Below are 132441 nucleotides of genomic sequence, written 5' to 3'. Positions count from 1 at the left end.
CAAAAAAAACAAGTTTATATTTTTGGTGTTTTTCTTGTGTGTAGTCAGCTAGTTAAGTTTATAATTTGCCCACTTTCTACATTTGAGTTCTGATCTTATCCCCCCGTCTCATTTACGCACAGGCGACACAGGAAATGTGCGACTGTGTGGCCACACTGTTCTTTTTTATGGAACAACCAGCCCATACAAACCTCCACAGTTTGCCCAAGGTCTTGCTGAGCTCCGCGTTGTGCAGGTGGGGGTACTGGTCGGCCAGTTTCCTCCTCGCCGCTTGCGCCCACACCATGAAGGCGTTCATGGGCCTCTTGACGTGGGGCTTAGCTTTGTTTCCGTTGTTAACGCGCACCGGCATAGGCACAAGTGTCCAGTCATATCCGTCCAGCACCTGACTGACCGCCTCCCTGATGCCGATCGGAAAGCGATCGTCCTCGATCTCTGATTTGGCTCTATCCCCTCCATCCTCCTCGCTCCCATCCGCGACACAGAGCGAGGTCAGCTGCTGCGGCGGCCCGGTCAGAGGTGAGTCCTGGCGGGTTGGCGCTCCGGGTTGAGTCGGTGACAGGGAGTGACCATCGTCTGACCCTCCCGGACTCAGTTCCGCCTCAGACAGGCTGTGCTCCTCACCGGACATTATTTATGTATTTGTTTTTACCTTGAACTAATGACAAGACAACCAACCAACTAATGCAAAACTTCTTTTTAAGGAGTCCAAACTATTCACTGGAGGCTAACTGATTGGTTCAAACTGAATAAGATGTCTGCGACGATCCCAGTTATTGCTGACTCTTCTCAGGCAAAGCCATAATGCTGCGTAAAAGTGTCCAAATCCTTTCCACCGTCGGCTGGAAATCCGTTTCAGCAAAACCAGTTACACCTGAAAACCATTTGAAGTATAATAAAAACAATTTAGTCCTAAAAAGTCCACACATGGGGAAAATATAATTTTAGTATTAATATGAATCAAACATAACCCGCTATATTCAGCTAAACACGGTGAAAGAGTTGGCGGATTAAATGTGTCCATATAACTACATCTCTAGCCAATAATAATAACAGCAATATTGATCATGCTATTTGGACCAAAGAACCGCATCCAAAAATATATTTTTTTTTATCAAAACCCATTAATACTAAACATCTTCCAATTAAGAATAAAATCCTATAACTGGCACATAAATACTAATATGAAATATTTTTCTTTTATCGTATGAATTTAGTTTTTAAAAAATTACATAACTTACCAATTTAGATGTCCAGTGGTTCAACATGGGAGTGTGTGTGGCTGACTGTAGAGCCGATGAATGGCTGCTCTGTGTGGCAACACCGGAGCTTAAAGAGCGCCTTGTGAGGAGGACTGGGAGAAAAAAAAAAGTGATTGAAAGTGGAAAACATTCCCAGAGAGGCAGCATTCCAGCACACAGTCAGCCCCGCCCCCTCGGCACAGCACCGCGCCCCGATTGGTCCTCTAATTATCCCGCTGCTCTCTGATTGGACGGCAGCAACTCACTGTTAATGCCCGTCTGTCCATCACTGCAACATTTCCAACAGAGAAGAGGTGAGATTTTTACATCGGAGTGGCTTAAATGACTCTACAGTGCGCCCATTTAGAGGCAGGAGAAGGCCAGCTTTGTTGGACGTGTTGACATGTTCTATCAAACAAATAAACAATCATGAGGAGAGTTATTGCCTCGTGTGGTCACGTTCCTCAAAAAAATCAAAAGTTCAGCCCTGATTTAACTGGAGTCCGTTTGATAGCTACAGGAAATAAAGCGTACATCTTTGAGTTATCATCTTTATAATAACAAATAAAATCTTTTAAAACATATCAGAGACAAAGTAGATGAACTGTAGCTGATTTTAAAAGAAAATGCAACAGATAAATAGTATAATAAATTAAGGAAAGCTTTGGTTAGTGATTAATAATGTCATAAAATCAATGATACTTAAATTTGGCATCGATATCTGATGAAAAGTTTTAAATTCATTTCATTACTTACTACAGTCACTACAAGCACAATAAATTAAATCATCAATTGATGCAACTTTTACAAAAGTCTTAATTAGAGAGGATATAATGGGTTCACCAAAAGTGGGTGACTTTATGGCAAATATGCTAGAGCTCCAGTATAACTATATTCACTCACAACCATTCAGTTTTTGTGAAATGTTACAGAAACAAAGCACGATGTAACATTTGACATCCTTGATGAGATGTCAACTACCCACTATATTTGGGGTGGATGTGGGGGACATGCCCCCCTCAATAATTAGAGCATGTGCATTTATTGTCCCCCCAAATGAAAACATGAAAGTAGCAGAGGACTTTTGACAAAATTAAACACATTTCCACCATAAATGGAAGCAAAAAGGCAAAAATTGATGCATGAAAATTCACTAATATGCAGGTAATTAAGTGTTCGATGCTCAATAGTTCCTGGGATCCAACCCCAACCCCTATATCATAGCCTATGGGCTCTGTGTGCCCCTCATTATTAAAACAAAACCTACACCCTTGCTACTATCTCTACATGACAGCTTTAACATCTTGAGCAATGATGTACATTATTAAATTAAAATGGAAGATCATGTGTGTGGCATTAAACATAGCCTACTTAAAGAGGTGTCCCACTTTACCTGAAAACACTGTTCACTGGACAGATACAAGACAAATAAAGATGACATGACATTGGCCAGAGACACCATTGCTTTATTAAAATATACAGTAGCCAATATTATGTCAAGTTAAATTATATTTACTTAAAAACTCATGTTTTTAGGTGCCTTAACACATGCCAATCAGTCTGTTTTAGTTATAACCACGCCCACAACGAGGATGTTCCATATACATAAATTATATTGGTTCCAGAGAGTCAAATGGCCAAACAATGTGTTGCTTAAATGTCCCACTTTTCCTGAACTCATTGACTTTAGTCTGTGTTTTAGAAATCAGCAGATAAACTTTAGACCTCATCAACTTTAACTTAAAGTTATTACATCATATCGGAAATGCAGATCGATGTGGAATTCTTTTATTCAGATCAAACCAGAATTAATTTATCAACGATTATATCTAATAGTCTAATCGAGCTGTTTTCTATATAACTGTAGGTTGGAGATTAAAAGATAAACTTTCTAAACAGTAAAATAACTCCTCCAGCCTGACTAAACATTGAGAATAATTTCTTAAAACAAATACATGTCACCTTTTCTTAAATGAAATGAATAAGAAATCTTTCCAACACTTTATAAATTGTCTTTCCCAATGTTTTTGTGCATAAAGGCTGCAGCAGTGAAAAGGTTGATCTGTGCTTGCAGGCCATGATTTGTGCCGATAAAGCATGGCGTGATGGGAAGGGAGAGAACCGACTTAGCAGCATCTGATGCGCACCCGGACACACACACACACACACACACACACACACACACATACACACGCTCAAAATGAATACAACAATAACCCCTGTGTGTCCGTTGCCTCTCATGTTGAGCCTGACTCTCGGTTTTCTCCCTCTCTCTCTCTCCTCTCTCTTTGCTCTCTTTGTCTCCATCTCAGGTGAATTGTAGCCATGTGATCAAACGCCCAAGCCTCTATCCATTAACCCTCGTAAATGAAAAAAATGGGGGAACAAAAAGCAGTTTTGTGCTGCAAACATGGAAAAAATTGATAACAGAGAGCGATGTGTGCGTCTTTCTCCCCTTATGTCCGAGCATAGACACCAGTCGCGCACACATAGAAAATACTCTGCAGCAGACGGGACACATGGAGCTCTCTCTGTTTCTGCCGCTGCGACACTTTTCTGTCTCTAAACACTCTCCAAAGCACCTGGATCTGGGCCTCGGAGGTGCTGATGGTAGGGGGGCTTGTGTTTGGAGATGATGGGGGTGATGGGTTGGTGGTGGAGGGGAGGGGGAGGTGGGGGACACCTCCATGCTGCACCCCAGCGAGCCAAGCAGCACCACTGGGATCCTGCATGAGGCCTCCGAGGCTTGTGAAGTGAGTGTTTTTGTCTGTGCTGTGGTCGGTACGAGGAGGATTGTTTGGCAGGAAAATGTGTTGGAAAATGTGCGTCGTTCTGCGGCTTGTTCACTAGGTTTCCAGAGACCAGAGGAAGCTGCGGTTTTACGGAGGGTGTTTAGATAGTGCAGCTGGATGTAAATGGCCCCCCAGGGAGTCTGTCAGACGGTGTCAGTGTCTGCACTGAGGAAATCAAGCGCAGAATTTAATCATTGAAATTGGCCATAAAATATTGGATTTAATCGTCAGGATGCTGAGTTAAAAACAGCCTCATATCATTCTTATATAACCTATGACATATTCGGCTACTCAGTAATAACTTTATCATAAGGCGTTAGGTCTTTATGTTGCTGTATGTGCCAGTGAAGTGACTTTGTAATGACTTTTACAATTCTGTGACATTATTATTATTATTATTATTATTATTATTATTATTATTATTATTCTTTTATATCACCTCACTTTGACTTAACAATAATTTATTTCTCGTAGTGGTTACTACATTGTCGTTGTAAAATTTCTACTTAAAAGGCCATTTTATAGTTAAGCTTAAGGCGGTTCCGTTTCTTATTAAACAGTTTTGTTAGTTATTTTGGAAATTGCCGACAGAAAGTTTGTTTAAAAAAAAGATTTAGGAAGTTGGACTCCTACAGAATTATCTGAACATATTTTTTTCATGTTGAAAAGTATTTTAAGATAAAAGCAGTAATATGTAGCGGCTGTTTTATAATTAGCAGGGAAATACAATTTGTGTTCAGGACAAGTTTTCTATTTCATAGGCCTATGTAATTATGTGCGCTCAAAAAGCTGAATGATCAAGTGTTTGGAGCTGAGACAAATAAAACGGACTGCTTTGCTCCGACACACAAAAAACAAAATTAAAGCTGTATGAGATTTTCGTTTTATTATTTTTGCGTGTGTATTATTAGCTACAGTATAAATTAAGGTTATTAAAATCGGTAATAATGGAACAAACGGAGGAAAAGAAAGCAGCCATTAGAATATTGTCTAAACGAGATTTCCAGTGTTTAAGATAATAATGTCCTATCCATGTTTTTCTTAAATTCAGTGTGTTTTTTATACATTAAAATCATCGAATAAAATGTAACGAAAGAGGCAGACTTTCCAGTGGTGCCTTCACGGTCCGTTCTTTCAATCAGTTGTGATTTAAGTGTGTCACATAGGCCTCAAGAAGCTGCTTGACACTTATAATGTGCTCCCGTTGGGCTTTAATTTCTTTGCACTAAGACAATCTTGATTAATCTCTGACGATGTTTATTCTGATAAATACTGTATGTGGTTTTATGATTTTATTGTCACTCCGTCACTCCCTCCTTGTTTGCCTGCAGGTCTTTTGTTCTCCAGCTGGAGTTCAGCTGAGAATAGGCCTCAGTTTTCTCTAAATCAGCTGAATTGTGCCTCTAATTATCAGACATGTGTCTTCAAAATATTTGAATTTCAAATGACTTTATATTTTGTTTATACTTTTAAATTAGTGGTCTACATTTTTTTTCTACCATTTGTATTTTAGATATTCAGTGAAAACAATTTGACTCTGAGAAAAATGATGAACTTCAAGCTTGAAAGTTGAAAAAAGCAAATAGAGAAAAGTGGATTTCAAACTCCTTCAGTTTTCCCCAGAGTCTGCAGTGATGAGATGAGCACCCAGCACTGATTTAATATAGAGACATAATGAACTCATTTATTTATCTCATATCTTTGATAATCTCTGGACTACTTTTTGTCCTTGGGCATAGTTTAACGTCATAGGCTTCATGAGATTTTTCATTTACCTGATCTTTGAATATGCTGCACAAGTTTTAAAGAAATTTTTATTCTATCACTGAAGACTCCAAAAGATTTTTTTAAATGGTTAAATGCCACATCTGATAGTTTCCTTTTTTTTAAGGTAAGTAGCTAACTTGATTTATAGGAAATGAAACAACTCATGGATATTTCACCTATTACCCAAAGCTAATCAAAGAGATATCACCTGTTTTGTTTTTTCCTTTATGTATTTCATATTTACTGCTGAAACATTTGTAACCTTGCATTTGGCTTGGGATCTAAACATGCACTTTCAGACATTTTCTATGTCCTGTGTGAAACTATCATGGGCCCTCAGGGCAGCTGTAACTTGTTGGAAAATAGAGCTCACATGGTCGCATCAGTGTCTGCGCTAACCTGCCATGTGACTGCTGTAATGGGCCTTTCCATGGCTCCACAGACCACTGGGTCACAAGAAGCCCGTTTCCTGCGGCTCCTGGGAAAGAGCGGGGAGAGGATGGGAGGATGAGGTCTCATGATCAGCAAGGGAGGGTCAAAGAGTCAGCCTTCAGGTGCACACTTAGTCACGGGCAGGTGTGATTGGGATGAAACTGATCTTAAGAGATGAGTTCAAGGTTTATGTCTGAGAACATCTTATATGATAGATGTTTTTAGATAGAAAATTAGGCGATGAGGTGGTGGAAAGGACAAAGAAAGGAGAAGAAGAAAGAAAAAGAGAACGTCCTTTTCACTTTGGCCTTACTACTTGAACAACCCCCGGGGGAAATTCCTGAAATCTGATGATGGATGGAGAGAAAAGGCAAGAGAGGGAAAAACAGAGAGATGCAGATAGTGTGAGAAAGAGTGTGTGTGAGAAGGATGCAGATAAGAGAAGCATGCACAGCGGTCAAATATTCACATGCTGGGTCACATTCTGCATTAAACTGATGTATAATTGGTGGAAAGCATTCAGTCCCATGTCAATAGGCACATTTTGGCCTGAAATGAATGGCGTCATTTGTTCCCAGTGATGACAAACTCGACAAAAGGATCTGAAATGATATGTCAGAAATGGTGAGGATTGGAGCAGAAGTATGTTTTCTCCTTTCGGAGGCTCAGATTTTATAACAAAGTGTCCCAGTTAGTTTGAAAATGAACTTTATCTGTCAATACAAGTTGTTTCTCGTGCCATGGCCTTCCTTTGCATTTTTTTGGTTTGTGTCAAACACTGCATTTAATTCATAAACGCCATCCATTTCCTCTCAGTGTTTGTGTGAAAAACAGTCGAGGTCAGTGCTTTTCTGTGGGGAATTCCAGCTCTGAATCTAGACTGTCAATTAAACTGAACCTCATGTGACTCAAGTAGTTCAACTCAGACTTTCACGCTGTCCTTTACATCTGAATCAGAACTTCTCCTTTAGCTGATTTCTGAGAGCCGTGTGGTGATTACACTAGACATCACTGACGGAGGAGACAACATGTCTTCCTCTTCTGAGGTTTTGGGTGTCAATAGCATTCAGCCATAACTGAGGAGCACGGTATCTTGCCTTAACTCTCTGGAGCTGAATGTCATGAAGTATTTACACATGAAATGAAGAATATGTGAAAAACAAGGGTCGTGTTGGGACCTCTGACGAATCTGCTAACTGACTTGTTGGGTGTCTCAAAATCTTTTATTTTGAAGTTGAAATTAGGAAGAAAATGGTGGATTTGATTACACTGAGGGCTGCAGGTGTTTTCTGGGTTCATCACTTGACTTATGCATCATGCAGACTGTGTAAGTGTTGATGATGCGGTGACATGCCATCCATGGGGATGAATAAAAAATGATTCTGCTATCTGACCTCTGTCACTCCCTTTTTTCCCATTCTCACCCAGTAAATTAGTGCAGCTGCACCACACTTAAATGGGTCCCCCTCTTTTTTCTCTGGGAGTGTATGTGACCGAGCATGAATCCTCTCTTTGTGCTCCGTCTGCAGAGTTTCCCCCCTCTATAGTTTCTTGCCTTCTTCGTCTTTTTTTATTTGGGAGAAGAGGGGCTTCGGTTGCGATGGCGGCAGCACTGGTGAGGTGGTGGTGGTGGTAGCGATGGTGGCGGGCGGTGGGGAAGAGGAGGGGGAGCGGGTAACTTGTTGGACCACATTCCTGTGCAGCTGTGGAGGCTGGTGCAGGGTGGGGGGTGGAGGGCAGAGCAGGATCATCATTGCATTGCAGGGCATCATGAATGGCCTATTGTTCGATGGTTTGCTGTGTCCGCATCTCTTTGCTACAACTTCAGCCTCCGAGAGGAATGGAGGAAAAGAAAATGAACGAAGAGATTAAAAAATAAATTAAGAAGTAATTTGTGGTTTTGATTTAAAAAAAAAAAGATGAGAATCACATAGAGGAGAAAATGATGTGGGAGTATGGGAGGAAGCCTCGGAAAAACACCATAACTCAGTCTCATATTTGTGTCTCTGACTCAGATGCAGGAGGATGTTGAGACTCGCAGTGTGATGGTGATGATGAAGATGGGGATGATGGTGACTGGGACAATGGTGGCATTCATACTGGGACTCTATGACGGTTTTGCCCCTCAGTCATATGTGCCAGCACGCTCTGCAGTCATACTTATATGTTGACTGTTAGTTACACTTTAAATTCTTCCCTGCAGTGCTGTGTGTTTGTGTTTCTGTCAGATTCAATTTACACATTGTGATACTTGTACATTTTCAGCTACATGAATGTGAAATTGATCAGTCAAACTTGTGGTAACATGATTTTTGGACATTTTCAGATATTTCTGAGTTGTTATTACTCTTTTATCAGATATCTTCTTGCTTGAATTTCTTGAGTGTGATTCTCTTCTGAAACATTAGAGTAAAAGAAAAGTAAAATAAAGAGCATACTGGGGCCATATGAACCCAGGTGAACTCCCAGGTCTTCAATCAGAGTCCAACTCATGAGAGGTTGCAAACTGCTTCATCTAAGACCTATGTGACATAACACCAGGGCAGCAACTAACCATTAATTTCATTATCGATTGATCTGCTGATTTTTTTCTGTTTCATCTGTTTATCTTTTAGTCTATGGATTGTCAAAAAACAGTAGAAACAATGTCTATCAAACCTTCCAGAGCCCAAAGTGACATCTCCAAATATCTTGTTTTGTTCAACTAACAGTCCAAAACCTAAAGATTTTTAGTTTACAGTGATACATGACAGAGACAAACAGAAAATGACTGATGATCAAAATGTTGTAGGTTATTTTTCTGTTACTGCTGTTCTTGTGCTGTGTGCCAACTCGTCAATTACGGACACTCAGTCAGTGACCCTAAACATTAAACTGTGATACTCTATGTACCCCTCCTGCATGGGTCGGTCAATATACGCCCATATCATATATTGTGTCTTTTCAAAGTAAACTTTGTTTACTTTTTTTTTTTTTACTTGTTTCTGCTTGTTAAATGCATGCTGTCTGTTTTCAGAAAAAACGCAGAGTGTAAAAAGGTTTAGGTTTAGGTAACAAAAGCAGGTGGGTAGGATTAGAAGGCTTAAAACAAGTACATTTCTTTCTGACATAACATTACATTACGTGACATACATCACTAGTGGAGCACGCTACACATACTAGAACACTATGTTGTTATTAAAATAACTCACATGACTTTTGGATTCACATAGGAAGCAAACAGCAGTCACCTGGGTGAAAGTCCACAGTTTGTGTGACCCATCCCACTGACCGTTTGCCTTTATACTACGGCAGTAGGGCCTGGGCGCCTCATGCCAGTATCTGAGTGTATCTGATGCCAAGGGCCACTGCCCAAGCATCGGTATTTGACGGGTTGGGATTGCAGTCAGGTTGTTTGTGAAGCTGCTGCTCTTCTGCTGTGGGTTGGTACAATCACTGTCAAACTAACCCTACTTACTTTTAAATGTGTTAACAAGTGGAAAACTAAAATGTAATATTCATGTTTCATACACTATATTACTGTCATTGGGATAGTTTTTGTAAAGTGTTATGAAAATGCTAATTTTATAAATGGCTATCTTCATAAATGTTCTATAGATTCCACGCATTAGCACGGGACCCCGGACCCCCCTGCAGATTTGGTCTCCCCCATTGTTGACTCCATGGTTACGGTCTTGCTAGCATCACTTACTAATGCTGATTTAATCTGGTGCTTATTGTGACGTCTTTGGTAAAAACAAAACTGTGTGTTGAATCAGATTGACATGAACTGTCATTTATGAATATTTCTGCTTTACTTTGTGGGACTCTGGAGCAGCTTCTTCACAAAGCAACTTAAATTTATTTTCTTTGTCTGTCTTAGTTTTCTTATTCTGTGGTTTTTCAATGTCGCCTTCTCTACCTCTATTTTTCTTTTTCTTGCCCCTTTGAAGCACTTTTCTTTTCTTTTTTTTTAAATGAATCACAGGCAGCCTGTCAATACAAAATGTTAAATACAGCCCTGTTGATGACATTTCACCTGTCAACTGTTCTCAAAGTTTAAGATGGTTGTAGACATGGGAATAACTCTTATGTAATCTGCTATGGTGTCATGTTTGTCTGATGTTAACTGATCTAAAAACCACAAATAAAGTTGTATTTCATTACAGCAACAAAAACATCTCCGTCTTGATTTTTAAAACAGCTTTGGACAACAGACATTAAATTGCGGGCAATAAGTGAAAAATGGATTTTTTGATAAAAAAAAACGAGCAGGAAAGACAAAAAGACAAGGAGATGGAGAAAGTAGTGGAGACTTTGCAATCATGAGTTCTCCTTGGAACATTTAATTAGTCTGTGTGAACGAAAGAGAAAGAGGGCGAAGGCCTGAGGGGTCTGAGGAAAAGATGTCTACATAAAAGACTCTGTTGTTGTCGGAGCAGAGGGACACATAAAAGGCAGTGAGCCAGAAAGATAGATGATATATCTGGGGGGAGAGAGTGAGAAATATGCTGATTTATGACTTTCTTTATGCCGTCATTTTGATTTGACTTGTTTTCTTCTTGTGGACATGGATGAATATGATTAATTTTCCCCTTGTGTGGCAATAGCAGATGAATGCATGTCACACAGCTTATAAGAGCAGAGAGCGCTCTGTTGGTCAGACTCACAGAAAAATTGCCTGTACATATATATATATATATATATATATATATATATATATATATACACACACAGACAAGCTGCCAGATCGACAGGCAGAGAAAAGCACAGACAGGTGTTATCTCACACATTCAGAGCAGACAGACAGGTTGATGACTGAGCAGATAGACAGATGGACAAATGGATAGCGTGTGATAATCAGAATCAAAGTCAGTGTAATTCATTTGTTTTGGTGAGCTGCTCACATTGGTCATGTTACAAATACAAAATGTACAAATCTGATGTAAAACCTAAACTGTGCATCCTGAATTTGTACATAAGGTAGTGAAATCGACTGTTGAGATTAGATCTGAAATTGCATATTTAAAAAATTCAAAGCTACAAATTCCAGTTAAGGATCATCATTGCATTGCAGGGCATCATGAAAGGCCTATTGTTCTGTGGTTTGCTGCGTCCGCATCTCTTTGCTACAGCCTCAGAGAGAAACAGAGCAAAGAAAATAAACAACAGAGAAATAAAGACATTCCAAAATTATCTGTTTGGTCAAAATGTTTTATACATTAATTTGTCCTTCAGCAAAACATAAAGTAAACTGTGAAGAAATACGTTATTTACAAACTGAGATGGAAACAACAACAACAAATTCACAGTTCTGATGTAAAACGGGGTTGGATTAACCTGCTACATGGTAAAAAAATATGCTGTGCCTCTACTTAAAGGTCCAGTGTATATTATTTATGGGCATCTATTCTGAGAAATGGTATATAATATTTATAACTATGTTTATTGTCACCTGAAAATAAGAATCATTGTGTTTTGTTTTGCATACAGATTGTTTTCTCTTCTACAGAGTTCACAATGATGTGTTTACAGTAGCCCAGAATGGACAAACCAAACACTGGCTCTAGATATAGCAATTTGCATTATTTATTTATTTTTCCCACTTCGGCCAGTAGTTCTCTTATACACTTAACACACTGGAGAAGTTCTGCAGCCTCACCGCTTGATGCCACTAAGGCCCTTCCTACACATGTACATTTATTTCTGAAAACAAATATTTTCCACTTCCTTAGAAAATAATTTTGTCAACACAATCTTTGTTTTACAAAATGTCTCTGTCCACACAAGAACGCAAAAACAACCCCAGACGCTTGCTGTCTTCAGTGTTTTTTCCTTGTCACAAAAGTAGTAAAGACTACAGGCTAATGTTACCTTTTTCAAAACACCTACTGGAGAGCCCATCACTGCTGATGCACTTTCAATATAAGGATGAAGTAGCTCATTCAAATATACGAGTGATGCTCTGGACGTGCAGACATACTGCTGGCGGGCTTTAAACCGTGGAGACTCAGCTGGAGCAAAAACACTGGGTGCAGCAGATGGCGCCGTTCCTCCCTGAAGTGGTGTATCAGTACAGAATTGTGTAAAGTAGTCATAAGACGAAGCAGAGCTAACAAAACATTAGCAAACTGGTAGTCCACCATTGTTGTTGTTGTTTCTGTTTTCTAGTGTCTAGCTCATTACACAAAGCAACAATAGGCCTGCATGACTTGATGAGATGATGTCATTGCTTCCTAAACACATCGTTTTTTACATCTACACAGATAAACAGTAACTGGAGTCTTAAAAAATCTGCATCTTAGAAGGTATCTTTAAATGTCTCTATTTTAATGACCTGAAACTCCATTTGTGTTTGCATGAGCAGACAAATCGTAGAGGAAAATATCCATTTACAAACATATCTGTGTACATGTAGACAGGGCCTAAACCCTTCACACCGGACCAAACTGAAATGATGAAGTTAAAAAAAAAAAAAAAAAAAAAAAAAAGGGTTTCAACACTGGGCCCTCCTTTGAGACAGGGTAAAGACATGGTTTTGACATTTGAATTTATTTTCTTGCCAAGAGTTAAATGAAAAGATGGATACCACTCTCATGTTTGTCTGTGCAAAAAAGGAAGGTGCAATTAGCTTAGCTTAGCATAAAGACTGGATGCAGGGGCAAACAGCTAGCCTGGCTCTGTCTGAAGATAGCAAAATCCACAGTTAAAAAGCTAAAAATCTTATTCGAGTAGTAAAAAATAAGCATCAGAATAAACTTCAAGCACCAAAAGTAAAAGTACTATTCATGCAGAATGGATCAGTTTAAAATCATAATCGAGATTTTAATTATAGATGGATTAATATGTTCAGTACTTAAATGTTGCAGCTGGTAAAGGTGGAGCTAATTTAATTTACTTTATATACTGCTGGGTAGCTTAATCTATTATAATATATAATAAATGTATTATTTTATTTAGAATTTGTATTAATAATCCAGATCTGCAAAGTAACTCAAGCTGTTATATAAATGTAGTGGAGTGAAAAGTGCAATAATATATTTGCTTAGTTGAGGTATAAAGTAGCACAAAATGGAAATACTCCAGTAAAGTACAAGTATGTTAAAATTGTACTTTAGTACAATACTTGGACTCAGTTACTCTCTACCACTGGAGGAACTACAGGAAGTAAGGGGAGATAAGTCGAGACAGAGGAGGGCTGACATGCGACAAAGATCCCCACCGTCTCAATCCATGGATCGACATTAATATTTCTACTGAAATAAAGCCACAGTTTAGCTGTTGAAATGTGACTGGCTGCACTGATAGCAGCCTATAACAGAAGAACAGGGTGGACAAAAATACAAGCACACAGACAGAAGCAGCAGACAGACACACAGACAGTAGTAACCAGAAGATGTTTGCCCTGTGGTGCTTCCCAGCCTGAATCAGTCAGGCCTCCTTAGCTGAGCTGTGTCAAGCAGCACACAATGCTCCTCTGTCCCCCCAGCGAGCTGCTTCACAGCTCCACAACACACAACAGCTCATTATGGAACCAGAGATCTCTCGGCCACAGCTCCCAGTGCCTAAATACTGTCCCCTGCTGAGCACACAGACACTGTCACCAGCTCTGGTCGCACAGCCCGAGGCCACAAACAGCCAGTGAGGCCAAGAGAGGGCACGCAGATATACAGGGTGTCACACACATGAAAGCCCACGCACACACTCACACACTTAACCTACACGAGGATGAACACACACCACCTTATTAGGCAAGATCCAAGTCAGCCATTAGAAGTCTTAACAGAGGTCACAGAGGTCACCCAGCTGCTCTCCCTCACGGACACTGATGACGGGGTGGGGGGGGGGGGGGGTGTGACGGTCCGGTTAATTAACCAGCATCAGAAAACTGCCAGGGAGAGAAGGATGGGATGACAGCAGGAAGACAGGCAGATTGACGTGAGGAGAAATGACTTGTTAGAGTGGCCAGGAGATGATATTTAAACATTTCTTTTTAAGTTACATGCAAAGTGATTTGAGCAAAGAAGCTCTCACCTGGTTTGGTCTTTTGACGGACTATAAAGATGTAAGATGGCAGAAAAAGAGCATCAGGGGGGATTACAGCGTGACATGGATCTAATTATCAATCATGTTAATGAGGAACAGCGGCTCAGAGGTTGGCACTATCACCTCACAGCAATACAGTCCTGGTCTGAGTCTCAGCTCTGGGACTTTCTGTGGAGGATTGGCCTTCCTCCAAGTGTTCCCTCTATATCAACAACTCTGAATATCAGAAGCATTACCAAGGCACTGGCCTCACACCTGGACTTGGTTTATGAGACAATGGGACCCTGGGCACAGATATACAAGAGGCCCCTACACCTCCTCTACACAGGAGCAAGACAGACTTTGTGATTTTGCCTCTTTTTTGCTGTTTTCCATCTTTGTGTGGTTGTTCTGCCACTTTTTGTAGTCATTAGCAGTTTCTCTGCATCTCTCTGTGTCTCTTTGTAGTCATCTTAAGTCTCTTCCTGGTCAGTACGTGATAATTTGACATTTGGCAGGTAAAGGCCAGAGGGGGGCCCCCGACAATTAGGGCCCCTGAGCCTGTGCCTGGTAGGCCTATTCAGTTCTCAATTAATGCGTACATCTAAGTGATTTTACCTTTTAAACCAGTGATACTCAGCTTGCGGCCTGTGGATCAAATCTGGCCAGAGATAGGGTGCCAGGTGGCCCACAACCATTCTTTAATTCACAATGAAAGTAGCTGTCTCAGACTGGGTCTTTTGTACCTTGAATGTAAATAAGGTGCCAGAGCGCATAAAAATCATCAAAATAGAGCTTGTTGATTAAAAAAAAAGTGCCAGGGGACGATCTCTCTGACCCCCTACAGAAGTCCGGGCCAAGCCCCGAATGTCCCCAGATCTTGGAAATGCCACTATGTACACCTGATCTGAGCGGGGCTGCTGCAACTGGATTTGTCTTCTGGCAAAAATGAGTGAGGACAGCAAATGTTGAAAAGCTGAAAACAGGCAAATAGTTGATTATATATTATTAATATCTTTTTATTAACTCCTCTCATTTTGCAAAAGTGGACCCTGGGCAAATCATGTTGAGTATCCCTTCTCTAAACCTTTCAAACTGTTTATCGAATAACTGTTAGGAGCAAGAGGAGGTCAAACTGCATGATAGTATGGACAGATTAAAAGTTGAAAACAATCATATATCATTCTATGTTGCAAATTTAGTATTTTCAAAAGGGGTAATGGCAAATCTTCGAGAGGCTTTGACCCGCAGGTTGGGAAACTCTGTCCCAAAGTGCCCATCAGCTAGAAGAATCTCAGAGAAAAGTTCTTGTCACTGGTTTAATTTCATATTTCAGACATCTTGATTCTGATTTTGGTACACAGTAGAATAACCAAAAATAAAAAACACACAAAGAAAACAGTTCAGTGATCAACACAACAGCAACATACAGAACTTTGGCACTGTTGCTCACTGTGGTGTCGCTGTTCAACCACATGGGGGAGCTTGTACAACAGACAGAAACACTCCGTTCTCCACTTCACAGTTAAATGGACTTCAGTGCCTCCTCATGGTGTTTCTGTGGTAAGTGCCTCTCCCTCACTTCTTCAGAGAACTGTTGCTGCATGTCATACTCCCCTCTCAGTGTAATAAAGGTGAAAATACCTGAAAAAAATGTTAATATAATATATATTCCCACCAGTCTCTCTCCTCTGTCCTATTGTCTCTGTACATCTATGAAGCAGCTTCATAAAGCAGCAGGTTATGTGTGAATTTTTGCTTAAGTTTAAACATTTTCAATTCATAGAGAGATGAGCAAATATGTGTGTAATTTTGTCTTTCCATCTTTCCACTTTGCATTCTGTTTTAACACACAACTTGAACTAGATTTTGACACTGGACATAGAATCACGAGATTACCTCCATGATAAGGTGAAACACAAGTGATATTGTACTTGAGTGATGAAGGTTCTCTAACAAGTTACCAACAACACTAAAGGGCTTTCACACTCCACAGGTTACCTCGCAGCCTCTTGTTATATAGGAGAAGACTGCAGAAGGGAAGCGGTTTCCAACATGGTGGTAGGGGTATGGCGTGGTTGCTGCCACATGCACGCACACAGATTTTTCCCTGCTGCACTGAGTTTAGCTTGTTGAACTTCTGGCAGTTGCTGCCTATCTGGCCAATCAAATAATGGGCATCACAGAAGTAGAGGGAAGACGAGATGGAGGAGCTGAAAATGTTGGTTACTGAATACCCAGAGGAAGGGTGCTAACAACTTATAAGGGCAACCAGAAGAAAAAGTGACCTGGGATAACATCTATACTTAAATTCAGACGACTGCTAGATTGTCCAAATATGCAGAAATCTTTGGTAATTTCAGTGATTTCCGTTGAGTATGCAGTTACAAGCCAGCTCCCACTTCTGACAGTGTTCAACGAAGTACCTGCCCGTCATGGCAGCCGCTGACTGTAGCAGAGGCAGCAACCTTTAAAAACGCTTTGCTTTTTGAGGAATTGCTGTTGCGGGTTGTCGGGGCAGTTACTGTGCAGCAATCTGAAAGCAGCTTTAGAGTCAATAGTCATGTTAGCAGTTCTGTTACACTTTAAATTAATGCTAACTTCAGCATGATAACATGCAGTTATCACAGTGACAATGCCAACGTGCTAATATTTTTATGGGTATAAAAGTTATGGTACTCACCATCTTAACTTAGAATATAAACAATAAAAGCACTTAATACGAAGTACAGCAGAGACTGGTGGGAATGCCATGATATTTGTAGACTTTTGGTCATAAATCAAAGCATTAAAAAGTAATAACAATGTGTCCTGATGATAGCAGAATGATTAAAAGTTATCACAACTCATCCTGAGGATGACAGTCCATTCATTTTTTCAGATATTTTAGTCTGGACCAAAGTGGTTGACCGACAGACCAACTAACACACCGACTGGCCCAATTTGCCATCTCTTGAACAGCTATCGTTGCTTGTTCAAGAGAAAGAGCATCCACCTTTGTTGTGATCCAAAGTCAAGACAAATGTGCAATACAGACTCAACTGAGACAATTCAAGTGTTAACAGTATACACTGTTGTTTATTAGGTTCTGTGTTCATACAAAACAACACACTGTTACAAAGTGTTCATATCTAATGATAAAAGTAAGAATAAAGTGCTTGTTCTTCAATGGTATGTGTTTGACTAACTGAATTCTGTTTAATGGCTCATTCAATGTGTGTGAACCTGTTGTCTATAATGGAATAAATGGCATTGTCACCAAATGTGAAAAATAACAGGCAGGAAGACATAAGTTCAAAATAAATAAATAATTTATTTTTACACAAAGAAAATAAGTGTGTTGAAGTTGAGCATTTGTGTTGTGCTTCTTTTGAAATAAATGGATTTTTCTCTCATAACATTTATTTGTTTATGATGCATAATCATTTCAAAATTCAAACAAAAGCATATCATATTTACAAAAACAAAATCAAGAACAAAAAGCTTGACTTAACTGCAGATCATACACCGTTATATTGAATAAAACAAGAAAGCAATAGAGTCTTCAAGATACCTCATGATTTGAGGGAAATATCCGGTCACCATGTTTAAAAGTAGATGAGCTGTGCGTGGTTTAATGCTGATGTTACAACTGAAAGTGTACAATACCTGAAACCAGAGCAAGTTATGAGCTAAAGCTGAGTGGATTTGTACAGCTGCAAAAAATAACTTCTTCTGCCAGATGTACAGTTTAAATTGTGTCCTCCATCTTTAATTTTTACACGAGTTCAATACTTTGGTTGGATTCACACAGACAAAGAGAGGAAACAAAATGGAAGGGCAGCCATTACATTGATTAAACTCCTGACTCTCTGCTGATGTATAAAGGTAGGGTGGGCTGTAGTCTGTCAAGGCTGATCTGATTCTCTGTGTCCAGAACACACAGCATCTCCACTGTCTGCTCCTCCACAAATGTCTCTTTAAAACCCAAGTGAATGTCATCTCTCATCTTTACCTCTCTGTCACTTCTGACATTCAGGCTCCCTGCCTCCTCTTTCACGTCCTCCTCATCCTCGTCATCCCCGCAGCACAAAGCTACCTCGTTCTCGTAGCAGAAAGCGCTGGGGGAGTGAGGGCCCAGGAAGTGGCGGGCTGCCCTCGGTGCAAATGGTGATGGAGACTGGGAGTAACTTGAGCTGGAGGATGAGGACTGCCCGCCACGACCTGTCATCAGACTCAGTTCCCTGGCACTGCAGTGAGGTGTAGATGGCACTTCGTAGGACTTATGGAAGCGGGAGTAGTCCACGTAATAGCGGTCACTCTTCTCAAAGACCACAGGCTCAAAGCGGTGACCCCACAGGATCTCCTTTGCCAAGTAGGAGCTACGGGCCTGAGTGGTCATAGCTGTAGCCTCCACCATTCCCTCCAGGATGACCACAATCTCAAAGTCTTCCTTTTGTAGGTCATCCCGGCTCAGGTCATACAGAGGACTGTTTTTGTTGATCTCATGGACCACCACCAGTGGCGACACCAGAAACAGCCGATCCAGCCCATCGTCATAGCCAACATCAATGTCCGTCTGCTCCAAAGGGAGGTACTCGCCCTCCGCCGTCACATGTGGCTTGATGAGCTGAGCACGCACATGTGCTTCAACAATGTGGCTCTTGCGCATGTTCCCCAAGCGCCACATGAGGCACAGCTTACCATCTCGCAGAGCGATGACGGCATGATGCGAGAACAGCAAGGTCTGTGCCCGCTTCTTGGGCCGCACCATCTTTGCCATGATGGTGCCGATCATGAAGGAGTCAATAATGCAGCCCACAATGGACTGGACCACCACAGTCACCACAGCAACTGGGCACTCTTCAGTGACACACCGGAAACCATATCCAATGGTGGTCTGGGTCTCTATGGAGAAGAGGAACGCCCCGATGAAACCCTGGATGTGGAGAATACATGGCCGCCATTCGTCTTTTCCATCCTCTACGTTATTTTGAGGATCCCCTTCCTTCACAGGAATGCGAGGGTTAAAGTCTCCATGAGCGAGCGCCACTCCCCAAAAGATCAGGCCGAACACCAGCCAAGACAGAAGGAAGGTGGTGGTGAAAATGAGCAGGAGGTACCGCCAACGTATGTCCACGCAGGTGGTGAAAATGTCAGCCAGGTATCGTCGTGGTTTATCCTCCATGTTATTGAACACCACATTGCACTGGCCATTCTTCTTCACAAAGCGGCTGCGCAGGCGGCCGGTGCCCAGATCCAGGCCCAGGCGACAGGAAGGTGAAGCACGGCAGCTGTTGTGGACGATGGGCTCGTTTGCCACTCTCAAAGTCAAAGCTCCTCTTCCCTCGTCACTTCCTTGACACTCTCCTCCTCCTTCTTCACCCCGCATACAGGCCCCCGACAGCGTCTGCTGAGTCAGAGGACTGTGGCCATTGTGGAGGCCCAGGCTGGAGATCTTTAGGGCATCTTCATCTGTGGAAACGATGCTGTATCTGGAAGAACAGAGAGGAGAAATTTACTTCCTGGAAACTGACAGGTTATAAAGCTGCTCACTGTTGCCATTACTGTCAAACTCTCTGCTCTGTAAGTATGATAAAAAAGTAAGCTCAGACCTGTTTGGCTGTACCTGTTACCTGTATCTTTGTTACTACAGCTCAATGCACACCACTTCAACATGTGGAGAAATGCAGAGCTTGGCAGACCTTCATTGTCTTAGTAACATTGCTAGACTCTGATTGCGAACAGTCGATTGGATGTTTTAGTACCCCTTTATCATACGTCACATTTTTAAAAAATCGTCCACTCTAACTGATTTTCACAGAGGAGATAGATTCAGTTTTCCCTAACCAATCACTAGAGACCAACATATCCACCTGAATCTAACATAATTTGTAGTCCACACTGCCATAGTCATGACAACATACTTTTGCTGTGGTTTCATGGGTGGAGCAGAGCAAAGTAAAATAAACTATGATGTCAGGCGATATGGAGAAGAAACAGTCTTGATTGCAGCATCTCTCTTGTCTATAGCACTGGCCATTGTTGTTGTTGCTTCTCAATAGTTCTGGCACACCACTTGACAAAGGTGTTACTCCGATTGATTGGCTAACCGAGACCCTCAGCAGCATTCATTGGTTGTATTTTATTTTAAATGACAAATCGCAGCTTTGTGTCTCAATGTCAGACGAATCAGTCAACTCAAACCTGGTGGAGTGGGTGGATTCACAGGTCTAGACCCAGGGAATAAATCCTCAGGGGTCTCTTACTCTTTAAGAATCAATCAAGTCTGAAAATATAGATATTGATAAGCTATCTATTAATTGTAATAAACTATTAATTCTGCAGTTACACACACATATGAACTCATCGATAAAGGGTCATGGGTTTCTTCACAGAAGTTGGTAAGTCATCTGTATGGAAATACAAATGTTTTTGATAAAGGGTTTTTATGATCATCCATCAAGTCAGCAGCTGTAAATGTTAAAAAAAAGTTGATAAATGGGTTATCATCCAGATGCTCTGCAGCCATGTCCCATAGGGTCAGAGGTCAAATGGTTTGATTGAGGCTCTACCTGGTGAACAGCAGTGTCCATTTTTTAAAACCTGGCAACCCAAATGGTGTTCTAAATATTGGCTTATACCTGATCTCTTAAGCTCTATTTAATAATTTCTTAAGGATTATAAACCCTATATTAAGAGTGACTTATAAAATTGGTACAATATTTTTAATATCTGCTATATTTTTGTAGGTGTAGCCATAATTTGTTGGACTTTTTTTCCTAAGTTAGAGGCAACAGAAACAACCTAAAAGAAAAACTAGAGCAGATGTGGCCAGTGGCCAATGACACGGTTTCCCCATCCCCATCTTACCTGTTGACTCGCACCGCTCCCATGGCACCGGTGATCATCAGGCTGTGTCTGCGAGGGCAGTAATGTAGGTTGGGGCGGGTAGTTCCAACCATTAAAGTACTGTTGCTGGACAGGAGGGCAGTATGAGCTCAGGTCTGTCTTGCATTCGTTATCAGTGCTGCCTTCTCGTGATGCATTTTCTGTGAACAAATAAGACAATGAAGACATTAGTAATCAGAATTGTAAATTTAAGTGCATTCAAAATGTGGAGGTAAACAAAACCAAACTGGTTAACAAAGATGACTAATTCCTGGACCTCCAAAAAAATCATCAAGGCTACAGGTCGACAGCCACGCTAACAGCTCTGAGAGGCCATACTCACACAGCGGTGCTTTGAGCTAAATGCTAATGTCAACATGCTAACATGCTCACATGCTATCAGTAATTAGCAGCACAGCTGAGGATGAGGGGAAATGCATTATTTTTGCAAGAATTTGGTCACTAACCAAAGTACTGGATGATTTGAAAATTTGACCCAAATGTCTGGATCAGTTTTCATGGCAGATCATCCAATAGTTGTTAAAATATTTCAGTCTGGACCAAAGCAGTGGACAAACTGACATTTCCATCTGTAGCGCCACGTTGCTATAATGGCTAAAAATCAGAGGAATCAAAAATCTCTCCCTGTAAATTTTGGCTTTGTCTTAATGCACGGTGCAGACCAGACAGTTTTGTGTAATGAAAGCTTATTGATTAGGTCCTTGCTAGTGGTTAGCCTTAGGGACCTTCAGACCAATCAGGGGTGGAAAACCAGACAGGCAGTGGAAGGGACAAAGGTCTAAAAAAGAGATGAATCAGTGGTAATCTACTGTTAGAGGAACAATTGATCTGCTGTTTGGCCTGATGACAAGGTTGGAGGGTGATTTCACTCGGCTTATTATGTCAGCAAGTTGGAAGCCAGGAGAACAAAAAAGCACCGGGTTGCGTAACCAATAGAAGGCCGGTCGCACGCACTACAAAAGGGCAACAGTGGTTTATGTTTTATTGTACGTGAATCACTTTGGCTGATTTAAATTAGTTGACAGTGAAAGGTAGTAATGGATTGTCTTGGGGAAATCTGCAGTTTAAAAGCCTTTGTTCAATATCACCGTCAATAACAAGCAAATAGAATTTTGATAGGTTTTGATATCATGTAATGTGGCCTGGGTGCAACCTTTGTATGTGATGCTTCCAGACTCTCTTTCCTGTAACACCAATGACAGATGTTACGAACTGGCTGCTGATTGGCCGGATGAGGAGTGATTTTCGACTGGATAATCCCAAAGGGCAGATGGTTACGTCAGCTCGGTACAGCTGGAGGAGAGTGTCCTCTGCCTGAAGTCACAACCTTTTCTTACAGAGTCCTTAAAGATGCCAGCCAAAATGTTGGATCACATACGTAGGTCAGACGCATGTCTGTGCCAGCGGCATCATGCATGGGATCAGGATGGAACAACACTGTTCATAAGTCAGTCTGATGGGATTTACAATGAAGACATGAATGAAAGACTGAATTGTTCTGGTGCAGTTCTCCTGAATTGTATTTGTATTTTATTTTAAACAGTTTGTACTGGTGAGGAGCATCCCATAGTTTCCAAATCAGTTATCTATTGTTTTACATGTTGTATCTAATGTTCTATATCTCAGTGTTGTTAGTTTGTTTTTTTATTTTTGTGTCATGCCAAATGTTTGGTCCATGCCACCTGTGCTAGCATATCCAATGGCAACCTTCCCGCCCCTTTTTTATTTATATTCACAAAATCAATTTCTGTTTTTATTTGTCTAAATACAGCATTGTTCCCAGTTAAGTGGACAATAAAAAATGGAACTGGTTTTATATATAACTGAGATGGTGCACTGGATACAGGTGTGGTCAGCTGTGGTGAACTGTATGATTTAATTACATTTGTCTAAGAATATGTTTTTGGTTAAAAACATATTATGGTGTTACCTCTGAAGAAAGATATTTATGTTATTATTAGTGTCATGCAAACAAAACTTCACACAATATTTAGACATAAGCCTTTAAAAATACCTTTGTAAAGCCGATTCTATACAATATCCAGTTGTTGAAATATCAGAGAGGTGTTGATTGAACTGTTCTCTTGTCTTTTGTCGACATCAGGTTTACAGTGTAACAGAATGAAAAAAACATAAAACATCCACACTCAATGTCCACTGACTAGCTTGTGCTTTTAGGCCCCCGTAAAAAAGAATCCTAAAAGTATCATGGGTGAAATCATGTTATAAATCATCTCCATGACAACCAAACCCAACTCCATCTTAAAGGTTCAGAAAAAAAAATATCATGTGGCCCTCGGGTTCGGATTGTTTTCTCACAACACAAACTATCACTTCAGACTCAGAATGACAATAAGGTTTATAACTGTCACTTATAAGGAATTTGCCTTGGTGTTTGGTGCATAAAGTAAACATATTTAGAAGAAATAAAAATAAAGGCAAAGTACTGCAACAGTCAAGAACATAAATACAGAATAGATAACAATTCAGCACGTTCTCATCCCCAGGTCATTAAATAACGACACCCTGTCTTACCCCTCGGTGTGTGATACCGACGCCACCCTTTAGCATCCTTTTAAGAGGCTTTCAGGCTTTCAACAAACTCCAGTGTAAACCCATCCAGAGCAATACTCAATGCTGAGCAACTGATGTAATATGAAGAGCAAGACAAAAGGGCCTGAAGAAAGAGAAGAGGATGGACTGAACACAAAAGGAATTTAACCCTGAGGGGCATGGTTGTGTCCCGTGTGAAACCAAAAGTTAGCGTTGTCATTGTGCAATGATGTCACACTGATGCATTTAGGTCATGCTACGTTATTGTCAATTGTACTTAATCTACCTAACCAAGTAGTTTTGCTGCCTAAACCTACCCACAACTGTTTCGGAACACTGATCATGGCTAACATGGTGTTACAGCTGTGTTTCACACAGAGAAGCTAAAGGTGCCCTGTGTGTCGCTATGAGATGCTGAGGGGTGCGATAAAGTTTTGGTATTTGACGACCTGGGAATGACAATGGGGTGAAAAATCCCCCCCCCCCCCCCCACACCAAAAAAAAAGAAAAAAAAAAATACTATAACATAACAAATATGTACAATATAGCTGTATATCAGAAAAAACAACATTCACAAATTGAGCATGTGTTGCAGGAACATTACACTGGTTCATTTTACTGGTTTGCTCATCAAACTCCTGATCCATATTTGTTTTGTGACTCTCCAGTGAAACATCTCTAGCTTTGTTTAAATTGCATTTTATGAAACTAAAAACCAAAGAACTGCCAGTACGCAGGGGCTAAAGTTAGGGTTTGCAGCTATAAAGGCTTTGTTTTATAAATGGGTGAGGATTGTAAATAGTTTGTGTGAATCTGCCAAAAATGTACATTGTATCAATAATGTATGTCTGAACAAACATTAAATACTGTCATTATCTCAGTATTGCCACTAATGCAACCAACTGTTGTCAGTATATTCCTGGCTGATATCTTTATTCCTCATCTGATGGGATCCCTGGGGGAGAGTGACAGTAATTAATGGTTGATCATAGTTACTTTGTTAGCCGTCTCCATAGGAACATCTCTCCTCTCTCTCTCTATGGGCTGATTTGCTGTGTGTGTGTGTGTGTGTGTGTGTGTGTGTGTGTGTGAGAGAGAGAAAGAGACAACTTGTAAGGAGGAGATAAACCAACTGTGGAGTGGAGAGATGTAAATAGGCCACAGACGCTCCCTCAAGTTACCCACCTATGCTCATAAACAAGCACTGAAACCTGCAGTGCAACACAGCTCTCCACAAATGCAGATTATTATTACGCAGTGTGCTGCAGATTCTGACGTAGCTCTTATTCAGGTACGTCAGAGCATAATCATGCAAAGGAAAAGGATGGAGGAAGCCCTTGTCAAATACCAGATTACCATGTCCCTTAATCTCCCAAGCCAAACAACAATATGAAAGGTGGATGGCAGTTGCTGTTTGACCTGGTTTAAGCCCTTTTGTGTAATCTGAGATCTGATGATATGAGAAAGGGAGGGAGGGATAAGGAAAGAAAAAAAAAGATTAGGAGGTCCTCCACATTGGATGGAGTGTGAGAAAAAAATACAGATTAAGATGACGAGATTATGACGTCAGATGATGTTACTACAAACACACACACACACACACACCAGTCTATAAATGTCTTTCTAAAAGACAAAGGAATGTTTGAAAATGTGCGAGAGAGCTGCATTTGGTAACGCCACGTTCTTCGGAGGCGATTCTGTTTTGTTTTTCCTCTGTATTTCTGCATTTCTGTACAGCACACTGTCTTTTAACTGACATTAAAGAAGGGACCACATGTCCCTGAGGACAGCAGTGGGTCCACAGTGTCCTATAGTCCTATGGAGAAGCAAAAATAGTATAACAGGCACATATTCTCACTAGAAGAACTTCATCCTACACACACACATACACGAATACACACTACAAATAACACTAAAAAGTAATAGATATACAAAATAGAGAGGCCCCTTTGTGTTCTTTTCACAGGCCAAAACAAGTCTAATGTAGTGGTGGCATGTACCTAAATTTACTCAAGTGCTGTACTTAAATATAATGTCCAGGGACCCCAAGGTGTCCTTGACAGAAATCCAGGGAGTCCCCAGAAAAATTGTGAATAGTTTATTTTCACTATTTAATACACAACAGAAGTGAGCCCTGTGTCAGTAAGAATCATTAGCATGACTATTCTGATCGTAGGTTTCACTTCCTACACAGTTATATCCTGGTGTAGGTTACAACTATAGAATTCAGGTTTTAGTCGTATCTAACAACCAAAATATTTTTAGATGGAGGCCCCTGAAGCAAAATCTAACCAAAAGGGGTTAATGGCCTAATGTCTATCAATGTCCTTGAAACCAAAAAGGTTGAAAACCACTGGGTTACACAACTTAACAATGTGTATATACAGTTGATAAATTAATTCCTCTATAAATGCTGCTTACATGTTAATGCATAGGTAATAATAGTCCTGTAAAAAACATACATGATACATGTGACAGTTCGGTATTTTGATTGTTTTAGATCTTAATTTGTCTGTAGTCCTATTTTGTTTTTGACCTGAATTTCAATGTGTGCGACCCCAGGAAGACGAATATGGATCCTTTAATAAACAATAATGACCACCTTTACTTTTTACTTTTATTTTTCATTTTAAGTATGTTAATGTTTAACACTTATGTAGTCTTTGTGCATCATCTGAAGTCTGTTTCTGTTGTGATCCCACTGTGTGTAGTTCCTACAAAAAGGAAAATAGAAACAAACTGGAATTTCTGTCATAGTGGACATTAATGCTTAATACTTAAATACTTTTACTGTTGTAAAACTTTGAAACTTTTACTTGTAATGGTGTACATTTATAGTGTGGTATTGCTACTTTTACTAAAGTATAGTAAATATTACTTTGTGCTGCAAAGATTAGTTCAAAGATGTGTGAGTTCAAATCAGTTTGATAGAGGATATTTTGAGCCACACTATACATCTGGGTCATACGTTGCTCCAAATATGTACCAGTTTTAAATCATATAGATAAAAGCGAAGTTTCCATCTTTGCACATGCATCACTGTCAGAGGAAGTCTTAAATGCCGATCGATGGTTCACACAGTGCAACCCAAAGTTATGACGGGGCAGTTTGCAAACTAAGCAGCAGCTGTGACGTGTGTTCGTTTCATTGAGGCCACGGGAGCTGTCCAGTGCTGAAAATCAATCCAAAGCCTGCAGGAATAATCGACAGCTGGGAGCGGAGAGGTGATGGGGGGGGGGGGTGGGGGTCTGGGAGAAGAGCTGAGTACTACCTTGAAAATGATTTTGGCCTTTAAAATCTTTTCCTCTATCTGTTTACACTCTCCAGATTTTTTACAGTCGACTTACTCAGCCAAATGAACGTTTTGTTTAAGTATTGATTGTGTTTTCTGAGTAGTTGCTTGTTTAGACAGAACAGGGACAGAGAAACTATTGCAAGAGGTGGCACTACTACTTACTATGCAGTTTTAAAATTTTAAGATTTTAAGTGGAGTCACGAAAGTTAACATGTTGTAATTATTGATCATAACAAAAACAAAAATGCCTTTTCGGGATTCAAGATTTTTTTTAAAAAAAATCTTTCCAGTAGATCCAACAGATGTTACGAAAAATAAAAATAAGAATATGAAACTATAAACTCACCCAGGTGTTACTGTCGACTGAATCACTCGGAGACTAATATTGGCTTCATCCTCATAAAAAGATATTTGAGTTATTGGCACCGTCCTCTCTTCTTCTCTCCTTTGTTTTTCCTTTAATAGACAAACACCTCTTTAGTAAATCTGCTGGCAGATTTCTGTTGCACAAACTTGTACATATCTCCAGTCTGAGCTTTGTTTTGTTGCTCCATAGTAGCTGAACGGAGTCGCTCCTGCAGCCTGCTGGTTGTGCATCTGCTCTGATCCCTGCCAGTGTGTGTGTGTGTGTGTGTGTGTGTGTGTGTGTGTGTGGGAGAGAGAGAGAGAGACAGAAAGACAGAGAGAGAGAGGGAGAGAGAGAGAGAGAGAGAGAGAGGGAGAGAGAGAGAGAGAGTGCGCTCTGATTATGTTCCTATTTATAAATATATATGCTATTGTTTTCCCCAGAGTGTGGAGATGTGGATTGTGTAATTTAGACTTTAGCGCACTCAGACTTGCACTGGCATCCAACACAACACACCAGTGACTATTGTTATCTCTAGGAGAGTTCAGAGTGTTTCTGAGGCATTTTACAGTGTGTTTACATATACTGACTGTGTGGTACAAAATGGGGTTTCTTTTTGTCTCATATTGAATTACAACAACTGTGTATAACTGTGGGAATGCACAATAAGTTGAAGTTTTTGCGTTTTTATCCATTTTTGCACAATATACAAAGATATGTACAAACAGTATTTATGGGTTTTCACCTTTTTAAAGGACAAAGGAAGCAAAATAAAACATCGTCCCCATCTTGAATTTTTTGAGCCAGAAGTGACCAGGTTGAGAAGGGACAACAGGGTGAGCTAACCCTAACGCTAGGTGCTAGCTTGGTTGGCACAGTGCATTAGTTAACTGTAATAATGCTAATGCTAATTTTTGCTAGCAAAAAACAGGCTTTAAAACCATAAAACAAGAGTACTTACTGGAAAAACTGAATATTTGACTCCTTAGAGGGTCTTTCATTCAACAAAAGATAAGATAAGATAGTACTTTATTGATATCAAACTGGGAATCTGGGGAAAAAAAGGCTGAACAAGACCTTTTTTGGACGACCAAAATATTACAATAATTTTCATGAACTGAAAACAAACTGAAACAGCAACAGCTACGGCTACGCCTATACTCTGTCAGGCTGTTCTCACAAATTGTTCATATGTTTTCCTACGAAAATAAATGCACCTAAATTTGTATATATCCCACGTATTTTGAAAGGCTGCAATCATGTGACCAGTGCGCTGACAAGGAAGTAACCCTAAGCAGTCTTGTAAGAAGGCAGTTTGGGTGGTTGATGGGTAACAAAAAACCTTTCTCAAGGGACTGTCCAGAACTGTGAGAACTTTGACTAAACTTTGAGTCATTTTAAGGTATATCCTTACCATGTTTCTTTTGCTAAACCTACCCTCAGTGACTTTATGTTAGTTACTTCACTGTACATTAAGGACGTAACGTCATTTGTGGGGCCTTAATTCGTAGAATATCAAATGAACTGTTCTATGAGAATACACTGACTATGTGAATCTGGGGTTACCAAACCAACACTGTCTTAATTACGCATAATTTTAAACCTTCAAAACTTTTAAACATGTAGGTTATATAAATATGTTGTTATTGTGCAAGTCTTTCGGCAAATGGGACTATTATTTTTTCCTGATACATAATGGAAAGAACAATAGACTTATATGCCCAAAGAACAGATACAGTATGATATGAAAACTCACTTTTCAGCCCAACAGTCTGACTGATGTTGAAAAAGTTCTTCAGATTTGTGCTTAGGCAAGCCCAGAGAAGAACCTCCACCAAAGGAAATAAAAAACTTCATTTGCGGGCACAAATGGGTTCATTTTTCATTGAAGAACAATACAATATTTTGTCTGATGGATACAAAAGTTAACTGATTTCATGGTTTCAGATCCCCACCAAAGAAATCCAAGATACACTTGTGTGTCATGGGTGCTCTACATGGTGATTTATGATTTATAATTTCTTTTATGTTATTTTTTTTATAATTATTTAAGATATCGTATATTTCAAAGAGAGATGAGTCACATAACTTAGAGAGAGAACTTAAACTTGAGTCAGACTCAAATCATGAATCTGGTGACTTGCACTTCCACAAAGGAGGCCTGCAAAAGACACATGAATAAAGGAATACTTTTAGAAAAGACTTTTATTCCCTAGTTTGGGTAAAGCTCAGAAAAATGCTGCCTCTACATTTCTCGCAATGCACCTCAATAGCCTCTTCTATTAGACTTCCCCTATCAGCTAATAGTTCTAACTCCATAAACAGCACTTAACAACAGCAACAGTGCTAATAGAGTTAATGATGTGAACTGGGGTGATCTGGAGGGTGGGGGCCACAATGTCCCCATACCAGGGGTTACTGCTGTATGCGTGCAGTGCAAAGCAGCAGTGATGAGCGAGCTAGTGAGATACACCCATGCACTAACATGCATGCACTGCCAGACCAGTTTACCACAACAAATCACAGAGATGCTAAAACTACCAAACACACAGAGGTAGTGTTACTTCATTCTCTGCTCAGAACGTCAGTACTCAACTGTTTTACTGCCATTATATTCTCTATAAACATTTATCCGCCACATTTGAGAAACGCATTGGCCGAAATGCAAGCTCTGAACCCACTGACTATTGTGTGACAACTACTAAGCTTTATATTACCTTTTTTTAAATTTGCATTCATATGCAGATATCTTTTATCGCGATTAGCAAAAATAACCAGCACATGGAAGAGGAAGTCTTAGCTGGGACATCCACTGGTTACACTGGATCAGACCGAAATGTTGGCCCTCACCCTCAGGAGCTTTGTTTTCATCAGACCGAAAGCCTAAGGGAGCAATCACACCGAAATGAAACGCCAGAAACGCGACGCCAGTAAAACCATTGTTTTGCTATGATACGGCGCGTCTGACCGGCATTCAAGTGTCTTTTTAGACGGGCGTTTTTCCAGCATCTTTTTAGAGGCGTGTTTTTGTAGATGCGCGTTTTTAGGCACGCGTAGATGCTGAAAAGTTAAAATATTTTAAAATTTTTGAGCGTCAGATGCCAGTAGCTAGTGCGCATTGAATAAGCGCTTCCAGCGTTTCAAGTGTCTTTGAAGCGTCTGCGTCTCTAGCATCTCATTTCTGTGTGATCGCCCCCTAAGAGTTCCAAGATTGCTGCTATACTAATGCTTTTAATGTTGCATACACAACCTTTAATATAGAAGTCACATATAAGTCGCATTGCGTCTGTGTGTTGTAATCTGAGCTTCTCTGTTGTGTGTTACAGTAGACAGTCCAGCTGTGTGTGCATGTTAGTGCATGTGAGTCCCTGTGGGTGAGTATCCTACTGGCTAGCTCATCACAGCTTGTGACTTTTCCTCCCCAAGCCCAAATATTAAAACTTCTGTTAGCCAGCAAACTTTATTTTCCTGACAATGGATAAACTTTGAATCAATTCAACAGCAGCCAGATACCTCAGATTATTACATTTAGATATAAAGACTCTGCTGTGGTCAACAACAAAAAAAGAGACAGCATCATGTTAAACATTTAGGTCAGAAATTACAAATCATTGTAACCATGACAACACATGAAGACACCCAGTCCATTTCATTTTAAATGTTATAATGTTTATTTGGAAGTTACTGCAATATTCTCACTTAAATTTCACCTTATTTATTGTTAAAATGTATAGTTACCATCCAGAACTGACTCAACAATCATTTGAGTCAAGTGGAGGCTTTTACAATTTACCATTTTTTGGAAGAAACAAATTACTTGCATTGTCAACCATGATGACTAAATCGCCAGTCCACTGAAGATAATCAGAGAGGCAGAAGAGAGTAATTGCTAAAATCTCTGCAGCTTCCATCTGTTGATTTCTTCCTTGTTCTCCATCCTACATCTATGCCTCCAGCAGCGGCACCCAACCAACAACCACACTGTAACAAGTCATGATGGAAATTATTTTACTTTTTCCAGCTTCAATCTTATCTTATGCTTTTACTTGCCATTTACACAAATACTTTAAAAGTAATAATGATATATAACATTGGAGATGCTTTTTACGGAGAGGTAAAATTATGACGAACTTCAGATGAGCTCAGCTCATTGTCATTCGTCTCAGGCATTATTTACATGCAATCCCATGCCAAGGGAGGTGATTATGTCATTAATGTGTTGTGTCAGGTTTAACAGGTTACATAATGGTGATTTGTGTTTACCTCCCTTTGCAACGTCTGGAACTGTGATTCATCAAGTAACTCTCAAAATTAGGAAATAAGAACACTGGTGCAGTGCCTGTTCAAAAGTGCCTGTTCAGAACAGGCCGATTGCTCAGCCTCCATTGTTGCTGCTTGCAGCTTTCCTGTGTTTCCTTCCCTTGTGTCCCCTAGCAACATTGAAGTACAAGCCCCATTTGAGTGCAAAAGGTCACAAGAACATTTTATGACCTCAGTGAACTAAAAGGTATTTTCGAGAACAAAAGTGTAAATGTTCTGTAGAGCTCAAGAGCTTGTGTTCAACATTGTACCTCCGAGGATCCTCAGCAATACACACAACAAGTTTGAAGTCTATCAGATGAAGAACTATTGTTGAGAAAATAAAAGGACGGACCTACCGAGACTCCTTTTTATTTTAGTTAGGTACACTGTTGACCTGGTGGTTGCAGAAAATCTAGAGGTGTAGCAATAAGTTGGTTAATCAGTCTATTAAAAAGAAAGTTAACCAGCAACTGTTTTGATAATTAATTAATCATTTGTTTCAGTCATTTTTTTGAGCAACATGTCAAATATTTCCAGCATCTCACGTGTGAAGATTTACTGCTGGTTTTGGACTGTTGGTCAGAAAAACAAGTAATTTAAGGTAGTCCCTTTAGCCTCTGGATCTGGGAAGTTGAGATGGGCATTTTTCACAATTTTATAGACAAAATGATTAATTAGTAATGAAAATATCACTAATTGCAGCCCTAAAAGAAATTAGAGGGGTGATAATACAGTATATTCTGGAATATCTGTGATGATTTGTTGATGGTTGAGGCAGCAAAGTCCATCAAGACTTAATAGCTAAAATAAAGAAGAGGGATTTTCTTTTGGCAGCCTGGTTGAGGTTTGTTTTGTGTGTGTGTGTGTGTGTGTGTGTGTTTGTGTGTATTACTCATGTTGTGGGGACCTATATCTGTTTACACAGTCACATTGTGGGGACATGTTCCTTTCGGGGACACAATGTAAGTCCCCATAATGTCAGTGATAAAATTTTAGGATGATGACTTGGGTTAATGTTAGGGTAAGGGTTTGTAGGATTAGGCATGTGGTGGTTAGGATTAGGGGTTAGTCTTTAGGAAATAAATGAACGTAATGTCCTCTTAAGTGATAAAAAATAATCTCTCCTGCTTTAGTTAACCATTCATCCCAGACAAAATGGTAAAATGACTGCAGCCAAAATCATTGTGTACTTGATGCACTGGACAGATTGAACACCATCAGTGTCTGTAAATAAATAGAAAAGCAGTAATAAATAAATGTTGATTGAGCACGGCAATGAGGCCGGCTTCATGTTTCTTATTTCAGACCTCTTTGAGGTGTTATTGCCAATTAGACACAACTCTTTAGTTTCCATGGAAACCTTATTTTTCTCGTCTTTCTGTCCTTTCTCTTGCATATAAATACACTCCCTCTCTCTCCACACGGTTTATATTTAAACCTCCTTTCTTTATAGCTTCATGAGACAACAGGTGGGTGTTGCATTGCGGGAGGTGGGGGGGTGGGGGTTGGGGTACAGTAATATTGGACTGAGCAGTGTGGGCACGGGTCAGAGGTTAGAGGATTAACTAAGTGGGAATGAGTGGGCTGACAATAACTCACAGCCAGAGGAACACAATGTCCTCCATTTAACAAGTCTGAATGAAAGAGTTGTTACTGTTGTGTTAGTGAAGGTAGCTGTTTGATGATTCATGTGCACAAAGTTTTACAATCAAATACATGGTGGCATTTACGCTTGATAAATGAATGTGGGTTGTACACATGATAGTATAATAACATAAAGATAATACATTAATACTGCAGAAGCATGAGGATTGCTCTGTTTGAGCAGGCTTTGCAGCCACACTTTGACTGCCAAAGTATCTAATAGAAAACCCTCTAATTAGAGCGTGTTAAGTCGCACACCAAGACATGAAGCTGAGGTGAAGGAAAGACCGTCCTCACTGCCAACCCGGCCATCTGTGTATAGAAATAGCTCTGATCTAGGTGGCAGTGAGATATTAATGCATTTTAGTGGCATATTTTGCTGGAGGCACTCCTGTATTTCTGTCTCCACCAGGACCATCCATCACCTCTCCTGATCACATGCAGAAAAGCATTAAAAACACACACATGCATTCACACAAACACACACCGGGTTTTTCCCTGAGCAAACCTCATTGAGGAGGGCAATGACAGAAAAGCCCACAACATTATTATGATAACTCTTTCCTTCAGTCCTTTTAAAATGTGATAAGCAGATGATGGGAGCTATTTTCTGTAGTGCCGGCCGTCTCTGTGGCCCTGCTTGATGACTCCCCCTCGAATGCCATGAGAGCCAATTTACTCAGAAGCAGGCGGACACCTCATTTCTCACTGTGAGAAGTGATCCAGGTCAATGTGTTTTTAGAAAATCGGTCTGAGGGGGAGGTGGGAGGAGGGCAAGGAAGGAATATGAACTATATTACAGTGTTGCTCTGTCTATTTGAAACACCAACATGCCATGAGCAATCTATTGTACTGTATTTTATTTTCAACTGATTCCCAATCTATCTTCCCAAACTTCGTGAACATTTGATGAAATAACACAAAACAACTCCAAAGATCTGTGTGTCTTTGTCGAGTTTTGTATAAATAAGTGTTGCAAGCATTACTTTAACTTCTTTCAAGACAGGCTTACATAACAAAATTATTCACAAAAGAAAGAACCAGACTGAACTGTTTCTCATTAAACAGAGAGATATCTGTGCTGACATTTACTCTGCATGTCATGTTCCTATACAGTGTTTTAATACATGACACCTATGCATAATTTAATTCAAATATGTAGTAACACCCTGAAATGTACCCTCACTCTCTAACTTTCATAAGCAGTATTCAACAATTTGTAATTCGTAAAAAGCAGTAACACAGTACAATGTAGCTGTGAGCATATAAGGACATTTTTAAGTGTTAATTATTGTGTTTGTCAACAGCTATAACATCTCAGGTGAAGCATGTTGAGTGACAATTAAATTTAACAGTTGTAAATCATCAGTGTATCCTATACAATGATACATGTGCATATAATATGAAAATGCACAGACAATGGTTTGTATGCTATCTAACGCATTAGTGTCCAATGAATGCTGATGTCACATTACATGTAAAGTTATGTATTTAACATTAAGATCCATAGGTTAGGTTTAGGAAGACTCAGAGTTCACTTGGTTTAACATGGTCCTGAACACCGGGGAAATTCCTGTATGTTTAGCCCATCCACCAATCCCACCTGTGTCCTTAATAGGACTTTTGCTCTGTATCCTACTTCCTTCTCTAATCCCATCAGCGCATCGGTCATGTGATCGCAGACTTCCTGATTACATTGGTTATATACAAGTTGTGGTACATTACTTTGTGCAGGTATACATACAAACAATGCGGGGGAACAGCCTGAAATCACACAAAATATGTCTTAATATATTAAATTGTGAAATGTGAAACATGTATGTAAAATATTTTTCAAAAAGATGAATTCATAAGTACTTCATCTTCATTCTCCATGACAACTGGGCAAACTCCATCTGCAGATGAAGATCATAAAATGCAGTGTAGAGCTCTGGGATGAATGTTTTGTTTTGTTTTGTTTTTGCCAAACTAATATTTCAAGAATGAAAAAGAAGCTCAACATCTCTTTATGCCTAAACCTATCTATGAATGATTTGTACATGATTTGTAGATCTTTAATACGACACTGTAAAGATTTGCTAATAATGAATTATTGTATAATTAATTAACAATTAATTAAGTGTATTAATTTGTAAACTGTGTACACTGGTTGTGGATGCCTTATAAGAAAGTTTTTGATGAACACATAAATGCACACTCAAAACCCACCCTTACATGTGTTTACAGCTTCATTAGAGTGTGTTATCATCAATGTTTTACTTGTTTATATACTGCTTATAAGTGCTACATGGTAAAGTTAAAGTGATACTGCAATCAAATAAGAGAAATCAAAATCTAGCAGCAGTTTAATGAAGTGGCTGCTTAATTGTTGATAATGATTTCATGATGAGGCAGGGTAAAAGAAAACATTTTTTCCATGTAAACTAAAATGTAAACTTCAGTGTAAACTCTGCTCTTCTCCCATTTGTGTAGTAGAATTTGACAAACAGCTACAGTGTCTTGAATGAAAACATAGTACATAAATGTAAAAAAAAATGTGCAGCCTTGTCGATCTGTCAGTGAAAAAGTGGTTGCTGTGAGCAGGAATACTAGTCACAATCAATACTTGCCCTGGGTGAGGGGCAGGATCAGGGTTAGGAGTGCTGGATCAATTTTTGCTCTTTATACAGAGTTGATCACTGATGGGGATTTAATTAATCATCTAAGATTGGTCTTATTATGAGAGACTCTGTTACATAGTTTTATTTCTCTGTTTTTCTATCAAGTATTTTTTCATGCTTTTTGTACTCCAGGAGACCGAGTGATGGAAAGAGAAACAATCGATTGCATGTGATAATTGTTGCAACTCTGACGTAAAACCCACAACGCTAAAAGCTGGGCACACAGCACATGACCTCACGTTTCCATGAATCTCTGAGAGATGGCTTTTAGATAACTCAATTAAAAAAGGTGAACAGTTATAAGTTAAAAAATCAGGCAGTGGCATGTGCCAGCTTTAAAATCACAAGTTCATAACATAGGCCTGATGGTTTAAATGAATTTTCCTCTAGCTCACAGATGATTCCACATTTAACTTGAATTATGCAACCTGGCATAACAGGAAAACAGTTATATTGTGCAGCTGCTTTAAAAAAACCAACATGTTAAGGATCTGAAATTAAAATGAATGTGGAAATTAACAAAACTTGCAAAAAACAGCTGTATGTTGCCAAGGAAGACGAGAATGATGAGAAACTATAAGAACTGTAAAACCAAAACAACGAGCTTAAAGACACTATAGCTCTCTGCAGAGCTGCAGGGTCAGGTGATGATCATCCTGTGTCTGCAAGATGACTGCATATAAAAACCCTAAAATCAAGCATTAAAAAGCACAGAAGTACAGATAAATAGTTAAACAATGACATGACTATGACATAAAAGAAAATGAAAGAACTAGAATTACCACTGTATGCCTTCACGCACCAGTCAATTTCCTGTCATAGTTTACAGCCATGTCTGTGAAAACATAAATGCTTCACCCACATTTTAACCCCGACCACACAGAGGATCTATACAGTCAGTACAGTTAACGATTAGTGTAATCAAGTCAATATCTAACCATATGTCTCTCCTCCTGTTCCTGACTATAAATGATGACCAGTAGAGTGTTTTTGCAGGATATTATGATGTCCCAGTGAACTTGAACCTTTGAACTTTTGCATATAAAATGCAACATGTCATCATTTTATCCTATTAGACATTTGTGTGAAGTTTTGTCATAATCAGTGCAAGAATTCTGGAGTTATGGCCAAAAAATTGTTTTGTGAGGATACACTAACCTTGACCTTTGACCTTCAGTTTATTCTTCAGTCCAGGTGGAAGTTTGTGTCAAATTGGAAAAAAATTCCCTCAAGTTGTTCTGAAGATATCACGTTTACAAGAATGAGACAGAAGAGGTCACAGTGACCTTGACCTTTGACCGATGACCATCAAAAACTAATTCATCATTGAGTCCAAGTGGACACTTTAAGAAGTTCCCTTGAGGCATTTTTGAGATATCTTGTTCTCAAGAGTGGGACAGACAGATAAATGGCGGGATGGACATAATGCCTTCAGCCAAAGCTATCGCCAGCGTGGAGGTAGAAAAACATGCAAAAGCACATGAGCAAAGACTATTCATGAAACAAGACATAAAAGCTTTGCTCTAGATTATGACAGCATATTTGATTGTCCAGTAACCACTTTTTTATAGACTTGGAGAAAGTGTTGAAAGATGTGATGTTCCTCAGTTCTGTGGCAGCCTGGTCTTACTGGGTGTCAAAAGGGCGCTTGGGGCACCATTAAACCTCTGTGTGAGCCATGCTGAGCTTTCAAACAACTCCAGTGTAAAACCATCCACGTCATCATTTGACCATTACTAGATTACTCAGTGCAACAAATGTAGTAAAATGAGGCCACAAGTCCATTTAGCGCAAGTGGGACGGGGGAGATGGATCGGCCCAGCATGCATAGGACTTTGACCCAGGAGACCGGTGTTCATGTCTTTGGCTAAACTAAAAGTCAGTGCTTAGTTATTTTGTCGCATGACTCGTTAGTCACGTGAGGTGCTCATCGACCGACTGACTAACCCTACCCTACAATCTTTTCTTAACCCTTCAACATAGTTTTTTGCCTAAACCTAACCACTGACCCTTCTTAGTCATGTGAGTCAACTCATGTGACTTATTGCCAACCCCTGCATCAAGATACAACGTGAAAGGCCGCCCTCCACATTATTATAATGACATGGTCCTACCTGTCAGCTGGTAAGACAGTAGTTCATGTGTTAGAGAATCCTGCCATTTATGTAAACTTTAAGGCCATGATTCTCATGAACTACTGTCTCTATAAGCGACACCTGTCACCTAGTCATTGATCCATTGTTAATAAACAGTAATTTGAGCAGATTCAAATTGAAAAAAATCAGGTTGATGTGTGATGAAGAGAAGCACCAGCCAGAGAGAAACATTTTTTTCATCAAAGTTGGAATGCCTTCACAAGTCGCTTAAGTGACATCATGACTTTCTCTTTCAGAAGGGGAGGGACTTAACTCAAAACTCTATTTACTGCTCAGTTTTGAAGTAGACTAAGCTACTGAGTGTCCACTGGACAGTGAAAGTGTGAATGAGGGTGTGATTTCAGACACTTAGATACTAAAGTCCTTCTACACCAAGAACAACAGCTATTATTGTTTTGAAAATTGTTCTCACTCATGTGGATGGTAGAGCCCACACCACTATACACTATAACAACAATGACTGTGGCAAATGATATTGCTGGGATCACTTCAGAGCAATTTGATGAACAATAGAAATGCTGACAGCAAATCAGAATTCATCTGAATTTACAGGGTGTCACATTCAACATGGCAGATGACATTAGGATGAGACTCATCGCCGTGGATGCATTTTCCCTAGCTATTATTTAAAGCAATCTTGATCAATTTAATTTTCATATCAGCAAAAACAGAAAAAAGTGAAGCTCTAAAAATACCGCAATGAAAAAATCTATGGTCACGGTTATTAAAGAGAAGAAACTTTAATATGGTAATTAAAATGTTAACCTTTCTGTTTGTTTTAAGTTTTGTCAGCTGAACTTTTCCGAGTGCCATGGATTTCCATGGATACTGGCTCTACTCTCTCATTATAGCAACGGCTGCCTGAGAGGCTGAATGTAGCAACAGTGAGCATGTGACACACAGCAGATGATAAAAATATCTTGCCTTAATTGTCACTTTACTTGCCAAAAATGTTTAATTATACTCCCGCGTCTTGGAGGTTTGTTTGATAGTGTTACATGACAAAATGTAGGCTTATGAAACGGTAATTAATCATCACAAACTAGGATATGTTTAACGTTACACAGGCACACACGCACACACACACAGTAAACTCACTAATCATTTTGAAACAAGCCACAGAGTAAAGTCACTTATAAATACACACCATCTCTGTGGATGTTCGATGAGCAGGGTGGGCTTGTTTTTGTGAAGTGGATGTTCATGTGTGTGCACCTGTGTGTGTGTGTATGCAGATGAAGTGAAGAAAGAGAGAGCTATGGAGAGGAGTTGAATGTGAGCATTCAAATGTGCATGTTTGTCCTCAGTTTGTGAATATCCCTGTACTGTATCTTCGGTTGCACACACACACACACACACACACACACGCACACACACACACAAAGGTGACAAAAGGCCCCCTCTTGTGGCTCATTCAAACACTGAAAAACAGCCTCAGCACGTTGTTCCCCGCTGGGAATTAACTCAACTAATGATGCCAACAGTTTTCAGAGACACACTCTATTTGCTCAGAGGAGTTTGGTACAGAAACTAAAGTCAAGCTATTGAATTTAGGTCACACCTTACATTACCCTGATATTACCCTCTATTACCTCTCTGTCTGTAGTATCAGTTCGTTCCAGCTTTTCATATTACAATATATGATGTTCACAGTGACTGAAATACTCAAACAAAGACTCCATGTTGATTAAATATATATGTATAAATGATCTAGATCCTAGATGCAATATTTTGCCCTTTTTTTTACCCATTAACCCATTAACCCCTTATGTTCTGGCCCTACCATTGCACTTTTACAGAAATGTATATACTTTTACAGGTTATTGTCTCTGTACTGTTACGACCCTAGTATTACCTAGTTGTTGCCTTGATATTATCCCTTTATTAGTTTGTTATTAGGCTACTGAGCTGTAACGTTAAGTGCAAGTCTACTGTTAAGACTTAAAGAACTCTGAGAGGGAAAAAAAGTAATATACAAATTTTCTTTGTCAAGTATTAATTGGAAGATCAATGTGACTGTTGAAGCATGACGACAAGAAACTGGTCAAACCATAAGTTTGACTCCAAAGTAAGAAAATCCACCAACCAAGCACATCTAAAACTCACAAACAGCTTCTTTGCACACGACATCAGACATTGGTGTGCCATCCAAATGAAGGGCACACAACTTAAGGCAAAGACTACCAACACTGCACAAATGTCTCTTTACAGCTGTTCCAAACAATCCAACTGGGAGAAAACGAGGGCCAGTTTAAGTCCCTAAAATAGTAGGCTGTAAAAGGGAGAAAAAAAGAAAAAAAAAAAAAACGCTGTGAAATATCTGCAGGTGTAAATCAAAACCCTCCATCTTCAGAATGAAAGTGATGTGAATGTTATAGTGTTGCGTTAATGATGCCTGTGTTTTTAGGCTTGACTCAGATTTTCAACGGTGTTCCACAAGACCTCTGGAGACAGCTGACCTAATAGGTAGGAAATAGCAGCTACAGTTAGCTAGTCACCCAGTAACTGTTAGGCTGACATCAGTGCATTGCAGCAGTGACTCTTGTATGCTTTTATTGGCTCACCGTGTTAGTACCAGTAGGTTGTCAGTACTATGTAGTTTGTAACGATGATCATCTCCACATTGTGCAAATCTGTCATGTTGAAAAAGAAATCCGTTTCTTTGTTTTGTATTGATTACATCCAAAACGAGTTTCAATTTTCTGACAAAACCTGCTGCCTGCAGATTCATCCAGCCTTTTAATGTTGTCACTTTCCTCTATAGCCAGTTTATGCAGTGTATGGATTTTTCACTTCCTGCCCTCTGCATTTTGGCGTCATAAGAGTAACATGTTATATCTTTGTTTAAAGGTTCTGTATGCGCCATTTGGAGCATTAAAATAGTGGCAAAATTGAGTAATGGTGTCTTGATTAGACAATGAGGTCAAGCTTCTGTGTGTGCTGTAATCTGAGGTTCTTCGAGGTTTGTTGTGGTAAACTGGTCAGGTGCATGTTGGGGTGTGTGTGTGTGTGTGTGCGCACTGTTGCTGCTGTTTAGTGCTGTATATGGAGTTAGCACCATCAGCTGCTAGCTGCTGGCTCAGCAAAGTCCATGATGAGAATCGTGTGCAGACTCATGCACTCTGAATTTCACATAGAGCCTTCAGCATTGAAATGATGTTTTCGTTTAACTTTTGTATTATTCCCAGGCATTGTAACCCTTACCCATCCCTGCCCTGCTTCCCTATCTCTCCTCTTTGTGGCTGCACTGTCAGAGATACCATCTGTGCAGTAAGACCACCATCCATAAGACATCTGTCAGTGCTATGTTTCACTTTCTAAAGATGGTGATATTTGATAGGACACCACATTGGGCCAATGTGAGAACCAATGACTGTTTTCTGATAAAAGACCCTAGCCTCTGTAGCCTCCAGGATCACACCAGACCATTCCCAACCTGGTGTGAAGAAACTAAGCTTTCAGTAAAGGATCTTCTCTTTTAAAAAGAAAATACCACACTTTTCTGAATGAAAGAGAAGACTTGGAACCCCATTTAAAAGGTAGAGTCATATACTACTGTATTTGATTTTTCTATGTGCACCTTGTCATAGATACCTTACGCAGGAGGATTCCCTCCAAGTAATTGTTACTTTATACTGTCAAGATGTTCTGCTCTGAGGTGTAAGGGTATCCCATCAATAGTGGTGTGTGTTTCAGTCAACAGGTTACTTGAATGCTCACAAACTCTTCTTAAGAGATATTACTGTTAGTGACATGAAGACCTAGTTGAGATCTATTTATAGTTAAAACATAACAAATATACTTGTAAAAATACTTGAGTATTATTCTGCTTATATGCGATTCAAATGTAGATATCTAAAGAATTAACCTCTAATCTCTTAGAGCCTGCCTGATCATAACTAATAAGAGCTCAGCTGCTTTGATGGTAGGTGTTATTCATATTATGCTAATGACCAAGAGCCACCTGGGAAATAACCACACAACTTCTATTGAAAATAAAGGTTATTTTAGCACTAAGGTGCCTGAGAATACCCAGCTCAACACCTTAATGACAGATTCAGCATGATCGACATGGCGCCCCCTGCTGAGGACTACTACTGTCATCAGTTCCAGCCCAACACCTTTGACCCCTCCCGCTGCAGCTCCTGCCTGCGGCCAGATCATATGCACCTCAGCAGCAACACTGCCACTACTGCTGCTGCTGCTGCTGCTGCTGCTGCTGCTCAACAGGACGGCTCACAGGAGTGGGTATGTACATTAATATTTCAATATTTTTATGAATATGGCTTTTTATTTACCAAACTTAAAAATATGACACATAAGATGCTCTAAAAACAATTTAGAAGTAAAACAGTGAAGAATAATTATGAAGTGGCTCACCTTCCAGCAAATGTAGATAAACGTTTAAGTTCTAGTGTATAGGATTTAGGGGCTCTGTTGACAGCAGAAATGAAATATAATATTCAGAATTATGTTTTTATTTGTGTATCATCAGCTGAAACTAAGAATCGTTGTGTTTTTGTGAGCCAAGAATGAGCCCTTCATATTTTCATGGGGAGCAGGTCCTTTTCCACAGAGCCCACCATGTTGCATTGCCATGTTTCTACAGTGGCCCAGAACAGACAAATCAAACACTGGCGCTAGAGAGGGCTTTCACATTTTATATTACCTGAAGGCCACAGGAAGAGGTGAGGGAAGGGGTATTCAGATGGTTGCAATCTGCAAACTCACTGCTAGATGCCACTAAATCCCACACACTGGTTCTTTAAAAATTCGGGAACAACTTAATAAAGCTAACTTACTATTGAGACGCCCCTTTTGGTTATTGTCATTATGAGTTTTTACAGGCTCTCAGGGATGCAAGGGCAGCAGGAGGGTAACGAAATCCACTTGCTGTAAACCAGTATAATTATTGCCATATGGCAATGCTAATACAGACTACACAATGTTAGCTCTACAGGTAGTAACAATATGAAAGGTGAGTGTCCCAAACTATCAACAGGCAGCAGGATTTTAAACAGACCCTGCACATGCATCCATCCACTAACTTATTATAATCCAGAGCTCTGGTGGCTATTTCTTCACCTGAATTAACTATTTTCTTTCTACTGGACTACACCTGCCAACTGTATCACTGTGCAGAAGGAAGCATCTGCACCTGGTGGACTGAGGAGGAACAAAACCTACTTGTGTTCGTCCTCCTCCGCTGACCTGTAACACTGGTTAGCTCAGTGATGCTAGGTGAGCTAGCAGTAGATGCACGTTTCCTTCTGCACAGTGATACAGTTGGTGGGTGTAATTCAGTAGAAAGAAAATAGCTCCTCTATGAAACTGCTCACAACTAGTCTGGGGATAATCTTGAGTAAGGTCATGATTCCTGACTGTCACTTTAATTCATCAATGATATCTAATTATGAAATAATTATACTATAGGACACAGTAGCCACTCTGCATTATGACTCCTTCTATAACTGAAGTTTGCTGCTGATACTTCTGTACTTTTATGTAAGTGAATGCAGGACTTCAACTTGTAATGGAGTATTTTTGCCCTGTGGTATTGTGTTTTTCTAAAGTAAATCATTTAAATACTTTTTCCACCACTGTTGGCTACATACATAATAAGATGCTGGCAAACTGAGGCCAAGGAAAACAAGTCTCAGGTAAAATTTCATCATCGTCACCAGCTGATGAGTAAAAGTAAAGAAACAGTATTGTTGGATCATTGCAGGGAAGAGCTTTCTGATTAAGCCTTTAATCTTAAATTTGCTAGTAAGAGAAAAAGTAAATGATTTTTGCTTTCACTATTTGCCTATTATCATTGTCCTCATAGCAGTCTGAGAAATTCAGGCCCTGATACCTAATATCAGCAACAGCCAAGTTTATGTGACCAGAGACCATTGTTTAAACATTTATGAATAAAGGGGCTTCAGTATAACACCTTACATACTGAGGTCAAACTCTGATTAAATAGGTTATAAATAACCAGGTAAGGTGCTCTAATGACATTCAATATGACTGATATGTTAAAATTGTCCTACAAGTTTCACACTGAGGCGATGATGTCAATATATAACACAATCAGCAAGTGAAACTACTGTGGAGGTGGGAGAAGGATAATACATCAAGGTGGCATTTGATTCTGTATCATTAATTAATGAAAGCTCATTACAATCCTTCGGGAATGGGTTGTAATCTGATATACCCATATGACACATGCAAACATGTCCCCCTCACACTGGCCCACTGAAGTTAAAGTATACAGTGAAGTAAAGTCAAGAAAGTTCTTTCTTTTTATCGAAATTGTTACTGTAATGTCGACTCACTTTTGATCTGAAAACAAAAGATGACACTTTACATCCTTTAAACCTGCATCCAGTCAAGAGATCAAGAACTACAACGAGCAAAACTTCAGTCGTTTGCCTGTTAATGAGAGGTAGAACTTAAGGAGGGATCAAGATAAAGATGAGAAAGAAGTTGAGTGGGCGGTTCTGGTAATGCAAAAGCACTAGAGCAATGAAATAATGATGAGCATGACCAGAGACTAGCTTGAGTTACGTCCTGTGCAGACTAAATGTATTGGCTTAGCTAGAACAGAGGGAGAGAAGGAAGAAGTGAAGGAAGAAAGCTGCTGAAAGCCTTGTAGTAGACTTAGCTGAAGGACAGCGAGCAGTCACAGTAAGTATATTAATGTTTAGACTTGGGATGTTGGTTGGCTGTGTATCAGTGTCTACAGGGTAAGTTAATGTTGGTTTTTAAAATGTGTGGGATAAAAGACACCAGCCAGTAGGTAGTCGCTGTGCTCAGCTTTTGTCAGGGTCAAGTGGTGTAAGTGACTCTGCTGGTGATGATCAAATGTGATAAATGTGCTCTGTTGAAAACAGGAAGACTTATCAAAACACTCGCTTTTAAGAAATGGTCAAATTAAAAGATTCTGCAGTCACCTCTAATGACATTGACATTTCTGTCCCCTAAAATTTGATGTAATTTTTAGTATTTTGTTTAAAAGAGTCAAAATACCAGTTTGACTCTCGCTGAATTATCCAAACGCTAAAAAATGTGATTCTGTCCACAAACCAGGATGCAGGTGACGATACTCGTGCCCTGTCTGAGGTGACCACAAGTGCCAGTAGTGATGACGTGAGCGGTTGTTGGACCTACCAGTGGAGTCCGGTCCACAGTCTGAGTCCTGAGTGGGAACTTAATATCTGTGACACTGACATACAATCCAGGTGACTGTATCCTGTATCCTGATTTTAGAAACCACTTTTTACCAAGAGCATTCTCTGTGAGCAGTGAGCACATGTATGTATACTGTGAAATGACACGCTCTCACTCTGAATGACAGCTGAACCTGTGGGGTTTGTCCCTGAATGAACTGTTTAACACTGACTTTGTAGGATCTACCTAAAGTTTGATTATACATGAGAATTATACTTAGAACTCATTTTCTTTTAAACGATAAAAGAATGATGAAATATGTCATTTGAAAGAGGCAACACAAAGTGACAAATTATCACCCTAAACTGCAGTTCCCACAGCTCTACAGAGCATTTGAGCATCTTTCTTTAGCCCCTTAACCACTGCACAAAAAAACCCCACTAACCTCTATAATGTGGCTTTTGTTTTTGATGGGAAAGGTTATAATCGGCATACACTCTTGGGACAAAAAACTCTGCAGTAGTCACCAGTATTTATCGGCCCCAGCTCCCATTGACACTAATTTTGGTGTAAAAGGGGTATCCGGGTTTTTTTTTTTTCATGGCCCCCAACTTTACAGTTTTGATTTTGCTCTCATAGCTTTGTTTTCAGCTGGAGCAGGCAACTGTTTTTAGCAACAACAAAAAAAGCTCTGTTAGACCCACTGCATGTTACTTGCCCAGCACCAGACAGTTACCAGCTAGCTGGTGAAGATAGTGGAGTATTTATCAGCTTAAGAGCCACATATTTCCCTCAGGAGATGGAGGAGACCAAAACACAGAGGTAAAAGGAAAGACAATATTGGACTTAAATCCATTAGATGCCCAGAGGCATGGCTCCAAGTGAATGCTTATGCTGCTCTGTGTCTGCTGGATGTGTAAATAAGCAACTGTTTGCCACCTAACAACTTCATAAAGTGGTAATGTGTCAGTGTTGTGTTTGCAGCTTGTTCCACTGCCCCCAAGTGCAAAAAAAAAACCAGTTACTGCTGCTTTAATGACAATGTCAAAAACGACCCTCTCACCTGCCTACCAACTTAATCACCTATGGCCGTACAGTCCACAAGAAGAGATCGGCGGATGCTGCACGCACATGCAGACCATGCATTGAGAAATACCTTTGCAAGTCTACTCTCTGACTGTTACTCACATTAAAAAGCAGTCCACTTCCACATTTGGTACAGCTGGTTTTCTACAACTGATGCTTAGTACACATTAACCATACTCATGCACACCTTTTTAGTAGACATGAGCATGGATCGATGTACATGACCTGGTACAGTGCACTGTGTTCACCCAAACAAATGAACTGGACTTTGTGATCAAGAGTACCCAGATCCAGGCCCTATGTCCCTAATGTGAAAACCTCCTTAGACTTATGAAAGTATACCTTGTTGCACTCTAGAAGTTGTGACTGTGATTTTACTTTCACCTATACGACCAAAACAGTTGTTGTGGTAGTTCAGTAGTTAACAGCGTAACACTAGAATTTTTCAAATTCCTTATGACATTTGTAGGCCTTTTCACTGGTCACCAAGCAAAATGACTGTCTGGCAAACATATTTTACAAGTGACAACTCCATGTTTGCAGCACCTTCCTCATTTATATATCTGTGTTGATGACCTTGTGCTGCCCTTCCCCAGTTCTCCAAACCAGTGGGACTGTCCAGAGAGGAGCAGATCCCTCAGCTCAGAGAGGCACTGTGTGGCCCAAAGAGATATGACCCGGTTGGATCCGTCCAAAGCTGATAGCTCCTGGATGGATGAGAGGAGGGGCAGAGACAGGTCCCGCCGGGCATCAGGTACAATAACAGATATACACTGCATCATAAAACTTGATATTTCGAAAATGCCTTGCTTCCTTAAATCCACAAAAGACAATCTAGACCTTGACACGTGCTCATGATCTCTCAAAGGCTGCATATCAAGACAGTGACCTTAGGCTTGTATGATTTTCAGAGTCCAGAGGACACAGGGAACAAGAGAGTGGCTACTTCTCTCCAGACAGAAAAGGTGATGGTGAGCGGCAGACGGAGGAAGTCAACAAACGGTCGTATCGTTACTATGAGAGGGGACGTCCTCTTCCAACCAACTATGTCCCTGAGCCCAAAGCCTGCGTCCCCTACAGGAACGTCAACCTTGGCATTCCCTCCCAGAGGAGAAACCCAGAGACGTATATGCTGGAGATATGGAGGAGTGAGTCCCCAGAGAGGTACACATATCACTCCAACTTTAGACGGGGAGCTAGTTCACAGAATAATTCACCAACACGTCACAGCTCTGTGAGCCCAGATCGCTACAAGTTGACTGAATCTCCTGTGGGAACCCAGCAAAAAAGTTCCCTCACCAGGAGCCAGGTTCGGTCTCATGCCTCGTCTCCTGGCTCCTCTCAGCTTCCATCACATGGTCTTTCTCGCCATACATCCGGCAGGTCCAGTCCATCCCGCAGAAGGGGGTCTATTGCCTCTCGGACTGCCTCGCCCTCTAGGGCAACCCCTTCTCACAGGCATACAGACTCTTTCCATTTACAGAATGGTGAATATGATGCTCAAAAGACAAGCAGCCGAGAGTCAAGGAGTCCATCACAAACTTCAAACAAACACAGTTTGGACTCTGAGAAGCTGTACAGGAACCTGGAATCGATCTCCCGCCGTGGATCCTTTGCCATCCAGCAAAATTCATATGAGGGATCTCAAGCATCTCCGCGAACCAGAACAGCCATCAGCAGCTCGGCTCACACTCGCACTCGCAACAGCCGTGAAGTATCACCATCCAGGAATGGCTACAGTACACACAGCCACACCCCACACAGGGAGCCCCACTCCAGAGACAGCAGACTGAGTCCTTCCCAAGGCTCCTGGCAGGGGTCATCTCATTCTGTACTCAGCCTCCCGCCCTCTCGCGGTTCCTCCACATCAAGACGAGGCCTGGACTCTCAGATGGTTGGCAGTTTCTTGTCACCTGTTGCAATCACAGAAACTGACAAAGGCCATGAGGGGAATAATAAGGTCAGCGGTGACAGAAGCAGGAGCAGTGTGAGGCGAGGCATGGAGGCCTTACTGCTCTCTGAACCCAAGAAGGCTGCAGTAGAAGTGGAGGAGGTGCGTACTGTATGTCAGGTAGTATTTGTTTTCAGCCAAGCTAGCAGCGTGGGGTGTCATGCCATTGTTCTGACAGGAAAATCTCCTATTGGACCAAAAATCCATTTGTCCAATGGCCCAGTGCCCAGAAAACAAGCACCCATTACTCAAAAGGCCTATTGCTCCAAAAATACACTCTATGCCTGCAATTAGAAAGATTAATGGCCTGCAATCAGCAATCTGCAATATTTTTTCCTAATATGGCGAAGGCATGTTCCATCCTACTCTGCTTTACTCTGCCTTTGATTGGTTATCCCTGATATTCTTATCCTATCCTAACCAATCTTACTCCTCAATCAAAGGTGAAGTGGGGTGGGTCATACCTTTGCACCTGGGAAGGTCTGATAAATCATTCTGTGCAGTAATTTGCTATTTGCTTCTGTTTTGGAGAGTGTGTATCCTCAGAGCAATGGGCCTTCAGAGTATTGGCTGTTTGTTTTTTGGGATAATGGGCTGTCAGACAAATGGGGCATTTTTCGGACTATTTGGGTTTCAGAATAATGGACAGTCGGAAGCAAGGACATTCCCTTAGCGGGGCCCTAAGGATGGTAATGTCAGTCTGTCTTTGAAAAAAGATGTCAGGCACACACTAAGACTCGATGCAAAAATATTGTAATACTTGAATAAAAGAAAATATTTTTGCATCAAGTCTTAGAGTGTGCACCTGACATCTTTTTTCAAATTTGTATTTTTTCGTCAGTGGTCAGCACCTCTCCAACCCTGGTATGTGCTCCTCCTCTCTCTTCACAATGTCAGTCTGTCTACCACTTGATCAACCAGACTGAAATATTTAAACCACTACTGGATGGATTGTCATGAAATTTTGTACAGATATTCATGGTCCCCAGAGGTTGAAGCCTACAGTGAAATGTTTCCACAGCTATTGGCTGAATTGCATGCTCCTCCCCAGGATAAACTGTAATAACTTTAGTGATCCTCTTCTCTCTTTCTGACCTGTCACCTGGCACCATCATCACGGCAATTTTTTTTTCCAGTACTGTTGTTAATTATTAATAACCTGCAAAATGAATGGCATTCCCATCAGCCTCAGCTGTACTTTGTGTTTGGTGCTATTTAGCAAATGTTAACATGCAAACATGCTAAAATAAGTTGGTGAAAATACTGAATGTTCTGCCTGATAAACATCAGCATGTTACCATTGTCATATTGTGACCCATACAGTCTATGCTGTGAACATATTAGCACACTAACATTGGAATTTAGCACAAAGCCCAACTATGCCTAAGTATAGCCTCACAGAGCTGCTAGCATTACCGTAGACTCTTAATCTTGTCATGTTTCATGTCAGAGACAACGCTTTATACTGCATATCATGTAAAATGTTGATACATTTTTATGAACCTGAGGTGGCGATGACTATGGACGACTACATTGTCCTGGCTGATATTCCAACGATCCAGCTGGAGTCAGAGGAAGAGTTTCCAGGGATGAGAAGGAGGAACCAGAGTCCCAGCCCCTGCAGGGACAAGAGGATTAGGACTTACAGGTTGGTGATACCTTATGGCCCTGTATCATACAATATCATGGTAGAGCATCATGGATAGCCATAACAGCAGACCCATGACCATGCATCTATTCTGCATTCCTAGTATATATATTTCTTTAAACCATTCCTTTGGCAGCTGAAAGATTCGTAAAAATATTTGTGTAGCAATTAGTAAAACACTTTGAAGAAATCTTTTGATCTGACCATAAGTAATTGCCTTAGTTATGGCCAAAGAAAAGGGGAGTGCTCTAGAGGCCTTTGCAGAGGAATGTGATAGATTGCACTGGCGTAGCCAGAAAAAAGACATTGGGTGTGCACCAGCAAATACTGGGTGTGCCAAATTTATTTTCAACAGAGTGTTACACCTCCACAAACATTCAAAAGAATGTATCTCTCTCGAATACAACATTATTAACACAAAACATATCCACACGTTGTGTGCGTTCCATCAGTAATAGTCAACAATAGTTCACAGCAGGTCTAAACATTCACACATGTGACATGCTCTCAAATAAATCAATAACAAAGTAATAGAAAAAGCACACTTTGTGTTCTCAAAAAAAATTGCGTGCCCAATGAGATGAACATAGTGAAATATAACACACTCATGCGCGTACTCATGCACTCTCATAGAGCCATAACGTATCCACATTACGCATGATCAACAAAGCTATTTAACCATCTGAACACAACTATTGGGCTTAGCAGCAGAGTAAAGGACACAACGATATTGCTGCTTACCTGTGCGCACTGCGCAGCTCTCAATTTAAAGGGTAAGACGGCGTGGCTTGGCCTTGAACGCATTTATTATTTCAACAGAGTCCAGTTTCTCCGCGAGCTCTTTTTCAAACAGCGAGATGCTATTCAGTCTCTCTGTGAGCATTGTAGCTCTGCTGGTGGATTTAATCCTGTTTACAACTGAAAACAGGCGCTCCACAGAGCAACTTGTAACAGGCAGTGTTATCAGAATACGCAGTAAACAGTTCATGTTGGGAAAAACATCTTTGTCACATGAGTCCAACACTTCAATAATGGACGGAAACTGATGTCCCCCGTCCACTTTCCGTTTGATGAGTTGCCCAAACACAGTCAATTCAGAGGCCTCCAAACCAAGTCCATAATGCCTGCTCGGCGCGCGCAATGCGTCCAGCTGGCAAAACTGCTGATGCAAGCAGCAGGGAGGTAGCAGCCTTCATTATTCCATAAGAGTCACTCTGAAAACGGCCTGTGTCGGAGGGGTCATGGGCCTGCTTGTGAAACATCCTCCTCAGTTGTCGAACTTGTGTCCTGCTGGAAGTCAAGTCGAGGTTTTTTGAAATAATTTATCAGGGAACTCTGTTTCATCGCTATTATCAGCAGTTAGCGCTCCCGCAATGCTTGCTGGACGAGGGGTCACAGTCAGGTCAGTAGGTTGCCAGGTGCAGGTGTCGCAACGCATGTCTGACGGCAATTTTTTTGGGTGTGCCAGCTGCCTCTGTGGCTGGCACCGGCACACCCTGGCACACCCGTGGCTACGCCATTGATAGATTGGTAAGAAAACGTCGTAGTGTGTTTGTCAAACATTTCTCTGCACTTTTATTTGGCTCTGAAGACATCAAGATGAAATAGACATCTACAGTTCAAGGCTGGAGTCAGATGAGAGGGGGAGAGGCAGAGAGAGAGGCAGAGACAGACGAGAGAAATGTCGGGACTCTGAGAACGGGCGATCATCTCGAAGACAGTCAGCCGCATCTCTTCATACACAGGTAGGATGCATTAACTGCACAGGTGTTCACAATAAAATCCATGTTGAAACAGCAGAGCTTGGAATCCCATGTCTGTTTATTCTATCAAAGAGTTCAGATGATCAAAGTGGAAAACACAGATCTTCAAAGGTGAAGGAAAGAGCTCCTCCTGAACGCCCACAGACACAGGTGAGCATGGTCCCATGACTCTTCTGCATCTGTATAAATCACGAGTGTTTGGAGGAAAATGGGTCATTCATACATTCATTCTAAAGTAGACCTGTGATATTTATTTCAGCTCATTTCTCTCAGGTGCCCTTCTCACAGGAGCACCTTGCAGGACAAAAAGCCATTAGTTAGCACTCTATGTTTTAGGGCAGCATGTTCATATGATTTATCATTTTTTTATTATTAGATTCTAGGATGGTTCAAGCCAGTGTATCTTGCAGTGTCAGTGCTGCAGTGTCATGCCTAAAACGGCTGAGCCAACAAACACAGAGAGATGGATGATCACAAAATGAAACATTCAAAATGTTATTTCAGTGCTTTGAATCACATGCAACCTTGCAAACATTCATAGTAGTTCACAAACCCTGACATGACATTTCTCGTAATAAGAGCTACGTGTGATCTCACATTTGTGACTTCCTTGTTTTTCTTCACATCATGCATTTCTTTCCCTCTCAATATCTCTGCCTGTCCTCTCCTCACAATGATGCATGGTAAGTATGTTACTTTGTGCTCACACGCTTTAATAGCACCTGCTTGCTTTCAAGTCTGTCTAATAATATTTCATTAATTCCTCTTTCTCTTTAAAACTACCTTCCTTTTTTAAGTTCCCATTCTGCAGTATGTTTCCCGTTGTTCAAGCTTTAAAGTTTTGCCTGCCTTCATACGCATGCTTCAGAATTATGTGGTTATCTCACAATGACACGTTCGTCTGCTGCTGACAGTTTCCGTTTCCTCTAGTTTCACAGTAAAGTGTGAGACAGAAACCACAGCAGAATGCTTTCAAAGAGCTTAATCGTAATGCTTTAATTACAGGTGTTGTTACTGGAAGGGGTGGATGTCCAGACTGGATGAACATGGCAAGGTAAATTGAAGTTTTTTAAATAATCATTTAACTTTTTTTTTAAAGTCAGTCATTGTCTACTCTAATTCCTGTTGTAACCACAATCTCATTCACCAGACGGACAGTACTCAATCCAACTATAAAGAAGTCCATGTACTATAGGAATGAAAATGTAACTAATTTAATGTTGTCCATGTTTACTGTGTTTTGCTCAGTGGAAGAAACTCTGGTTTGTTCTGGGTGATACTTCGCTAAAATACTACAGAGACTCAGAGGCTGAGGAGGTAGGGCCTGATGTATGGCATTTCTGGTAGAACGTTTCTGAGATGTAAAACCTGTAGCAATTCATTTTAATCTACATGCAGTCATTTGACAGGGTTTTACGCAGGTTTTGCCCCTATTACATGACCAGTATCCTCAGTTTGTCTAAATTGATTGGGTTCAGTCTTCTTTGGCATTTGTTACTTACTTACTTATTTGACTTGACTAAATTTAAACTCTCCTTGTTGTGCTGCAGTCAGATGATCTGGACGGAGAGATCAACCTGACATCCTGTTTGAATGTGTCAGACTGTGATGTAGAGAGGAACTATGGACTCCAAATACAAGTATGTCTTTACTGTACTTGCGTTTTGCTCATTGTGCTGTACAGTAGAGCATCAGACAGATGGACAGTCAGACACCCCACACACCTCCCCCCATTTTCACATCAATTACATTTTTGGCTGCTTCCTGTTTAACTGTGTGTGTGTGTGTGTGTGTGTGTGTGTCTTTTGATCTCCTCCAGACAAAGAGAGCAGTGTTCACTCTCTCTGTTATGACCTCCAGAATACGACGGAACTGGGTGAAGTTACTAAAGCAGGCGATCCAGAACAACTCACAGTGAGTCTGACTTTAAACTGGGATACAGTGGTGGAGGAAGTGTTCAGATATGTTACATAAGTACATAAATACCACAATGTAAAAAGTACTATACCAAAAGTATTTAAATTAAAACTACTCAATGCAGACAAACTGCTATTGCGAGTGTTATATTATTGAATAAATAATTAGGTTATTAGTGCTGATACCTTAACCACCTTAATGTTGTAGTTGCTCGAGTTAGAGATAAGATTTTCATGTACTGTTGGGTAGTTTGATAACATTACTACTACATTACTATTATTTATAAGATCATCATATGTTTTGTATGTAAAATCTTAAACTGTGGTGTAACCAGTAATTAAAGCAATCACATAGATATGGAGCAGTAAAAAGTATAATATCCCTCTATATTGTAGTATAGAAAATTGGCGTGAGTTTTAAATACTTAAAGTTACAGTTGGTAACTTTTATGAAAATAACTTTTGTGTCATATTTGCTGAAACTGTCACTACAGTTTACATGAGACAGATAGTCTGTGAAAAGAAATCTTGTCCCTCCTCCTCTTCCTACTGCCTCTAATGGCATTCAATAAAACTGATCACGGGCATGGTAGTAACAACCAATCAGAGCCAAGGAGTCCATATGCAGCTGTAAACCAAACACTGCTCATGAACTGCGGTTAAACTAGGCAGGGCTATATTTTAGTGTACTGTTTAGCTGTGAAATAAGAAAGTGTGTGACCCAGCCGCCATGTTGGAAATAGTCAACTAAAGTACCAACCACCACCCACCAACCAGAACAAGATGTCTCATTTTACAGCTAAACAATACACTAAAATATGTTTCTGGAAATATCTGTGACGAGGAATAGGCAATGCAGGAACAGAATGTGGAATCATATTTGATCGGCAGTGCCTAGTTTGACAGATTGATCGCAGTTCATGAACAGTGATTGACATGATTGACAGCTGACTCCTCGGCTCTGATTGGTTGTTGTCGTTCCTGTGCAGCAACGCCATTAGAAGTGCTATGAGGCAACAGAGTAGGGAGAGAAATATGATTTTTTTTTTTTACCCATTATCTGTCTCATTTGTGCTGTGTGGATATAGTAACAGTTTCAGCAAATATGAAGAAAGTTATTTTTTCATTAAAATATTACCAAATGTAGCTTTAAGTAAAAGGAGAAGTGCCTACAATGTGTACTTCAGTACTTTAATAATTGAGAAAATGTACTGTGACACATTATTTTCTTGCTGAGAGACTACTGTGTACTACAATTACATATTTCACAATGAAACATATTTCAAAGAAGCCAAGCCCATAAAATTAACTTAACATTTCAATACTGTAGTATATTTACTTTAATTTCAATTAAATAAAAAAAAAAAAATACTGTTCCTCAGGGGCAATTAAAGGTTGGTAAAACTAAATGCTATTTATCAGTCTGTCCACAGAGTAAACTCAGACTATTTTACTTTGGCCGTTCACGTTTTAGGCTTCTTGAATAAAATCAAAGTAATATATGTGTATTAAAGAAGGAATGAAGCCAAATAAATCATATCTTAAAATAAATTCAGTTCAGACAGATAAAGCTCCGTTTATTCTTAATCTAAGAAACAACCATTAAATTATCTCACTATAAGGTCCTTTTAGCAGTTATTCTGGAGCTTTTGATCACAAGCAAAATACTAAATAAAACTTCTGCTTCCACTGACAGTGCTCATAAAATCTGTCGTCATTTAATCTGTCACAATATATGACTAATTAATGACAATTAGTAATGTACAAACAGGACATTCGTCATGGTGAAAATGTAATGTTCATCATGTTATTCCAGTAAAATGTGTTAAAATCTTCAAACTAACTCAAATAAAGAAAAGAAAAGAAAAACAGGCATTCTGCTGGCCTGTAAATTCCTGAACACAGTGAGGAAATGCAGACAGTGTGATTGGGTGGTCCATCTGTAGCAAACCCTCTCTATCATCTTTCTTCTGATGTGTAACACTACCCTCCTGTCTTTCCCTCACTCTGACCTCAGCCAATCAGACACTGGCAGCGAGAAAGAGAACCCCCTGTCCCGGAGGCCGTCGTCATGCCAACCCCCTGCTCGGTTCACCTGCAAGGACTCCGGCTATGAACTAACCACTTCCACCTCCACCACCACAGCTGCAAACTTCCATCAGGCCGACCACCATGACCAAACTGTAGATCTGGACGGTGACTTATCTCCAGCCAGTCAGAGAGAAGAAGGGGAGGGCTGGGACCGTGAGCAAGCCAAGCGATTGGAGGAGAGGAACAAGTGGTTTGAGGAGGGGGTCTCCTTCAGTGAGATGGGCAGCAGGTGGGACTCCATGGAGCTGAAAAGGGGGAGTGTACCTGTGCCTGTTATTGAAACCCTGGACTCAGAGGTCAACAGGAAGTGGGTAGAATTTGAGACAATGTCATTTAGGGACATGAGCGCGCAGACTCTCATTGGAGCCCAGGCTTATCAGTCAAGCACCCCACAGGCATCACAGTCTCTCGTTAGCTCCCAGGTGTATCAGTCGAGCCCTGAAGAGGCTGAACAGTCTCTCACCGATTCACAATCTAATATATCAAGCTCAAAGGGGGGTCTTCCATCCATAAATGGAGCCCAAACTATTCAAACAAATAAAGCAGAAGCACTTCAGAAGGAGGTAAGACCGAATTTACAGCCACTGTGTTAAAAACGTTAAAAAGTGATGAGTAGAAACACTAATAGACGTTCCTGTAATGTGTTTACAATTTTTCCCTCTTCCACCCATCTCCCAGGCCCTCTCTCTTCGAAAGCAGGTGGAGAGCATCAAGAGGGAGCGTGCAGCCATGGGGATAGAGGTGGACAGCCCGTGTGGCCCCGGGGCCCCCTGTAGGGCCAGACTAGAAGCCATGGAAGCAGCTCATCGGAAAACACTGCAGGAGCTGCAGGAGAAACACGCGAGGGAGATCAGGGAACTGGAGGAGCAGAGAGACAGGATGCTGCAGGAGGAGAGCCAGGCAGCTGCTAAAGGTGAGGCAGGAAGTATAGATGTATGACGCAACAGTGGCTTCTGGGGGAAGTTAGCATGTCTTTCTTATGCCTCTTTGGTTAAATATATCCTCCAGCCAGTCTCTATCTGTATTTTTAATGATTTCTTTTACTGCATTATGTCTTTTAAAATAATGTTGTATGTAGTATATGCCGAGTTCTTGATGTCTACTTTCAATTAGCTGTCTTGTGTTGTTTTCAATCCTGTGTGTTAAAGCCAAATACAGTGTAAGTAACAAATTAACTGACTGTTCATCAAAGCTGTGGAGGCACTGAGAGCAGTTCACAGAGAGGAACTGCAGAGAGAGGTGGAGAAGGCCAGGAGGTTGTCTGGAGGAGCTGCACACGTGGATGCTTCACACAGAGGCCACATGTAAGTTCATTACAGTCACTCTGTTATCATTCTGAGCGTGTTCACCATCTCAAGGGATCTCGCTGCAGGCTTAAGACGTTCTACACTCGACCGTGACCCCTTGCATGATAGCGCATTATAATTCACTCCATAACTCGTGTGTTTGTGCGTGTCAGGCCGCAGGCGGACATCTTGCACAGTGAGTTAGATGTGCTGTCAGAGCGCTACTCCCAGAAGTGCCTGGAGCTGAGCCGCACTGAGCAGAGCAGCCAGGGTCGAGAGACTGAGCTCGGTCGTAAGGAGAGAGAGCTGGAGCAGCTCAGAAGAGAGAACCAGGTTTACATACATGCATGATTTGATACTGTTTGAACACAATACCATACTGTCTAGATCATTGCAGTAATTTTGCTCTTATAGGAATAAACTACTCATAATAGGGAAGCTACACTCATAGAAAGAAAGGCACTAACTAGAATCATATATGGTTCTTTGGGTTGTCTCAGTAGGAGAACCCTTTTATAAAGGTTTCACCTGGAAGCTTTTTGTTAGTTCTAACTAAAACCTATCCTAAAGGGTTATACCCAGAACCATCTGTGAAATATTCCACCCAGAACCCTTCTCTGAAATGATCTCCAGAAAACTCTTCTATGGTGGAATGGTCCTACCCAAAACCCTTTCTGGGGGCTCTATCCAGAACCTTTCCACCTTCTAAGGGTGCTAACAAGAACCCCTTTATATTCCAAGGATTTTATCTAGAACCCACCCATTGGGGGGGGGGGGGGGGGGGGGGGGGCTCTAAAAATAGTAATTGACTACATTACCCATAAATCTCTCTTCAGCCAATCATAGTTTTATTTTAAAAGGTTAGCCTGGGGCCATGGGAACCATGTCTAGCAGCCTTGGGCTTCATGTGGCTCCGAAAAGGCCGGGGCTGACATGGATTATAAGAGTTTTGAATGGTATTCTTAATCTTACAAATCACTCTTTCTTCACTAAAGGGTTCTTTGGAAACCAATGTTTCTGGGTAGAACCTCAGCCCTTTACAAAGAATCCCTTTGGAACCTTTATTTCTAATAGCGTACAACAGTCATAAGAATATTTATCCATGGCATAATTTGAACCAAAAATCCCTTTTCAGGAGCTTAAAGCCAAACTGGCAGAGGAGATCAGCCGCATGCGCTACTTCATCACAGGGCAGAAGTCGGACACTGTATCTCTTGGCAACACTGAGCACGCTGCATCAGAAGTAGAGGTATTGATAGTAATATAATTAATGGCTGTGGCTTAATTAGATGTAATCTCAGCTCATGTGAAAGTAGGTGAAGCTAAAACATCCTCATGCCAACCCACTTTCATTTATTGCACCTATGATATTAATTTGGGCTTGAAGGACAAATGTTGACATTGCAGTCTGTCATCATGGGGAAGCAGAAAGCAATGTTTGATGAATTTGCTGTGGGATTTTGAACCCACTTAAATTAAAAGCAAATAAATCAATGCATTTTATTGTTTTGTCTTGTGTACCCAGTAATGGCTCCCTGTAGCAGCATTATCACCCTTTCTGGTGACTTTATTTGTGTTGAGCATCTGTGGTTGGTCACATGATAGTGCAGCACATACTGCCATCTACTGCTTGAATACCAAGCCAGCACATCATTTGTACTGCAGTGAAAGGTTTTATTGCTAGACTTCTGATGGTGGAAGATGTATTCAGGACTTTTACTTAGGTAAAAGAAGCTATACAGAAGGGGTAAAAATACTCCATTACAAGTAAAATTTAAAGTATTATCTGCAAAATGTACTTACAAGTATAAAAAATGATCATTTTTGTTATGCAGACAAATGGTCCCTGTAATTGTTATTATGTTATTATTGGATCATTGTTACTGATGCATTAATGTACAAGTAGCATTTTACTCTTGTAGTTGGTCACTATGGAGCTAATTTTAACTTCACTGTTTGCTGTTGAGTAGTTTTATCTATAGCAATGCATCATATTTAATTAGCTTATCGTGTCTTGTATGTAAAATTTGAATAAGCAAAGTGACTATACAGTAGCTGTCAAATAAGGTAGTAAAGTAAACAAGTACTAATGTTCCCTCTGAAATGCAATGGAGTAAAGTATGAAGTAAAAAGGAAGTACTCGAGTACATGTACCTCAAAATTGTGCAGTGCTTGGGTAAATGTATTTAGTTACTCTCCACCCCTGTCTCACATACATTGCGACTTTCCATATATATTTCAAAATTATTTTTAGAATGTTTTTACCTGGTAACTGTATGATTTCACATTTTGTGTTACAGACATTACTAAGAGCAAAAGACAATGAGGTGCAGTATCTTAAAAAAGAAATCACCTGTCTACAGAATGAAGTGCGGTCTCTTACCAAGGTATGTTTCATGATCTGACTTCATGCTAACATTACCACTATACAAACGATCCAAAATAATAAACTCCTATATGCTAAACATTTGCACCTTTGACATAAACTTTCCTCCCTGCTTGACTTTGATGTGTCATCCATATTGTTTCCTTACTCTAGGAGAAAGAAGCAGCTTATGAGCGTTATAAGCAGGCCTATGTAGAGCTGAGTGACCTGAGGGGACGTAGCCAGTTGGAGACGGGCTCCCTCAACGAACACTTGAGACTGGCCAATGCTGCACTTCAAGAGGGAGCGAGACAAACATGACCAACAAGGACAACTGTTTAAAACTTACATAGAAGAACAAAGACAGAAAGCCAATATAAAATATCAACAAAATATAACAATAAAATAATTACAATAACAACATGTGCTGTTATGACTGGATATGACTTAGAAGAGTCAGAATAAGAATTAAGGCAACTATTGTGTACTTGGAAACGACAGAGCAAAGAATAAAAAACAAGTGCTTATCCATGTGTAATCGACTCCCTTTATTGAGTTAAAAGACAAACATGCAAACAAGAGTGAGGGCATGACTAGTAGTTTTGGTAGCCTCACAGGATATGAGATTTCAAATGAGTATTGTGAAAACATCCTAAATAGCAGAGGAGAGAGAGGAGATAGGTGGAGGTGGAGGGATATGTTTGGATGCCAAAGTGCCCCATCTTCCCCATCTTCCTTGTGCCCGCTGGTGTGCTCTCACTCGATATTGCTTAGCACCCTGTGGATGTAAATTAAAAAAATGTAACTATCATTTCGACTGTTACCAACTATCAATGTTGCAAATGTGCCACACACTACACCCTTTAACATGTAGCTTACACATCCTTTGTACATGGTTAAGATTGTGTATGAAAAGGTCTAAGCAAAAGAGTTGAAAGGTTAAAAAAGGTGCGACCAATGTAAACTTTGACTTTACCGTTTATTTCCTGACATTAGCTCAGTCATCGTCGTCATCGTCCTCAGGGACAAAGATGTCATGCTCCTCTAAGAGAGCGGCAAAGTTCTTGCTGATAAGTGTTCCCACATACAGGAAAGGCACCACCACTGCTGTCATGCGGATAAGACCAAACGGTGTCTGGAAAACACAAGGAGGATTTATTCAGAGTTCACGTAGGATGGGACAATGAGCTACTCAGAAAACATACAATATGAATCCCCACCTCAGTTTAATCTAGGATATTTTGGTCAAGATTTGTGATGATGAACAACTGTTTCTCCAGAAGCCAAATACCAAAATGTAATCTCCAGAGTTAAAATGAAAAGGTTTTCTTTGGGGGGAGTTTCACTCATTGGAATCCACGGCAGAAGGAGACAGTGCTTAGGTTGTCTGTTCTGAAAAGCCCCTTGAGGCAAATTTGTGATACTGAGCTATATATAAATAAAACTGACTTGAGTAGACATTGGGTGTAACGAAGCAAAATTTGTTGGCAGTAGGCTACTCAGAAAATCTTCCATGTAGACACTTTTGTTTTTGCTCACATTTTTTTACAAGTTTAAGTTAAAGACCTGAGACTTTTTTATGCACTCAATGGATACATTTCCCTTAAATGTTGGTTTCAAATTTATTAAAATCCATGTTAGTAAACCCTTTTCTTTTTCAAAGATAATCCATCCACCTGACAGGTGTGGCATATCAAGATGCTGAATAAACAGCATTATTGCTACTGAGGTGTGCCTTGGGATGGTCAAAATGAAAGGCACTGTAAAATGTGCAGTTTTATCACAAAACACAATGCCACGAGTTACAAGGTTGAGGGAGTGTGTCATTAGCATGCTGATTGGAGGAATGTCCACCAGAGCTGTTGCCCATGAACGCAATGTTCATTTCATTACCATAAAACATTTCTGATGTCATTTGTGTGAATTTGGCAGTACATCCAACCAGCGACACAACTACACAAGTTGGTAATAATGACGAAAAGCATTTCACAGAACTTTTTTTATTGAAAAAGCTTTGAATTAAAGCACAATATCAACTGACACAAATGGGGCTTTATGGTGGGTCCTGCTTTATTACCCAACAACTAACCTGAGAGGCCCCAGGGCCCGTGTGTTAATAGCTTTCGTCATCTCAATGCATATTTCTACATTAACGTGTTTAATTAAATTACCCACGAAAAAACTTGAACAAGGTGATACTGTAGCAGAGAAGATATAAAAACTTGCAGAGGAGATGGGGAAAATGGGGTTAATGGGGGCCCATCTGCTTATTTTTACCCTGAGGCCCCACAGCAGGTTTATCCAGCCATGGGTGGAGCAATCTCTTAACACATTTAGGACAATGTTTTTTCTCTCAGTGTGGCCCTTGCGACGGGGTTTTCAGTTTTGTTCCATTTATACTGAATTATCTGGGGAAGAGAATATAAATAAAAGGCCACTGAGGACTTCCGTTTAGTCTTACCATGACATAGTCAACTTGACCTTTGAGAGCTTTGCAGCCGTATATGCTGTTCAACTGTGAGATTATAGTGCATGTAAGAGACGTTTTATTCGCACTGGAAATCATTACACTTGGTAAATAAGACGTGCAGCTGTAAATACCTACCTATCTATCTATCTCCTGTCCCTCGACCTCTTTTACCATGACAACAACGCACACCAAGATCTGTAGTGTTTAGTTAACGTTGGCTCAAACAAAACAATTTATCAGAGACTAATGTAATAAGTATAGATAATTTCAATTGTTAAAATAAAACCTCCAACTGAATCAATAATGACTTGAATTAACAATAAGGGGTAATTACTTCCTGAAAGTAGCTCTATATACGTGTAAACATGCGTTCATTGGCTGACTTGACCAACCGGGCGCTTCTCCTGCCTTTCTATTCGCCACAGCTGCTGTCAATCAGAGTTAAGTCCCGCCTACACTACCAGTCATATTTCCCGTCGGTTTTCACTCGGTAAAAAGGCAGAATAAAACTCACTTTATCCGGTTTCGGTAAGATTGCCCCCGACGGCGTTGATACTACGGTCCTACTTTGAGTCGTCCTGGATATGTACGATGTTTTCGAGCCGGTGTTACGGCTCATTATCGCCGCATTTTTGGCGAGATGTCGCAACGGAAGCCGCAGCATACTGGTCGCCATTTTTTCCAGAAATGTCAGGGAGGGTGGGACTGGGATAATTTATATATGGGCGTGTCTTAAGACGTCTGACAGAAGAAAACACCAACAACAGTAAAAAAAAAAAAAAAAAAAAAAAAATCATAAATCATTTTGATGCAGTTATTTGTTGCGAATAAAATCTATCTGTGTCGTGTAACCAAGACATTTGTGGTCATTATGATCACCTCATTCAAAAACAAGTAGCTATACACAGAGCTGCTATATAATTTATGTATTTAAAATAATTAACTATAAGCAAATTAATACATAAAAATAGCTTTATTTGTAAACAACAAAAAAATACAGCAAGACAAATATATCTACTGAAATAAACAGTGAAAAACTGGGGGATCAATTTAAATCCATTATTTGAAATGAAATCTTCTGAGGTGTATTCTTCATTTATTTATTTATTTATGTTACATTTTCCCAGGATGATCAGCAACATGGCCCATGTTAGAAATCTTCACATCCACCCCACTAACCCTTAGACAACATCACATCAAGTAGGCCTGTTAATCTGCACATTAATAACCATTTTCCTACTGACTGACTGATACTCTACATATACCCAAATTAAATGAGTGCAAGCACAGAAAAATCAGTCTAAAAAAGCCATATAAATCCAGAACTGTCTTTAGATTTGATGTAATTGCTTAAAGGATACACTATTTCTTTAACTTTACGAGTACAGTTTATATTTTAAAAACAACAAGCCTCTCCTCATTGTATCACCAAGTGAAGACCAAAATAATTTTACTGCAGGAAATGTAGCAGTTTAAAGCATTTCTGATGTGCTGCAGTTTATAGATCAACATCTCAAATAAAAATGCCTCTATTGCTAGCATTGTTCATCTCTGTTTGATTACATTTAATCACAAACAAAAGTTTACATTCTACAACTGAAAACTGACACTAGGTAGCCTACATTCTCTATATACCAACTCAAGTATGTTGGTTTAGAGTGATATCTAAATGTGGCTATCCAGCAAAAAACATGAACAAACAATTTAGTATTTCTATACCAGTACTGTGGAGATGTAAGCGACAGAGGACAGTGTGTGAGGAAACAACAAGGAAAGCCTGAGGCAGAGAGCGCAAACCTCCCTGCCCTTCCATGCGCCTACATGGAAAGCCTAAAGCCTGATTTATGGTCCTGTGTTAAATCAACAACGTCGCTACGTCGTAGGGTACGCGGCTACGCAGAAGGCTCGCCGTGGCCCCCGGCGTAGCCTGACGTGCACCTCCCCAAAAATGTAACTACACGTCGAGGTGACACAGACCCAGCGCAGACCGAGAGGGCTGTGATTGGTTTGCTTGGTAGCAATGCATTTCCGGTTCCGTATTTCCAGATTGCGCCATCCCCGCCATCTTTAAACATCTTCTGCTGCGTTGTAGATGTTGCAGTATTAAGTCCCATTTATGCTCAACGTTCAATATGGATACGGATACGGACGGAGCCGTCTGTCCGTGCTCCACGTTCATTTCTCTGTGACCGGAAAAGCTGGAAGCTAAACAAAGAATCAACTAGAGACGACGGTAACCATTCAGGAAAGGAATGCAGCCTCCTACCGCTCTGGCGGTGTATTGCACCGCGACGAAATGGAGTGACGGAGAAGTTCGAAGGGTTCACAACGGTGTCACAGCAACGACGTAGGTACGTCGTAGGTACGCTGCAGGACCATAAATCAGGCTGGAATAAGGCAGGAAGAGCAGCAGCAAAGACCCCCCAGGAATAATAAACAGAAATTACATTGATAAGTCAGACACAACATGAAAAGGAGGAGCGGAGGGGGAGGTGGGTTGCAAAGCTGCTTGCAGAGAAAGCAGCAACAGTAGGCAGGCCAGAGCAGTTTAAATAGTGCGCCCTGAATGAGATTTGCAAATTGGTTACATAGAAAGAAAGGTTATGCAGAAATCATGTGATCTATCAGCTGACTCCCTTCCACCAGTCAGCTGCTCCATCACTTGATTGGACTGTTTGAGATCAGCTGATGTAGCTGTGACATGAGCTTAACATGTGCCCTGCCTGAACTAACACTGTCCAATTTTTGAGTATTTTGGCAGGTGTTTACATGCCTGTCAGTTTGTGGACAGATTTTGTCAACACCATAATGTCACAACTGTGGAAGATGTAGTCACCAAACTTTGCAGGTGTGTTGTTGAGATTAAAATGAAGGTTGAGTTTGAAGATGGGTGTGGTCCAAGCAAAGGGGCCGGAAGCAGGGGGTATGAAGTTAGTTTAGTTTAGTTTAGTTATTTGCACATACATGACAGGAAACGAAAAAGTAGGAAAAGGAAAAAAGAAATTATAAGTTAAAACATTGTGCAGGAGAGGTTAGAAGCCAGAAATGCACACACAAATACACACACACACACGCGCGCACACACACTGGCAAACATTTGCACAGACAACTGGAGTTTTCCCAACTCTAAATGTTTTTGAAGCAGCATATATAGTTTCATCTTAGGAAACAGAGTTTACAGAAAATAGGCTACATATGTAACTGTTATTCTAATCTAAATACATAAATAAACTACTACTACTAATAATAATAGTAGATAATAAAATAATAATAGGATAGTGGGGACTATTGACATGAATGTGTGAATTCTGAAATAATAACACTCACCATATGACCTACCTATAAAATTCAAAGCAACAAATAACAACGCCTATAACATTATTAATAATATTTTGTATTATATGTCCTTGTTACTTCAAATGAAATGTCGTTGTGGACGGGGATGTTGTTAGGTCCACGCTAATAGAGCTTGCTTGTGAAATCGATCAGGAATTCTTCAACAAAAAAATCTACAATTAAAGAATAAAAACAATGTAAAATTAAATTAACAAAGTTTATGGAAGAAACATAAATATTCCAAATACTTATGGTATTTTATACATCACACACTTTGATTAAAAAAAAGTTAATTTCCTTATATTTTGACAGTGATAGTAACGTCACCAAACCGTCCAGCGCGCGAGGCTGACTGCAGCACTTCCTCGAGGCGGGTTGACTAGAGCGCGCTCTGCGGTGACGCGCACGGAGGGGAAGTGGAAAGGCGGAAGAGAAGACGTTGAATAAACTTGCCAACTTCTAGCTGACTGGCTAGAAATACAGTTAGATACGATGTTACAGACGAATTGGTTACTTATTTCCATACAGACTTAGATAGCTAACCCACCGCCCTGTCTACATTCAGTCACCGCTCTCTCTACTCGCCACACGACACGACCACGGGACTCCAGCAGTTTTCAAACAGACGTTGCACTTGCTGAGCCGACCCGAAGCCAACCAGCGTCACAAAGTTACATTTAGCTGTTGTTAAAGTGTTGGGATAACCACTCAATTGTCCCAACGTGACACAAAACCAACTCGCTTGCTTTTTCTCCTTGTGGGAAAAGTTGTCCGTGGTTGTTGGTGGTGGAGGAGCCGACGAGGCCTGCAGTCGAGGTGGCTGCATGTGTGAAGACTGTTGCTGGCGAGGAGTGACTCACACAGCGCTAGCTAAACACTCAGAAACATGTCGGCCCAGGCACAGATGCGAGCGATGCTGGACCAGCTCATGGGGACGGGGAGAGACGGTGAGAGGACCGCTGGCTGTGTTGAGATCGGTGTCTCGTCGGATAAGGAAAGGAGTTTGTGTTGTTGCTAGCATTAGCCGGAATGCTAACCGAAATGCTAGACAGTGACTGTGAGGCATGCTTTGCAAACCAAGCTAGCTAACATGAGGATAGCCAGCCGGCTAGCTACCTGTTGTGTTTGAGTGTACATGGCAAGTTAAGTTGCTGCTAACATCTGCCACAAAAAAGAATAACATTTTAGCGCTGTACTAGGTCATGATCAGTGTGCTCTTGTGTTCGTGGCTCCATTTATTGCCACCATAATTTGTCGTTGTGTCAGACTCTCCGAGCAGCTAACTTTTTGGATTTACTGGTAAGGTAACAGATGTGTGACTCATTGGTTACAAGTTTGCACCTCAGTGACTTTGTAGGTATCGTGTTATGTGTTAGTCGGTGGGACTGCCTGACAAGTCATCATGTCTTTATGCTCTTGTGTTTTTCTTTTTTAAGGAGATACCATGCGGCAGAGAATCAAATTCACAGATGAACGAGTCTGCAAAAGTCACCTCCTAGATTCATGTCCTCATGATATTTTGTCTGGCACCGTGAGTATTATGTTTATGCACACTGTGAAACACACACAGAGTATTGCTATGTCATGCCAGAAAGTATTAGGACAGCTGTTGTCATTGGTATTGGGTCTACTCCAGCACACTGAACTAAAACTGACACAATGCCTTTATTTTTTTGGTGAGCATATATTGTGTGAGCAGTGTAGAACACATCTGACCCCCATTGTTTGTATGCCCCCATAACTGAAAAGGGAAGATAACTGCAGTCCAGGACTGACAATAAGAATAGTGTCAGCTATGGTTTAGGTCACAAGCAACAGTCAGAATTTGCCAGTAACCTTTAACTTTTCCAATTACTTACTGCCCCCTAAAACTGGGAGGCTGTATACATAAAAAGGGCCATCGTTACAACACTTTATTAAAGCAGTCAGCACTTAAACCACAAAATCACTGTTCAGTTTACATTATGCTGGAGTACAACTGAACACAAAAAGGTGCTTCTGTCTCAGTGTGTCATGACTGCAATGTGTGTGTGTGTGTGTGTGTGTGTGTGTGTATGTGTATATATATATATATATATATATATATATATATATATATATATATATATATATATATATATGGATACTGTAAAGAAGAAGCCTACAGGCAGTGTCAAAGACCTGGGCCTGCAGTGCTGTGATTCAAAGGATATTACATTTACAGTTGCTAATGTGATGCCATTTAAAAATGCTCCAAATCAGGATGACATTTTAAATTTTGGAATTACTGTAATGACAGATTTTAAGGTGAGGGAAATGATGAAGCATATGAACAGTGCATGGATGTCTTTATGATTTCTGCAGAGAATGGATCTGGGAGAGTGTATGAAAGTCCATGACTTGGCCCTCAGAGCAGACTACGAGATTGCCTCTAAGGAGCAGGAGTACTTCTTCGAACTTGATGTAAGTAGCACAGTACACACACACTTCCTAAAATCCCAGCTCCCCATCATTTATAGCTCTCAAGAAAGTAGCTGTTGTGATCTGTGATTGCACTGAGTAATAAAAATCTTAATATTATAAACTGAGTCCAAAGTGAGCACACGCCAAGTACCAATACCCACATAAAATGAGCTCTGATAAAAACTTAACTAGGGTCGCTAGCCAGTTGGCCACTGATTTATGTTTTCAGGCATCATGAATGTCAGGCTTAAATTACTGGGTCCTCTGTGAAGCCCGTACTGTAATGATACGACTCTTGCTGTCTATCATATCTGATAAAAGATACTGACATCAGGATGTGAACAGATCAATGACAAGCACCACTTGTAAAGTTGTGTTCAGCAACATCACAGTTCGGGGGACAGTCAAACATGTGCAATGCAGATTCATGTTAAACTAGTTTATAAACTAAACTATGTGATTTTGCGGTTTACCTCATTATCATCACAGTGCAGGGTAAAACGGTTGTGGCTGTGATAACATAGGTTGGTAAATCCTGTTTGGTGGTATTGTAAACCACTGTGCTGCGACTTGTGGGTGGAGCTGCTGATGATGCCACACGTGCGACCCACTGCCAGTGGACTAACAGGAAACAGCTGATAGCAGGAATGAGCAGCTAGTAGCAAGAGGGAAACGCAAACCTGACAGACACTGTAAAGATGAGCAACTGGGGAGACAAGAAATTGCACGCCCTCCTTGCTCTCGCAAAGGAAGAGACCATTAACCATCAGGTGACGGGAACAGTGAAGGACGGGCCAACTTATGAGAGAGTCACCGAAGGACTGACCAGCCGCGGCTTCCCTCGGAGTACGTTACTGTTTACATCACAGGCTGTGCTACACGTTTTGTTACTTGCTCACACCCCCCATTGCCCCGAAAAAGGCGCATTCTGTATTAACAAAAGTAGGCAGGCGGCATTTCGCTGCACTCCCCGATTTCGTTTTTATACTGCCAATGCTGAAAAAAGACTGATTGGGCTTTCCTGCAAGTTTGCACAATTCCTATTTAAAAACGGCAGTTTATTGCCTGTTAATGTTTTGATCCAGCTTATTATTAATCAAACATTTCCATCCCTAAATCTTGTAGGCAACAGCACTCACAAAAGACTAGAGTCAAAATCTATGTTTTAATAGGGCAACACACGGCCAAACAAAATGACAGATGCGTTTCGGCCTAAGCCTTCTTCATTGTAATTTATTTTTTTTAAAAAAATTTTATACACTGAAGAAGACTTAGGCCGAAACGCGTCTGTCACTGATTGGCCGTGTGTTGCCCTATTAAAACACAGATTTTGACTCTAGTCTTTTGTGAGTGCTGTTGTCTACTAGTTTCTTTGGAATCCCTCTGCAACTGCACCCATCACGATTGGAAATATTGGAGTTGTGCGTCCTCCTTCCTTCAGCATCCCTAAATCTTACAAATGGCTTTTCTGTAGTGTATAGTTATCCAGACTAACAAGGCCGCTTTCCTGGGAAACTAAGGATAACTGGTTGGAAGAGAGTGAATTAATTCAGACTGTGTAGAAGTGTCAATAAGATGATGACCATCCAGGAGAAAGTAGGATGGTTGCCTTCTCCTACGCTGTTCAACTGATGAGCTAGTGATTGCAGAAGATGGGCTGATGCAGTGACCCAGTTTTGAATCACTTCCACCCAGTGCAGTCATTCACAGGACTGTTTAACAGAACAGCAGATCACGCTTAAAGCAAAGCTGTCTTCCAGTGATGGAAACCCCTGTGGTGGGTGGATATCCATGCAAACACCTCCCCTGACTTCCCTGTGGTTCTTGCCTGAATAGCTGACTGTGAGAGGGGACTTAATGTTATGAAGCACGTCACATCAGACTAGTTTCTCTTACAGAGTTTATCTTCGCCCCAAACAGGAGTCTGAAGATCACTGGCGTCGTATGTTTTACAGATTGTAGAGCTCTCTGTGGCAAATTAGTTGTATTTGGCTTAGTAATTAAATTTAACTAGACCAGACTTGGGGTCTAACTTGTAAGTGATACATACTGGTGTCAGAGTTTTGTCTTAAGTGCTGCTGTTGAATTGTGAATGACTCCATAAGAAGGAGGTCTAACTTTAAGGATGATGGAGAACAGGATTAAAGAAAAAGAAGACATGGGTGTGTCTGAGGATGATTTTTAAGCTCCCAGCAGATGAACCGTGTTGGCACACATTAATAGCTGGCAACGACTGAGCATACATATTTAGTACTAGCAGTAAATGACACATTAAGAATTCTACAAAGTACTAATGAAATTTCCATAGCATTTGTTTGAGAAAGTTTGTTAAAAGCTGCATGCATATCAGATTTGTATTTATTTTTTATTTTTTTCCTTGAAAAGAGGTTTTAAGATGAACTTAATATGTTAATCATCCTTGTTCCACCCCGGTGTACATTCTAAGCACACAAAAACCCATTTATGTTAACACCTTCAGTGTTCTCTCACAGGCTGCTGAGCACCTTCAGTCTTTCATCGCTGATTGCGACCGCAGGACTGAGCTGGCCAAGAAGAGACTAGCCGAGACGCAGGATGAGATCAGCGCTGAAGTGGCTGCAAAGGTGAGAAACTCACTGTGGACATTGTTAGTGAGATTATCATCAGGTTTTTATGAAGGCTGTGCTCTTCCAGGGTATAATTAATCTCTTGGGAAAATTCACATCCACACCATCTGGTTATCATGAATCTGTACAATCTGTACAAAGTGACATTTTTTACAGTTTAGAGCTTATTATTCGTCTCTCTTTGCCTTCCCATTAATAAAAGGCTGAACGTGTCCACGAGCTGAACGAAGAGATCGGGAAGATGTTGGCCCGGGCGGAGCAGCTCGGGAGTGAGGGGAACGTAGATGAAGCCCAGCAACTGCTGGAAATGGTGGAGAAGACTCGGGGCTTAAAGAAAGAAGCAGAGGTCAGAGAGTGAATAATGGCTTAGTTGTTACTTGTTTATTTTGTTAGTATAGTTACTTAGTTTTACTTACAGGTCACCAACTACACCTGAAATATTAGTTTGAGACTGTGAAGTTGTATGGTTTATTTCATTTTCATTTTCTTTCCTCAAAATGGACAATGACAGAAATCAGTATTTTGATTTGATAAAGATTGCCTTGGTTTTTAATAGGTGTTGTATTTATTAATAAATCTGACACGCAAGTCTAGTCTTTAACATGCAGGCATGATGAAATGCTAATTAATATCTTTGATTTTTTTTTTTTTTTTATGTCGTGCCTTTAATTTGTCTCACAGTCTCGTAATTTCTTGTCGTTGCAGGATGTGTACAGAAACTCGATGCCAGCATCCAGCTTTCAACAACAAAAACTAAGGGTGTGCGAGGTGTGCTCTGCCTACTTGGGTCTTCATGACAACGATCGTCGTCTAGCTGACCACTTTGGGGGCAAACTGCACCTCGGCTTCATTGAAATCCGCGAGAAGCTTGAAAAGCTTAGGGTAAGTTGTGTACTCTAACTAGCTCGGACAAAATAACTTTTAATTTGCATGTTTATTGTTCAGTAAGACGTAATGCCATGTTTTCCGTATCTGTATCTTACTGAACATAGAACAGAATCAGATGCTACTATTTTTCAGTTGGGTGTCATCTTTGTTTTATCCAGAAAGCAGTTATAGAGAAACAAGAAAGAATGCGAATGAGAAGACGAGAGGAACGGGAAAGAGAAGACGAAAGGGAGCGGCAATGGGAGTTGGAGCGGGAACGGGAAAGAGAGCGGGAACGAGAACGGGAAAGAGAGCGAGAATGGGAGAGAGAAAGAGAAAGGGAAAGGGAGCGCAGAAGGTAAGAAACAGTCTTAATAACATAGTTACTGCACTCAAAGAAAAAGTTCAGTGTCATCTGCAAACTGTCTGATTTTATGTTTCTGTCGTAGGTCGAGATCCAGAAGTGGAGATCGATATACAAGGTATTGCCTTTACCATAGTCACTTAATTAATTAATTAATTTATTTATTTTTATCAGACATGTGATGGACTTAGAATTTCACAACATACAAAGACTTACAGTACAAAATACTGCTTTAAACTGTTGCTCTGCTTTAAAACTTCAGGCATGAAACATTTGCATAAATTCGACACAAGACTGACATGTAAGGGTTTTGTAGCAAGCGTCCATTGTTAGGCATGTTGTGGTTTTATTAAGAAGTCTTGTATGAAGAACTTTTATCATTTTAGCATAAAAAGGGTGGTATACAAAGCCAGCTGTGATGCAGCATTGACATTGGGAAAGTTATATTGTTTGAATACCAACTCTCAGAATGGTGATAAAGTAAACAGGAATAAGAAGTTCAGAGGTTGATACAGATCAGATTCTTGAGTTGTTACTGCTCACATTAAGATGTTTGAGAAGAAGTTGTTGAAGTAAAAACTGCAAACATGGATTTAGAAATGTTATGAGGCTGTTGGTAAGAGCCATACGAGTATCTTATCATATGATTATCTTAAAATAATGTACTCATCTAGTCAGTCCTAACTAAGTATTGTCTGTGGCAGAAGTGTTACTGGGGTTTCAATTACAAAAATGGTAACAGTGAAGAACCTCAGAGAAATAAACTTCTGGATTACCTTTTTGGAAAGTAAGACCACCACCAGTTCTAGCATCATAAGAATGTTATATTAAATAAAATTGTTAGTAAGAGGCAGGTCTAGGCGCTATATAAATAATGTGAAAGTATCAAAATGCTCAATCCACAAAGAAATGTCCATATTTTAGAAACCTTTTTCTTTAAATAAGCCATCAGGACTTCCATGAAGTTGTGATGTCATGTGCAGAGAGCGCAGATGTAGAATACCTGGAAACACTGACCAACCAGAGCAAAAGGGGGCTTTTTTGTTTGAGAGGGGGGCTTCAGAGACAGCCGTTAAAACAGAGCGTTTCAAACAGAGCATGAATACAGGCATATTCAGGCAGATAGTATGAGAAAAATAATGTGTTTTTTGAACATTAAAGTATGTAAACATGTTTTAGTAGAAATCCAAAGTACAAGTATGAACCTGAAAATGAGTATAATATGCGACCTTTAGTTGGGCTGTTGTCTACCAACTAAATTGATTATGACACAAGATGCTTTAGGGTGCTTCAGTATAAAACCTTTATAGCTTATAGCAGTACAGTAATTTCCCTTAAACCTAAATGTATATTTCTGTCCATAAAATTACTTTTCTAGGGACGGAGGCACTTCATCCTCCCATCGTTCAAGACGCCACCGCTCCTCTCGTTCCAGAGAAGAAGGCGGAGATCGGGATCGGGAGAGAGAGAGGAAACATCGACACAAGGACAGGCATCGCTCACGCTCCCACTCTCACAGGCGCAAAAGAAAGAGGTGTGGCTTTTATCCATCACTGAAATGTACACAAAGTATCATCAGGATAGGATGAGTGGTCTGAGAGTGGGCCCCCTGAACTATCATTAAACTTGGCTACATACAACTCACATTATGTAACAGTGACCAGTACAGCAACCAGTACTCATCAGCTGCTATGTTCACAAAACATGAACCAAGTGAAATCTAGCCAAAGTCAATAAACTGATGAATTTGGTAACAACATCATCGGTCTCGCTTGTTTTAATGTTTTGCATTTTTACTGTGAAGCATTTTAAGCTACATCTCTGGTATGAAAAGTGCTCCATAAATAAAGTTGAGTAGTAGTAGTAGTAGTAGTAGTAGTATTAGCATTATTATATGTGCGCTCAGCGGTGTCCTGTTAGAAAATTCGATTTTTGGTCATTTATTAGTAAAATAAACAAAGACATAATTGACAGATTATTTAGTAATAATCAAAATAATCATGTTCAGCTCTAGATTAATTTATAAATTAATCTAGAGCTGAATACTACTTTAGCTTTAACCCAGTAGCCACAACTACCATCCAAGAATTAGAAATATAATTTTAGAATGTTTTACAATATAGTTGATTATGGACACGGTCACAAACTCCTTATTTTGTTGCACTAATAATCTATCCAATTTTGATACTATGAAATTGAAGTTTCACTGGTTACATCCCTGCATGTGGACAATAACAAGTGTCAAACTCAAATCAAGCACATCAAGTCCTCAGCTTTGTGCTTGAAACGTAGTTGTCATGACGATGATCAATCTGATTGTTTTTCCTCAGGTCCTCTAGAGACAGATCATCTCACACCCGTGACAAAGAGCCCTCACCATCCCAGGAGAGGTGTGGAGAGGGATGGCGCGAGGACAAGGCGGAGTGCGGAGACTGGGAGGACAAGGAGAGGTCTCCCTCTTCAAACACAGCCAAGGGAAGGGAACGAGAGAGATCCCTGTCGTACGAGCGGGACAGACGCTCCAGCTCTGAGGAGCGAGAGTCTGGGGAGATATGAACAGGAGTGGACACCTCCCAAAGTCTTTGATTTGGATATATTAATTAGAGAAAGGAGCATGGAGAGATGAGTGTGCTGGTGCGAATGTGTGTGTGTCGGCTTTGTATGTTTGTCCATGTTAGAAGTGGGAGATGTACATTAGCAGGGGATGGATGCTGGAAACTTAAGGTGGGGATGAGGGAACAACTTCTGTGGTGGCGGTCAAGCAAAACATGCAAAACCAACTTTTATAAGACTCTGAATTGTGAGGCTAGTCTGACCTGGAAGCAGTACAGTCATTTTTTATGTCATCTTGTCGATCTTATGTACAGTTATTTTGACAGTGATGAGTGAGTGAAGAGACAGCAGCCCTACTTTGAGTCTGTTTGTATTTTACTCACATGAAGTGCTTTTATTTTTTTATTATTAGTTGGACCTTCTGTGTTGATACGGTTCTTCCTGTTCCATTAGGAATCAATCAGTTTCAGCAGTTATGGATTCATTTACATGGGTTGGGCTCATTAATGTGGCATCCCTCGCAGTAATGTTTGAAATGAGCTGTGAATGACTGAAGGCACTTCTGATGTTTGTGTTTTATTTGCTGCCTTCAAGCCATAACAATCTGATTAGGGAAATCCGATACACATCCCGGAGCCTGCCTTTGATTCAGGATGCAGTGATGAAGCTCATACTTTGAAAATAAACTCACTTGTCCCCCTGAAAGAAGTCATCCAAATATTTTCACTCTGTTCCTGACATGCAGATGCATACAGATGATGTGCATCTTTACATACTGACACGTAAAGGCCCAGGGACTTGTGTCCTGTTTGCTGTGATATGACCTGGATGTACTGGGGGAATGTACTTTGCAGTGCCACCATAAAGTGAATAAAATTTTCTGCTTCTATTCAAATACAATGTGTTCATAGAGATTTCTCTCCTAATTTAAGCTCCTGTTTATAATTTGGAGAAATTGTTCACTGTGTATTGTTTGTGACACAACCAAAGGGATGTGGTTGGAGAGCGTATGCTGTAGCCAGAGAACCAGTTCTTCCCTTATTTTATCTTTACTCAGGTCCATAAACGGTCCAACACACACAAAAAAAAACATTTTTTAAAGGTTCAGTTTGTGCATTCTTTAAAATCTTTCTGATCCCATTATTTAACACGGGTACAAAAATATACTTAAATATATGTTGAAATGGTTTGTGTGAAAAGTAATCCAGATAAGATTCAGTTGAGCTCACTGTAGGATCAAAGTTCGGGACGATTTGTTCACCTACCAGGGTACTGGTGGAAGAAAGATTCAGATCTTTTATTTAAGTCAAAGTAGCAATACCACGGAGTATAAATACTTTATGAGCAAAAGTCCTGCGTTCAAGACTTTAAAATACTAACATTAGTACTCATGCAGAATGACCTGTTTAATATTTATTTATTATACTATTGGATTAAAATTATTGATGCTAAAGGAGGAGATAAGTTTAATTCCTTTATGTACTGATGCATGGCTTAATTCATAAACATAGGCTACACCATAATGCATAGTTGATTATATTTTGCATTAATAATATTAGATTTTGCAATAATAATAATGAATCTGCAAAGTAGCTAATAACTAAAGCTGTCCAAAAAATGCAGTGAATTAAAAGTGCAATACTTGCCTCCAAAATGTAGTGGAGTGTAAGTATAAAATTACATTAAATTAAAAATGTACAGTTCAAAGTACCTAAAAACTGTACATAAGTACAGTTGCTGCTGTGACTCCTTTGTAGCTCAATATTCCCTGTCGAGAGAAAAACCAGCTGCATTCAAATCCTGAGGTAATTTTACATCATTTATATATATCATCGGGAGTACAGTCTACCTGTGATCCATCATTAGGAGCGAGCTGCAGAACACCCAGCAACCTGTAGGTAGCAGAAAACAACCATCTACCTATGGGAAACGTCATGACGTCAACTGGCGAAAGCATCATGACGTCAGACGCACGTTCGGAAAAGAAGCGCGAGTGAACAGCAGACCCCTGAAATGACCTGAAGCCGGATTTATTTAGGAAATTTATGGACTTTTGGACTGTTTAAAGGGTTAATATATCAATATGTCGGTGTTGAAGCCGTTTAGTAAGCTGCCTGGTTTGAAGACAGCGAACATCTTGGTGAGTCTGAGTTTCGTTAAAGCTGTAATGTTAACTATTGACAGCTACAGAGACAAACCACTGTGTTTTAGGGTCTGTCGCGTCGACTCCTTGAAAACAAAGCAGGGGATAGGAAGGTGAGACTGTTTTAGCTGCTCTCAGGATGAGCTAACAGGAGAATTAAAGTGTTTTAAAGAGAGGTAAGCTAGCTCAGTTGTCAGAGAGAACTTGTCCCTATTGTAATGGTCATTTACTGTTGCTGGTTGTCTGTTCTGGATAGACACTTTGCTCCCCAGACCCTCTTTCATCTAAACAAAGCACATATCTAATACTTGTAATCCTATCTGACTTAGGTATACACCCAAGTTTAAAACACTTTATTTCACATGAAGCTCGCCGTGATATAGCGCCTCAGATGTAATAAACACATCAAAACAAAACCAGTCAAACTTGTGCTCCACTAGGTATGGAAGTATTACAATAATTGCACTTAAAAACTAAAGAATACATTTTTAAAAGTTGTGTACTCCAGAGCATTAAATTACTGATGCGTTAATGTATGTGCAACATTTTAATGTTGTACCTGATCTGAGTGACATTTAGCAACTTTCCTGTTTTACTACACCTGTATTTATTGAATGTGTATGCTGTCAGATAAGTCAAAAATAATTTCTCACTGAAATATAGTGACGTAGAAGAATGTTGCACACAGTGTAATAAAGGACCAGCATCTACCTGAGTACATTCAGGCTGCTGTGTTACTTTTCACCACATGTTCAAGTAAACATTAGAAAAATTGATACTGATTTTACTTATATTTATTCTTATTTATATGTATTTATTGTGGATAGTGTCGTCTGTGTTGTGTGTTTTTATGCCTCTGTCAAAGACAAATTTTCATTTTATGTAAAGTTTGATGGACATTAAAGAAGTCTAAGTCTACAACATAATGTCACAATATTTTTGTTTGACAGTACGGTCTCGATACACTGCACCAAGTATAGATTTTTTTTTATTATAGAATATTTATATTACAAACACAAATTAAATTGTTGTTAGTCTACAAGACTGATAAAATCAGTGCATTTTTCAGCCCACTAGAAACAATCTGCTGCAATAAAAATGATTTGCTGTGAGACGAAAAGGCTGAAAATTGTATCTAATAAGATGAAACAGATGCTGAAAGAGTTTTGAATTGGAATACATCACAACTTATGTTATCACAATTCTCAGCATATTGCAACACGTTTAAAATCACAGTAATATTGTGGCAGTATTGTATTGTGGGGCGCCTGGTGATGCCCACCCCTGACATTCAGCCATGTGTTTAAATGCATCTTGAAGTTAAGAGTATTCATTTGTGCTTCTTTTTGTTTTCTTTTTAAACGGTAGTGTGTTGTAGTGCTGAGTGTTACCATCCAATTTTGTGCTGACTCAGTGTTTTTCCTCCAGCTGGTGGAGAGCGAGGAGCAGTTTCAGCAGAGTTTAGCAGACGCTCTAGTGGAGGAGACTGCTGTCACTGTGAATGTGTGAGTACTGCTTCGTCCTTAGTAACTGCTGAGGTCAGCTTTCTGTTACAAGAAATGGTCGTTAAACACACAACTGGAAACACCATCTGCTTACTCTGGTATTGGAACTGGACTTATATGGTGTTTATTTGGTGTATGTTAAAACACTGCAACTGAACCAGTTCAGTTTATTTACTAACAATTGAGGGTTGAGCTTCAAACTGTTATGCTGTGTTCATTGTATATGAGAGATATTGTAATTACCAGTTATGGATAGGAAAATAATGTTGTCATCAGATCATTATTACAACTGGAGCATTCAGATTTTTCTGAAAGCTCCGATATCCAACGTGGCACTAAATAATAGGGCTTGATAATACATAGTGTCATACTGCCAATGAATACATAGTATTTTTAACCCTCATACGACGGTATTTAAGTTGTCTGATGACATGAACACATGCAAGTTGTAAACATGGGAATCTTTTCCATTTGTACCACCCATCCTGTGTGACATGAACAGAGAATGACCACCCCTGTTTGCTACATATCAGTGACAGTGACCATAATCAGCCTATTGGTACCCATCAGGAGACTAGCTAAGAGTCTGCCTCTGCCCATGAAGAATGATGAGAGCCGTCCAAGGATAGACCTGGTGGTGTTTATCATCAACCTGGCCTCAGAGCTCAGGTAACTTTCAAATCCTCACATATTGTTATTTTAATCTCCTCACCTGAACACACAGGTAAAATATCTACCCTTGTAGATTTAGTTTGCCTGAGCGAAACTCAATTAATCCCATTTGCATGTTGTCCTTAAACAAGTTTCTCAGTAAGAGATGTATTTTTTGCACCAAAACCTATGTTTTTCTCTTAAACTACACATATCAGTATCAAACTGAAGCCCATCTTTTATTTGATTATTAGAGAAAATTGGAACTCAATAGCATGACATCACTGTTCTGTTAAATAGGACTATCCAGCTGTGTCTATTTTTGTATTTTACGTAGTGTAAGTAACAATTAATGTGTTCTCCAAATGTTAATTACAAGATTATTTACAGAAATTAATATTAATTAATTGTAACTGTGACATGTATTATTTTGTTTTGTCACAGTTTCCAGTCAGCAGAAGCTTCCCTGAAATATTTAGACCCTGGATATTTCCTTGGAAAAGTCTGCTTCATGGTCACTAATGGTATGCTTAAGTTCTTAAAGTATTTGTTTGCTGCCTGCAGCTTCTTGAATCACATGAAGGAGCAGAGGGGATGAAATGGAGCATCAGTTCCCTAAGATGGATATTTTTTCACTATTTATATATTGTACCTCATCTCTCCTTATACTGTTGGAAATTGACCAATTTTTAGCTGAGCCTTTGTGTGTGTGTGTGTGTGTGTGTGTGTGTGTCACCTGCTGCCCTCTTGTGAATCTGTCTTTTTTAGCTCGTAATGCTTCAGTCCCCACAGAGCACATGGACGCTGTCAGAAAACTGGCTGCATCCCTGCACTGCCCCTTGCTGTTTGCAGAGGATCAGGTTTGTATCAACTTTTGTCACAAACATTGTAGATGACTTAAAGTTCAGAGACATATGTATGTGTAACATTAGGGCAAGACATAGAGTGTTGGTATTGATGGCTGAAGTAGAAACAAGGCATCGGCAGGTCTTGAAAAGTCGTAAAAAATGTTGGCTTTGGTTTCCTCAACAAAAAGGCCTTAAAAAGTATCAAGAAGTGGTAAATTTGATTTACAAATATCTTTAATATTTTCTCTTGTTTGCCATGGGCAGTAATATTAGGTATTACAGCTGCAACTAAGGATTATTTTCATTATAGATTCATCTGTAGATTATTTTCTCAATTAATCATTTTTTCAAGATTCAAGACTTTTATTTGTCCCGCAGCTGCAATTGGTTTTGCCGCAGTAGCAATAAAAAACAGCAAGGGCTTGACACACAAGATGAAAACCACATGTACACAACCACAAATAATAAATTAGAATTACTGCCTCGCAGTTGTAGCCATGACAGTTGATAGTGCTTCAATTATGGATGTGTCTGCAAAGGAGCTACATATTCTAAAACATGGATGCTTCACACGTCCTCAACTCGACACCACAGAAGATCTGTACAATCAGCACAGTTTCAAGAGGGACACCCAAGATTAGTGTCACCAATTAAGTATCTGACAAAAGGTCTCCCCTTCTGTTCCTGAGATATGGTGTTGAATAATGACCAGATGTCACAGTGAAGCTGACCTTTGACCTTTTGAATATAAAATGTCATTACTTCATCATTTTATTCTAGTAGACATTTGTGTGAAATTTCGTCATAATTAACATATGAATTCTTGAGTTATGGGGGGGAAAAACATGTTTTGTGAGGTCCCAGCGACCTTGACCTTTGAATACCAAAATGTAGATAGTTTGTCATTGAGTCCAAGTCGACAGTTGTGCTAAATTTGAAGAAATTCCCTCAAGGCCTTCCTGAGGTATCGTGTTCATGAGAATGGGACGGGTGGACGGACAGGCAACTCGAAAAACATCATGCCTCTGGTCACGACTGTCGTCGGCAATATTTTCCCTAAAGTGCAGATCAGCAGAAGCAGTTAGTGAGGGGCTCTAACCATCTGTGGAGTGAACTGAGGATTTCAAATAATATTACTTGTGCTAGAACTGGATGCCATACAAATATATTGTAACTTATAAACATGTTTCATGAACAGTTCTTTCGCCTGATCTGTAAAGAACACAACAGGTCTTTTTACAGAGGACGTTTTGACATGTTACAGGAGGACAACAGGTCTTAGTATTGTTCATGCTTTAGGTGACAGCTGAATAAAGTAGAAATTGTTTATGTTATTAGTAACACCTCTGCTTTTCTTCTATTATGTCAAGTCAAAAGTTCTCTCAACAGCAAATGTGCACACTAAACTCTGTTCAGTTTTTGACAGTTTGACATGAAGCAGAGTATTTTTATCAACGCAGTCATCTTTTTCAATATTAACTTTTAACAGTCATCTAATGGACAGGCTGGTAGTTTTACTGAATGTTCATTTTTTGTGTGCAGTTCATCAATTAAAGACTGCACGTACACAGTACACCCGCACAGGTGAGTTTTTTGTTTTTTAGCTAATAAGATCTCTTCTCTTGAATGCGAGTGTTGGCATTTTTATGCCTCCATGCTGGCAACAGCTGCAGCCGGAGGCATTATGTTTTTGGGTTGTCCATTCGTACATCCCATTCTTTTGAACAGGATATTTCAAGAAGGCTTTGAGGGAATTTCTTCAAATTTGGCACAAACGTCCACTCAGACTTGACACTTGACACTGAACTGATTAGAATTTTTGTGGTTAAAGGTCACTGATTTCACGAAACATGTTTTTGGACATAACTCAAGAATTGATGCAATAATTAACACAAATTTCACACAAATGTCTAACAGGATAAAACAATGAAGTGATGACCTATTTTATCCCCAAGGTCAACTGCACTGTGACATCATAATGTTCTGCAAAAACACTTTTTCTGGTCATTATTTAGTGTCAAATCTCAGGAAGAGAAGAAGGGACTTTTAGTCAGATACTTACTTGGTGACACTCATCTTGGTGGAGGCATTCAGCTGCGAGGCAGTAATTCTAGTTTTATTATTTGTGTTTGTGTACTTGTGGTTTTTATCTTGTGTGTCTAGCCCTTGTTGTGTTTTATTGCTACTGTGTGTCACGACCTGGCTCTAAAGCCGAGACAAAAAGGCAAGGGAATGCAGGATAAATGCCAATAATAATTAATTTATTTAAACAAAAGTTAAATCATTTAACATAAGTTGAAGCAATGGGGTGTGGATGTCAGTGAAATCAGCAGTGAAGGTGTGTGCATGCATGGGTGGAAGGTGTAGTGAGTTGAGAGTGTTGGATGCCTGAAAAGAAAAGCAAAGAATCAGCAACAAAGGATGATGGCAAGAGAGAGACTGCCAGCCAGGCCAGGCAGCAATATAGAATGTGGAAGCACCGGGCCCAGGTGATTCCAACTACCATGATGACCCCTCCCACATACCTGCAACTGACAGAGAGGGAAAAAGATAAACAGAAGCAAAACAACATAAGACAGACCAGGGGCCGTCACACCCCCCTCCATAAGAACGAGGTCCTGAATGGTACCCTGGTAACAAAATACCATTAATACCTAACCCAAATGGAAAAATAACCCCACAACAATTTATCATTTACTTCTAAAAAATCACTGGGCTAACAACCCCCTTAAAAAACTATATACACCACCGACTGTATTCTCACGAACACCGACCATCAGATGTGGAACTGGCCTGCTCCAACGGTCCAACATCCCCTGCCCCAAGCTCCCACCCCCGCAACCGGTGCACCTGGGAAGCAATTTAAGAGGTGTGAGAAGGCAAGAGGAGAACCAAGGAGAGGCACAAAAGGTCACACAGGTCAGCTAATACATTTCAGTTATTAAACTTGGGGAGTCCTGGATAACGCGTTCCCTACCACGTTGTCAGACCCCTTCACATAGCGGATGTCAAGGCAGTACGACTGTAAAGACAGCGACCATCTGATTAGTCTTTGATTTGGACATTGCAGTGAATTAAGAAAAGTGAGAGGGTTGTGGTCAGTGAAAACGACAAGAGGGGTACTGCTGCCACCAACATAAACATCAAAGTGTTTCAATGCCAAGATTAAAGCCAACGCTTCCTTCTCAATAACTGAATAATTAAGTTGATGGGGATTCAACTTTTTTGAAAAGAAGCTGACCGGTTTGTCAATGCCAAGCTCATCCACCTGCATGAGGATGGCACCTTCACCTACATGGCTGGCATCCACATACAGTGGTCTATCAATGGTCTATCAAAACACAGGGCAGCTAAGACAGAGGCGGAACAAAGGAGTGTTTTGACTTGCTCAAATGACTTTTGGCAGACTGGGGACCAGACAAATGCTGTCTTCCCTTTCAATAAATCAGTGAGCGGTGCCACAACTGTTGAAAAGTTCCGGCAAAAACTCCTATAATAACCGACAAGGCCAAGATTTGTGCATGTAGATTTGCAGCCGAGTGTGTCTCTGTGCTGCTGTTGACAATAAACCACCAGATGTCTCTATAGTGTGTCTTTCTGTTTCTTTAAAAGCAGTCTTGTGATGTTCTTTGCCTCCAGACACCAGACGGTGTGACCAATGCTGCAGACAGGCTGCTGACCATCCTGAAGGTGGCAGCCGGCCTTGTTCCCATGGCTACCACTCTCTACCTGTCCAACCTGACTCGCTGCACCGTGCCCCCAGACATCGACCAGCCAAGCTTCGATTAGTTCCTGTGGACCTTTTCTCATCCAGTCTAACTTTTTCATGCATATATTTATTTGTAGTCATCCATTGTGACTGGACTCTTAAAAACTGATAACACATGAGCATGTTATTTCCTCCATTCATTTGACATTACGTTTTCTGCTTTGGTTTTGAGCTGCTGTAGTTTGTGTCTTCTCTCTGCAGTAATGGTTTTTATTTTCCCTAAAGTGCAGATCAGCAGAAGCGGTTAGTGAGGGGCTCTTAACCATCAGTGAACTGAGGATTTCAAATACTATTACTTGTGCTAGAACTGGATGCCATACAAATATATTGTAACTTATAAACACGTTTCATGAACAGTTCTTTCGCCTGATCTGTAAAGAACACAACAGGTCTTTTTACAGAGGACGTTTTGACATGTTACAGGAGGACAACAGGTCTTAGTATTGTTCATGCTTTAGGGGACAGCTGAATAAAGTAGAAATTGCTCATGTTATTAGTAACACCTCTGCTTTTCTTCTATTATGTCAAGTCAAAAGTTCTCTCAGCAGCAAATGTGCACACTAAACTCAAACTGTTCAGTTTTTGACAGTTTGACATGAAGCAGAGTATTTTTATCAACGCAGTCATCTTTTTCAATATTAACTTTTAACAGTCATCTAATGGACAGGCTGGTAGTTTTACTGAATGTTCATTTTTTGTGTGCAATTCATCAATTAAAGACTCTGCACGTACACAGTACACCCGCACAGGTGAGTTTTTTGTATTTTAGCTGATAACATCTCTTCTGGAATGTGGGTGTTTACAGGCTGTACTGTATTTACAAATCCTTCACTGACATGATGGAATTTACAGCATGGCTCCACTTATCTTCACCAAAAAGTATCAGTCTGCTGGCTGTATATCAGGGCCAATAAAAACATGCTGCTGCACAGCTTCATATTATTTCTGTATTGTACAGTGTTTGTAATTATACAGAACAGTATGCTTTCTGTTTTTATACTGTGTAGCATGTGTGTACTTGCATGTTTTCATGGTTCACTGACATTTGAACTATCTATTGGATGCTTTTACAGTAAAACCGGGAGTGTCAGTACTGGCAATTCAAGATTTCTACAATTAATAAAAGCAAGACTGATCATCTGTCTTGGTTATACTGGAATCCTGAATTGAAGAAAATTTTATTTATGGATTTTTAAATATATAATGTACTCTTGGGTGAATTAATGGATGTGAGAAAACATTCTACAGGCTGCTTCTGATCCAGCTGTAGTTTATTGTCATGTACATTAGAAAGTACTGTGTACATTCAGTGTAATGAAATATTTTATGCCCTGTCTCTCTCTCAGCATTTAAAACCTATAACTAATACAATAAATAAAATACATACTCTGAGAATGAAACAATAGCAACATATAATAGCAGCATATAATAAATATAATTAAGAAATAATCCACAGCATCCGCAGTCTTTAGGTGCTCCTATCCAGTAGTCTGACCACATGGGGATAGAAGTATGTCTGAGGCAGGAGGGCCGAGCTCTGATTCTCTGCAGATGCTTCCGTGAGGGAAGATAAAGAGGAAGGGCTGTGTGCTGGATAACTGGTGTCCAATGAAAACACTAAATTTTGTTTAATATAAATAATTTGGTCCCATGTAATGAGACTTCACATCAACGGTAGTGAGGGTTGTTTATGTGGAATTTTTCATGCATTTATCATATTGTACAAGAATATCTTGTTAAAATAGTAATGATGATGATGATCCCATACCATCCCTTAGACCGACCCATTTAAAAGAAACATAATGTCCTGTTTTTCACAGATTAGACCTCAGTCATCTGTCCTGTTGAACATCCGCAAATGTTTTGACCTCTGTTCTGTCAACAGTTGGTCTGATCTCGGAGTGTGATCAGAAGCAATGTGCCTGGTGTCACGTCTGCATGCATACACCAATGCATTCGCACACAAATGCTATTAATAGTTGGGTTATCAAGGCAATTATGCATCATACAGCCAAACATTGTTATGGTATCAAGTCAGAAACTGGAAGGAGTCCATGGGATGTAAAGGTCAATGATAACTCAAATACCAACACTTTCACTACACATATACAGTAAGTCATCATAAATGCACTGAACAGAAGTTTAAACGCAACACTTTTGTTTTTGTCGCATTTTTCACAGGTTTGAGATAGATTTATTGACTTTTAAGACTTTTTATGTACTCAAAATACTTTTTTTCCCTCAAATTTTGGTCTCAGATTTGTTAAAAATCCAAGTCAGTGAGCACCTCTCCTTTTCCAAAATTATCTGTGTGAAGTTTCTGGATATTGGCAGGTACTGCCAATAGCTGATCCAAACATGCTCAGTGGGTGACAGTGCCAGGCGCCTTTAAAAGGTGAGCAGTTGCGCACTCATGTCCATTATGACAACAAACTGCTGTCAGATCAAGACCCTGGTGAAGATGACGAACATGCAGATGAGCTTCCCTGAGATGGTTTCTGATGGTTTGTGCAGATATTCTTTGGTTGTGCAAACCTATTATTGCATCAGCTGTTTGGATGGCTGGCCTCAGATGACCTTGCAGGTGAAGACACTGGACATGGACGTCTTGAGCTGGGGTGGTTACATATGGTCTGCAGCTGTGAGGATGGTTTGATGTACTGCCAGAAATGACATGGGGGTGTTTTATGGTAGTGAAATTAACATTCAGTTCACAGGAAACAGCTCTGGTGGACATTCCTGCAGTCAGCATGCCAATGGCACACTCCCTCAAAACTTGCAACATCTGTGGCATTGTGATGTGTGATCCTGAACATATTAGAGTGGCCTTTTATTGTGACCAGCACAAGGCACACCTGTTTAGTAACACCTGTTTAATCAACATCTTTATCCTGTGAGGTGGATGGATTATCTTGGAAAAGGAGAGGTGCTCATTGACACTGAATATAAAAAAGTTGCTTCCAGGATTTGAGAGGAATATATCTGTTGCGTGCATGAAAAGTCTTAAAACTTGAACTTTCACCTGTGAAGAACGGGAGCAAAAACAAAGGCGCTGCATTTAAGTTTTGCTCAGTGTAGTAATACTCCATCAGACGACCAAAAGAAAAGCTGTCATTTTGCAGGAATTTATTCATAAACTAAAATATTGCACAAATATGAGGGTGCCCGAACAATGCATGCATGTCCAAACTAATTGATGAGTTGTCAGGGTAATTCAATACAAAACAAAAATGCTAACCTCATGGTGCTAAAGAAGAAGTTTGCACATCACCAAAGTATTCATCCTCTGGGGTTTGTCATGGCAATTCATCCAACAGAAAGTTCAGTCTGGTACAAAGTGGCGGACTGACAGCCCAACATTTCCATCCATACAAGCCATGCTGCTAGCTTTCCTCTCTTAAGCGTCATCATAATGGAATATCTCTCTATATATCTGTAAATTGTGATGGGTAATTTTTGCCATTGTCTGACATTTTATAGACCAAATGTTCATGTTGAAAAACGACTCAATGACATGAGGTCAGTTCACAGCCTTCAGTGGGTATTTATTGTAAACACAGCTTACAACTTCACACACCGCAACAATTAAGCAGCAGTTCACCAAGCATTTTTATACTCCTCAGACAAACATAATACCTAACTTTCCGTGTGTGTGTATGGTGTGTGTGATTTCCTGCCGTTTCCAGCACTTGCGTTGTTTTACCTTAATACTTGGCGTTGTGCCACAGCTCGCTCTGCCCAATATCACACAATATTTACTATAGATAACTTTGCCCTTATCACATTTCCCCATCCAAGGTTGTTCAAACTAAGCAAACATGATTTGCTTAATAACTGTCTGACATTTCTTGGCCTTCTCGGCCCCACATTCAATTGTTTAATTGTCAAATTATCTTTTGTTGTTGTAGCCCAAATCATGTGTAACTTTAGCCTTTATAGTCTGGTTCCGTCCAATTCAGGCTCATTATCTCGCCTTCAATAGTCAAAGGGTTTCCACATAAACCTGAGTGGTGATGAGATGCAAGGCTGTAGCCAGCACTGGGGGAGAACCACTCCCAGGATTGGAGATGTGTGCCCCCCAGTATTCTGTGACAAGAGGTTGCAAGTAGGCACTGCTTTGTTTTCAGGGTTTACAAGTATAGATTAACCTCACAGTGAATGGACTGTAATATCAACAAAATAATGAGAGGTTTAATTAACGGTCCAGTGTGTAGGATTTGGGGGGGATACATTGGTAGAAATGGAATAAAATAATTATGTTTTCTTTAGTGTATAATCACCTGAAAAACAGAATCGTTAAGTTTCCATCACCTTAGAACAGAGCTGTTTATACTGACATAGGGAGCGGGTCCTCATTTTTTAAATGTTAAATATTTTAAATGTGTTTTAAATTGCTTTGTACAGTATTTTTACTGGTTAAGATCACCTGGTCTGTTTGTTTTGGAGAGAAGGAGACCTCTGTGGATAATTTGGCAAAAGATCTGGATCAGAAAAAAAAAGAGAGCACAAATTAAAGGGGAACTAACCCCAATTTCAAAATGCATACATACTGATTTCATGGTCTAGGGAGAACAACTCTCTCTTAAGTCCAAAAACAAGAGTGCTAGAACTCAAATTTACGATGTCATCAAGTATAAAGTTTGGAGCCACTCCATAGACAATAAATTGGGAAAGATGTTCTAGATGATACTGAGAGCATGCAGGGGAATGTTCTGGGTATACAGGTACATTGTCTGATTTAGAACTGAGAACATAACAATAGAATAAATGTCATTCGGGTATTAAAAAGAAAACAAACATTCTGTGGGTTCACAAAATCAGACTCTCTCTCTGTCTATGAAGCAGCTCCAGACTTTATACTAGGGATGTACAATGTTGGATTTTTTGCTGATGTCTGATATGCAGATATTTAACTCATTTGACAGATACCAACACCAATGAATCCACTTTTTTCCCCAACTGATTTTAGAAATTGTCATGTTTCTTCTGTTGTGGAATTAACATCTTGTTATGTATGCATACTCTTATCGTGATGGCCCACCCTCAGATGGAGACATGAAATACATTACTTTTCAATATATGTAATATTCATTCATTGTGCAGAATAAGAAAAGGCATGTTGGCTGATTCTGCTCATTTTAAAGCCGATATTGCCCGATACCGATGACATGCCGATATTATCGCGCATCCCGACTTTATACCCTTTGACATCACAAGTTTGAGACTTGCTTCTCTGTTGTCTGGCTTTGGCAGAGAGTAACTCATGTTGACAATAATGATTGAACTTTCCTTGGCCATGGAAATAACATGTTGGAATTCTTATTTCGGATGTGTTTACATTTAAGTTGTCAGAGAAAATAAGTGAACACACATCAGCAGGTGCTGGGCTAGCAGCCCGTCTGTGGCGTGCCAAACAGCATTGTAAAAACACTGATTTGTAACATAAAACTACTTCATTCAGTGTTTTTACTGGTTTAAACCACCTGGTCTGTTTGTTGTAGATAGAAGGAGACCTCCTGGGATAATTTTAGTCCCGTTAAAAACCTCCTGAACTATGAAAACTGAAGGAAGTCTCACTGGGAGTTCACACTTGGCACATGGGAGAAGTTTCACCTAATCTGCTTCTTAAAGCCAGGACACGTGCAGCAACAGGGGTCACATCCACACCGAACCACATGACTAAGAACTGAAAGATAATACTTAGCGTAAGTGTCTTTTGTGATACTGCCAGACACTTTATGATAAGAGCTTTAAACTTGGCCTGATTCCTATCTGGACTGTCAGAGGCTGGCCTGGCTTTCAGGGTGAGTTCTCACCAAGGAATCTTTTCTCTAATACTTTATTATTTATAGTATTGATTAGTTCAACAGAACTGATTTATAACTATTACCCTTAGCATCGATGGTGGTGAATACTACAACAGTGGGGTTAGTTCTCAGATCTTCCTTAACAACAAAGTGCATCTAACATTTTTAATTTCCAATCAAGGTTTCTGAGAGGAAAACATTATCTAAAGAAAATAAAGAAAATGGACAGAAATTAGACAAGTTAAGAAAAAAGAAAAAGGGGATATGTATTTTCTATGTTTTTAGATATTAAATATTCCTCTACTCAGCCAGATACAGAATTACAAGTGTCCATCCCTGCTCAGAAATACCCGTTTTCATTTAAAATTCTGCAGTCATTTCTTCCATTATGTAGGCCTACACCTGTCTCAGTCTCGTTGTCCATTATTCCACTCTAGGGGGTTGATGTTGCAACTCAGTAATAGTTATTTTCCCTGCAATTAACAATAATACCCTGAAGGTATACAGGTTATCCCCACAGAATATAGCTTGCTATACTGTATATCCCAACATACAGTGGTGGGAAAAAGTTTTCGGACACCCCATGCATTTGTGAAATATTGCATTAAGAATCACTCTTAGGTCTTCAAGTGCAATTTCTTTTAGTACAGTCACAGCCAAAATACTAAATAAATCCTAAAAAAGCCATTAAAAACTTAAAATTGATTGGTTCCATAAAAATACATAAGAAATTTTGAGTATTGGGTCATTTTGGTACCAGTGATGAAGGTCGTTCTTTTTATTAAAAGACACAATTTTTGTTGCCAAGCTTCGTGTCTACATAAAGCCAGCACATTTGAAAGTTCTTCAGACACAAAAATGGCTAAAACAAGGAACCTAACGCAGGAAACACGCCTGAAGATAAAGATTCTCAGCCAGGAAGGGTACAGCTGCCGCCAGATAGCCAGGAAGTGCAGATGCAGTCCTTCAGCAGTTGGATACACTCTGCAGAAATACAGACGAACCAACAGCTTGGAAGATAAACCAAGATCTGGGCGTCCAAGGGTTTCTTCAGCAAGAAATGGCCGCATCCTGATCCGCATGTGCAGGCAAAACCGCCAAATGACATCACAGGAGCTTCAGCAGCAGTGGTCAAACCAAACTGATGTCCAGTGTTCACTGTACGTGGCCGACTTTTAGATCATGGCTTAAGGTCCTACAAGGCTATCAAGAAGCCCCTGATCAATGAGAGACAGAGGTTAGCCCAGCGTCGTTGGGCCCAGGCACACAAGAACTGGACAGCCAGGAATTGGAAGAAGATTTTGTGGTCAGATGAGTCCAGTTTCCAGCTTTATCTTCCTCCTACTAATGTGAGGATACGCAGAAGGCCAGGCGAAGCATTATCTCCAGCATGTACAGTACCTACTGTCAAGCATGGTGGAGGCAGTATCATGGTTTGGGGATGCATGAGTGCTGCTGGTGTTGGTCATCTCACTGTCTGTGATGGCACATTGAACTCTACCAAGTATTGTACCATTCTCGAAACCCACATGCTCCCTTCTGCGCGTGTACTGTTCCGTCGAGGTAAAAACTGGATGTTTCAACAAGATAATGCCCCTTGCCACACATCCAAGGCCAGTAGAACTTAGCTGCAGGAGCACAGTATCCAGGTCTTAGAGTGGCCAGCTTAATCCCCGGACATGAGCCCCATTGAAAATCTGTGGTGGATTATCAAAAGGTCTGTTTCAAAGCATAAACCAAAGAATTTAGAAGAATTAAAAGCAGTAATTCAAGAAGAATGGGACAAGATTACCCCTCAACAGTGTGAAAGGCTCGTGGGGAACATGCCAGCCAGGATTAGAGCTCTACTACGTGCCAATGGCAGGACTACTAAATATTAATTTGATGATGTGATGGTTTATTTATTTTTTGTTCAGTTTTGAACATATTCTCTGTTATTTGTTGACTTTGATACCGACAATGTTGAGAACTGACATACTGAAACTGTCAAGAATTTAGTTTTGTTAGTTTTTCTTGTAAACAATAAACAAAAAATATAATTTGTATTTGTTTATATCTGTCTAATGCAGCCACACCTTTTGAAACACAAAAAAGATTTTTCCACAAATATTTCATGATAATATTTGAGATTGTGTAAAATTTTAAGGGTGTCCGAAAACTTTTTTCCACCACTGTATATACAGTGAATTCAAACACAAATCAACATCTAAAATTACTGCTATCTCATGTTTAATATTCACCCAATATTCCTGCCGTTTTGGACGATCCCAAAAATTGTCAATAGTATGTTTTTGATATTCAAGAAAGGAATAAAACATGGAAATGTAATTGAGAAATATCGAGCAGAGCAAAGTGACAGAATTTTATTGTTAATATATTGCAAAGGTTTTCAGTTTGTTTATTAGTCAAGAATCCCAGAGAAGATCAACCTCATTTAACTGTAATAAAAATGTAATGGTAAAACACAATAATGCTGCAATAAAAGATACACTGTGTTCTTTATGATCTTCATAGTAATATTTAAGGCTGTAATTTACAGTGGTGCTGTAATGAATTTCCTGTCATTGCAGATTAGTTTTTTACCAATGATCAAACCATTTATTTTTTTAAGAAAGCTCTTGCATGCAGCATTTTCTATCATCTGCCCCTGGCATCACTTTGACCTAACCTAATCTTCATCCGCTGAAGCCCAGCTCATTGTTAGTGGCCTCAATATCAGCCTTGACAGCGCCCATAATGTTCCTCGGGGCTTGCTGCCTGGTGGCTTCAAGTCCTGCGTCCTCCATGATTTTACCAATGATCTCTGTCGTCAGCTGAAGAGACAACACAGAAAAAATACACACAAGGTGCTTTGAAATCAGGTTTGGGGTTGTATGCCTCCGTAAATCAGTCAAGTTGCAGGTACAGTTTGCAACGATGTCTGTTTAGATTCATTATGTAACCATGACAATAGACAATACAAATTCTAAAACATAGATGGTTCCTACACATCTTCAGCAATCAGCACGGTTTCAAGGTGGGCACCCAAGATAAGTGTCACCAATTCAGTATCTAACCAAATGTGTCTCCTTCTCTTTCTGAGATATGGTGTTGAGTAATGGCCAGAACATTATGATGTCACAGTGAAGCTGACCTTTGACAAAAAAATGTCATCACCTCATCATTTACCCTTTTTAAACATTTGTGTGAAATGTTGTCATAATTAACATATAAATTCTTGAGTTGTGGTCAAAAATATGTTTTGTGAGGTCACAGTGGCCTTGACCTTTGACCTTTGACCACCAAGTTCTAATTAGATCATACTTGAGCCCAAGTGGAGGTTTGTGCCAAATTTAAGGAAATTCCCTCAAGACCTCCTTGAGATATTGCATTCACAAGAATGAGACAGATGCAAGGTCACATTTACCTTGACCTTTGACCACCAAAATCCACTGAGTGTTTGTTCAAGAAGAAGTTCAGCACACACTTCAGCACAGTGGCACCCAGGGCAGAAACAGTTGGGTCACTAGCCACATCCCCTTGGATGACGCCAGCTGTCACAGCTGTCATGCATATGTTTTTTCTTTATCTGTCTGTCTCGGTGTTGACTTCTGGATCCCTGGTATGATGAGTTAATTAGTGAAACTTGGAGCACCTAGCCAGTCTCCCGTGGGAACCTGGCTGTTGGCAGTCATCTCTCTTCCTTCATTCATGCACACAATTCACTCACAAATGAATCTGCTGTCAAATGATAACACTGACTCACGCGCCTCATGTCTTTTGGATGTTTTTGGGGTGTACCAGTACATCTGTACACCTTTCAGTTTACAACAGTTTAACACCCGACCTACAGGAAAGAATGATATCCTGTCGGAGGCCCTCACAGGGTCACAAACAGGCTCCCATGGGAATTGTAGTCCGCCTCCACTTGACCCCAGTAGTTAAGCAACATGTCATCGTCAGTTATGATCTGAGGAGATGAAGAGACATAATAAACGATTCTGCTCAGGAAATAAGAGAACAATCAGAGAATAATGTAATTACTGGATCACAACAAGTTAATACCTATTTTTCACACCTACATCATTTTGTTTGATTTGATCAGTCATGCATCTGACGAAGGGCAGGGGCCCGAAACGTAACACATGAATGAATTGTTCAAGGAGCAGTTTCTGGTGTGCGGACTTTATCTTTTATTTCAAACAGTCATGCACCACTGAATTTAGGGGCAAGTCAAAACAAGAAATAAGAAGATAGATAATCTCAGTTGTTCTCATGAAGCCTGTCATGTAACCGCTGTGTAGCCTCATGTTCAGTGAAATCAGACACACTTTTGGTTTGGATGCTCATAAAGCTGTCATAGAGCGTGTAATCAAGACTTATGTTTCTTCACTATTCTTCTATATTTCTTTGAGGACAGGTATCTGATTTTTATTTCTCCCAACATTTTTTTTTTTTTTTTTTTGTTAATAGCAGTTTTCATTTGGTGATCTTGTCACTTAAAAACTGCTTTATTTCTTTGAACGTAATGTACAAAAAAAAATCTCTACAAGAAGTTCAAGAATTTCTCTGCCTCCTGAATGTATGACAAATAATTCTGCTCTATACTGTGCTCTGGTATCAACAAATATTGGTCTGCTTGCTGCATATCAGGGCTAGTAAGAACATGATGCTGCACAGCAACTCTGCAGAACAATGATCTCTCAGACCTGCACAAAACTAACAGACTCAACCAAACAAAGTTACAGTAATAGACTCATGCCATTTGTGATGAGGGTCTGTAAGAGGATGCTGTTTTGTTTTCAGGGGTTAAAAGTATAGATAAACCTCACATTGAATGGACTTTAGCATCACCAAAAAGATGAGAGGTTTGACTAAAGGACACATGCAGCAGCAGGGGCCATGAGCACATTGGATCAGGTGACTGAGAAATGACAGATAATTCTCTGTCGGAGGGTCATTAGTGCCGTTGGTGTGTTCAAGTGGGGGGTTTTATGAGTGAGTGTGTGCATATCTGTTTGTGAAAGTTCATGCATGTACGTGTGTGTGCAGATACTTGATGTTAGTTTTAGACTTGGCCTGATTCCTATCTGGACTGTCAGATGCTGGATTGGCTGGAGGTGAATGATAAAAGTGTGTGTGTGTGTGTGTGTGTGTGTGTGTGTGTGTGTGTGTACGTGTGTGTTTTTCTACTAATTTTATTTAGTATCAAAATTATACATTGATCACACACAGTCTCAGATGTTCTTTGTCAACAAAGCACATTCAACATTTTACTTGTGTTATTTATCAATCTACATTGTTTTGGTGTCAGTTGCAAAGTGTTGGAGCTATCAGCCGTACAGATGTCTCCCTTCTCTCCAGTGTAATACAAATGAAGCTCAGCGTAAGTTCAATCAGGAAGACTTTCTTTGTGCTCATTCATTCATAACTCTCTCCATCCTACTACCACTGCTTCCTCTAATCAGCTGACTATGGGTGTTCACTCTTCTAGTTATCCAATCAAACTTTGCCACGATCTCTCTCAGCCAATCAGGATGCCACTGCAAATGTTTAAATCTGTTCTCTCTTCTGCTGCTGTCAGCCATCATTTTAGGCAGAATCTTCGCACCCTCCTCCACCCCGTTCACCTCCAGCCATCTTCCTCTCATCGCATCTTCACCAGCACTACCACCACCATGTCGACTTGGGCGGGGAGGTCCCTATTCGACTATGGTTTCATCACCCTCCTTAAATCTACGGGGTCTAACCACCAAAGACTTTTCACATTTTGCATTCTTATGTGCACATGTTAATAAATATTCTTTTACTATAAAAATGTGTGTCTCCTGATTGAACTATATAGCACTGAGCTTGAGCTGCTCAAAGCGCCAAAAAATAAATTTGAGAAACTCAACAGCAACGTCTCTTTCCAGAAATCATGACTCGATTACTCGATTATCAGATCAGAGCTAACATCAATTATCAGAGCTATTAAGAACATGATGCTGCACAGCAACTCTGCAGAGCAATGAATGATTGGAAAATTGTCTTTCAGACCTGCACAAAACTAACAGCCCTGTTTAGACGACAACGGTTTCTCTAAAAACGGAAAAGTCTGTCCTTTGCGTTTTACAAAACTTCTGCATTTATATGATGACGTTATTGAAACGATCCCCATTCACACGGAGCCGCAAAATCTACTGGAAACGCCATAGTATGCACGCCAGGCCAATCGGTGGCAGTGTAAATTTGCAAAGCAACACCACAGCATGACGCTATGCGCCTGCGCTGAAGCGCCTTCCTCTACAACGCAGTGATTACAAACCAAAACAAAGAAGACACAATGGCGAAAGCATGCACAGATAACTTTGTCTGGATGGACGACGAGGTGGAGTTGCTACAGTAACAGATCTACACTTCACTTCAAATCAACAGGGTGAGCAGCACAAACAGAGCTCGCCGTTGTTGTTGTGACGGTCGGCATGCCTAGTGACTGGAACTGTAATGCGCATGTGCGAAAAGTCTCCGTTTTCAGAGGAACTGCGTATTGCAAGTTTACATGACAATGGAGACGCTGCCGTTTCCAAAAAGTTGCACTCTGGAACCTGTTTTCAGAACGTTGCGTTTTCAGGCACCCAAAACGCCGCTGTCGTGTAAACGATCGGCCAAAACGCAACTAAAGTTTACCGTTTCCAGTTGAAATCGTTATCATATAAACGGGGCCTCAACACAATCAACAGATCTTGTTTCTGAGAGGTTTCTTGTAAGTTCACACCTACTTTGTTTTGGAATTTGTCCTGTTTGTTTGATGGCAAACAGTCATAAACCACTGGATTACAGGACAAGTCATAACAAGAAATAAGTGGATACATGAACTCAGTTGTTTTCACGGCACCTGTCATGTAACCGCTGTGTAGCCTATTCTTCCATATTTCTTTGAGGACAGGTATCTGATTTTTATTTTTCCCAATAGTGCTTTTTTTGTTAATAGTAGTTTTCATTTGGTGATCTTGTCACTAAACACATTAAACCCACTGTGACACAGGTGTCACCACCTCTTTAAATGTGGTGGAAATTTCCCTTTTCAACTGTTTCCCCCATTTTAACCCATGGAGTCCCTAAGTGACACATAGTGAACATCCTGATGTGGTCATGTGACATGTCATGTGAGTTTATGTTACCATGACAACATTTCTAAGATGTCTGTGTGCCTGATGAGCACATGTTACAGAACTAGCTAATTTTAAAAAGCTTATTTTTTGTTTCCAAAAGTAAGATTCAAGCCATTTATCAATTGTTTTCTTTCAATTACAACTCCCTGATAGTATTTATCCTGTCCTGATCACATTCTTTGAGCAATTTGATATAAACCAAATGAGGAAAAAATATCGCTGTGACACATACATCACACCAGGTCTTTAAACAAAAAATCTCATGTGACGTATTTGTCACAATAAGAAAAAAATGTAATGTTCTGCTGTGATAATTTAACTTAATTAAATTAAGAAACAATTGTTGCTCCCCAGTAAGTAAAATAAATTAACAAACAAGATTCCACTACAAAATATATTGTCTATATCTTATCACCATTGTATTTGTTTTTGTAGCATGAATAGCAAGAAGTTGTGAAGTGCTCAAGATGCACTAGCAGTCATCCAAGGAGATGACAATGAGTTTTAGGGATGTGAAGATAGCTCAGATGAAGACCCTGAGGACCCTGACTATACTCCCAGCAGCAAAGACATAGAGAGTGATGAGTCTAGTCCTGTGATTCAGACGATTGTGAATCAAGTGATGTAGCTGAGGAACCACAACCCAAGATGAATCCTGGGCAGCAAAATACTGGTGTTAAAGGAAAAAAACAGTTCTCTTGGAGAAAGAAACAATTTGAAGCCCCTGAATGTACATTTAAAGGTCAGAGTGCCACACCTCCAGATACTCCTCACACCATTCTGGAGTATTTCAGGAAGTTCATTACAGCAGACATGCTCAAGTTACTGAAAGAACAAACAAATCTGTACAGTGTACAAAAATCTGAACACCACAGTAATGTTAACACCACTCTTAAGGAACTGGAAATATTGATTTGCCTCTACCTATGCATGGGTCTTTGTCAGCTGCCAGGGAATCAAGGCTACTGGGAAAATGACACAAGATGCTCCATGGTGGCCGACAACATGTCACACAATCGTTTTCAGACCCTGCTTGCATTCCTACCAGAGGTGGGTAGTAACTAGTTACATTTACTCAGTTACATTTACTTGAGTAACTTTTTGGATAAATTGTACTTTTCAGAGTAGTTTTAATGCAAAATACGTTTTACTTTTACTTGAGTTATATTGTTTTAAAGCAACAATACTCTTACTTGAGTACAATATTTGGCTACTCTACCCACCTCTGAGTACATAATTACACACATATATATATATATATATATATATATATATATATACATATACATATGTACAGTATAAGAATATATTTGTGTTTCTTGTGCCTTGATTTATGTTTGTAAAGATTTAATTTATTTTTGTTTTAGTTAAAGGGGTATCGTTTAAAATACATGAATTTGCAGATTATTATTTTTGATTGATTGATTACGTTCATGTTCTTATTTTACAAATAAATCAGACGTCACTCAACAGTTACTCAGTACATGAGTAGTTTTTTCACCAAATATTCTTTTACTCTTACTCAAGTAATTATTTTTATGACTACTTTTTACTTTTACTTGAGTAATATTTTTCTAAAGTATCAGTACTCTTACTTGAGTACAATATTTGGCTACTCTACCCACCTCTGATCCCTACATTTCACTGATAACACTGATTTGTCAAACAGCCAAGCAGAGGATAAGTGTTGGAAGATCCACCCCTGGCTCAAGATGTTTCGCAAAAACAATTCCTGGAAGTCACCCCAGAGGAGCACAACTCCTGTTCCTGTGTGTGTGTGTGTGTGTGTGTGCCTGTACCTGTTCTGGCAGACCATAATGCTTGCATTGGTAATTGCATGGTTGCTCTATCGTTGCAACTGTAAACTACTTGAAGTCAACAAGCCAATGAAATAAAGGAGCTTCCAGGCAGAGGTGGCATCAAGCCTTATTGTCTTGCACTCACAAAGGGGTTGCCCATCACTCAGCACCACATCTCCACCTCCACCACCCAAGGACAGTGGTGTAGTGGAGGGTATACTCAGGTATATGGGATATACCCACTTCTTTTTCTATCCAGTTACAGTATACCCACCTATTAGCTAAACATCCACTGTAATATATAGGAGAGTATGCCCACTTCCTCATCAGTAACCTACCTATCTACCTAGTAGTACACCCATCTCATCAGTTAACACTACACCACTGCCCAAGAGAGTTTGATTTGGAGTTCCTGATGATGTTCGCTTGGACCAAGTTGCACACTGGCCTGTGAAATGTGATAGGCAGGGCCGCTGCAAATTATGCAAGATCATTACAACCAAGACCCTCTGTGAGAAATGTGATGTGTGTCTTTGCTTCATGGAAGAAAGAAATTGCTTCAACTGTTACCATTCAGCCTAGGCTAAACTACCATAAATGGTGCTAACAACAGTTCAAACATGATGTTGTTGACACAAAAGAATGTTTTGCCCTTTTAATGCACTTTGTGTTTGACCAAGTGTAATAGTAATGTCAGTTTTTCACTTTTTTACAGCTACAGTTATTTGTGAAGAAGACCTCCAATATGCGGCGGTGTGCAAATTTTTGTGTTGTAAAACAACTCTAAGGAGGATTTTGTGGTTGAACCCCAGAGGTAAAGTTATTATTTTGACACACTTGTGGAAATCCAAATAAAAAGACCTAAGTGTGTTACTAAGCAAGAAAAGACTGTCAAGCAAACTCATTTTGTATTGAGGATTAAATTTACCATTAACGCCCAATGTGACGTATGAGTCACTTTACAGATCTTTGACACTGGGGGGTGACATTGTTTTTTAAATGTCAGGAATGTTTTCTTTGGGATCTTTTTAGTCAGAATTATGACCCCCATAATTTTCCTTCGAGGAGAAATAGGTGTGGGATCTTATAGGTTAAAACTGCTTTATTTCTTTGAACAATCTCTACAAGGACATTTCTCTGCCTCCTGAATGTATGACAAATAATTCTGCTCTATACTGTGCTCTGGTATCCACAAATATTGGTCTGCTTGCTGCATATCAGGGCTATTAAGAACATGATGCTGCACAGCAACTCTGCAGAACAATGATCTCTCAGACCTGCACAAAACTAACAGACTCAACCAAACAAAGTTAAATAGCACTAGAGGTAAGAATAAAATTTGTATTTTTGATTTGAGGTGAACTGTCCCTTAAAGAAGGTATTAAAGTTATTACAAGAAATTAACAGATAAAAAGAAGATAGTAATAAAAGGCTTAGATGTTTTATATATTTTTAGATATTAAGTATATATATATATATTTCTTGTTTTGAATATTGAATACTCTTTTATTTAGCTAGAATAAAAAAATACAAGTGTCTATCTCTGCGCAAAAAATCATTTTTCATTTAAAATTGTGCAGTCATTCCTTCCCTTATGTAGGCCCACATCCGCCTCTGTCTCTTAGTCCATTGTTCCCGTGTAACAGGCTGATTTTTCATCTAAGAAACAGTTTTCATTTTCCCAGAGTATACCTCTATTATCCCAACATATGATACGCTGGAATGACTGATAAAACAGTTATTTTGCTTTTAATCTTCTCCTGAAATTCCTGCAGTTTTGGAGAATACCCAAACACATGCGTATAGTGTGTGTTTTTAGTTTTCAGGAAAGGAATAAAACTTAAACAATAATGAGCAGAGCAGAGTGACAGAATTTTATTGGTAATATATTGAAAAGGTTTAGAGTTTTGTTGTTAGTCAAGACTCTCAGCAAAAATATCAACCTCATTTAACTGTAATAAAAACAGTTACAGTTACAGTTAGGAGTGGATACAGTAACAGAAAAACCTACACCATTACACAGAATTCAACACAATAATGCTGCAATAAAAGATGCATTCTGTTCTTTATGATCTTCATAGTATTATTTAAGGATGTAATTTATGGTGGTGCTGTAATAAATTTCATTTCATTGCAGAATAGTTGTTTACCAAAGATAAAAAAAAAAGATCATTTTTTTTTGGCTCTCATCTGCGTCTTACATGACTTTGATATGATTTTCATCTTCAGGCGATGAGGCCCAGCTCTTTGTAGGTGGCCTCAAAGTCGGCATGGACAACAGCCATCATTCCCTTCAGGGCTTGCTGCCCATCGGCATCGAGTTCTGCCTTCTCCTTTATGATTTCAGCAGCCACATCAATCAGCAACTGAGGAGAAAATACAAATAAAAATCGCACAAACTTCTTTAAAATCAGGTTGGAGGACACAAAAAAGATGAAATGGAAGAGATGCAACTTCTAGTTAAACAGACTGTGGGAAAAAAGGTCACACCACAGTGGTCTACTTAAATTAAAACTTTCCCTCATGTACATCATCAAGTTTATCAAATGGGATCTTGAGCTTCTCTGCATGGCTTTTGGCTACAGGTTTGAGGATGGTAGCGTGGTTGCCTCCGGCCTTCAGCACCTCACCCAGTTTCTTAAGCACGGCAGAACCCAGGGCAGTAACATCTGCATTACTAGCCAGGTCAGCCTGGGCGATGTCAGCAAACTTGGGGAACATCTTCTGGGTATTTGGGTGCTTCTTGAATAAACTGAGAAGAAAGGAAGTGTGAAAAACAGGGCTGTGGTACCACTAAGGACACTGAGCGCATGTCCTCACACTGACAAATAAAACTTACAGAAGTTATGATGGAACAGTTAAGTGACGAAATAACCTACAGAAAAGAATAATCTTATCTTGTTGGAGCCACTCACCGGGTCATAAACAGGCTCCCATGGCCATCGTAGTCTGCCTCCACTTTACCCCAATGTTTAACCAATATGCCATAGTCAGCCATGGTCTGAGGAGATGAAGAGACATGTCTGGAAAACACCAATATGAGAACTGATGACCGATTCTGCTCGAGAAATTAGAGAACAATCAGAGTAAAGCAAAGTCATAACAAGGTCACACCTCCTTTTCACACCTACTTTTTTTTAATACATTTAATTTGATGGCCAGTAGCCAGAAATTATAAAACTAAAGGGCAAGTCATTACAAGGAATAGATGAATACTTCTACTACCTCAGTTGTTCTCATGTAGTCGGTCACATAACCGCTGTGTAGCCCTGCATGACTCGTGTGAAGTTAAATCAGATTTAATTTGGATACTTGGACACTTTTAATTTAATGAAATAAAGATATTAAAAGCAGGGCTGATCATTTAGGCTATCTTGGTTATACTGAAACTTGGAATTGAAGGATGACTATTAAATAATTGAATGTGAGGAAACATTATACTGGCTGCTTCTGATCTAGCTGTAATAAAAACACTTTTATGAATAATATGGACTCGTGTAATGACTTAACATCAGTTCAGGGTACTAACTTTTAAGTTAGGGTACGGTCACACATGAGCGAATGCAGGTGAGTGACCACTGCCTGCCCAGACAGTTTTCATGCTGAATGGTGGCAATGCCAGGTGTTACGCACATGGAAAGCTAGCTTGCTAGCTAATGTTAGCTAGCCTGCTGATAAATAGTTTGAAATGTGATGTTACTGACTGATTGTTTTCCAATTGTTTACGCTTTATGGCTGCTTCCCGACACTGACAGACAGGCAGCATCTCTCATGTGGGGCAGTTGACAGTTTTCATGGCCAATATCATAATATTGGCTGGTTAGACACAGCAATAATCAATGTCTCCTCCACCCATAGTTCCTTGATGGCAGCAGGTTTGGCAGCCTATATACGTATATTCAATATTAAACAACTGACTACAAGCTAAAGGCTGACTCATTTCATCACACCACTTCTCCTTCCTTTCTTCCTTATGTTACTTTAGAAGTCCTTCATCTCGTCTGGCACAAGATGAAAGACTGCGGGTGCGCACCTTGGTAGTGTACACGGTGCAGTAACCCTGCCCAATTCAAGCCCAGGGAAAGAATGAGAAATTACAGCCCAGCCCGCCCGAAACCTAGCTGGCCCAATCTAGTTTGGACAGAGAATCAGAGCTCTAATGCAGTCTATAGACCGTATGGAGATGCAAGACAGATTCGAGGAGAAAACTACAGAGAAGAGAACAGAACAGAGAAATGTGGATTACAATAAGGTGTGCTATTTCAGTACCATTATCGTTAAACAGTGACCTCATGATATTCATTATATTTATTTGTTATTTATCATTATTATTCATATTGAATTACTTGCTGATGGTAATGTGACCTGATCTTACATCACCATCCTCCTCTCTTTCTCGCTCCTCCTCTGCTCTTCACACTTTAGTGTGCCCGACATAGCCAACAATATGGTTAGCTAGCTTACACACTACAGAACAACATCCATGTGCACCTCAGAGTCCCAGGTCACGATCTGTCAAATGACACACATACACACATGCAGAGAGAGACTGACTGACATCGGTAATTGTATATGCATAGAGCTGAGCTCAGCTATATCTAGTTGGTACCGCTCCACCTTCTACACCAACTCCACTTCCTTCTCCACCAAAGAGGTAACATTCCATGTCCCTAGAGCTGGTTGTCAATGCCAGGGGCCAGTGTGCCAGGGTTCCCGGCCCCAATGCCTATCCCTGTGGATGGTGGGCCCACAGTGCAGCAGCTCCATGATGTTTGTTCAGGCTAAGCCCCATGGCCCAAAGCCCAGCCACCAGATGCTTGCCAGCCAGCTGCCCCCAGCTCTGGCTCCAGAAAGGGGCTCCAGTTTCCTCATACTGGGTGAGCCATTCAAGCTCCTTTTAAGTCATGTCATTGGGGTTATTTGGGTCTGGCTGCTCCCCTGGGAAAAGTTTGCCTTGGACAACCAAGAGCCATTTGCCATGGACAACATAGCGCCCAGGGTCAAAGGGACACTCACATCCCTTCACTAAATTGAGATGGAGATTCTGGGGGGGGGGGGGGGCATTGCAAAAAAATCTTGTTGAAATAGTGATGCTGAAAATAATAATGATAGAACAATGATTTTTAACTATATGACCCAACCCCACTCTCAGCTGTATAGTGCCACTGGGCATCCAAGCTAAGGAGACAAACATTTCATGATCCAAGATGTATATTAAAGCTATAGTGCGTAACTTCTGTCGCCTCCCAGCGGATAATGCGTTATTACAACTAATAAGCCGGCGGCACTTCCATGTACACAGAGTAACACTTGCCTTTGTGGTAGGATCCACTTCTGAACTGTGTCTCGGCCGCTTCTCCACCACGTTGCTTTCTCTTTCTACCTGCGCTCTACCTCTGCTATGACACTCTCCGCTCTTCCTCCCCCTCCCTTCTTGTTGTGAGGAAGCATTTCCTGTGCACCAGCGCGGCAATGTCGCCGGTCGACACGCAAACTAAAAATGATATATATTGAAAAATACCACGAGATGTTAGAGGAGCCGATCGGCTTAATCAGCATTGTGTCATCTCCTCTAGTAGTGGCTTGGCTGAAACGGACATTTACGGACCTATAGAAGTTACGCACTATAGCTTTAAAATATCACTTTGTAGATTTTAGAAAATCAAGAATACATGTGGTATGAGCCCCTTGACTGTTCCTCATTTAAAATGAAAATAATGTCCTGTGTTTCACAGATTATACCCAAGTCCTCTGTCCTGTTGAATATCTGTAAGTGTTCTGACCTCTGTTCTGTCAACAGTTGGTCAGACTTCAGACTCCCCCCCCGCCAGTGACTGGAGGCACTGTGCCTGGTGTCACGTCTGCATGCATGTACTAACACACACACACACACACACACACACACAAATGCTATTCATAGTTAGGTTATTATCATGGCAATTATCTGTCATACAACCAAACATTGTTAAGGCATAAACTTGAAGGACAATAAGGAGTCCTTGAATGTGAATGTGAATGAAAACACAAATACCAGCACTTTCACTCTCTTTTTACACATTTACAGTAAGTCATCATACATTTTCAGTGCTCAAATTAGTCATGACAGTTTTTCCCTCACCAAAAGCAGCGTTGTTTAGCCCACGTCAACATGACTGGAACCGAGGGATGCCTAAGCTTGTCTAGTTTCACATATCACTATATCACCTAAAAATATAAGCGTGTCACAACCTCTTCAAGTAAGTAATGTTGGTCTCCAATTTGGGGGCAAAGCATAACTTTGTCAGTTAGGATGAGCGTTGTAAGTGAACGTGTATGCCAAATTATGAAGTGGTAGGTATGGTTTGTCAGTTTCATTTGTTCGAGGACCGCGTGTCAATTTATGCTTGTTAGTTGCACTGTGTCTTTACTATATACCATTCTGTTTTCACAGGAAATTAACAGTTTCTGCTCTTTTAAAAATAGACTTACAATGTACATAAACACTTTGTTTTTAGTTTTATTTCCTTAGGTTTAAGCGACAAAAGCATGTGGTTAGGCTCAGAAAAAACCATCATTGCTTGGCTTGAAATGAACTAACATACATCATGCGGCATACGTCACTGCCACACCATGCCTCACATACTAGCACGCTATATTGTTATCAAAATAACTCCATTAACTTTTGGTTTTACACAGTCAACGAAGAGTGGCCTCCTGGTTAAAGGTCACAAGTTTATTTGTGAGATTAACCTCTCATTGAATGGACTGTAATATAACTGAAAAGATGAGAGGTGTAAATAAGGGACACATGCATTGGATCAGGTGACTAAGAACTGACAGCTAATACTGTGCATGAGGGTCTTTGAGGACATCCAGAGTTCAAGTGGGGTTTTTAACGTGTGGTATTTTTGCCTTTGTTCGTGAGAGTGCATGCGTGTGTGTGTGTGTGTGTGTGTGTGTGTGTGTCAAGACACTAAATGTTACTTTTAGACTTGGCCTGATTCCTATCTGGACTGTCAGATGCTGGATTGGCTTCCAGACTACGAGTTTTAGCCAAGAAATCATTTCTCTCATACTTTATTATTTATACTGAGTATTAATTAGTTCAACAGATCTGATTTATAACTCTATTACCCTCAGCATATGGATACAGGAGGTGATTAATAAAACAGTGTGTGTTTTTGAAAAGTTTTATTTATTACCAGTATATTACACTGATCACACACAGTCTCATCAAACTCATCTAACATTTTCAAATGCCAATCATCAAGTTCTGAAGAGGGAAACTTTTTCATCTCCAATTGTGCAGTCATTTGTCTCTGTCTCAGGCGGTAGATTTTGCAACCCAGAACTAGTTATAATTTTCCCTGCAACTGACAATAAAACCCTTGAGAAAAGTCATTCCCACAGAGTATACCTCTCGGTATATATTCCAAAATATAAGTGGATTCAGAAAATCAGTAAATCAGAATCTAGAATGACTGTCTCACGTTTAATATACCACCAAAATCCCTGCAGTTTTGGATAATCCCCAAAATATATGTATAGTGTGTGTTTTTAATTTTGAGGAAAGTAATAAAACTAGAAAAAAAATAATAAACAGTGTAGAGTAACAGGATTTTATTGGTAATATGTGCCAAAGAGTAACAGCTTGTTGTTAGTCATCAGTCTGCCATGATGAATTTCATTTCATTGAAGATTAGTTGTTTACAGATGATTACACCATTTGATTTATTTAATAAAACTCAATCTTTTTTTTTCTATCACCTGCCCCTGGCATGACTTTATCCTAACTTTAATCTTCACCCGCTGAAGCCAAGCTCTTTGTAGTTGGCCTCAATATCAGCGATGACAGCAGTCATCAGTCTCTTCAGGGCTTGCTGCCCAGGACCATCGAGTCCTGCCTTCTCCTCCATGACTTTACCAAGAATCTCTGCCATCACCTGGAGAGGAAATACCAAGATAATCACACAAACTGCTTTAAATTCAAGTTGGAGGACACAAAAAATTTAATGCAGCAGATTAACAGATTACATTTTCCTTCATATACATCATCCTCACCTTGAAGTGACCAATGGGGACCTTGTGTTGATTGGCATGAGATTTGGACAGATTTTTAATAATTTCACCGTGGTTGCCTCTGGTCTTCAGCACCTCACCCAGTTTCGTCAGCACAGTGACACCCTGGGCAGTGAGATCTCCATTACTAGCCAGGTCAGCCTGGGACATGCCATCAAACTTGGGGAAATGATTCAGGCTTTGTGGGAACTCTTTGAATAAACTGAGAAGAAAAGGAAATGTGAGGATTCATCAGAGATAACACACAAAACAGACACTGAGCTCATGTCCTCACATTGACAAATAAAACTTACAAAAAATGTGATTTAACAGTTAGGGAAATAAATAAAAGCATCCTAAGTGGAGTTTTCCAAAATCCTGGTGACTCTGAAGCACCCGACCTACAGGAAAGAATAATTTTAACTCGTCTGAGCCTCTCACCGCCTCATAACCAGGTTCCCAATGCCACTGTAGTCCGCCTCCATTGCAGACCAGCACTTGAGCACAGCGTCATAATCAGCCATGATTGATCTAAAATAAAATAAATAATTAATGCTAATAATAACAATAACATACCAAAGTTCCTAGCTCACAACAAGTTCACACTTCTTTTTCACACATTATTTGTTTTGGAGTTTTTCTTATTTGATGGCCAGCAGCTATAAACTGCTGAATGAAAGGGCAAGTCATAACCAGAAATAGGTGGATACATAAATCCAGTTGCTCTCATGTAGAATGAATCATGTGAAGTGAAACTGGATTCACTGTGAAGATGCACAGAAAAGTATTTCTCCTCAGTATCTCCTCAAGGACAGTTATCTGGATTTTAATTTCTCTCCACAGTATTTTTCATGTTTATAATAGTTCTAATTTGATGACCTTGGCAATTAAAAAGTGCTTTATTTCTTTACCTTTAATGAACAAAAACAATCTTCACTGGGACATTTCTCTGCATCCAACAAATAAAAACCATGTCTCTGCCAAATTATAACCAAATACTGCTCTAATGAATCCACAATTCTGTTTTTTTTTCTAGTTATATTTAGTCAGTAAACCCTAAATTCAATACATTTTACCAATAAATATAAATTATTCTAAGAATCCATTATAAGACTGTTACCAAAAGCAGTACCTACCTGCAGAATAGTATAATATCCTTTGTGATTATGCCAAATTCTTGTTGACCTGACTTACTCCCCTCACCTCTTATACTCCCTCCCTCCCTCTGTCCTGTCACACAATTTTTCCAGTCCTCCCATCCGTCTGTCTCTCTGCACGTCACTTCAAATGTCCACAGCGCCTCTAATCTTAACCTAGAAATTTTTGATTCCATGTGAGTATCATCTCTGATAGGATTACATGTCGCTCTATGAATATTATACATATATTATGTATCATAATAATATATGTGAAGATTTACTTTATGTTTCATCTCACTGAGCCTTTATATGCCAGTTATCTCATCTGAATAAAGTAGATCATAGATTGAAAAGTATGCTGACTGTGTGTGTGTGTGTGTGTGTGTGTGTGTGTGTGTGTTTACTTGTACATCCACCTTTGTAAGATCCCCATTGGTCCTCACTTGCGGGTTCAGACTTGGTTAAAACAAGGGTTTGGTTAAGGTAACAGTTTGGGTTAGGCATGTAATTGTAATGGGATTTGCATAATGTCAATGAGGGTCCTCACAAGTATAGAAGTGCAGGGTTGTTTTTGTGTGTGTGTGTGTGTGTGTGTGTGTGTGTGTGTGTGTGTGGGGGGGGGGGGGGGGGGGGGGGGGGGTCAATCAAGGAGGCAAAGACAACCAGATTGCCTTCTGTTTTCCTCAGAGCTGAGTAAGTGCCGCAGTTTCCAAAGATACGAATCTCATCCACCACTCCCTTCACTGATAGCACTATCCACTTCCTGTTTTGGTTGCGCCATGGTTGACGCACGTCCTTTGTCCAACAAAAGTTATCTCAGGACACTGTTAGTATTTAGCAAGTCTAGTACCCTTAAATGCCCTTAAATTAAATTTACAGAGACCCAACAATTCCCCAATATGCAAGCAATTGACAGTGGTGGTGAGGAAAAATATCTTCTCAAGAGGTGGAAACTTCAAACAGAACCAGGCTCTATGGATGGGGGTTGCAGGAGCAAACACAAAACATGCGAACGTGTAAGACGTGACAACACGAACAGAGATACTGTCTGGGGAAGAAGCAAAGTATTCTGGAGAATAAACAAAGTGCTTAGTGCAAGAAGCCAAGTATGATTGGATCATTTAACTGTGCAATCAACAGTTTTTCTAAAGGATGTGCTGTCTGCCATGTTACATTCACAGTGATTTTACAGCAGCTAATAGGTGCCATTAGATCCTGCATAAGCTGCACTGACTGGACTGTGTAAAACATATGCAGTCAAATACATCAGTCCTGCAGCAGGTCCTTCATGATATCATAATTTACACTCAGGTGACCTCACCCAGAATTGGCCTGAACTTGGCATGCCAGCTGAAATTAGCCGGGCTCTCCAGTTGCCCGACTTGGTTGAGACTCGGCATGACTGGCGCCCCACAATCAGGCCAAATCAGCTGGCCCGATTCTGGCTGCCGGCACTGCCATGACTGGGCAGTTTTTTAGTGATTGTATTTTTTAGCTTGGTTTTATCCTCTATTTCATTTTGCTTAATCCTACTATATTGGGGCGGCAGTAGCTCAATCCATAGGGACTTGGGTTGGGAACCGGAGGGACGCCTGTTCAAGTCCCCGTCCGGACCAAAAATATGGAGCGTGGACTGGTAGCTGGAGAGGTGCCAGTTCACCTCCTGGGCACTGCCGAGGTGCCCCTGAGCAAGGCACCGAACCCCCCAACTGCTCAGAGCGCCTGTCATGGGCAGCCCACTCTGACATCTCTCCACTTAGTGCATGTATAGGTCCTGTTTGTGCATGTGTGTGTTTGGACCTGTGTGTAATTGACAACAGAGTGAAAAATTGAATTTCCCCTCGGGGATTAATAAAGTATATTAAATTAAATTTCTTTTCTCTTATACTTTGACCTTTTTCAAGTTTTGTGTACAGCATATTTCCTGTTTATTGTTGTAGCTATGTTTACTTGATGATAACAATTTCCTGCACTCATTCTATTTTCTGTGTATCTATATAACATATCTTATCATGTCGTGTCCTCACACTGCGTCCTCTCTCCTCGTTCTTGTATATAACTGACCGCTGTGGTAAAGACAATGAGGCCCTCTGCTGGTTAAACCGGTGAAAGGTAAGCCCCTCCTCCCCTGAGCGGGGATTGGTCCATGCCGCAGTTCACGTATCCGTTCATCCAGTAGCAGCTTCAGCTCGCGTCACGTGGTTTTAAACACCCGGAAGACCGGCCTGGAAAGTCACTCAGGTCAGAAGTTTTAAGCTATTTTCTCACTGTTTTACGTTTTTAAACCATCTTTTGTTCAGCAGAGGTGTCCTCCAACATGATGCAGGCTTTGAAAGGCGTCAGACATCTTCAGTCCAGTGCTATAAAACAAGCAGGTAACTCATACATCTGTCTAACGTGTCTGTTAGACTGAGGCAATTTAAAAATAACTTCACTGTGGTCAAGTACCTTTTATTAATGCCTTTTGTTGAACACAGTAGTAATACAGGCCACGTGGTGAACACAGGCAATGGGAAGACATTGATGTGACAGAGACTTTATGTTGTCATGGATTTCTTATTATGAGGATGAGAAATAGCATCAGTGTATTTATATATCTAACTTAAAAAGGCAGGTACACTGGGTTTGACATTAATGTAGGTATTATAGCCAGATTGCTTAAAAATCAAGAATCTTCATTTGTGTTATTTGTGCTGTGTTGTTCTGTAATTCAATGTATGATTGTTAATTAAGTCGTCTCTGAAGCAAAAATGCCAAACATTTCTTGGTTATACTTTCCGAATGGGGAGAATCTGCCCCATTTCCCTGTCCTCTATCATTGTAAATTAAATATCTTTGGGTTTTGGACTGTTAGTCGAACAAAACAAGCAATTTGAGGACATCATCCTCTGCTCCCAGAGCTTGTGTTATACAGAGAAAAGCAATTGTTTCAGCAGTAAACAAAAGAAACTCCTTAAAGACATGGTCACAAAGCTATTCCAGTGACAAGTTACATCTTCTTTTTGAAAGAGTGAGTATATCTTTCAGTGAATATCACTGGTGAGACAAAAACTAACATTGCCACCAGACTGGATCTAGAGACGATAGATCACAGAAAAGGATACAGCCTTTCATGCGTATCACTAAACCACAGTGTCATTGTGTCCAGTTTCAGAGCTCTCCTTCCCGGTGCCATGGGGAGAAATCAAAGGGAAAGTCTGGGGTCCTGATCACGGTCGGCCTGTGCTGTGCCTGCACGGATGGGCTGACAACTGTGGCACATTCAACACCCTCATTCCCCTGCTACCCAAAGGTAAATGTTGTTCATGTGAATCTTAACGGTGCTTTAAACATCCCAATTTCAACTCTTCTCACTTATATTATTGTGCATAAGTTTTTCCACGTGCCTCATTTATTTCAAAAAGTAAAATATAACCCCCCATTCACTGCCATTGAAACTGACTGCTGAACATTTCTTCATGTTCTCTAAATTACTTTATTTATACACATAGTATATGCCATATATATCAACACGTGTCAGCCAATTCCTGCTGCCACTCACAGTGAAGAACTTAAGCTACAAGTCAACCTTTTTGGGAAATTATACTCTGAACGAAGGCGGACATTTTCCGTGTTTTCCTCAGAACTTTCTGCTTCACACAGGTTTATGGTGCTTGTTACATGCAAATGTGTACTTTTGCTGATCTTGTTGGGCAGTTTCCTGACAATAAGAAGCTCCCTGGTACTACAGGGACAGTGGCCTCTGGACTAAGACTTGTATTTACTATTTAAACGGACCTGCCTCCCAGCTATATACTCAACAATAACGACAATTAAAGGCAAACACAGACAAGAAGCCCCCTGGTTTGTCCCTGAGTATGGCCAACTTTCCTCCTGACATCATACACTGTCTGGATAATTGAGTTTGTCTAATTCGATACTACTCTCAGAAGACTACCCAGCACATGCAGGTGTATAGTGTTTGACTATTTAGACTTTACCTGAGGACAGTGTGCATCTGTGCAGTGCATCTTTTCCCTGCTGGTGCAGCCACTCAGCTGTTACAACAGCTGCCTCCCATCTAAAATAACAGGGGTTTGCACTCTTTTCTGGCCTATATTCATGATGCTGGATAATGATATTACTACCACTTCCCTTCAGCAAGACATTAGGGATTGTTTTTGTGCTGACGTGCTGTCTTTCAGCTAAAGTGAACACATTCAAATTTTCTTCAGAAATTTTTTTGTTTTTTGTTGTTGTTTTTGTGTCCTTGAAGAGATAATGTGACAATCACTTGGTGAGACTCAGTCCTTCTCTCTGTCCTTCCTGTCAGAGTGCAGATACGTGGCAGTGGACCTGTCAGGTCACGGTTGGTCGTCGCATCGTCCTCCTGGAGTTTTCTACAATTTTCCTGGGTATCTGCTGGATGTACGCAGGGTCATTGACGGTGTGTGAGTTCAAGAAGTTGCACGACATATTTAGGCACGAATTCAAATGACACATCGATGATAGTTCAGGCAACAAGCTACATCTCTGTGGGGATGCAGTGTGTCCTGGAGCTTGGTGATAATTTGTTATTATTGGTTATCGACTTCCAGTGGAAACACGTCTTGATTATATGAACCAAAATAAATGATTCTGAGCAGATGTAATTATAAACTGAGAGTTATTTAGATATTGAAGGGGTTTCTTTTTCCTATATTAAGAGTTATCCTGACAAATGTGTTACAGTTGAACTCAGTTTATTGCCTTCAACAGTAAATAGTAAAATTGCAGGGGCATTGGTAGCATAGTGGATAGTGTCAGCGTCCCATGCACAGGGCTCGAATTCAGCTAGCGGCCCCCTGCTGCATGTCAGTCCCCACTCTCTCTAAGTGTATTTTATGTTAAAATTACTGTTTATTTAAATGGCGTCCGGTGGGTTTGATGATAGCGATTTCTGGGCTGTTCCAGATAAAATAGAAAGGATCTTTCTCTGCAACAAAAACATCTATCACTGCAGGGAATCCTTTCCATAATGTTGTCAGACACTTACAGTAAGAATCTGAGCCTCAGTGGCAAAAACAAGCACTTTCAGTGGACATAAATTGACATGTTTCACAGCCGCTGGTTGCAGTGATCTCACTCAAAACTAGAACACTAGAAAAAAAGGTCAGTCTGATTAGTCACTTTGATGCAAAAACATAGGAAAATAGGGTCGAGGTTGAAAAATACCAAAGTAACCCTTTAACATTTATTTTTGTCAAATCAAAGATTTATGTTGCATACATGTGCCATTATAGTTTATTAATTCTTAAAATCAAAACTATGATTGCTATAGTGATATATTTTAATCACCCAGCTCCAGTGCATCTGTGTTGCAGTTAAACCACATTAGCAACAATGTCTTTCAAGTAAAAACAGTCTCTGTGATGAGATACTGAACCAGGTTGATGATCTGTGAAATTACTCCTACAGCTCTGCAGTGGAGTAAATTCTCCATCATAGGCCACAGCATGGGTGAGTGCAGCTTTACAGCAGAATTAGAGCAATTACAATGGTTGTGGTATATTTATATGTACATTTCTTTTTTTTCTTTTTTTTTTTTTTTTTTGAATTTCAGGTGGTAACATTGCTGGAATGGTAAGTGACAGTGTCATGACAGGCCACTGGTTTCACAAGATACACATGCTGTCTCTGTAGAGAGTATTTTGCTGTACAGTGTGTTATTCAGTAACTATATTGTGTTTTCCACAGTTCAGTTCACTGTATCCTGAGATGGTGGATGCTCTTGTTTTGCTGGACTCATATGGATTCTTACCCACAGATCCGGTAATTACAGGGTTTTTTTTTTGCAGTTACTACAGAGCTGTAATTTGTTTAGTTAAGGGTGAAGAGAAACATAATCTACTTTGAATTTGTGTTTCAAAATCTTTTTACGCCAGGCTTCACAACAATTTCATAAGTCCTCCCACATGTTAAGAATTTATTGTTGCATTAGGCGGTTTTAAGAAAAAAAAACAATAACAAAAAGAGATATATGTGCAGACCTTTATAATAATAAACAATTCTAGGTTTTATCGTCCATACTGGCTTTCCATCATGCTTTAATACTTTCCTTTGTATGATCATGAACATGTGGTGTTTAACCCTTTGAAACCTGAGCGAATTGGCTTGATTTTTTTCAAAAACCTGAGAAGGCAAATGAGGAACAAAAGAAGACATGACCCCAAAAATTTGCAAGAAATTAGTAAAAAGGGAAAATTCGAAATATGAAAATTAGTTTAAAACAAAAGAGAAAAGAAAAAAAAATTCAAAGCATGAAAATTAGTAAAACTAAAAGAAAGGAAAGAAAGTTAAAAACAAACACACAAGGACATGACCTGGAAAAAGTGCTTAAAAATTATAAGAATTCTGTAACATCATTAGAAATACAGTTTTTCCTTACGTTTTTTCTTTTTTCCCTTTTAAAAAAAATAATTTTCTAAATCTGCACATTTTTGGCAATATGTGGGACATTTCTTACAAGTTGCTTATTGCCTTTTTTCCCATGTTTTTGAAAGAAATCGCACCGATATGGTCAGGGTTCAAAGGTTTAAATACTTGCGAAAGGCACCTGCTGGCAGCACAAGAAAAGTGATGTTGCTGCAAGTTTCAAAGGGTTAAAAGGTCTTTAAAAGTCTTACATTTAAGTGGATGAAGCCTACAGAAACCCATCGCTCCACCAAACATGCAGAGCAGTATGTACAAAGGAGAAGGAAAGACGAGTTGCTCATCTATGGAGTTCAAATTTACTGTTGGAAAAAAAACAGTGTCGCAGGAGCTCCTGTCTGGAGAGAGCAACGTCTGTCTGTAGTGCCCCCAGATAATCTGAGTACAAGACCCCCGAACTCTCTACAAGACTGTACGACTTCATAACAATTTCTAATGAATTCTGGATTGTGAGTAAATGGAAAAAATGTGTAGGTCGCTTGACATTTTGAAAGGCATCACATTTAATAAATGCTTTTGTCACCAGTGTAATTAAATCTGACACAGTTTTGTCCTTTGGGTCAATGTGAACTGCAAAGCGTTCATTTAATGTTATTGCCTGACTCCATAATATTCCAGAGCTGTGCTGTACTATCCACTCTTGTCAGTAGTTTTGAATTGCTTCATTGATCATTTATGTCTGTTTTCTTGCAGAAAGAAATGCTTGAAGTAATGAGGCAGGGGACAGATCAGATGATTGAGTATGAAAAAATGACGAGAGAGAAGACGAGGAGAGTCTACACTTATGAAAATGCAGTAGAGAGGTGTTACACCTTCCTAATCATGTTGCTTTTAAAATACTACTGCATATCCACTTATCCAGTGATGTGAGTGTTTTCTTATGAAGCCTTTTATTTCTTTCAGGCTGTTGGCTGCAAACCCAACTCTGTCTGAACACTCTGTGCGCATCCTTTTAGAGCGAGGTATAGTTGAAGTTGAAGGAGGTACGTCTTTATCTTCCCCTTTCCCTCTGCTTTTATGTTGATCCTGGGCTCTCCTGTTAGAGCAGAATGAGTTAACTCTCTGGATAAATTCTGAATGTATTTTTCTGTTGCAGGTGTGGCCTTTACCAGAGACTTTCGGATTAATCTGGTAGGTTTTTGTTGAACTACGCCAACTGAGTGTCGTATGCAGCCCATAAAATGTGTGTACAGTACTGTATATGTATTGTTTGACTGTTGTTTTCAGAAAAATACATCGCGCATCAGTTTTGAGCAGGCTCTGGAACTGCAGTCGGGGATACAAGCCCCCGTTTTAGTTGTTATGTAAGTTTGTCTTCCACTTCACATTTCCCTATTACATGTACCAATCTCAGTGCAATGAAAAATATACCTCACCAATATACATACAATCTTTTTCTTGTCTTTCTTCTTTGTCTTTCCAGAGCAGAGGACGGCTTTGAGAAACTATTTGTGAAACCAGAGCACAGACCATTTACATCAGCAATTCTCCAGGCCTATAGGGACAGAAATGTGAGTGTGTTTTTACAGCGTTTGTGTAAAGTACGTACGCTTGCATCTTGGTGTTTATTTTTAGCCGTTAAGCCTGTGTGTGTGTAATTGTGCCTAGTAGACAGACAGGCAGGCAGACAGACAGACAGAGGGCTGCACAGATGCAAAAGTAGCTGCGTAGTGTGAGCCCAGTGTCTCAGAGGCAGCAGAAATCTTTATAGCTGTGAACCTCAAACACTGACCTACATACTGGAGCTCGGTCAAGTGCTGCTGATGAGAGAGAAAACAAAAGACGCACGTCAACTTAGCATCTCCAGTGATTGTCTCTTTCCAAGTTAGCTGGTGATAATAACAATAAAAATCAGCTACTGTACAACAGAGGAGAGTTTGGGATGTCAGAATACTAATGATTTTAGAGCGGCTATAATCAGTATTTCTATAATAATATCAATGAAATGAAATGAAAAGGGTCCCTCGTAGTGATGGACCGAGATAGAATTATCACCTGAATGTGAAGCTCCTCTCTGCTTTACTGAGCTTTATAGAAAGTGCCAGCTCATTGTTTAGCTGTCATGCAAAGGGTTCAGTTGCGGGTAGCACACTGAATTTTACCTCGATTGGAGCATTTGTTCAGAGCCCAGGTAGCTGTTGTTTTTTTCTGGGCTTGAAGTGTGAACAATGACGACATCAGTGGGTGTGTCATATTCTACAGGTTGTGAAGAGGATGAAGTCTTGCATGTAATAGTCTTCTTCAACTTCTTATCATAAATAGCTGGTCCATGCTTTTTTTTTTTTTTTTGGACAAAACAAATGTCTCGAGGAGGCCCACACAGCCTCAATATGTGCCCGGTATAGCCTCTTTCAATATAAGGTGCATTGCCTTCATTTCTCAAAAGTCAAACTCTAAAATGTTCTCAGATGTTGATTCCACTTGTGACAGGCGCAGACTTTCTCCTGCACCCTTAGCACACTCACCACAGAGATCACTTCTGCACAGACTCTGGCTCCAAATGATGTTATCAGCTCAAGATGGCAGCGGCTGTACCTGTGATATTTTGGCTTCATTTTTGTACAGTGGGAGGCATTTCATCTAGATTTACAATCATTGCCTACACTAATATCTCTCACACTCGTCTTTTTGTTTCTTTCTTTCAGCACTCTGTGGTGGTGACGGTACCAGGCGATCATCACATCCATCTGAATAACCCTGAAGTCGTTGCTCCACTTGTGTCTGACTTTCTGCTGACAAAACTGTTGAAACGGACAGCTAAACAAACAGAAAAACAGGCCTCAGTGTCATAGCAAACACACATACACACACACAAACACGTACACACATCAGTTTTGCCTTAAGTCATACTTCACTTCTGGTGAAAACAATTATTTAACATGTGTATTTATACTTAACAGTTTACACTCAACTTGGGAGCTTAAATCTGTCAAACAGCTATTGTAGCATCAAATCATTTAGGTTCATTTTAGTTTTGGTGGACTCCTAAATTATTTAAAGCAGCTGTGCGTAACTTTATGTTTTCGTTGATTATAGCGCCCCTTTGGTCAAAGCAGTATCACACCCACACCCTGGTGTCGTAAAATTCTGACTGCAGCCGGCATTCGGCTTCATTCATAAAATCTCGACTGCAACCGGCAGTTACCGCATGCATTTGTTTTGGAGAGTGAGAGGATCAACGTTACTAACGTTCTTATAAACTGAGGACAACTGCCTGCTGTATATTTGTGTTCATGGTCACAGTCACAGATAATTTTGTTGCGTTTGTTGTAACGTTACTAGGCAAAAGCGGTTCACACCAGCTAACATTACATTTAGCTTGCTTATAACTTCCATGTCGTCATATATTGAAGTGAAGCAACGTCTAACAAGTTGCGGTATATTCTCTAAATAAAAACAAAAATGACATACCTGTCGATTAGGAAAAGGGCCAACTCTGGATCAGTTTTAGAACCTTTCAATTCTCTCAGCTCTCTCCACTTGGTGAATGCCCGACCGAGGTTTACACGCGTTTGGGCTCGAGTCCTATCACTGTCCCGTTTAGCCTTCTTCTGTTCTTCTGTTCTTTTTCTTTTTCTTTTAGATGATGCTCCTTCGTTATCCGCCATGACATCAAAAGTACAACCAAGTCCTTATAGATGCATCTCTGGTAAAACTGTTACGTGTTCAGCAATGCCTGTTGTGTACCGCTTACTTGAAGAACACTCTCTGTAAACACGGCTCCTTCTTCTTCTGTGGTTTAATGGACGCTGTGGGTGTGCAGAATTACTTCTGCCTCCGGGTGCCGTATTCTGGTTTGCTGACATGACATCAAAAGTACAACCAAGTCCTCATAGATACATCTCTGGTAAAACTGTTAGGTGTTATGTGTTCAGCAATGCCCGTTGCGTACTGCTTACTCGAAGAACACTGTAAACACGGCTCCTTCTTCTTCTGTGGTTTAATCGCTGCGGGCCGCTGCGGGCGAGCAGAATCACTTCCGCCTCGGGTGCTGTATTCTGGTTTGCTGACTTCCACTGTGTGTCCGACCCGAGCGAGGCTACGCTAAATAGCCATATAGAGAAAGGCTTTTTTGTCGCTGTTGGGTTCAAATAAATATGCGGATCTTCAAGGGGGGGTGATACGAACTAGGGACAGTTTTATAAATGGTAAAAAGTTCCGCACAGCTGCTTTAATGTTTGTTAATAGATATTGATGTGTATTGTTGTTGAGTGTCAGTGCCATTGTGGGTAAAATGAGCCATGTTTTACACCAAGCTGCTTCTCTTTAACTCCAGATGGTCGGTAAGATGTTGAGTAAGATGAGAGAGACAGATCAGCCAAAAAACAAAAACAGCCAAATTAGTGTTCTGGCACAGTTTGTGTCTTTTGCTTTTTGATCCAGTGAATAGATATCACTCGGTTCAGTGGATTCATATGAAGTCTGTGTTGGACAGATGTTATCCTTTGTGCTGACAAGAGTCAACAACTGGCTTTCATGTGGTGTTTTGTGTGTGATGAGGATGGCATGATACATTAAGAGACATTAGCCTAAAGGAGTACTCCAACTTTTTGGCATTACACTCCTGTAACCTTGTTGAACTCACAAGTTGTCAAAACCTGGTGCCTATATTACCCACAATGCAACTCACAGACACTGCCTTTAGTTGAATGTTAACTTAACCAGTGGAACAGAAGAACAAATAGAAAAGCTGACAATGGAGGGACTTTGGTCAATAATGCTCAATGTAAACTGCAGGTACAAGTTAACGTGGTGTTAGATTAAATGTCAGGGTTATTTAAGCCTCTCAGATCCAAATGACTAGGAATGTAAGGCAAGACAAGTTTCAGAGTTGTATACGCACAATTTAACTTAAATGGACAGTTTCAGAAAAGTAATGTCTTTCTCTGTCCTCTAAGGTTGAAAGACTCATATCTTTTTCACCTCTGACAAGTGTGGTCAGAAGTGTGTTTTGTTGCACCTGAATATACACACAACCATGACAGCACTGGGTCCTGAGGGACACCTGTACATCACTGCAGCAAGGTGATAAGCTAAAACAATGAAGGTCAGCAAAGACAAGATTTTCAGGGGGTGTTAAAGGATTACTGCACCCCCCACATGATCAGATTTGTGTATCGGTTATTTCCCCTGTGTTACCTTGAATTGATGAAAACTTAGTTATTCTTGCATGCTTCCAATGGGAACAAAGAATCTAAAAACAGAGAAAATTATTGATAAATTGAATCATAGGGGACTGTGTTTCACAGCAGCAAACTGTAACCAAACATCTGTTTACAAACTGTCACACAACTCGTGCAGTGTAATCCACGTCTCATTTATCCAGATGTATGCTCAGTACTTACCAAACAAACAGCCTGTTCTGACAAGTAAAACTTATCTATGCTCTCGTCAAAGCCAGACTCCATTGACAAAAACAGTAAAGTTACCTCGTTGAACAAGGGAGGTGCTTGTCTACTGCTGCCTCGATCACTTAGTTTGTGTTACCGTGTAACTTTGATGTTTTAAAGGATCAGTTGGAATTTACACAATAACACAAGCTCCCGATTGAGGCAGCAAAGTAAACGTACTGTTTTTGTCAGTGGAGTCTGGCTTTGAAGAGAGCGTAGATAAATTTTACTTTTAGTTCAGTAACCTATCAGATAGGGCCATCTGTTTGGGAAGTACTGAGCATACATCTGAATAAACAAGACTTGGATTATACTGCATGAGTTGTGTGAGAGTTTGTAAAAAGATCATTCAATATAATATTGCTGCTGAGAAAAACAAAGTTTTCTTCACAAGTTAACATGACATGGGGTGAGTAATTAAAACACAGATGGTCATATGGGGAGTGAAGTATTCCTTTATGTTACCTCTAAATAAAATGGTGTGAAAGTATATAATATTTTTTTTAATGACAGTGTGAGAACAATGAGACATCTTGCCTCTCTCATTTAGAACAAAAAAAGTAACACCTCTCAATACAATCTAGTCCAGCACAACCTCACCTGTAACAATAACCTCAATAATGAATTGGATTTACACTTTTCTGACAGTGCCAACACAAATGTTTAGCTTTAGATGCTGTGGCTGAGCTGCTGTGTTGGACTGCATTCGATCATACAGATGTGCCTAATAAAGTTCTTGTTAGTGTTTGAGGCTGCTGAACTCTGTTTGGTGTCCTCCTGCCGTCCTGTAGTACAGACTGCTGTATATTTGCAGGCAGTAGTTTTATCACCTTGTAGCTGCTATCTTTGAGGATTGTTTGAAATGCACTGTGGCAGCTCAGGTGTCTTAGAAGTCTACTGCCTGTTGTAAATATTTTAGCAGTTACACAATTTCTCTGAAGTGTGTGTGTGTGTGTCCTCATGTTTAATCTCAAAGTTAGTGAGCTGTGGGAGAAAGAGTGTGTGCCTGAGTGCCACAGAGAGCAGAGGATGAATCTCAACAAGTGCACAATAGTTTCACAGTATCTTTTTAACTGCTTGTTTTCGGTAATAAAGCAGTTAAACTATGTTAAGAATGACTTAATTTTGGAGGATTATGTTGTAAATCTACAAAACTACACTTCCTTAAATCTTAAGCAATAATTTAATCTTTGATTATTTAACCTTTTACTACTGTCATCGTCTGTTGTCATCATTTGTTTTTCTGTGATCTAATTTTAAATATTAAAAGTATTCATATTTATAATGTGTTTTACAGGCTGTCTGGTGTAAATATTTACCCATGAAAATAATTCATGACATTTGCATAAAATTTCCTTTTCTCTAAAATGTCAAAATGCAGACAAATTGCACATTTTGCATTTGTGCAAACTTTGTGTTTTGTGATATCCATCCAATAAATCTTTAAAGAAACATGCAGTGGTTTGACAGCTGTTTAAGGGATGTGGACAGTTATATGTATTTTAAACAAAATCTTGGACCACAGAAGAACTTTTAGGAGAGGAAAAACAATGTAGTTATCCTGGGTAATTGTTACAGATGTGTAAAATACAGCTACAGTGGCCTGGAAAAATTTGTGCACCCCTGGTCAAAATTTCATTTATTATGAAAAGCTAAGCAAGTAAAAGATGAGCTGAATTCCAAAAAGCAAAATGTTAATGATGACACATTTCTCTATTTTAAGCTTTTTTATTTTAATCTTTTACAGTTTCAAAATAACAAAAAAGGAAAAGGGCCCAAAGCAAAGGTTTAGTCATCCTGCATTGTCACTAATTAGTAGCGCCCCCTTTGGCAAGTATCACAGCTTCTTAATGCTTTTTGTAAATGTCATTCAGTTCTTGTTTGGGAGATTTTCACCCATTCTTCATTATGGTCTAACCACAGATTTTTAATGATGTTTGGGTCGGGGAACTGTGAGGGCCATGGCAAAACCTTCAGCTTGTGCCTCTTGAGGTAGCTCATTGTGGATTTTAAGGTGTGTTTAGGATCATTGTCCTGTTGTAGAAGCCATCCTCTCTTCATCTTCAGCTTTTTTACAGATGGTGTGATGTTTGCTTCCAGAATTTGCCACTGGCTGCAACACAAGCCCAAAGCATGTTGGAACCACCCCCATGCTTAACAGCTGGACAGGTGTTCTTTCATGAAATTCTGCACCCTTTTTTCTCCAAACATACCTTTGCTCACTGCATTCATTAAGTTATTTTTTTAACTTCATCAGTCCACACAACTTATTTCCAAAAAACATCAGGCTTGTTCAAATCTTCCTTTTTGTGGTGAGGGCGCAGGAAAGCAGCTCTCTCAGAAAGTTTTCTTGGTCTTTCAGACCTCAACTTGACCTCCACAGTTCCTGTTAGCTGCTATTTCTTAATTACATTACAAACTGAGGAAACAGCTACCTGAAAACACTTTGCTATCTTCATATAGCTTTCTGCTGCTTTATGGGCATCAGTTATTTTAGTTTTCAGAGTGCTGGGCAGATGTTTAGAGGAGCCCATGGCTGCTGATTGTTGGGACAAGGTTTCAGGAGGCAGAGTATTTATAAAGCTTTGAAATTTGCATCACCTCTTCTTTCATAATGATGATTGTGAACAAGCTATAACCCTAACAAGGTAATTATGGTCTGAAACTCTGTTAAAAGTTGTCTGAGAGCTCAAATGTCTTGGGGTGCCAAAACTTTTGAATGGTGCTCCTTTACTTTATTTCACTCGAAGATTGTACAAAACAAAAGTAATACACTAATCTTGCGGATTCTGTCCTTTACCCTTGCGAGGCTGCTGGAGGGGTCATGGAAATTTGCCCATCCAGTCCATGTGCTTTGTGGACTTGGCTTACGACCACGTCTTTCAGGGGGGTCTTGTGGGGGTACTGCAGGAGTACGGGGCACCAAGTTCGCTGCTACAAGCCATCTGGTTCCTGTATGACCAAAGTGAGAGCTCTGTCTGCATACTCTGTGTAAAGTCAAACACTTTCTGGGTGGGTGTTGGCCTCCAGCAGGTTTGTCCCTTGTCATCGATCCTGTTTGTGATTTTCACGGACAGGATCTCGTGGCACAGCCGAGGGGAGAAAGGGGTCCAGTTTGGGGACCTCAGAATTTTATCTCTGCTTTTCGCAGATGATGTGGTTATGTTGGCTTCATCACACTGTGACCCCCAACATGCACTGGAGGTGGTGTGCAGACAACTGTGAAGCGGTGGGGATGAGAGTCAGCACCACCAAATCTGAGGCCAGACCTCAGTAGTGATGGTAAGTCTTGAATAGGCTAGCTAGGCTAGTTTTGGATTCCAAATCCAAAAAAAAAAGAAACGTCTTAGAGTATTTTATATAATAATGTGTGGACATATTTGTTTGCTTTCACTGCCAATGCTGTAAAGTTAATGTACCAAATAATCATAAACAGCCCACTGCAGAGTAGTCAGCTTGTAGTAAAATATATTAATAGATGCTCATTTAGACCTATTATTAATGTTGATAGGCTATTTTAGACCTGATAGGCTGTGTTACCTTCATTATGAGGCTAAAATATGTTTTGTGGCCACAGGTATTTTTTTTACCTTGGGTTAAGGCCATAGCAATTCTTTGACTCCTGATTAATGTTTAACCTTCTAGAGGACAGATGCCAGAGACCAAACATATAGAAATATGTATCTTCATGCAGCCTAGTGTGATGTATATGAATGATTGTAATGCACTGCATAGCAACTAAAGCTCCAGATTCAAAAGACTGGGTAAATACAGACAGAGACACTGTTTCTAAAAGTCTATCAGCAGTTTGAGTAAAAGAAAAAACTCATGAGTTAAACAGCCACAGGTGAGAGACCTGATAGGAGACGACTCTGTAAAAAGGGATGCCTGTCCCTTTAAGAGCCTGTCCTGCTTCATCCAATGAGATGTCTCTGCTGCAGCAACACGGAAGTTAGTAAACAGTACCAAGTGTCATTGACCGGAGACATGTTCACGGCTTGTTTGTAGTGTTTATGTAGTGATGCGAACACTACTGCAAACTTTACGAAGCGTTAGAAACTTTGTTACATCAACTGCAATGGATATACAAGGTAACAAAGTCAGAGTAACGTCATGTGGAGACTTTGATAAGTTGTCTACAGTCAGACACCTACAGCACTTGTTTACTAGTCATATATATAACTTATGTGGTGTCTTGTGGATTTTAACATCCAAACAGCATTTTTTAAACTAATTTATTATTTGAGCTGTTGCTCATTTCAGTTTTTTCTTATCTGTCAAATCTTTGTCCAATAGACTTTAGTTACATGGGTTTAAGTTAGTTCAGTTCTGTGAGATGATTTGTGTCCGACAGTTGTTTAATACACAATAATAATAACAACAGTTTGTTAAGAGCCAGTTGTTGTGTTTGAGCTGCAGACTGAAGGCTCTACTGTGTCATGTGTCAGTTTCAGAGCTGTTTGTACCGGTGCCCTGGGGAGAGATCAGAGGAAGGGTCTGGGGTCCTGATCACGGCCGTCCTGTGCTGTGCCTGCATGGCTGGGCTGACAACTGTGGTGCATTCAGCACCCTCATTCCCCTGCTACCTAAAGGTAATACAGTACTGGAGACTTTCTGTAAACAAAACTTTCTATAAGGTTTCCTGGACATAGCTTTGTAAAAGAAAGGTATGCTATAGGTAAAATTGTTCAATTGATATACTTTGTTAAATTAATTTTAGGGCTGCAACAATACATAATTAGTATATGTTTTGTTATGACTAATCAACTGTGATGGAAAAGTTACACACACTCAAGTGCTGTACCTATGTATTTACATTTTATGTTACTTTGCAGTGCACTAATTTATTTGGTAATAACGTGCTTTTTACTTCACTGCACCGATTGCTGTCACTACTCTGTACATGCAGTGCAAACTCCTTTGGTGCAATGAGATCATTTCACATTGCTTCAATAGAAGCCAGCTGGTGTTGTGAATTTTCTAGAATAAGGTGACTTCTTTTGGTTTCTTTTTATTTTAAAAGCAGTGATCCTTTATTCTGTCTTCTTTTAAGATTTTCACAATCTCCCAAGTTTTTAAATGAGTTTCTTTCTGTTGGAAACAAGTTAAAAAAGAATAAAACTAGCCTAATATTAAATAATTTAAATCAGCTCCAACTTGACCAGCTAACATTAAAATGCTACATACATGTTAATGCAAAATAACTAAACTAAAACAGAAAAGAAAAGTAATATTTGCATAGTTATGAAACGATAAAATAAGTAACGTTGCATGTGATATTGAATGGTAATAAAAAAAATTAGAAAAACTGACATCTTTTGGTTTTTACATTTGCACTTTTCGGTATTTTCTGACATTGTATTGACTAAACAATTGATCATTTAATTATAAAAATATTCAACAGATTAAGCAGTAACAAAAATAATCATTATGCGGCCCTGATCAGCTTCAATTATCGCTACTGTAAGTATCTAAAACCATTGTCTTTATTTTTACTTATAATCAGCACCAAATTCTCTCCTCTATAGGAAACTTCCTTGGAAATATTTAAGAAAATATGGACCCGTAAAATAAATTATTACCCAGACTTGTGATGTACGTGTTTGGTGTGACTTCCCGCTCAGTTTGCTGTGTGAGTATTTGACACATCTCTTCTCTCAGAGTGCAGATATGTGGCGATAGACCTGGCAGGTCATGGTCGCTCATCACACCGTCCTCTTGGAGATTTCTACTCTCTTCCCACCTACGTGGCGGACGTACGCAGAGTCGCTGATGGTGTGTGTGTGAGCTTATTATGTTGCAGAATCATTTTTAGCCAAACATCAGTGAAGAACATGAAGTCCTGTAAAGATTCAACATCGGGGTGTCGGTGGCTTAGTGGTAGAGCAGGCGCCCCATGTACAAGGCTGTTGCCGCAGAGGCCCGGGTTCGACTCCAGCCTGTGGCCCTTTGCTGCATGTCACTCCCTCTTTCTCTCCCCCTTTCACACTTGTCTGTCCTGTCCATTAAAGGCTGAAAATGCCCCCCAAAAAAATCTTTAAAAATAAAAAAGGATTCGACGTCATGTTCCTATTAATGCATATAATTAAACCACAGACGGACTTGTAGCAACTAAAAAGTATCTCGATGTTCTGTGATGAGATACTGAACCTGGTTGATGATCTGTGAAATTAACTCCCACAGCTCTGCAGCTGCGGAAATTCTCCATCATAGGCCACAGTATGGGTGAGTCCACCATTAGAGAAGAATTTATCTTCATCTGTGTGGCTGCGTTACAAAGTCATTTAACGTGCAAATTACATGGAGCTTCTTTTATTCACAGGTGGTGACATTGCTGGAATGGTGAGTGTCATTTTCTTATCTCTCTCCTCTTTGTCACACAATATACAGATGCTGTCATCACATGGTCCATTTTGTTTCTTCCACAGTTCAGCGCACTGTATCCTGAGATGGTGGATGCTCTGGTGATTTTGGACGCTTACGGATTTTTTCCAACAGACTTGGTACAAATCATATTCTCTCCCCAGATTACATTCACTGTGAAACTTTAATGGTCTCTGTTGTTAAATGCACAGCTAGGACAGTCTGAACAGACACCAAGAGAATAATCTAAAAAAAAATGTTTTATATGAAATTTTCATTTAAATTTTATGGATTTAAAGGGACAGTCACTTTTAGCATTTTTCTCAATTTCATTTTTAGCACTTTTCTAGAAACAGAACTCCCAGAAAACACGGGCTGTGTCTGATGTGCTGCATCACTCAGACATTCAGAATCACAAACTTTTTCTTTTTACTTTTAGTAGGCACTGCAGCTGCCCTTAAGAAGGTTATGCTGTTTCCTTATAATACATAATACTGCACCCAGAGCTTTGACCCTTTTGCTCATATGTCTGTTACTTTGAAAGTAAAACAAAAACGCCATTAGCTGAGCTCACCAGAGACTTACTTTGCAATGTATGTAGTTTTACCTTTTAAGTTGTAACTGCATACATTGCAGATTCTAACATATTATGTTCATGAGAGGGAAATTATATTTTCATTTCTCTGTAATTGTTATTTTTATAGTTATGTCCTTTTGTTGTTGGTAAGTTAAAGTTATGATTATACTGTTCTTTTGAACAGTTAATATTCCTATTGTTAGCCTACTATTCAGCTGGTCATTAGTCACTTGAATGCGCTGTCTTCCGTTACTGTGACTTCAATCAGCTGTCATCAAGCTGTTAGGCTGTCATCTATTTGCGGCTCAGTCAATGTGACGTATTTTCCACTGAGCAGACAATTGTGGGTCAAAATAGCCATAAAAGCATGCTGGCTTGTGTACTGCAAAATATGTCTGGATGTTGTAGGACATCCTGGTATTTTTGACATTCTGCATTTGACATACTATGTATTCTTTTTCTGGCTTACTAAACTGTATGATAGTATGGGTATTGGAACGCACAGTGAGTGTTATGTGCCTGATGCGCGTTCTTGTCGGCTCACGCTGGGTCATCTTGTCACTTTTTGTACAAGCTAGCAAAACTGTAATGTAAAAATAGCATTTTAACCTTATCTATGCCTTAACCCCAACATTAAACCTACAGAAGACCTTATGTCTAGCTGTGATTTCAAATTGAGGTTTTTGTTTGTTTGTTTGTTTGTTTGTTTTTAGAGATCATTGATTTATGAAGATGCACTTAGATTTTTGTTCCTTGTACTGCTGGCATGGCTGCAACTGCCACTAATATTAAACTTCCCTGTAGACTTTTACCTCACTTTTGATATCAGCGTAGCATCTGGCATCATGCCCAACACAAACAGGATGATTATTTGGAAAAAAAAACCTAACATAGATCATCCTACATAGTGGAAAACTCATGAACATTCACTTGGGCTGAGCGGGGCTGAGATGGTTACGTAGCCCGTGTGGAAGAAAGAAAGTCCTTTCTGGCAGAAATCTATTCATTTTAACTCCAACCCTGACTTTTTTCGTAACCTTAACCAAGAAATACTTTTCTGGAAGAAAGCCCTATTGGCAAACTTTTTCCAGCAGCTCACAGAGCTCACTGAAGCGTGCTCTGCTACATCCCGCAAACTGCGCCCATCTGGATAAAACCCCATGTTTTTAGTTGGTTGCTTCCAGAACCACTGAATTATTGAGCAATCCCAGATCTGTTTGGTCCCCGATTTTTCCACATAATGTCAAATATAATATCACAGAAGGTTTTTTTCACGTATCAAGAAACAATGGGAGCTGTGTTAAAATATCAAATTTTTGATTTCCAGTCAATTTCTTTCCTGAATGTTGGTTCAAGAAATGAAATTCTGATGGGGAAATAATGAATCCTTTATTTACTTCTTTCTTCTTCTTTTTTTGACTGTAAGTAGTGATATGGAAATTTGACTCTAAAAATCCCCAAATCAGGGCATTTAATGCCCATCAGTTGTAAAACTAGACAATGACAGAGGACCAGAAATCCGTGTCCTCAGTGTATAATATGTATAAAGTGTGTATATATGTTTTTATTGTAAATGTTTATTATAGATTTAGACTTTCCTCATTAAAATGAATCAGCAGGGTTTTTTTAATAACTTGAAATAATCTTCATTCAGGTGGTGAAAATGATTCCTGCTGTATTTTTTCATTGCACTTTATTCACATACTGTATCTGATATTATATTGGAAGAATACATCTGTACTTTCCCCCTCTGTCAGTAGTTTCTCTCTTTTCCTGCAGAAAGAACTTTCCAAAGCGATGAGGCAGGGGATGGATGAGATATTGCAGTTTGAAAAAAAGACAGGACAGGAAAGAGTTTACACTTACGAGAAGGCAGCTGAGAGGTATCATTTACAAAGATTTATTTCACATTTCTGGGTACTTTGTCTCTAAAGCCAGCTGCTGTTTGCTAAAGTGTTTTATTTCTTTCAGGTTGTTGGCTGCAAACCCCACTCTGTCTGAACAGTCAGTGCGCATCCTTTTAGAGCGAGGTCTAGTTCAAGTTGAAGGAGGTGCGTCTTTATCTCTTCTTCTCCTCTCAGAAAAGAATAATCTCACTTCTCTTTCTCTCATCTGCTGGCAGCTGAATGTGTTTCTCTTCAACAGGATTTGTGTTCTCCAGAGACCTCAGAGTTAATTTTGTAAGGCACTTTTAACCTCCCAAGCCGCCCTCCACATTCACCACCTCCTCTCTGTGAGCTTATATTTTCCACACCAGAGGTTTAACATTCAGCTTGTACAGTACATGTATGTTTTATTTTGTGTTTTCAGAAATACATATTGCTAAACACTTTGGAGCAGAGTCTGGTGATGCAGTCGAAGATTCAAGCCTCTGTTCTAGTTGTTCTGTAAGACATTGATCACTACACTGAAAGTAATGTTTACAATATAATGTTATGACAGCAGTATGACAGTGTGACAGCAGACACATTTAGAACAACTGACATGTAGAACTGGCTCATGTCCTGAGCAGATATACAGCTAACAAACCATGTGGCAGTCACATTCCCACCCCACTATGTATGAAAGTCAAAAATCTCAGTCTATATAAACATACTCTTCATCCTACAGTATGTGGACTTTTCTCACGTTGTACTCTCAAAATCTCTGTCTCCAGAGCAGAAGAAGGCTTCGATAAAATCTTTTCTGAGCCAGCTACAAGAAAATTTTGCCCAACACTTCTCCAAGGCTTCCAGGACAGAAATGTGAGTGTGCAACTTGGGACAGAATGAAAATATAATCAAAAAAAATATCTTAAAGGGAAACTTTGGTATTTTTCAACCTGGACTATATCTTATGTCTTTCTGTCTTAGTGACTAGTGGGAAGAGCAATTTTTGAAACTGGTACTGTATTGAGCGAGAGGGCTCAAACCAGCAGCTAAATCCCTGCAGGCAACCGTCAATTTACGTCCACTAAAAGTGCTTGTTTTTGCCACTGACAGGCTCATATTGTTATTATGAATATCTGACAACATTATGGAAAGAATTCCCTACAGAGGTCGACCTTTTTGTTAAAGAGTAAGATCCTTTTGTTTTACCCGGAACAGCCCCAAAATCACTCTTGCCAAACCCACAAGACAGGCTTCAATTAAGTTAATAGAAACAAAATAAAACTCACAGAAACCTTCTTGGTTCACCTTTTCACTGTTCCAACAATCACAGACTCTGATTTGGTTCAAATTGACCCTTAATTCACCCAGTTAGATGTGAAAATGCTGTCTGTGGCTCTGTCTGCGCCCTGACTTACTGTTTTTTTAAATGGCATCTGGTGGGTTTAGAGATTTCAGGTCTGTTTCTGGTTAAACAAAAAGGATCTGATTCTTTTAGACAAAATAATAACCTGAGCCTGTCAGTGGCAAAAACAAGCACTTTTAGAGGGCGCCAATTCACAGTGCACAAATGCCTTGAGCCTCAGTAATGGAGCAGTTTGAAAAACTGTTGTTCCCATTAGTCACTTAGACACAAAAATGTGGAAAAAAGGGTTCAAGAAAAATACAGAAGTTACCCTTTAATGGTCATTGATTCTGCGTATCTGCGGTTAGTAGTATCCCTCTCTGTTTCCGTTGGTTTCAGGACACGGTGGCGAGGGTACCAGGCGATCATCACGTTCATCTGAACAAGCCAGAAGTCGTCGCTCCACTTGTGTCTGACTTCCTGCGAACCAAAGTGTTGCCCCGTCCAAACACCAGAGAGCACAAGTTATAAACTACAAACACACTCACTCTGTCACATTGGAGATATGTTATATTCTTGTTCATAAGAACAAACTGTGTGTGATTACATGAACAATAGCATTCAAGTTTCTTCCGTAATGTGATGAATAGCCTGTTGAAACAAGTTGGTTGGACGGCATATGCAGAGGGATCAACCTTAAGTGTTTTACAACTTTATTGACAAATGAGAACAGGGGGAAAATGAACATACTTTTGCACATACAGTCAGGTCCATAATTATTTGGACAATGATACAGTTGTCGTCATTTTGGCTCTGTACACCACCACAATGGGTTTTAAATGAAACAATGAATACCTGCTTAAAGTGCAGACTCTCAGCTTTCATTTAAGGCTTTTTTCAAAAATGTAGTATGAACCGTGTAGGAATGACAACCATTTCTTCACACAGTCCCCCAACTTTAAGGGCTCATAAGTATTTGGACAAACTAACATAATCATCAATTAAACAGTCAGTTTTAATACTTGGTTGCAAATCCTTTACAGTCAATGACTGCCTGAAGTGTTGGACACATAGGCATCATCAGATGCTGGGTTTCTTCCCTGGTGATGCTCTGCCAGCCCTTTACTGCAGCCGTCTGCACTTCTGCTTGTGTTTTGGGTGTTTTGCCCTCAGTTTTGGCTTCAGCAAGAGAAACGCATGCTCAGTTGGATTCAGGTCAGATGATATGACTTGGCCATTGCAGAATATTCCACTTCTTTGCCTTAAAAATGTCTTTGGTTGCTTTTGCAGTATGCTACAGGTCAATGTCCAACTGCACTGTGAAGCATTGTCCAATGAGTTTTGAAGCATTTGGTTGAATCTGAGCAGATAATGTAGCCCCAAACACAGCTTTCATCCTGCTGCTCTTCTCAGCAGTCACATCATCAATAAATACAAGAGAACTAGTTCCACTGGCAGCCATACATGGCCATGACATAACAGGCTTCACTGATGAGGTGGTGTGCTTTGGATCATGAGCAGTTCCTTCCCTTCTCCCTTCTCTTGTCTTCCCATCATTCTGGTAGTTGATCTTTGTTTTATCTGTCCATAGTATGCTGTTCCACAACTGTACAGGCTTTTTAGATGGTTTTTGACAAACTCTAATCTGGCCTTCCATTTTTAAGGCTAACCAATGGTTTGCATCTTGTGATAAACCCTCTGTATTTATTCTAGTGAAGTCTTGTCTTGCTTACAAGAGCAGCAGGATGAAAGCTGAAGTGTTTGGGGCACCATTATCTGCTCAGATTCAATTAAATGCTTCAAAACTCATTGGACGATGCTTCACAGTGCAGATGGACATTGACCTGAAGCATATTGCAAAAGCAACGAAAGACATTTTTAAGGCAAAGAAGTGGAATGTTCTGCAACGGCCAAGTCATATCATCTGACCTTAATCCAACTGAGCATGCGTTTCTCTTGCTGAAGCCAAAACTGAGGGCAAAACACCCAAAACACAAGCAGGAAGTGCAGACGGCTACAGTAAAGGGCTGGCAGAGCATCACCAGGGAAGAAACCCAGCATCTGATGATGCCTATGTGTCCAACACTTCAGGCAGTCATTGACTGTAAAGGATTTGCAACCAAGTATTAAAACTGACTGTTTAATTGATGATTATGTTAGTTTGTCCAAATACTTATGAGCCCTTAAAGTTGGGGGACTGTGTGAAGAAATGGTTGTCATTCCTACACGGTTCATACTACATTTTTGAAAAAAGCCTTAAATGAAAGCTGAGAGTCTGCACTTTAAGCAGGTATTCATTGTTTCATTTAAAACCCATTGTGGTGGTGTACAGAGCCAAAATGATGACAACTGTATCATTGTCCAAATAATTATGGACCTGACTGTACATATCAGCTTCTGCCTTAACTGTTTCTTTTTTAATTTGTTGGTCCAACTTTTTAGTTTAGTAAGAGTTAACATTTTTAAGGAAGTTAATTTTTGATTGATTGATTTTATTTGATTAAATACACTACAGTACTAAAATCATCAGGATGTCGCACCAAAGTCACGCGACTTATTTCCATTGCGGTCCTGAAGTCTATGGCAGAAGAATCTTATAGACCATAACAAGTTATAACTGTTGAGTTCTACCTTCAACAGGGAGCCACTTAAACTCTTAAATATGGTTTGGGCTTACCATATACAGTACAGGCCAAAAGTTTGGACACACCTTCTCATTCAATGCGTTTTCTTTATTTTCATGACTATTTACATTGTAGATTCTCACTGAAGGCATCAAAACTATGAATGAACACATGTGGAGTTATGTACTTAACAAAAAAAGGTGAAATAACTGAAAACATGTTTTATATTCTAGTTTCTTCAAAATAGCCACCCTTTGCTCTGATTACTGCTTTGCACACTCTTGGCATTCTCTCCATGAGCTTCAAGAGGTAGTCACCTGAAATGGTTTTCCAACAGTCTTGAAGGAGTTCCCAAAGGTGTTTAGCATTTGTTGGCCCCTTTGCCTTCACTCTGCGGTCCAGCTCACCCCAAACCATCTCGATTGGGTTCAGGTCCGGTGACTGTGGAGGCCAGGTCATCTGCCGCAGCACTCCATCACTCTCCTTCTTGGTCAAATAGCCCTTACACAGCCTGGAGGTGTGTTTGGGGTCATTGTCCTGTTGAAAAATAAATGATCGTCCAACTAAACGCAAATCGGATGGGATGGCATGTCGCTGCAGGATGCTGTGGTAGCCATGCTGGTTCAGTGTGCCTTTAATTTTGAATAAATCCCCAACAGTGTCACCAGCAAAACACCCCCACACCATCACACCTCCTCCTCCATGCTTCACAGTGGGAACCAGGCATGTGGAATCCATCCGTTCACCTTTTCTGCGTCTCACAAAGACACGGCAGTTGGAACCAAAGATCTCAAATTTGGACTCATCAGACCAAAGCACAGATTTCCACTGGTCTAATGTCCATTCCTTGTGTTTCTTGGCCCAAACAAATCTCTTCTGCTTGTTGCCTCTCCTTAGCAGTGGTTTCCTAGCAGCTATTTGACCATGAAGGTCTGATTGGCGCAGTCTCCTCTTAACAGTTGTTCTAGAGATGGGTCTGCTGCTAGAACTCTGTGTGGCATTCATCTG

At 40.0% G+C, this 132441-nt stretch overlaps 10 protein-coding genes across 14 annotated transcripts in view; 5 read left to right on the top strand and 5 right to left on the bottom strand.

Moving 5' to 3' along the window:
• Positions 1–1353, bottom strand: part of LOC117255036 (transcription factor SOX-10-like) — a 3547-nt gene extending 2194 nt beyond the window's left edge. The window contains exons 1-2 of the mRNA XM_033623589.2: positions 1242–1353; positions 192–874 (exon numbers count right to left, since the gene is read on the bottom strand). Coding sequence (XP_033479480.1) covers positions 192–631 — 440 coding nt within the window. The 5' untranslated portion in view covers positions 632–874; positions 1242–1353. The remainder of the gene's footprint in view (positions 1–191; positions 875–1241) is intronic.
• A 15981-nt stretch (positions 1354–17334) lies between these two features.
• On the bottom strand, positions 17335–27581 carry LOC117254913 (ATP-sensitive inward rectifier potassium channel 12-like). Its single transcript, XM_033623369.2, has 3 exons — positions 27322–27581; positions 21089–21267; positions 17335–19710 (listed from the first exon to the last, which is right to left on the bottom strand). The coding sequence occupies exons 2-3, from the start codon at positions 21178–21180 to the stop codon at positions 18072–18074; spliced, it is 1731 nt and encodes a 576-aa protein (XP_033479260.1). The 5' UTR covers positions 21181–21267; positions 27322–27581; the 3' UTR covers positions 17335–18071.
• A 14573-nt stretch (positions 27582–42154) lies between these two features.
• On the top strand, positions 42155–60095 carry LOC117254668 (uncharacterized). The gene is made up of 18 exons (XM_078164886.1): positions 42155–42331; positions 45161–45312; positions 46924–47081; positions 47239–48380; positions 49787–49926; positions 51518–51671; positions 51762–51839; positions 52711–52743; positions 52938–53006; positions 53240–53329; positions 53509–53605; positions 55619–56259; positions 56375–56609; positions 56889–57000; positions 57156–57315; positions 58118–58231; positions 59283–59369; positions 59522–60095. The coding sequence occupies exons 1-18, from the start codon at positions 42155–42157 to the stop codon at positions 59666–59668; spliced, it is 3786 nt and encodes a 1261-aa protein (XP_078021012.1). The 3' UTR covers positions 59669–60095.
• On the bottom strand, positions 59881–62519 carry smdt1b (single-pass membrane protein with aspartate-rich tail 1b). The gene is made up of 3 exons (XM_033623042.2): positions 62332–62519; positions 60324–60482; positions 59881–60125 (listed from the first exon to the last, which is right to left on the bottom strand). The coding sequence occupies exons 1-2, from the start codon at positions 62491–62493 to the stop codon at positions 60345–60347; spliced, it is 300 nt and encodes a 99-aa protein (XP_033478933.1). The 5' UTR covers positions 62494–62519; the 3' UTR covers positions 59881–60125; positions 60324–60344.
• A 1292-nt stretch (positions 62520–63811) lies between these two features.
• Positions 63812–74880, top strand: LOC117255134 (putative RNA-binding protein Luc7-like 1). 2 transcript variants are annotated; one of them, XM_078164888.1, is made up of 10 exons: positions 63812–64168; positions 66590–66684; positions 67497–67595; positions 70088–70198; positions 70404–70547; positions 70907–71083; positions 71248–71426; positions 71518–71550; positions 72811–72966; positions 73763–74880. In XM_078164888.1, the coding sequence occupies exons 2-10, from the start codon at positions 66598–66600 to the stop codon at positions 73986–73988; spliced, it is 1212 nt and encodes a 403-aa protein (XP_078021014.1). In that variant the 5' UTR covers positions 63812–64168; positions 66590–66597; the 3' UTR covers positions 73989–74880. The 2 variants fall into 2 exon arrangements, with proteins under 2 accessions (XP_078021014.1, XP_078021013.1); XM_078164887.1 differs by lacking the exon at positions 63812–64168 and adding an exon at positions 65533–66100.
• A 1062-nt stretch (positions 74881–75942) lies between these two features.
• Positions 75943–84060, top strand: pane1 (proliferation associated nuclear element). 3 transcript variants are annotated; one of them, XM_033623570.2, is made up of 6 exons: positions 75943–76125; positions 77557–77633; positions 78204–78302; positions 78729–78808; positions 79068–79144; positions 82772–84060. In XM_033623570.2, the coding sequence occupies exons 1-6, from the start codon at positions 76069–76071 to the stop codon at positions 82919–82921; spliced, it is 540 nt and encodes a 179-aa protein (XP_033479461.1). In that variant the 5' UTR covers positions 75943–76068; the 3' UTR covers positions 82922–84060. The 3 variants fall into 3 exon arrangements, with proteins under 3 accessions (XP_033479461.1, XP_033479460.1, XP_078021011.1); XM_033623569.2 differs by having other exon boundaries at positions 75944–76125; positions 79053–79144; XM_078164885.1 differs by having other exon boundaries at positions 76062–76125; positions 78136–78302; positions 79053–79144.
• A 15431-nt stretch (positions 84061–99491) lies between these two features.
• LOC117250943 (myoglobin-like) lies at positions 99492–100711 on the bottom strand. The gene is made up of 3 exons (XM_033616901.2): positions 100556–100711; positions 100170–100392; positions 99492–100006 (listed from the first exon to the last, which is right to left on the bottom strand). Exons 1-3 carry the CDS (start codon positions 100636–100638, stop codon positions 99866–99868), a joined length of 447 nt encoding a protein of 148 aa, XP_033472792.2. The 5' UTR covers positions 100639–100711; the 3' UTR covers positions 99492–99865.
• A 4513-nt stretch (positions 100712–105224) lies between these two features.
• LOC117255689 (myoglobin) lies at positions 105225–106935 on the bottom strand. Its single transcript, XM_033624825.2, has 4 exons — positions 106814–106935; positions 106119–106208; positions 105681–105900; positions 105225–105562 (listed from the first exon to the last, which is right to left on the bottom strand). The coding sequence occupies exons 2-4, from the start codon at positions 106199–106201 to the stop codon at positions 105422–105424; spliced, it is 444 nt and encodes a 147-aa protein (XP_033480716.1). The 5' UTR covers positions 106202–106208; positions 106814–106935; the 3' UTR covers positions 105225–105421.
• A 2085-nt stretch (positions 106936–109020) lies between these two features.
• Positions 109021–120108, top strand: LOC117255004 (serine hydrolase-like protein). Its single transcript, XM_033623538.2, has 12 exons — positions 109021–109191; positions 109965–110108; positions 111129–111242; positions 112253–112294; positions 112398–112417; positions 112532–112606; positions 113960–114069; positions 114170–114249; positions 114363–114397; positions 114494–114570; positions 114690–114777; positions 115912–120108. The coding sequence occupies exons 1-12, from the start codon at positions 109134–109136 to the stop codon at positions 116056–116058; spliced, it is 990 nt and encodes a 329-aa protein (XP_033479429.1). The 5' UTR covers positions 109021–109133; the 3' UTR covers positions 116059–120108.
• Positions 120109–122606: 2498 nt separating this feature from the next.
• Positions 122607–129640, top strand: LOC117254955 (serine hydrolase-like protein). 2 transcript variants are annotated; one of them, XM_078164884.1, is made up of 12 exons: positions 122607–122747; positions 123111–123248; positions 124318–124431; positions 124840–124881; positions 124979–124998; positions 125085–125159; positions 127376–127479; positions 127568–127647; positions 127742–127776; positions 127907–127983; positions 128253–128340; positions 129209–129640. In XM_078164884.1, exons 1-12 carry the CDS (start codon positions 122678–122680, stop codon positions 129338–129340), a joined length of 975 nt encoding a protein of 324 aa, XP_078021010.1. In that variant the 5' UTR covers positions 122607–122677; the 3' UTR covers positions 129341–129640. The 2 variants fall into 2 exon arrangements, with proteins under 2 accessions (XP_078021010.1, XP_033479326.1); XM_033623435.2 differs by having other exon boundaries at positions 123105–123248.
• The last annotated feature ends 2801 nt before the right edge of the window (positions 129641–132441 follow it).

The sequence above is a fragment of the Epinephelus lanceolatus genome, chromosome 3 (genome assembly GCF_041903045.1).
Source record: "Epinephelus lanceolatus isolate andai-2023 chromosome 3, ASM4190304v1, whole genome shotgun sequence".
In the NCBI taxonomy this organism is placed as follows: Eukaryota; Metazoa; Chordata; class Actinopteri; order Perciformes; family Serranidae; genus Epinephelus; species Epinephelus lanceolatus.
The sequence above is the reverse complement of the archived record's forward strand: the minus strand, read 5'-3'. Positions and strand labels throughout refer to the sequence as shown.

Bases quoted from the DNA above. Each gene is read 5' to 3' on its own strand.
- LOC117254913 (XM_033623369.2), bottom strand. From the start codon at position 21,180: ATGGTTGGAACTACCCGCCCCAACCTACATTACTGCCCTCGCAGACAC. The intron at 19,711-21,088 runs GTAAGATGGGGA...CTGTTCTTCCAG, and splicing joins GGAGCGGTGCGAGTCAACAG to ATACAGCATCGTTTCCACAG.
- LOC117254668 (XM_078164886.1), top strand. From the start codon at position 42,155: ATGGCGCCCCCTGCTGAGGACTACTACTGTCATCAGTTCCAGCCCAAC. The intron at 51,672-51,761 runs GTAGGATGCATT...ATTCTATCAAAG, and splicing joins CCGCATCTCTTCATACACAG to AGTTCAGATGATCAAAGTGG. The intron at 58,232-59,282 runs GTATTGATAGTA...TTTGTGTTACAG, and splicing joins ACGCTGCATCAGAAGTAGAG to ACATTACTAAGAGCAAAAGA.
- smdt1b (XM_033623042.2), bottom strand. From the start codon at position 62,493: ATGGCGACCAGTATGCTGCGGCTTCCGTTGCGACATCTCGCCAAAAAT. The intron at 60,483-62,331 runs GTGAGTTTTATT...TGTGTTTTCCAG, and splicing joins TCTTACCGAAACCGGATAAA to ACACCGTTTGGTCTTATCCG.
- LOC117255134 (XM_078164887.1), top strand. From the start codon at position 66,040: ATGTCGGCCCAGGCACAGATGCGAGCGATGCTGGACCAGCTCATGGGG. The intron at 71,084-71,247 runs GTAAGTTGTGTA...TGTTTTATCCAG, and splicing joins AGAAGCTTGAAAAGCTTAGG to AAAGCAGTTATAGAGAAACA. The intron at 72,967-73,762 runs GTGTGGCTTTTA...GTTTTTCCTCAG, and splicing joins CACAGGCGCAAAAGAAAGAG to GTCCTCTAGAGACAGATCAT.
- pane1 (XM_033623569.2), top strand. From the start codon at position 76,069: ATGTCGGTGTTGAAGCCGTTTAGTAAGCTGCCTGGTTTGAAGACAGCG. The intron at 77,634-78,203 runs GTGAGTACTGCT...GGTACCCATCAG, and splicing joins ACTGCTGTCACTGTGAATGT to GAGACTAGCTAAGAGTCTGC. The intron at 78,303-78,728 runs GTAACTTTCAAA...GTTTTGTCACAG, and splicing joins AACCTGGCCTCAGAGCTCAG to TTTCCAGTCAGCAGAAGCTT.
- LOC117250943 (XM_033616901.2), bottom strand. From the start codon at position 100,638: ATGGCTGACTATGGCATATTGGTTAAACATTGGGGTAAAGTGGAGGCA. The intron at 100,393-100,555 runs GTGAGTGGCTCC...CTTTCTTCTCAG, and splicing joins GGGAGCCTGTTTATGACCCG to TTTATTCAAGAAGCACCCAA. The intron at 100,007-100,169 runs GTACATGAGGGA...TTTTCTCCTCAG, and splicing joins CATTTGATAAACTTGATGAT to TTGCTGATTGATGTGGCTGC.
- LOC117255689 (XM_033624825.2), bottom strand. From the start codon at position 106,201: ATGGCTGATTATGACGCTGTGCTCAAGTGCTGGTCTGCAATGGAGGCG. The intron at 105,901-106,118 runs GTGAGAGGCTCA...TTTTCTTCTCAG, and splicing joins GGGAACCTGGTTATGAGGCG to TTTATTCAAAGAGTTCCCAC. The intron at 105,563-105,680 runs GTGAGGATGATG...TTTCCTCTCCAG, and splicing joins TCCCCATTGGTCACTTCAAG to GTGATGGCAGAGATTCTTGG.
- LOC117255004 (XM_033623538.2), top strand. From the start codon at position 109,134: ATGATGCAGGCTTTGAAAGGCGTCAGACATCTTCAGTCCAGTGCTATA. The intron at 110,109-111,128 runs GTAAATGTTGTT...CCTTCCTGTCAG, and splicing joins CATTCCCCTGCTACCCAAAG to AGTGCAGATACGTGGCAGTG. The intron at 114,398-114,493 runs GTAGGTTTTTGT...TGTTGTTTTCAG, and splicing joins GAGACTTTCGGATTAATCTG to AAAAATACATCGCGCATCAG.
- LOC117254955 (XM_033623435.2), top strand. From the start codon at position 122,678: ATGCGAACACTACTGCAAACTTTACGAAGCGTTAGAAACTTTGTTACA. The intron at 122,748-123,104 runs GTAACAAAGTCA...GTCATGTGTCAG, and splicing joins AACTGCAATGGATATACAAG to TTTCAGAGCTGTTTGTACCG. The intron at 128,341-129,208 runs GTGAGTGTGCAA...CGTTGGTTTCAG, and splicing joins AAGGCTTCCAGGACAGAAAT to GACACGGTGGCGAGGGTACC.